This window comes from Rhipicephalus sanguineus, chromosome 1 (assembly GCF_013339695.2).
Source record: "Rhipicephalus sanguineus isolate Rsan-2018 chromosome 1, BIME_Rsan_1.4, whole genome shotgun sequence".
Taxonomy (NCBI): Eukaryota; Metazoa; Arthropoda; class Arachnida; order Ixodida; family Ixodidae; genus Rhipicephalus; species Rhipicephalus sanguineus.
Genome location: NC_051176.1, coordinates 280,286,562 through 280,410,107, shown reverse-complemented (window position 1 = coordinate 280,410,107; position 123,546 = coordinate 280,286,562). Strand labels below are relative to the sequence as shown.

Sequence of the window (123,546 nt, the reverse complement as noted above, 5' to 3'; positions counted from 1 at the left end):
CCCTGATGAACTGATTTGACGTCATGTCTGTAATTCCATTAATACTTGCACCACGGCAATTTTTTTTGTGTGGTCTTCTGAGGTCATAACTATTATGAAAACACGCACAAAGAAATTCCCCGACCAAATAAAAAATCCAGGGCTGAAAGGGTTAAGGTGCTGCAGGTGCTTCGGTGCAGCTGTATCGCTTATCTTCGAGGCATGCACTGCATGCTCCAAAATAACAGGGGCGAAGCCAGGGGAGCACGCCCCCCCCCCCCCCCCCACTGCCCCGCCGCGTAAGAGCAAGCACGGTCAGAACACAACGCAAAAGTTCCCCTTCTCTTTACCCCCTTTCCCCTCTCCCTCCCCGAAGGAACTCACTTTTCGTGGGCTGTTATTGTGGTGGTGGTACACAAGGACCCAAGTTGTGCCAAAGAAGTACCTTGAAGAGCGGCAGACAATACAGTGGCACACACACATTGGCACATGCGCACGGGTACGGCCCAAGTATTTAGGCTGCTTTATCTTCGGAATCGGCTCATATTTTCGGATTACGCTATCTCTGGGAATGGCCCACGAGAATGGTCAAAGAGTCATCGCAGAAAACCGCGTTGCTACTTGGCAAGAACGCTTTGCACTAAAACAGAATCAATAACAAAAGTCTGCGCCATTTATGGCTTATCTTGTACCCAAACAGTAATAATCTATCTCGCGTGTATTTGCAGCGCTCCCGGTAGATTCAGGTCACGAAATGCACGCGCGTATCAGCGTGTCATAGCGCTTCCGACAAACAATTGTAGTGAGTGCACATCGGTAAAGAAAGTCATTTCCGTGTACTGTTGGTCGTAATTCAGGCCATTAAAAGGATGTTTTACAGTAACAATTGCCAATATCAATACATATCACTCGCAGAGCAGCATATAAGGCACACAACTCAACTTCTATTTACACAGTGTAGTACAGAAATTCAATCGGTACATCAGCTCAACTAGCATGTGAATTTCTACATAATTCAACAGCAATTCAAACGGTACAGAATATCAATCATTAGATAACAGAACATTAACAAGGAAAAATAAAGGTGACCAGACTGAGAAAAGAATTAGTTGAGCCCCATTCTCAAAATTTTCTAGAGACCTAATTGGAGCAGTGATAATTGTAATGCTATTTGCAGAATTGTTTTCGAAAAACAAAGGCGAAAATGAATTTGCGCATACATTGGCAAGCTGCCGATGCACCTCATACGCATATTCATTAATTACTCCGAAAGTTCATTCGCGGCGTGGTGTTATATATTTTGGCAACATTGTACGCAGGATTAATGACAACTGTCGGTGGCGGGCAGTCCAACACCCGAAAGGTGTAAATTTTGTTTAGCTCAAGGTCGCCGAAACATTGGTGTCATCGTTTGCAGCGAAAGGTGTTTTCCCCTCCTGTCTTCGATCTACAAGCGAGGTTGCCACAGCAAATTGCTGACTAAGGCGGCACGTGTCGTCATAATCAGCTATTTTGCAACGAGATCGTTGCAAAAGTCCTGCTGTTAACGTTGACGCGGAGGTTCCGCCTCGAATTGTCCTTTTTTTCTTCATTTCTTTTTCCATCAACGTCACAGTATGCCAGGCATCCCTCTCAAGACAGTTACCTCCTCCTTCTTCTCCTCCTATTTCTTGACACACACCACGCAAACTGCGTCGCGTGTCTGGTATGTGAGCCCCTGCATTTTGTTTTGCCTTTGTAAGCTTGGGGCAACCAATTGTAAATGCAGATTTTATCCAGACTATTCCATGCAGTAGTTAATATCGTGCGGTGCTGAGCGAGAGTGGTGGGGCCGAGCGCAGACAAACACGTCTACCCCCCCCCCCCCCCCCCCCCAACTTTACGACGGCAGCCTGTGGCTAGCGGGAGGTTCCTGCGAAGCGTGCGGCTTGTCGCGAGCCGGATGACAGCCCTGCCCACGGAGGCGGCAGCGGCCAGTTTTGGCGCCAGCATGCAGATGCTGACGCGTGGCCGCCGCCGAGCACGTGGCTTCGGCGTCTTCTCCTTCTCGCCAAGGAGGTTCTCGCCGTCGAAACGCGCGGCGCGCAAAAGCCGACGGCAGCGCCATCGCCGATGCGCTTACTCCCTCGCCCGCATAAAAGCCCGCGCTGCGCGTCCCACGTGCCATCATCCCCCGCGAGCTTCGTCCGTCTTCTCCGCTGCCCTTCAAGGTGCGAGCACGTTCAGTCTGCAGACGAGCCACCCTGCTAGCGAGCAACTCGACTCTCACAAGGCAGCCCTCTCAATCTCGGAAACGCACCGGTTGCACCCGCAGCTCGCACCCAGGGGACGCCAAAGCGAGTCTCATAGGTGAAAGGTGAGTGCAGGACCTCGCGCACCTCACTTGCAACAACTCATCCGCGGCTTCCGATCCTCGCGCAGCATCCAGATCCGAATTAGTAGCGGTTTGTTTACTGATTGGGCGCACCGGTCTAGCGGCAGCGCATGGTCGCTTGTCATCTGGACACCGGTTCCGGGACAGCTTGACCCCTCCAGGAATTCGTCCTTGGCCTCAGTGACGCAGACAGCCAGTGTTTTCGTGGCTTATCGGAAGCCGCTACGCCAGGATACCTTGTACCGTGCCGCTCACCCTCCGGCGTGCACTTGACGCTTCCCGTTGGTCAGGAATTCCGGGATGATGGGCGGTCCGTAGCGGGGAGAGCCTGTACGCGGCCTTGGCTCTCAGAGACCCCCCCCACCTCGTGTCCGTTGCTTTCGGTTAGTTAATCGCCACGATGAAAGAAATGCGTCCTTCCATTGCGTCTCTTCCTCCGAGATACGAGTGCGCGCGAGGGCGAGACATGCTCGCTTTTCATTTGCATGCTTTGAGGACAAGGCTGCGTTAGCGCTGCGTGTGTGTCCGTCGCTTTATTCCTCTTGACCGGCACGCACACACGCACGCGCGGGCGCCGAGTCACGACGGTCAGATGTCAGCGCTCGGTGGAAACATTTGCGGCTGGTGTATCGGTATATACACATGCGGCCTGAATGACGGTGTCTCGCAACAAATCGCGCGGAGTGTGTCGGTGTGCCGTTTGGGCTCGGTTCACCTTCGAGAGGCGGCTACAAGTCCTTCACTTATTACTTCTTATTCTGTATACATGCAGAGTGTAAAGCACAGAAAGCTTTTATTTCAGGGGCCTCTAAAGGACGAGAACAAAGCAGGCGCTCCGATCTCCTTGCTCCGCGATGTGCTCGTGCTTCTGAGCCCGTCTGCTACTTTCTCTACATCGGAATGCGACAAGCATTTACCGCGAGCAATGACTCCTGCTGAGAGCGGCTACTGGCGAGACAACGCTTCTCAGTGTTGCGCAAGCTGTTTCCTTCGTGTCTACGGATTTTCCTCGGGATCCGCGAACGACGTGTGTTGGGTTTTCTGGGAAAGTTACTACATGGAAATATGGCGCTAGTATACCTAAGTTACAGTGTACTAGAACACTCTACCTAAGTATTCAGAAGCTGCAAGCACGGTGGTTCAGTCAGCATGGAAATAGTGATATACACGTTCTACACATCATTCCAGTGATATATATTGACCGCTCTCAGCGCCATAATTTCTCTAGTAATTTTAGAAGAAAACTGCGCTCGTCCAACGGCTGCTCGGCACGTACGTTCCTTGTATTGTTTACGTGTGTTACGGAGGGTGTGAAGAAGCAATTGCACGATCATTGTTAATTGAAGTGGACACTTGAGCAAAAAGGCTCGATACTGACTCCGATGCAGGCACAGTGTCTGGCTATCTCAAAGAGGAGCATGGTTTAACGACACCGGAAATGAAGACTGGAGGTGGAGGTCAAGAACCGGCGTATTCAGCGTGGTATGACCGATGTAACACACGATTGAAGATAGCCAGCGCTTGTATATGTTGAAGGGTGTTGAAAACAGCGAAAAAAAAAAGTGCGCTAAGGGAGCTGTATATGTCATACGCTTTCTTGCATTCCGATATCTGAACATGAATTGTCAACCTGAACACATTTAATCCCGCATGGCCGTAGGTTCTCTGTACGCTTCATTCTCTCTCAAAGCCTATAAATGTCTCAAAACGTTGGCATATACGGGGTGAGGCGTTCGTAGAGCAAGAAAGGTTTCGCATTGGGCACAGTGTGAATATGCATGCTTTTCATGAGAAGGCATCACACTAAGCGCAACAAATGCAACTACCAGCACGAAAGGCGACGGATGCGCACGACTTTTATCCGTCGGCGATCACAGTTCCAAGTCCGATTAGACAACGCTCAATACTGCGCTGGGATGGCGGGCTTCTTGAAGGAGGGGGCGTCCTTTCAGCGTAGTTGCATCCGGTGGCGCAACCCTTTTGAGCGCGTCGCCGAAGAAAGAAAGGACGCTGTGTTCCAATAACGACAGCTGCGGCGGCGTACCCGTTCAGTCGCCGCCGAGAGCACGACCTTGGAAGTGGAGAGCGGAGTATTGCTCAACGTATCTTTCTAGGGAGGAGCTAATGCTAACCTCTTAACCCGGAAGCTGCCACGCGCGGTCTCCACCGCACTCGGACAGTTGGCCCCTGCAGCAATACAGAACAGCGCCGCGATTACTTTCTCTCGATTGTTATTCCATTCTCGCCACACCGGGTGATAGGGGCAGGTGCGCGGCTCGGGTGAAACATGGGAGGAATGGGAGTGCAATGTGCTCTTAATCGGAGACATGAACGCTGCTTTAAGCACAGTGTGTGACACTGCCACGGAATAAAGCGTGTGGCATTTGCAGCTGTCGCTCATTAACTGCAGGCATCAGCCTGCAGTTCCATGCGCCTTCGACCACAAACGCATTTAACATCTACAGCGCGTGATAGCCATGCGCCGCGCATGGCTCAGTGACAGCGGTTATGTTCGTCCTCAAGAGAACGAAGTTATCGTTTCTGGTTTGGTAGCCGCATTCCGATAATGGGATGGTGCAAAAAGTCAGTGCGGTACACATTTTGGCGAATGTTAACTATCAAGTCTGTAATTTTTACTCTAAAGATCTATCCACGGTCAATAATTTGACGAAAGCTCGTCTGGTCAGGTAGCAAGTAAAAAAAAAAAGGTTTTTGACGTTTTGGAAGTTGTACAGGTTCCTTGTTCACAGTGCAGCGGACATAGCACCGTTGTCCAGTTATGTGTACGCAGTATATGACGTAATGAACGGCCATAAATGTGGGGCATGTTTCCGTCTGTCCTGTTAACGGTATGTGGTGTCATCTGTATCAGCAGAGATTCGAGTAGGAGTCTCGTGGTCACGTTTCTTTCTTTGTAGCATTATCCCAAGCGATGAAGTGACAAATCATGTGCACATGCTCCGCAAGTGCGTTGGACACATGGCGATGGTTCTTATCATCGCGTTTGTGCTATTTCGGTTGTCGAGTGAAGTTTCCCGTTTCGCCAACGCAGCAGATATTGCAGATACCGTGCAAGGACTGCGATTCCTGCTACGTCGGTGAAACCTTAGAGAGGGTCTTGGATTTGCACTTGATATTTCTAAATGTCATTATTACGATATTTGCGTTGTAAGAAAGTCTGTGCTGCTGCGTGGATGCATGATGCTTAGTAGATGCCAGTTACTACTAACTAGCATATATATATATATATATATATATATATATATATATATATATATATATATATATATATATATATTGTTCAATGTAATGGTTTCCATGTACGACACAGTAAACAAACTGATTCTGCTGCTGTCCTTGTCAGTATTAGGACCCAATGGAGCCATGGGCATCAGGGGGATGCAGAAGGGGCACTTGCCCCCGCCCCCATCTCACCGCGATGCAACAAGGGTTTGCACCCCCCCCCCCCCCCCACCAAGACAAGAATCCTGCCGACGCCCATGCATGGAGCCTTCCTTGAATAGTCCCCCCCCCCCCCTCACGTTTAAAATTTTGAAATGATGAACCAATAAATAATCAGTCAATCTTATCGTATCTTTTGTTCCAATATAACATACTGCCGCTTTATTTTTTTTATTCGGGAGCTTTGACCTATAATAACTTCACTTGACGCAAGTAACAGCGGATTCGTAGCTGTCGGCAGGAAAGAAAAATGAGCACCAACCTACGTGGGCTTTCCTTTTCTTTCACAAGGACAGACATCGGAAGTCGGAAGAGCAGTCGTCCAGTCTCGAGAATCCGGTACAACTCAAACTGAACGTTTTTCTTTCCTGATCGTTTTCTGTGTCGAAGGCAAAACGAAATTCGTGTCGGGGAATGGGCACTTGAGGGCGAGAACTAGCTGGCACAAAGCTTTACCAAACCTCAACACGGCTTGGAAAGATGCAAAGCCACGCGACCCAACTAAAGATGTAACGGTTGATTGTTGCAGTGAGTTGGCACATGGCAATTTACCTTTGCAGCAACATTTTTACAACTGTATACGAGTATTTTTCACGATGTTCTACGGTCAGAAGTTAACGCCGAACATTTACTTCGCAGTTTATGTAATCTAGCGCATCATAGAGCAATACAAAGATTTTAAAATCAATTCGAAGCTCTCCCCTGCGCGTCTCTAATATGCCAGGCGTTTTCTGTTATTGTCGATAGGTTACGCGACTAGTCAGAAATTAGCGAAAATTTCTATTATGATATCATCAATTAGATTTATCTTTGCTAACTTTAGGGCATACGCTGTAACTGCGACACTGAAGCCGAGTAGTATATATAGGCGTGTCTACTTAGCAGTGCTACTTACTCATCTTCAGCCTTACTATCAGCCACGTATGTCGGCTCACGTCTATATTCACGCCTACTTATACATACTTCAGCGCACTAGCGTTCATACGCCAGCTCAATATTTGCTGATTAGAGGCGTGAGTTACAAAAAGAGGGGAGGGGGAGGGTACTCAGACCTCCTCGCAATCTTTCACGGAATGTTCTTGATAAAAATATCTCGTGTGAGTCGTTTCATTCAACAAATATGTCCTTACTGGATTGCAACCACTGATAACTCGTATTTGAAGATACGCAATCGAAAGGCGTATCGTAGAGCACAGATTATGTGAGCTATCTGTGTTAAAGAGCATTCGCACAATGGTCGAAAAGGCAAATTACACGGCACTCATGATCGAGTTCAGATCGGGCCGTGAGTCTGAGTGAGGCGTGATGAGTAATATTTTGGTGAGTTTGAGTCCCAGTGAATCCGGTTGACAAAAATTTTGGTGAGTATGAGTTCGAGTGAGCCCTAAGCGCAAAATATCTTTCTTGAGTGAGTCCGAGCGAGCTCCACTTTTTTTGCCGACCTATGCTTAGAACCAATTCGACTGACACCACTTTTCGAGACATGCAACCGAGAAATGAGCTGACATTTCAGCTAGGCTTTCCGAAAGCGTGCCTCTACCTGTTCGGGAAGATCTTAACTGGAACACCGATGATTTCTTGTGGCATATCTTGAGGACGGATAACTCGAAAGTGGTTCTTGTCTTGTGGTTTCTGCTGAGCAGGCGTGACTTGCTAACTCGGCTTCAATTTAGCCAAGTCAATATGTGCCCTAAATTAATTTACGTTTTCAAATATTTAAAAGGTAATTCAAAGAGGTAATTATGGCGAAATTATTTTAAAATTTCTCGTTACTAATGTTCGCAGTACATCGCTTGTCTGCATGTGCACCAGTGGCCTAGGTGCGAATATTTCTTTCCTTTTTTAATGTACCGGAATAAAAAAAATCTTGGCATAGTTTGGGAGCAGGTTCTGGACGTGCAATACCTTATAAATTACGTAGGTTCATGAAAGTTCTTCAATACAGCGGATGAGTTTCCCACCAGCCGTCGTGGCACACATGTCTACGTGATTTGACCGTGTAGCCCTTTTCCTAACGTCAGTGTGCGCGTTAGTAAGATAAGCAGATAATCATACGTCCCAGTGCGCTTAAAAGTCGTAGTAAAGCCAAAACTACGCCGAAAACACAGGGCATGTAGCACACCTTTGTAGCTCTCAGTTTAAAACACTGGAATGGTGTGGTGCTAAGCAAAGAGCAATGGCACAGCAGCTGCTTATCGCCATAGTATATGCATATTACGTGTCAATACGGCTTACACGCAAACATTGTCAGACGAGCAGCTTCAGTTGGAACAGCTGAGCGAGTTACGTCTTGCCAAAGAAAGCTAAAAAAAGAAAATTGCGGTTTCACCTAGCCAGTATAACGACATGCGTTGATGGGCGAGTTGGTTCACTATGGTTAAACATGTAACAGGGCGCAAAGAATGACCCAGACAAGATGAGGACGGGACAAGCGCTCTCAATCTGAGTCTTCGGGGAAAGGTTGAAGTGTTAGTTGGTAAAGTGCACATGCGCACCTTATCAGCTGAGCACTTTAACCCCCCCCCCCCCCTTTGTACGGAACCGTCAAAAAAGAAACAAGAATAAATGGGCCCGAACTTCATGAGAAGCATAGATTTCCCATTTGCCCTTGAGCGCGTTGGAGCGATCCGCCAGCCGGCATAAACTGGTGGGCGCAACATAGCCCTAGGTCCAAGACAGTTTTCCCACATAATACTTGCCACACGAAGGTGGTATGGTAGGTGGAACACATGAAATGGGCATTTACAATTGGCTTCAAATATTCGATAGTTCGGTGGATCTGTGCGTTCTTTCTTTTTTCTTTTATGCTTCGCCGTGTCCGTGTTTTTTTATACTCCTATCGTCTAACCCAGTAGCTAAGTGAAAATATCGCTTCCCCAGCTTTGCAGTACACAGCTTTAGGGCTGCCGTCTGCGTGACAAGAGCAGGCGCTTCGGGTCTTGCCTTTCCTCAAGGGCACCGTGTTGAGCGCTCGTAAAACTATAGTCAAAGCTGAATTTTTTCTAGGCACAACGTACGTTTGCTATTCACGGATGTATTTTCTTACCACCATGGCTTGAGAAAAAGAACATCCATTGTAGCAACATGGGCGTCGTTTCTGTCACGCGCTTTCTGAGAAACCACTTGAAGCCAAGGTTATGTTGGCACCTTTTGCAAGCAGTAGGCGTAACTGAATGGCGCGAGAGTAAACATGCGGAACAAAAAAAAAAAAAAAAAGAACGGCTTTGCCGGCACTGAAGTCGGACCGCTGTCCTTAAGAACGTCGTGGAAGCGCTTGTCCGGACGGTCGTTCGGAAACCATCAGCCGCGAGGCGTGAGCAATTTCCCGACGAGGTCAAAAGCTAGGGTCAAACGACATATTACGTTGCTCATTGCTAAAAAAGATCTCCTAAACGGCGACATTCTATCAGACGACTGATACTCGTGAAGGACCGTAACGTACGAATATGCCACATATACGCCACACGAGCGTCTTCACATACCATGAGCTTTCTCCCTCTCTTCACGATCATTAGCAAGGAAAAGTGCTGAACTGCAGAGCGTCCTCTTCTTGATGACACCAAGCCAGAGTTTGCGAAAGCCTGGACTGAACCATTGCTGTCGATAAGGCGTGGTTGCCCACAATGCATTCCTCACCCGTGCGTTTCGTGAGCACAAGTTCGCGGCCGCGGTAGAAAGCAACAGTTTTATCGCCGACGTGGCTCGCGCATCCGGCACGAGTACAGCGTACAGAGGTGCTTCGGGACACGGGGGTGCCCGGTCACGTCGTGTTAAACGGCCGCCGCGCGCGGCCCATAAACTCTGGGGCCGGCCAAGGCGCGGCGATTCCGTGTGTCAGGCCTGTCAGCCTGGATGGGGGGGCATCCATCAGCAGGGCCCGGGCCCTGCGCAGCGTCAGCTGCCGTGAAAGGGTGGGAGAGGTGCTCGACCCGGCGGGCGCGCCGGCCGACCTCCCGTGGGCAGTCGCGCGTCCGTCCAGGGTCGTTGGCCTTGAGGTCTCCCTCCCGCGGCCTTTCCGGGCCGGCCTTGACTCGGCGGCACGCTTTGGTCGCGCCCGTGCAAATGAGCGCCGCTTCGCCCCTGGGCCGTCAGTGTCACCGCCGCGATTTGGGCCCGTCGCGACAAGATGCGCTCGTCACCGCTCATTTCGTTAACACCCATTGACGCGTGTCCACTCAACTGGAGGGCACCGAGCGCTAGAAAGACTGAGCTATTCTGTCACACTTGATCGGAGTAGTTAGCGCAGTTACAGGTGTCTAATCAGACGGCTGTATATAAGTACAGCCCACAAAATATCCGCCGGTCAGGAGCACAGACCATCTTTCCTCGTATCATGGTGGTTGAAGGCTTATTTTAGAGCCAGGGCAGATGCGCATTTGCGGAAGAGAAAGCGCGCAGCCACTTTCGTGCGTTGGATTCAGCGGTTTTCGCACGTGCATGGACAGAGTGAAGATATGTGTGTGGTGGGAACCGCAAAGCCAACACTGGCGCGATAGAACGACGAAAGAGGTCGGCAACTTACGAACTCGAGGCGCGTTTCCACGAACCGAAACCGGAGGCATGGACAGCGCAACACGTTTGCTCCAGCCTTTAGTGACTGCAGATTAATGACCAGAGATACGGGGCGGCGCTTGTACACGCGCGCTCATCTTTCACGGGAGGCTGAGAACGCGGTTATTGGCAGGCGTGCCTGTCCTTGCCCGCGCAGCGCTGTCAGGTGCTGCTCTCTGGGTCGACCGTGACTTGTTGGCACGTGAACCAAGCACATCTGCGCTTCCCTGCAGGCACGTTTGCATACATACCGGCAGAACTCCTGGCTTCGAGTGCCCTCAGTGTCGACGATGTTAATGTACTTTAATTGAAGCGGCAATGCAAAGCTCCGGTGTGCTGTATGAACACATCTCATTTCGGCAGAACTCTGACGCGCCCTGACGTGACGGCCACGTGTTAGACCGATTGCGCAATTCTTCCTTCTGGTTCTTTCCATTCTCCATAAGGACTGTCGTCGAGCCGTGTGTTGCATTCTGCGGCGCTCCGAAATTGTGCAATATGGAAGGGGTCTTTTCTTTATTCGATGTTTGCCAGCGCAAATGACGATAGAAGAAAGGCACACACGGCGCCGTGTGTGTCTCTTTTGTCGTCCTTGTTCCTCGAGCTGGGAAGCATCGAAAACATTGCACCAGCTAAGTCCAACGCTCAGCATTGCCGTTGGATATATTTGAAAAGGAGCCAAAACTCAAGCTAAATGTAGCCATGCCATGTAAATTTAGCGCCAAATTTGTAGCCAAATAGAACGAAAGCGATATGATGAATAGGGTTCTCATTGTTGAACAATAAATATCATTTTGAATAAGCGAAAACGCTGGATAAGGAGCACAATATCTTTCTCTTGCTTGCCCTTCAAGCCACGGGCAAGTTGCAAATAAATTAAATAATTAATACAAGTTTAGTGCGCCTGCATGCATGCAGTTTGTCTAAAATATTTCTTGCCAAAGTGAATTTGGTCCTACAACTGTGTAGGAAAATTAAATGTTGCAGCCGTCTTTCCTTGAAGCCGTAGACCGGTATTGATATAGAGTACCATATACCGGTCCAGCTTCAAGTAGCGAAATCTGGTTTAAAATGAGCAGTCCAGCTTCATTTTGTTCACAGGAGAACAGGCGCTGTGCTTCAGCATTAAAAATTGGTGCGCAGGATTAACATAGATGACAGGCAGCGTCAGCAGTGGGCTAGCCACGCGTTTGCTTACTTGCGCGCAACTTCGTCGCGCCGCGCGTTGGGTGCCTCGATGTGCACCACCAACCCGCTGGCGGGGGAGGACATGCGCGCGCATCGGCCAACACGGCAGAGAAGCTTGGAAACAATGATTATTCTTCAGGATTGCTTGCTATTTTATGTGCAAACAATAAGGAAAATGGTTATTAAATGCGCCAGAACAGATGTTCAAAGTAGCCATGGCGCCAACCGGAAATCTTCATCGCCAGACGAGGTCGTGAAGATGGCCAATTTGGTGCAATGTAGCCACCAAGGGCAATCTTGCCAACACTCATCCTTAGTTCTTTCTTGCTGCATCAGCAACTCTGACAGCGCTCTCAGTAATGTTAAAAAGGTGATGGATGAACCACCGGCTCTTGCATGCACGCTATGCCTTCGAACGCAGCGGCAAGTGTCCCTCAAAAGGAAAATGTATGCATGCGCCAGCAAATTTCTTATCCTTGCATGTGTCCACATCTTCGCCTTCGGTTACTTAGGACGCTCAGTGCGATTTGAACTAAATTGTCCGCAATATAGGTCTGTCCTTTCCTGGGACTGCATTCTGTGATGATCGCTTCCGGCGACAGTGCCGCTTTGCGTGACTACAGAATCTCGCGTGTCCAATGACCGAAGTCACTATACTTCACGTCAGTCAGCATGGAGTCAACTGAAATTTTGATCGCCAGACGGGCTCATAAAGTAGTCAGTTTGGCGCAAAGTGACCACCAACGGCAACCTTGCGCGCAAGGGCCGTGAAATATGCGGTTAAACACTGCTAATCCTGTTTTCAAATTAAGTTTGTGCAGTAAAATGTCCTTTCCGTTTCCACGTCATTTGAAGATTTTGACTTATCGTGCGTGCGGTCGTGACTACAGCGTGCTCACTGCTGCTGAACAAGCTGTCTAGAGCTCCTCTTTGTGCTGCTAGCATTTTGTATGAAACTGTTTCTCGATGTACGGAGAAGATTACAGGTGTATCACGCTTTTTTTTTCCTTGTGGAAAAGGGGGAGGGGGGGAGAGTTTCTCCCACATTCTTGAATTCTCGAACTTATCTAGACAGCGCTTTTGCTTTCCTTCTTGCCTTATGCGGCGCCCAATTATATCTATGCGGGGATTCGCGAGTCGGTGAGGCGTTCGCCACTTAATCGAACAGAACCCCTTGACGCCTGCAGTGTTGCAGCCGAGCTTTCCTCTGGTACATTCTGTCTTTTTTTTTTTTCCTACCTTACTTGGTGCGTTGACTCGCAGACAAAACGGTCAGATACGTATCTCAACTTTTCCTCGCTTGGAAAAAAAAAAATCTTTCATCTGGGTTGCGCTATTCGCCTCTCTACTATCTGCCCACCCCGCTTCCGCCTGCGACGCCGCGGGGCTCGGCCGCCGCGGATTGCGCTCATCAGGGTTTCCCCTGATCGTTCTTGTGATCTAGAACGTGCCCTTCGCGAGCGAGCCTCCTAATTGGCCAAGGACACGCTCTTCCTTTCCAAGTCTTACAACCCCCCCTTCTACCCTTTCCGGCCACATTTCTTCGCGCGTCCACAACGTCCCATTGTGTGTGCTATATCAACCGTTTTCTCAACGACTGTGCAGTCAACGTGCTCTCAAATACAGACGTTGACAGTCTTTGCCATTCATCTCTCATTTTGCGCTGTTTAATTTGCGTGCGTTCCTAGATATACAGTTCGCATAACGAATGGCTATGCTGTTGCTCTCGGACACGTTATGCGTAGCGTCTGGTTTCACTTTCACACGAACGCAAGCGAGACATGGCTTTTTGCCAGGTGCCGGAGCATGTGGCGTACATGCACGTGTCAGATGGTGACAGCGTGTCGCAGCGTCGAGCGGAAACGTCAGCGCGTTTGATCGGGGCTTCCGGTTCCAGCAGTCGTCTGCAATTGATCAGTTTTTCATCTTATTATAGGTGTCATCTCGCCTTATTTCGTGGCTGTTACAGCTGCATGGACGAGTTTGCACTGCACACAATCCTTGCCTTTGCCTTGTTATGACAGCGCCGCCGGCGCACAAGAACGCCGACGTACAACGGCAAAAAAGCGCTCACCATACGCATGTTTTCCCGGTGTCCTAGTAAACTAAAATGATGCAGGGGTGCGCATTGTAGATATTTTTTTCGATAGACTTGCCTTAGGCACAACCTCACAAGAGGCGTGTCACACGCAAAGAAACAAGTTAATTCGTGCGTGTAGTCTAATAAGGAAAGGAAATAATTTTTTTTTTTTTTAATGTTTGCACAAGTCTCGCAAAGCTTGGCACAGAGAAGCACGGGCCCGTCGCTGCTCGTACTCCCAGTCGACCGGCACGTGATGCCTCCTCGGGAGTACGCACTTTCTTAGAACGTCCCATCACTCTCTGGACCAGGCCCGTAGCCAGGAATCTTTTTCGGGGGGGGGGGGGGGGGGGGACTTGTTGAAAACCTTGACTTTTTGAGAAAAACACCTATCTTTATTATTTATTTTTGGTAAAAACACCTACTTCACCAAAGTATCGGGAGGGGGGCCCTAGGGCCCCCCTGGCTACGGGCCTGCTCTGGACACGATCGGGCGCAGCCAGGCTATGCACAGGCTGCGCACGCTGTCTCCGTCGGCAGGCGTGGCTTGCTTGCTTTCTTTCTCGCGTCCTCCTCACGCTCACTTCCCTTTCCCACCCCCCTTGCTACACTATACTATACAAGGCCATGCTATGCTCTGCTAGCGAGCCTGGACATGGCTTCAGGAAAAAGGCATATTTGTTCCTTGGACAACTAATTGTCTCCTTTGCAATAAACCAGAGAACATTGAACATGCATTTCTAGATTTCACGGGTGCGGTATTTTATTGGGATGTCCTCCAGCGCACTATACAAGAGCAACCCCCACTAGACCCTTATGGCATAAAGTTCTTACCAGTAGAGGCTCCATATGATACGATTCTGGGTCACCACGGATTGTGGGAAACGAGAACGCAAGTGCGTAACGCAGATGTGCACGTAAAATCTTCTAGAGAAAACTTTATTGACAGTGTAGTTCAAATTAGAGAGATTTTTAGACCCCAGTCTGAACCACCAGACTGAGTCACTATTCTTGATGTTCTGTTAGATATGAAAAACTTCTAGGCATGGTTTAGTCAATGTATCACTGATGTATGTGTGTGTACGTTAATCCTTCTGTGCTATGTTGAACGAGGTAATAAAGAAAAAAAAAAGTCAGGATAGCCGAGTGATTAGGACGCTCGCCATCCGATCGAGGGTACGCTGGTTCGAATCCCGCCTCGTGAACAATTTCAACAGCGAAGCTGTTAAGCAAATCGTTCCTTGACCGGCGAACCGAAAAAATCGGCCGGGTGTGCGCCACAGGAATGAAATCAAATTTCTTCGCGGGAAGGAACGCTGTTGGTCGTGTAAAAAAGCTGTCATCGTTATGAAATAACGCTCTAATAATAATAATATCTGGGGTTTAACGTCCCAAAACCACCATATGATTATGAGAGACGCCGTAGTGGAGGGCTCCGGAAATTTTGACCACCTGGGGTTCTTTAACGTGCACCTAAATCTAAGTACACGGGCCTCAGACATTTTCGCCTCCATCGAAAATGCAGCCGCCGCGGCCGGGATTCGATCCCGCGACCTTCGGGTCAGTTGAAATAACGCTCTCTTCGTCCTCATCTTCTGCTTGGCTCTCAGAGCGAGTGCCCGGCGTTGGATGGAATAACTCGGATAGGGAAAGGAACGAGTACAAAGCGAGATGAAGAAAGGGGATAAAGACATAAAAAATATAGAAATAAATGTAGAAATAAATAGAAACAAGGCCGCCAAGCTCCGCTCTTCCTTCAGGCTTGGCACCACTAGCTAGTGCAAAGCTGCCCTAACTTTTTTTTCGGCAAGGATTTTTTTTCTTTCATTATATCTTTCTTTCAGTCTCTCTGTTTCTCTCTTTGCTTCTTTCTTTCTCTCTCTCTCTCTCTCCTCGTTCTATCACCCATCAGGGTTATTACAGGCCACGCCGTAGCGGTGAGTATAGTGGGATTTGCCCAAATTCTGCGGCGCATACCCGTTCATGATGATGGTAGTTATGCGGCAGGGTCGACATTAAACGTCTCAAAACTACGATGTAACTGGAATTCGTATAAGCGTTCCTCTGAGCCGCCGTGGTAGAACAGTGGTTATGGTGCTCGGCTGCTGACCCCAAGGTTGCAGGTTCGGTCCCGGCCGCGGCGGTCGCATTTTCGTTGGAGGCGAAAATGCTAGAGGCCCGTGCACTTAGGTTTAGGTGCACGTTAAAGAACAGCAGACTGTGGTGCGATCTTGTACGCGTTCCAAATAAGCACGGAGGCGTGGCGTTACATCCAGCCGCACGCAATGCAGGGCTGTGACGTCTGTCGCGGTTCACATTGGCCATTCGCGTGCGGCTGGATGTAACGCGACTATTATTATTGAGCTTTCTCTGGGTTGCCGCTCTGCACACTCCCCGATGTCCGCCATAACGTCACATTCGCCACATTTCAGCTCGGTATACGATTGCTTGACGGGTAGCTACGACCACATCTATTGGCTCAAAACGCAGTGCCCTTCGTCCATATTTTCTGACGAAGTGTTATTTTGAATTATTAACGTATAGTTCCCGTTCTTTGTTCTGCAGGTCAACGCAGCACGGAAACAGCTCAAAGATGACATCGTCGGTGACCTTGGGATTACTCTACGTGTGCGTCATGGTATGTGTATAGATTTTCTGCAGGGAGTCGATGAGGAAGGTCCCGCGCATATAATTGAGTGTGCACGTGCCGATGAAATGGGGCGATAACGGGCGCTCAAAACACCCACGCCTGGCATTGCGGGGCTTCTTTCGCCCTGGTGTTTTGCGCGTATCACGAGGCTGTTTACCGTCTCAACGCGCCTCATCACGCAGTAGCTCGTTGCGGAGAAGCGCAAAACAAGGACGAAGTGCGCAAATGGAAACCGCTGGGCGGGGAACCGCCTCCAATCGGGACACCATGCAGACTCGTTCGCTGAGCCAAGCACTGCAAGAAAACAAAGAAAACCTACCTGGCAGGCCGCACTACGGGAAAACACCATGGGCGATACGATGTCGCCGAGGCCGGAGTTTCCTTTTATGCGAGACCGTCTAGACGATTGTACACATACACATTTGATACATGACAGCGGCGGGAAAAAAAATCGCAGGGCGGTGTTGAGTAGCGGTCAGAGCCGCTTCAGCTGTCAATTATTTCCGATGAACATTAAAAAAAAAAGGCCCCATGCACGACTACAAAGTTTGTGTCGTGTCGCAGTTAGAACGCACTGAAGTTCGTAAGTCGCGTGCTCTCGAGTACGCCCTCGTGCGTCTATGACATTGTGGAGTCGCCGGTTCGACTCCTAGCCGCGGCGGCAGCAACCGTACAGTAGCTTGTCAGATACGATAAGGCACGCACCGTGTAAGAACAAAACAAAATACCGTTTTTCCTTCCCACCCACCTAATCCTCGGGGGGTGTTCTCTCTACTTTTTTTTCTTTTGGCGCTCGCTTTATTGTCGCTGAGCGGACTGGTGTAAGCCGAGCACTATATGCTGACGCAACTTGGCTCGCGTCGCTGTAAGATTGCAATCTACCGTCCCGCGAAGTGCGTGTGGCGCTTCTCCCTGTCTGCGACAATTCAAAGGCCTTCCCGCGAGGGAGCTTGTCGGCGCGAAAGAGCGGAATGTTAAGCTTCACATACTTTGCCACCGACAGTATTACACGCACGCACGACGAGGCGTGTACACGGAGCTGCGTGCATCAAGGTTCTTGACGCCGCGAAAAGTCTCGAAATGACACACGTTTCGCATCTAAATACGCCGTGATCGGTCTACCGCCAGCGGGAACAAATGCATTCCTATGCCATTGATTTTCATGCATAACGTGCTCAGCAGCACATCTTTATCCTGTGAGGTATATGTGCTGAGACCGATTTTATAGCAGTACGAATAAGCAAGACGGCCACGAAAAATGGCACAAAAAGACCACGCGTCTCCAATTAGCATTCATCGCGATGCCCGTGCATCAAAACGCGGCGTGAATTAGAACATGAATGCGGCGAGCGTGTCATATATATATATATATATATATATATATGGAACATTCTTGGAAAACTGCGAAATACCTTCCCCGACTTTCGTCCTCGTATGGACGGCTGGGCCTTCGGTCGGCGAACACGGTGCTTCGTTTTCTCACCACTTGCCTGCGGCCGCGTGGAAGCAAGCCCGTTCGTCGCAAACGCGCTTTCTCGGATAGCAGCGGCGAAGCACGTGGGCGCTCGGTGCGTCGAGGAGACGACGCGGCCGTGGCGGCAGCTCGAGCAGGGTCGCTACCTCAGGCAGTCGCACACCGTCGCTGCGCTGCTTTTGTTTATCGCCCGTACCGCTAAAATGTGCGCACGGTCGATGCATGCAGGCAGGCAGCCGGCGCCGGTTTTTCTGTTCCCTCTAAGTTTTCCTCGCCTTGCAGCTCGGTAGAGCGTGCGTCGCCGTAAGCCACACCTCACCGGTTCCGAGTCTCACGAACCACACAACATGGGCGCGCAGTCACGCGCCGCCGACGTCCCGAGCACCGTAGTCTCAACTGTTCACGCAACGTAACTGTAAACGCAATTCGTCAGTCGTCTTCGTAAATTATAACAAGGCACGCGCGTAACTTATTTGTTCAAATATCAAATAAGCTCGTGCAAAATGCGCGCTGGCATGAGAGGTTGTGCTGTATGTACGGGTACTGTAGTACGGGGGTGGGGCAAAAGTTCACAGGCCGCTTTCCCATGTAACCCTGTGGCAACGCGGCTTAGCCTAAAATATCTTGACCACCCCTAGTAAGTACCATTCTTCTGAGCGCACGAAACGCGGCCACCAGAATGCGCATACCACGACCTGTAATCGAATTAATCATCCCACGAACAAGCCCTAGTAAATTAAGAACTCTTAACTCATCAGCAAGGATGCGAGCAGCTGTTCGAAAATATATCGGCTTAAAGGGACACTAAAGAGCAAAACGATCTTTCTCGCATTAGTAAAGTAGTCTTCCACGATACCAAAAACACCACGCTTGCTGCGAGAAGACGCTGAATAAGCGAGAAAACGCGCAAAAAGAAAATACAGGTGGCGACGCCACCTTGGAATTCCCGCACCAGTTTCCGTGACGTCACATTTTTTTGACGGTGCCTGCTTGGGCCTGCGTAATTCCTAATCGTTTAAATCGAAGTACATTGTCATCTGAGAGGGCCAGAGCCTTGACATACCGAGTTTGTGGAAATTTCGTCGAGCCAGTGGGGCCAAAATACGTTAAATTCTCTTTGAAACCTTTTACGTCACGAATTACAAAGTTCGGCGCGAAATTTAAAAATGAAACTTTGAACTTGGTTTTCTCCTCTAATAATAAACCTATGGTGGTGAAATAAACTACACAAGAGTTCTCTGAGCAAACTTTATCGATCTAAACCAATTCATTGTTTCTCTTTAGTGTCCCTTTAAGTCCCTACATTTCTGTTTTTCTTGCTTAAAGCGAAAACTAGGGGTGTGCGAATAGTGAAATTTCATCCCGAATCGAATAGCGGCCAAAATATCGAATCGAATACAAAAGGTTTTATTGAAAATTGAAAGAAAGAACAAATAAATAAAATCTGCGTATGTCCCCGAGTCCCGAGTACATAACGTGGTGAGTGACTGCCACCGAAAGACTACAAATTGTCATGCAGAAACACAAGCTGTTCCACATGACCTGGCTTCAATGTTTCTACATTCTAAAACGTTTTAGAATCCAAAAAACGTTGCCTGGCTTCAGGCTCTCGGCTAACAGAGGGGGCAACGGTATCTGATAGGGGCGTAGCCAGAAATTTTTTTCGGGGGGGGGGGGTTCAACCATACTTTATGTATGTTCGTGCGTACGTCTGTATGTGTGCGTGTATATATACGCAAGCAAAACTGAAAATTTTCGGGAGGGGGGGGGAGGGTTGAACCCCCCCCCCCCCCCCTTGGCTACGCCCCTGGTATCTGACAACGGTAATGTTGTGCTTCATCGTCGTGAGGGTCGTGAGTGCACCGGGCCCAAAAATATTCGGGCGCCCGTCCCCAGCAGCGCTTTAACTGCGCGCCCGAACGATGGGAGTTTCTGAACGAGTGGTGCGGTGCGGCAGTGGCGACTGCACAGCGTGAACAAATTTTCACACGTGAAGCCAATCACCCAGGTTATCGCTGGCCAAAGTCGGGACGTTACGGCGCTTGCGGCATACGCCACCGAACTACGCAAGAAGTCCGTGCCTTCGTTTCGGAAGCGAAGTTTTGTAGGACTTGACAGTTTTCTCTTTTTTTTTTTTTTACGTGCGGGAATGACATAATCTCCTTTAAAACAAACATGCGCTTGCTTTTGAATCAGGATATCAGTGGAAGTTTTAACGACAGGCCTACTGACGTTAGCGTTAGTTTTAGCTACACCACCCTAGCCAAGTTGCACCCAATTGGCCTTTGTCGCGTTTTAGATAACAGTCCTGTCGAATTGAGTAAAACTTCGAATACTTCTATTCGACTTTCAAATAGCTAGTATTCGATTCGAATTCGAAACTCTATTCGCACAGCCCTAGCGAAGCCCGTAGCCAGGAATTTTCTTCGGGGTGGGCCCACTTGCTGAAAACCTTGACTATTTGAGAAAAACGCCTACTTTCATTATTTATTTTTTGCAAAAACACCTACTTCACCAAAATTTCGAGGGGGGGGGGGGGGGCTTGCAAATCCAGTTGCAAGCGTCACTTGCAACTGCATTTATTTGTAGAAAGGCAGTTTATATAAAAAGGAGCCTTTTACAAATAAATCCAGTTGCAAGTGACTCCCTTTCCTGTCCTCTTATTTTCTTCACATTGGGTTACGTCCTTACCTTTTGATAAGCGGACAGAAAAGCAGAGAAGAGAGAAAGAGAGCAAGAGCACGTCGAAAATTTCCCGTGTCCAGCGTGACGGAACGACATCGTTCGGGCAGTCCCAGGCCGGTCGCGGGCCGCCAGCTACGCGAAAAACGAACATGCATTCGAGCGGTCACGGACCAGTGGGCGGAGCTTCCGGGTGGTCCCCGAGACAATAAATGCAGCGCCGTCGTCCGGAGCCGTCCTGGACGTGTAAATCGAAGAAGCCCAGTGTGATCGCGAGTAAGCGCTCGGGCACGTCGCGGCGGCTGCGGTAACTACGCAGCTTACTATGCTCACATCAGCCAATGGCCGTGGACTTTGGGTTTATGGCGCGGTCATTTGGGTTTGACATCATTTGTAGAGAGGAGAGCGAGCTGACCTTGAGAATTAATTGTAAATTCCAGGCCGCGTACTACGCTATAATGTTTTCCTCACATGTTCTCAGGAGCCTCGACTACCAATCGACAGCGTTTTCTGACCATGCTCGAAAAGTGCTTTATTGCCCAACGTGTTCAATATCCGCGTACTTGAAATCCGTGACGATACACGGACATTTAGGTGCTGTAGATTTGGCGCGAAATGCAAAACTGCAACTGGCCTTCATTTTCTAATAGGGAACCTCTAATGGTGAAATTAACAACAGATTTCTCGGAATATTCCCTGTAGTGTCATAAAGGGGTCCTGCAACCCTTTTTGAGCATGGTCAGAAAACACTGCCGATCGGTAGTCGAGGCTCCTGAGAACACGTGATGTGAGCATAGCGCAGCACGCGGCCTTGAATTCACAACTAATTTTCAAAGTCGGCTATAAATAGCTCGCTCTTCTCTCGACAAATGATGTCATAATCCAAAATGACCGCGTCATAAAACAAAGTCCGCGGCCATTGACGGATTTGAGCATCGTGAGCTGCTGCATAGTTAATGCGACGTGCCCGCGCTCGCGATCACACTAAAAGTAAGCCGCGCGTTCGAAGAAAAAAAAAAGTGCTCAAGGTCATGATGCGCGGTGACGAACGGACGTAGCTTCTTGCCTCCTTGTCATCCCCCCTTCCCCCTGCGTAGCTTAGCGCGCTAGCTGGTATTAAAGGGAGAGAGAAGACGCTTAAAGGAGTACTGGCACGAATTTTAAAAATTTTCTGATTGTTGGTGTAAATAAAAATACTGGCGTCGAGAAACAAAACGGGCATTGTGGTGCCTGGGAATGCATCGTATATATTTTAATTACCGCTACCTTAAACAGACACTTTCGGTTTCGATATCGAGGGGGCGGCTTAGCGACGTTAGGGTGGCTAGAATGGGGAGGTGTGAAAAGCGAGCCGTGTTTCCCTTGCCCGAAGGTGCCGCGTTGCGCGATCCCTCCGCTAGGTCGAGATATAGCGCGGCAGTCGGAGGCGCTGCCTGCTCGCATGGCGGATGGGGGAGACGGCAGTAGGGTCTAGCCACCCTAACGGCAGTGTAAGCCGCTTGCGACGGAAGCTTGTCAGCTTCGTTGACGTGCACGTGCTTTTACGAGTTCCCTGTGTTAGTGTTCCTTGAGAGGAATGACGTGTACGAAAAAAGAAGAAACTCAGCGACCATCTTAACGGATTCGCGCAAACACCGTGTTTTGTGCCAGGCGCTGCAATTCGGTGTGCAGAAACGTGCGGAAAAAAAAAACGCCAGGCCTGCGCGGAAAGCGCAGCACAGTCACAGCGAAAGCTGGAAGAGCGGCATTTCTAGAGCCCGTTATAAACTCTCCTGTGGCTACTAATGCAGGTACATTAGCAACGTACCCACTACGCCACAAAGCGTAATTTTTGGGAAGTTGGGAAGCACCCAGCACGACATTATTCGTTGTTCTGCGGAGAAGCGAGGTACCATATGTAAGCGATTATGTGCAGTTTGTTGATGCGGCGGTTGATGACGATGAATAATTATGGTTGCGCCCTTTGTAATGGGCTGGAAGCTTCAAATGACCCACTAGTTACGTAATGCATATTGTGTGACGCCCGGTCGTTATTTAACTGTCCCACCACGCTTTACAACACACTTTAACCGGAGAAACGCAGAGCGGGAGAGAGAGAGAATTGACTTTATTGAGACCCTGAGGAAATGGATCATGGGAGCCTTATGGGCTTCGTTGGCAACCAACAGAAGTGCACTTGCGAGGAACCCACTACGCTATAAATCATTGTAATTTTCGAGGAGTAGGGCAGTCACTGTGCCATTTTTCGTCATTCTACAGACAGCCGTGGTACCTGCTAAACGCATGTAAGGCATTATGCGCACTTTGTTGATGCTTTGCGTGATGACGATGAAGAATTATGGCAGAGCTCTTTGTAATGGGTTGGAAGCATTCAACAACCTACTCGTTGCGCAATTCGCATTGTGTGACGCCTGGCTACAGAATTCGCGTTGTGCGACGCTTGGTGCTTATTCTACTCTTTTACCACGCTATATTGCATATGCTAATGTAGTTACTTCCCGACATGAAGCCTGTATAGGACCTTTTTGCAAAGCACTTTCAAGCACCGGCATGGCTCAGAGGTTGAATACTGGGCTCCCACGCAGAGGGCCCAGGTTCGAACCTCGTTCCATCCTGGAATTTTTTTCTTATTTAGTTTTTTTTTTTCTTATTTCGAGCGATACTGGTTACGGACACCGGCGGCGGCGGCGGCGGCGGCGGACAACTACGGCACCAAAAACGGCCGGTGAAATGATCTCATAACAGCTTTCGCTGTAAAAAAGTGTCTCTTTCCCGTGCGCCGGCATGCAGACAGATTAGCAGTTTAGAAGCGGGCAATCCCAAAGGCCGACAGAGCGATACAGCGAGAATTCGGCCATCTGTGAAAAAACATTTTGACACAAGGTAAATGTACTGAACCCGTTCCGTTCAAGTGCTGCAAAGGTTTTTGCGTGCGTCTGTGACAAGCACGGGCAAGTGATAAACGAATTAATCTGAACGTTTTATTTTCTTTTTCTGTTTTATTTTATTTATTATACTTTCATCGTCAATAAAGAGCAACGCACCGATGCTCACCTTGTGTATTTAATCGCGGGCTACGCAGTTACAAAGCGCATTCTGCTATCGGGCTGCACACACTGCAAAAGTGCGTACATCGTGCTAATAGAAAGCACGACATGACAGCTGCAAAGTCAGATAACTATCAAATGGGATATTTGAGGGCTGCTGTATCAATCAAAGTTACTATACAACTGGACACAGATATATATGTAAAGCAGGCTGACACTCGTGTTCAGCACAGTGCGCTTGCATTCAAAGATAGTAGCCAGCTTGTTGCAGCTCTGTAAGGAGCGTGTTGCAGAAATTGGCTACGTTGAACATGTGAAGAATTGACAACATCAGTGGTCAAATTCTTTTGCATAACGATCGAGGGTTCATTTTCCTTTGAAGGGGCTCAGCCAGGCATAAAGCGAGGACAAATAAAAAAAAATGAATACATGCGAATCACCTACAAGAGTATCCACCAGTGTGTTGCTCAGAAAATGATGCTAATTAAATTTTGTTGAAGCCATGAAACTATAATTGCTGTCTCAATTTCTATTCAACTTTGAGCATACTGGCTCCGTGACGGTGCGACCTCGAGTGTAATACAAACTCAGCATTGAGTAAATGGCAAGGAACAAATGGACAAGGCAAGGCGCACTCTCGAGGTATACTTAGTAGTACGAGTAACTACAATGTATGAAAAGGTTATCGCGTGATAATGTTAGAAAACGTCGTCAAAGATAACGCTCCTGCAGGAAGGAGCTTTCTCTTTTACTCCGTAAATGTGTAGATAAATCTTTTGAAGATGAAGATATTTTTGCCTTCGTCAAACATGTAAACATTGGTTCATTCGAAATAACACTTCATCGAAGAATGGTTTCATTATGGAGGCTCGAATAATGCCTGGTTGTTGGCTGCCGAAAGCTTCGCACTAATGCCGTGATCTTTGAGTGAGACATAAGTGTATTGGCAATTCGTAAAAATGTTTATGTTGATAAAGCTCTTTCACTGGCGAAAATCTAGCAACGACCGACGCGAGTGCATGGTCGTTGGCAGGGGGCATTTCCCCCGCCTCCCTGAAGCCACACCAGCGTTCCCCCACTCCACCATACGCGATGCAGCACGGGTTTGCACCCCTGAAGACAAAATCCTGCCGACGCCCATGCGCGAGTGCATTACCACAGCGCTAGCACAGCGCAAGCTGGCAGCGCCCCCGACTACAGCGCCACCGCTGCGGGATCGCGAATGGGGCCAACTTTGAGCGACCGGTTTTCACACCTCCTAGCCACCCTAGCGACGTTTCATAGCAGTGTGACGTCACGGGGACACAGAAACTCGCGACGTACTAGCGGCAAATCCGTCATCTGCTCGTGGTGCACATAAGCAACGATGAGTAAATTGTCGCCCAGTGACCCTGACAGTGATTACTACGAGTTAGGGTAGGACGCAGAACTCGCTAACTCGGGACACGACCGGTCTGGAGGAGCGCGCTCGCTCCCTTCAGCGAGCGCGCGCCTCCAGACCGGCCGTGCTCAACGAAAACTTCTAAGTCAAATTAAAATATTTTATACGTGTTCTCCGACTCCGGTGTGTGGAGAGCGCTGACGCTGCATACTGAGGAAACGAAAAATGTCCCTTTTGCGATGTCTCAAAGTCGTGTCAGTACTCCTTTAAAGCGGGCAACAAATCCCTGCTCATACTTGCAGGATTCTAAAAATTTTCGGCGCGAGGCAATATACTCCTTTTATGAAGTCATTCGATGATTACTTGGAAAAGTGTTGCCCCTGAGGGGCCCTTTAAGGGTCCTGCACCTTTGTCGAATATGATAAATTGCGAATAATTAAATAACGCGCTGCTCTCAAGCAATTCGTGTGTTGAATGTTTTTCTTCCCATGATTGCAGATTGCGTCCGTGTGGACGTTCCGGCTGCCGCAATCCTGCAGTGGTCCACAGGACTGCGCCCATGACGAATGCTGCGTTGTCGGTGAGTGCAGCGCCACAGTGCTTACGCATGCACACGCGAACGTCCAATACACGAGAGCAACTTAATTCCCTGTAGGTGGGTCAACATAAAACCACGCCGATTCTGGGTGAATGTAACTGTACGTCGGCTTCGACCAAATGTCACACAGCGTGGAAGACGCGAGGACAGAGCAAACGAACTCGTGACTCTACCGACTCGTGTTCTTTTCTCCGTCCTCGTATCTTTCCCGTTCTATGCAAGATGGATGCCGTCATCTCTCGCCACACTACCTGTAACCGCCCGCCGAATGAATGGCTGTCGGGCTAAGTCAAATGACCTCGCGGGCTCATTGGGTGTCTACTGTGCCATTCACTCGGACGTCTTATGCCTTCCGGCCGTATTTCATTTTACAGCGCAATCTGTTACGGAGATCACAACAGCCAATTTTGGTGGCGTAGTCGTCCAGCACCGGTGTCCGTTGCAGCTATTGTGAACAATGATTAAAAAGTAGAGCTGTGCGAATAGCAAAATCTTGGGTGCGAAGCGAATCGAATATTTTTCGAATATTTCTCGAATATTTTTCATCCCGGCCGCGGCGGCTGCATTTTCGATGGAGGCGAAAATCTTTGAGGCCCGTGTACTTAGATTTAGGTGCACGTTAAAGAACCCCAGGTGCTCGAAATTTCCGGAGCCCTCCACTACGGCGTCTCTCATAATCATATCGTGGTCTTGGGACGTTAAACCCCAGATATTATTATTATCATTATTCTCGAATATTTCTAGAATATTTTCCGAATACTTCGAAGCGAAATTGCAGAAAAAAAAGTGAGGATTCCTAAGCATATCCTTATGAGATAGCAACATGAAAGTGTTTCTTTTCGCTAGGTTGATGAAGCACCGGCGGGTGGTGTTTCATAGTTGTCTTATCAAGAATGAGGCAATGTAGAGGCCGAATTGTACTTATGTGCATGATTTGGTGCAACCAAAGTGTTGCCGACAACACTTTACACGAAGATGCCATTTCCTCAGCCTCTCCTCCTCTTTCAACTTCTGTGGAAGCCCAACTGATGTGGCGGACAAGTGCATGAGCGTAGGCAGGGGGGTGCAAAAGGGGCACTTGCCCCCCACCCAAGCTATGCCAGCTCTCTCCCCCTCCCCCAGCCGCGATGTAACACGGGTTTCCACCCCCCCCCCCCCTAGGCGAAATCCTGCCGACGCCCATGGACCAGGGTGTGCTCCCTTTAAGTCCGGAGTTCCAAAACTGCCTCGTAGACGTCGATATATAAGAACATCTGAAATTTTGGATGCTAAAAAGCTTCGGCTTCCGATTTTTCGGACTTCCTGCTGAAATTTCAGGTCCAAAACAGCATTAATTGAGCCCCCACCTCTGCCACATCTTTCATCTCCTAGTTGGAACCAGCGTTTTCTTGAGTGAGTACATTTGCGACCGTACCAGGGCTTGAAAGGCAGCTTTGCCGCAATACCGGGGTGTGACGAGGTGAAGCATATTGAAAATCTAGGGACCACTTTCAATCGGACGTTGACTGTCTCTTGACAAAGTTCGACCGTAACGGAGGTTGAAAGGCAGCTTTGCCGCAATATGAGAGTGTAATGAGGTGAAGCATATTAAAAATCTGAAGGGGTCACTTTTAATCGGACGTTGACTGTATTTGTTTTTGGGAAGTTCGAATAGTAAAATTCTAGTGCGAATCGAATAGCAAACACTATTCGAAAAATATTCGAAATTTCGGATATTCGCACACTCTTATTAAAAAGGGTCCGAGAAGGAAACGGACCCAGCCACTTTACGCATCTTAAAATGCCTGCCGCTACAGAAAATGCCATCGTGAAGGCAGCGAGTAGCTATCGCATTTCCCCGATTTTTAAGAATTTTCGGACACAGTTTTTCAACGCAAGCCGTGTCCTTGTCAGCTTGCACATTTGTGCCATCATTCGTTTTTTAGAGTTCGCACACATACGTTCTCGTTCTAACGAGCTTTTCTTCCACTTAATGTATAGTCTTTGCCGAGGCTTCCCGGTGTGTTCTATTTAAACGAAAAAGCCCAAATCGTCCGTCCATTTGAAACTCGTAAAAACTTTTACCAGAGAGCAGCTCTAGCAACCTGAATAATATTCGTTGCTCAAACAGAGGAAAAGCTGAATACAGGCGCAGATGTAGGTATACGTAAATTCCCTAGATTTTTCCCTCTTCTTTCAAATCTAGGGACTTTAGGTATGTCAACCCCTCTCCCTAAAATATAAGGTGTCATGGCTCCTGCAGCCTGCTATGACAACCAACTTGAATATTTAGCGTGTATAGATTCGGTACCACACAAGCCAATTTGTTTAAAAATTCCTAATAATAAATGGCAACGCACTCAAGACCGGCGACTGTAGCATTCTTTTGTCTACTTACAAAATCTAACCTTGTTGCATTGTCTCAAGTTCCTTTGCATTCACTGCTCTATGCACAAATATTGACTCAAGGCCTCTGTCAACTGCAGGAATGCAGCGCTACAGTGTGCCACAGTGCCAGAAGCTGGGCCAGATTGGCGACACCTGCCGACCATACAATGTGCCAGAAAATCGCTCCCTCTGGTATCCATACAACGGAGGTGTCCTGCAGCAGAACACTGACACTTACACACTGCTCTGCCCATGTACGGGTGGGCTGCACTGCACAGCAGCCCAGTGCCAGCCAGCTACACTGGGAGACCACGTCGGCAATGACCTCGCAGGCGTTTATGATGAATACCAGTGATGTGCACGCTTAGTCTTTTCATGCCTGTGCTGTTAATTCAAATTTTTTCTCATCTTGCCTTCCCTATGTCCCTCCAGTCCACAGCACGGGTTGCTGTGCTCCGCATGAACCGCACAACACCCATCCTCGCGTGTTTGGCAACCCCACATATGTGTGTGGGCCTGCTACCCGCCAGAGGCGACACATACACACAGACACATATGTGCATCATCAGCAGTAATGAGGCTTCACTTTGACTAGACTTTCTCCAAAGGCAAGTGCAACAGCATGGCGCCTGCTTGTATGCTTAATACAGCATGATCTCAACATTTGCACTTTGGTATTGTTGTGCATAATGCATGGACCAAGCTAAACTGCCTCTGCTATACCCACGCCAGCGCAGTAGCCTTATTCTGGCCAAATGACAGACACACACACATAAGTGAGCATTATAGAGGGTTTGTTAATGGCTTCCCAAAAATTTGCTACCACATGGCAAATGTTTGAACTGTGCAGTGTGTGTGTGTCCTTGTTTTCATTGTTACGGAGGTTGAGCACAATGAATGTCATCAGGATGCTACACACCAAACAAATGCTCTAGTGCCATTGCATCTAATACTCTGTCCGATGGAGGACAGGGTAGCTTCACTGTAATTAATATGCACCCAATAGGGGATATCCACAAAATCAAGTACCACCTAATGGTATAAGTGCCAGCCACTGAGGTACCTCGCCCACAGCACAACAAAGTTAAACTGATCAGTCGACAAACTTAATTTATTCTGTCGGGTGTAAAAACTCCACAAAGAATTTCTAAATTCGAGCTTACGATAGAGGTTTTTGCAAGTAGACTTTTAAAAAAAACACACTGCTGCCTATTTCTGAGAAACGAGGGCTATGTTAATGAAAACTGCACTTTGGTCCCTACTAAAACATGACTGCACCTAGAAGTGCAAGCATGAGCATGCAGATAGACCATACATTTTTCACCTAAAAGCCTAGACACCTCAAAGTTCATCAAGCCATTTTGCCAAGTGAGGGGAAAAAAGTAAACTGTTGCATCAGTACATGTCTACATAAAACAGAACACAATTGCTATGTATAATTATAAATAAGGCCAGCATGTTCTCCAAAAATAAACGGCTGCTGCTGCTGCTAAATCGCGCATATGCTGTTTCACTTCTTGTGCACTCGTTTTCCATACTCTCATTATGTGTTTATCAAAGCCTCCCATCATATGACTGCCTTGCAACTATACTATAGAAAAGGTGGCAGATATGGCCAGTTTTGCCAGATCGCTATGCATCTTGAATATCCCTTGTAATGTTTCCACGCTTGTGCAATGCCCAGTGTGCTAGATAAGGCTTTCCTTAAACACATCTGTGCTTCAACAAGTGCTACCTCGCTACCTCCTTCATCATTTTCTATTTGACACATGCAGTAGAAGGTGATATCATACTTCAACCTTGGTACCTTTTTGTCGTCGTGTGCTGCAGGACAGCACATTTGACCTTTAGAATTGCAAATGTTGTTCAAGAAAATAGATTAATTTTTCTGGGATGCCCATTACACAGGATGCCCATTGAAACACATTTCTATGCTGCAGCACACTTTAATAGTTTGCACATATGCACTTTTTGCATAACAGCTCAGGGGCGTGTAATTGTATGCTACATAGGCAAGTTTCCTCCCAGCAGCATGGATCTCCATAGAAAAAGATTTACTAAGTTTGCATATCCAAAATGCCAATACAGAAACTAACTTCGCTTTAACAGTCTCCCATTCAACACAAACACCTTTGTTATATGTATATATCAAAAAAGAAAGAAAGCAAGTGGGTCCATAAAAAAAAAATGCCACATGTTGACTTGCTGCACCAATACATGGCACATGAGCAATGTTAAATTACAAACTTTTTCGTTACACAGTTATTATAACTAGCCAAGCCAAGCTTGTGGCCAAGATGGGCACACGTTCAGAATGTACCCTAAAGCCACATGAAACATGTGCTGTAGTGAAGTATATAACATTTCCGTTACCAGAACATATATTATGACCTGCCGGCGAACAGTTATTCACTTTGCTGTAATCAATATTGTCTCAGATCTAGCATCTTAGGTTTCATTATAACAGTAAAACACTTTTTGACATAAGGCACCACCCACCTACTAATTTTTTAGAATTTCTTCATTATATCTGATAACTGGTTATGTCAATTTTCAACTGTACACACTGTTGTATGTTCTGAAAGTTTCATTATAACAATTGCTGCTGCAAAATTTCTAGAAGTTCTTTTAGAGGAAAGAAAGGCCACCTGCGAGTTGCACACTGTTCTCTAGCCGATTAAGCTTATTGTTTTGGCTTTTCTTAGGCATAACTGGCCATCGAGGCATGTTTTATACTGTAAAACATTCCATTTTAGTACTTGCCATTTGTGACAAGAGAGAAGTCGTACATACACTCTAAGCCAAAATCGAGTATTTTGGGAGTGTTTCTGCCACACAACAACAATCGTCATCCACCTCGCGTGCTTTCCTCGCGTTATCAGCGCGGTCGCGGCACTTCCCGGTCACGAACGGCGCGCGCGTTATCAGCGTGACATAGCATTCTTGACAGGAAAGTGACGAGAGCTGGGTTTTCAAGAAAGGAAACGCGAGCAAGCCAGATGACGATTATTGTTGTGTGGCAGAAATACTCCCCAAATACTCGATTTTGGCTTAGAGTGTAGCCAAGATTACACATTCTACATCAACAGACACTTTCATGTAGCATGCTTTTGAAACTTGATTACCTTTCAACTGTTTTACAATGACCATACGCAGCGTTTTGGGCGTGCTGCGTATTTCAAATCTTTGTGTATGCATGGAACAAATGAGCAGTTGTTTACATGTTTATCTTATGAATGTTTGTAAATAGCATGTCCGTGTCTTTTTATTTATTTGATGTATGTCCCAAAGAGTGCATGATTTTAAGATAGTGGCATTTTTCAGGGTAAAACCAGGCTTGCCCCTTTAAAGAACATTGCCTGGAAGCAGAAGTTCATGCCAGTCACTTTGATATACTGAGTCTACCCCCTCCCCTGCCCTCAAATACAGCACATTATTTTCTACTAGTAATGAAGACTACTGTAAGTTGTCAAACCTTTAAGAACACTGTTCGAAATAATTTGTGCCTCGTGTTCCATTGTGTATGCTGTTCTTCTGCAATAAAAAATTTCTGTACCACACATAACAAAGGGTAAGGACACCTTTATTTCAGTAAACTTGCAAACACCCTCTCAAACATTCTTACTTTGGATTAGCTTGGACTAAATTTCTGTGCTACAAGAACACACGTTGCAGTGCTCCATCATGCTTACATGACCTCTGCTCCGAAGTGCAAGTACATAAAGAAATACATTCAGTAGTTGTCCCCTGGCATTGTTGAGTGCCCTATACAGAGATGGAACAGGACAAAGTAGGTACAGCATTTCAACCCTTGAATTCTTACATGTTCACCAAGAGGTGGCCCTTTGCATCTAGGACTGGAGGCATGCATCAGCACTGCCACATGCTTACCTGTCAAGCACTTCATCTGAACAGTAACATTCATGACTAATTCTGCAACACATGAATCCACAGCAAAAACTTGAAAGTATGCGTGTTACTAAACACAATATTCGGGCTACATATAATGTGGATTCATTAATTGTCGTCATTTTCAGCCAATTTTATGTCCATTGCAAAATGAAGGCCTCTCCCAATGACTTCCAATTCGCCCTAATTTGTACATATATAACCATCTGCCATGTTTCCCATCTCTTGGTACCCATTTTGTCGTTCAACTGACCATCGGTTTCTCTGTCTTTCGCATTATGTGACCTGCCCCAGCTCACCTTTTCTTTTTTCCTTACCTTAATGCCAGCTACCTTTGTTTGTTTTCTAATCAACTCTGCTCTCTTACTTTCCATCATTATCCATTCCGTTGCACGCATATCATGGGTATATAATTATTTTTATTAAAGAATTCTTTTCCTGCAAACAAAATTGTACAGCGAGTAGAGGCTAATTGAACTGACTTTCCGCAATATAACGAAGTAGTATTGACATTTAGCTTCAGAAAGAAGGACGCAGTGAGTTCTGTACAACTAATTTCCATTTCAATTTAGCAACTTTAATAGCACCATGCAGGACCGTTGCACCAGACTGCCACCTACAGACCTATCGCTCTACGATTAGCTACAGCCCCAAAAAGTAGTTATGGTTAGTTGAGTAAACGCAACTATTAACTTGCACAGAAATTTATTTCCACTGCAACTTACTAGTACAGCAAATTCATGGGGAAAACTAGCTTGCTCCAGTCCTATAGCACAAGCAGGTTCACTTTGGCCACCGATATATGACAGAAACACAGATGTGTTACGTGCTGCAAACATACACTCATAACCCTTAGTTTAGGAGAGTGTTTATAGTGCCCCATATGAGCTCAATAGGAAACTGCAAAGAAGTCAATATCGCCTAGAATGTAGCACTTATTTTTTTCTGGCCTGGCAAGGAGCAGGAATATGTGTAATGCTGAAAGCCAGAAGATGGACAGCGTAAAAATGAAGATATGTCATGTCATTCTCAATGCACACGTGAGAAATCATGTCTAAATGCTGTATTGAGGCTTTACTGCTCGCTTACTGCAAGGCAATGGTGAAAACCAACAGAACAGCAAATGAAATAACGTGCAAATACATAACAATAAAAAGGTAGCTCACAATTGTGATGGTAGTAGTTACAGTACAAGAAAATTAATACATGACTATATACACACGCACACATAGAAAGTACTACATTGGTTACATCTTCAGTGAGATTGAAATTAGCTGTTAACATCATTCGAAGAAGATATCCAAGTAAGACTTCACAACACTGCATTGATGGCGGGATCCACCAAAAAGAACAGCACAAATTCACATTGATCAATATATAGCGTGTATATCCACAGGCAGCAGCAGAATGAGGTATCCCAATGTCACTGTGAGATAACGTGAGAAACAAAGAACTTTCCTTTCCCTCTAGTTCATTCAGTTATGGCACCCTCAGCGTCGGGCTGTTATCTGCTGCGAAACGACAATCTCTAACTTGGAAGCACAGTTACAGAAATAACTGACTACTCGACTAACTTGAGGCAACTGTAGTAAGGTCATGTAATGGGCAAACTGCTTAACTACCTTGGGTTACAAATTCACCGAGCATGAAAGGAACAGCAGATTCTGTTTAGTACATCTGAATTGAGACTAGCATCAATGCCTCTACGAATGTATGCGCACCACTTCCCGACATGCTTTAGTGCCACGAGCAGGCCAACACTTGGCTTGAAACCACTCCCACATTTATTTTTTCCATTGTGTCTGTTATACGTCGCATGCTTTAGCATCGTGTGGAGGAAGTGGAAGCCTCTTGGTGTGGTTCTGACTACCAACATGTGGGAGAAACTTCAAGCTATTTATCCTACCAAACTTTCTTTCAGCGTGCATTTTCGTCATTTCCAGCAAATGTTTAAGGGGAGATGCGGGTCGAAAAACACGAGTTTTCTAAAAAATTATCGATTTTTTGTTTTCGCCTGTTTTGTTAAGATTAGTACCTCTACTGTTCTGAAAAAAAAAATCAATGTCGAGACTCAACTGGAAATGATTTAAAATTGCGTCCAAAGAGCACAAGGTGGCTGTCAAAAGGCCGAAAGTGTGTCATCTTCGAGCACCTTGCCGCTGATAATGCGCCGCCGCTCACCATTGTCGACCGCATGAGGCGAAGAGCCGAGCCTCACTCTTCAAATAACAACAGTTTCCCGCGCTGCTGCAGCGCGGGAAATAATAAAGAGAAGCACGCTTTTGCCGCCTTCTTCGAGCGCCGCGACTGGCTTTAAATCACGTGGTACGGATCGGGAGCCGCCATTGGCCGCTGCGCGCCTGTGTGTGCTGTGAAGCCTACTTGCAGGATCCGTGTCTCGTCAAGCAGCGCAGCTGAACAAAGCTTTTCTCGAGTGCTTATCCGTTATGGATGAAGAAAGCCGTAGGAAGCGCGGTCACCGGCCTGTGAAGTTTCACGCGACGCACAAATTTCGAGGACGCCGGCGCAAATCAAAGCCGAACACTCAAACCACGAAAAGATCGTCTGCTGCCGCAAGGCGTAGTGGCAGTGACGCCGATGCGTCCGACGAGTTTGCCGCGGCATTCGAATATGTGAGTGCCTCCCAGAAAAAGATCGGACTCTTCGAAGACGAAGAAAAATCGCAGGACGACGAGTCTTCGTTGATTGCTGATATGACAGCATTGAACATGTTGGTTTAATCGAGGGCACTCCAGTTTTGAACGTGTTCTGGAAGAGCTTGGCGTGCTCCCGTCTCATGATCTGGTTGCTCTTGGCACATCACGGGACAGCACACGCCAGAAAAAAATGTCTCAAAAACTAACAGGAGAAGCAAGGGCCTGTCGGCGTGCGCTGAAGAAAAAATCTCTTGTCGAGGAGTCAGCTCGAAAGAGCCGTGAGGGCCAAACCTATGGTGCTGGCGCATTTTAATGGCAGTGGCCACTACAAGGAGGATTGTTCTTTCTTGTGTACAAATTTCGTTGCATTCAATGACATCTTTGATAAATAAACATGCAATTTTGACTTTAAAACTCGTTTTTCTCAAAACACAAATTTTGCCATTTTTGTCAATGTGCCCCTCCTTTTCGGGTACTTCTGGTGCTCAGATCTGCATGAAATTTTTCCCAAAGTTTTTCCAAAGTACGAGAAATGCAATTATCTTGTTTAAGTTTCGATATTCTTATTATAAAATAAAAAAAAAGTTATGTAAACTTTCACTAGGGTAGGAGAAATATGAACTTCCAACGTTAAAATTTTTCACGTCTAGTACATATTTTTTATGGAGTTCCTAATTAGTTATTTGCATTCCGCACTTTATTTGAAACATTATGAACTATCAATTGTAAAAAATTATTGAAGTTTAGGTCTGAAAAGAGGGGGGGCAAGATGCTTCAGTTTTTCACTTTGTCATGTTGCATAACTAAAAGTATGCAACTTGCAAGAAAACTAATTATATATTTGAAATCAGCATAAAAAGTTCTATAAGCAGCTCAAGTTTCATTGCTCTAGGGTGAATATTAAAGAAAAAGTGTCTTCGAGTAGCATCTCCCCTTAAAAGCCCAACAGCAATGAAATTTTAGACCATGCACAAACGAGAGCTTAAGGTAATGTAGATGTTGAGGAGCCCCCCTGTGCAAAATTTTAAATCTTAAAAACTGGCAGAAGCATTATGAAATGCTAGCAAAAACAGTCATTTTTAACATTACATTAAATTATAATGCATAGTCATCAGTATCTTTAAAGAGGTTTACTGAGTGCTCACCCACTGAAGCCCTAATGTGCTGACAGGTAAATGTAAACACATAATGGGGACTAAAATTAAGAAGGCATACCAACATATGTTTACAGGTCTATAAATAAATAAATAAATAAATAAATAAATAAATAAATAAACACAGCAGGATGCTGGCTGCCACACAATCTCACAGCCTTAGAGTTTCACAGAATGCAATTTCTGTGAATTTTCAGCTGTAATTGGCTACAGTATCCGCCACGCTTTGGTGGCAAATGAATAGGAAGTGATACGAACACTGCCAGGGTTTTAAGTATATGTTTGAATGGGGTCAACAAAGCTTCTGAAATAATTGATTGGTCTTGTCGCATTTGTCAGAGACAAAGAGTATAGCAAAGAACAAAAAGAGGAGGAGGGGTCTTATCTTGGTACAGTAGAACCCCGCTGATACGTTTTTGAAGGGACCGTAGGAAATAAACGTAAGAGACGGGAAACGTAAGAGCCGAAAAACAGGAAAAACGGCAAAATATTTAGTGGTACAGAATTTTATTTCAATTCTTACGAGCAGCACGAAAATTGGCGCGCTCAGCCGCGATCTAGTCAATGGATAGAAACGCGGAGCTTAGGACGGCCTCATCCACAGAAATGTAATCAACGTATGTGATTTTTTTAACACCAACAGCTGTAGGCATGAAAGAACTAAGCACACGCAATCACGACCGGCGCGGCGAGTCCGACCGCGAACCGCACGCACGACCATGCGAGCTCCAACCAGCTCAACTCCTCCCGTTCTCCGACAAATAACGATGATGATGAGTCTACGCCAACGCGATGGCAGAAGTGAATGCCAATCTCGAAGGCCTTGCTTTCGCAAGCAATTACGTCATACATGCCATGTTTGTGCAGTACAAATCTCAAAGGCTATGCTTTTGTCAATAGTGAATGTTAATCTCGGAGGCCTTGCTTTTGCGAGCAGTTACGTCATAGACGCCATCTTTGCAATTTGAATCTCGAAGGCCATGCTTTTATTTGCATCAATTGAAAGATTCTGTTGCTTGCGCCTCTCATGCGGCTAATATTACGGTCAAACGAGGCCAAGCTGCGTGAAAATGCACCATGGCCGCTCTCTTTGGTAGTCACTCGGTCGGCTCCGAGCGCACTTCGCGACGTATCATACGGGAACGGTCCGACAGTTACGACGTAACAGCGGGGTTCCCAATACATTGTATCCTATGGGAGCTATGCCGGGACCGGCGGAAAACGACGTAACAGCCGAGAAAACGCAGCAGTGAGGAACGTAACAGCGGGGTTCCACTGTATATGCCACAAGGGGAGACCCTGCTTCAGATACATATTTCTTTAATTTTTGAGTATATTTTTATGAAACTTTCGCAGCTTATGTATTTTCTTGTCCTGATTTCGAATATGCAATTATTTTCCTAGTACAATTTAGTGTTTTTAAAATATCAAATATTTCATTTATATTGTTAGGAGCAAGATTCATTTATAAACTGTGAGAGTTAGAAAGCAAATCAACATATCACGATAACCTGGTATGAATACTGCATGCAGTAAAACAAGAATTGATGTTCTAGGCGCATTTGAACAAAAGTTATGGTATGTTGAACATTCCCAGATTGATCACAGTTTGGTCTGCTGCTTGACATCGCTCGCTTGCAAATGTTCAATGTACCATAACTTTTGTTCAAATGGGTTTAGAACATCCATTCTTGTTTTACTGCATACAGTATTCATTTCAGGTTATTATAATATGCTGATTTGCTTTATAACTCTCACAATTTAGAAATAAATCTTGCTCCTAACAATACAAGAGCTATTTAACAGTTTGTAGACTATATATTGTATTAGAAAAATAACTGCATGCTTGAAATCAGCTTATAAAATTACATAAGCTGTGAAAGTTTCATAACAATGTGCTCAAAAACAAAAAACGTGTTTCTGAAACAGGGTTTCCCCGTAGTTTGGCAACTGTGGTGCCAGCCATAATGAAAGCTAACTTTTTTTTTTCTTTCTCAACTATAGTGGGAGTCTAATTAGTGAAGACTCAAATATTGCTTACTGACTTCAATGTCCATTCCTTACACTAAATATTACAAGACTGTTGACAATAAATGTGGTGACATGCATAAAGAGAGCTTTTGTATGTGGTAATACCCGGGCACAATCGACAGTCATGGCAGTTCCACAGCTTTTTTTCTGTGCAGTGTTGAGTATATTGCAATAATTTGCACATTTTTGTTCAAGCCAGCAAAAACTTGAATTACATGCATAGAAAACATTTCAATAAGGTAGCCCTTTTTGTAACTTCTAGCTGACATAAGCTAACATGCGATAAATAAGAACAAACTGAAATTACCAGTTACTTTTTCCTTTAAAGGGACACTAAAGAGCAAAACGATTTTTCTCATATAAGTAAAGTACTCTTTCACGATACCAAAAACACCACACTTGCTGCAAGAAGACACTTAGTAGGCGAGAAAACGCGCAAAAACAAAATGTGGGTGGTGACGCCACCTTGAAGTTTCCGCACCATTCACCGTGACGTCACATGTTTTGACGGCACCTACTAGGGACTACGTAGTTCCTAATCGGTAAGAATGAAGTACATTGTCCTCTGAGGGGGCCATAGACTTAACATACCAAGTTTGGGGTAATTTTGTTGAGCCAATGGCGCCAAAATACGATAAATACACTTTGAAATCCCTGACGTCACGTGGGGAGATTTCAGCGCGAAATTTAAAAATGAAACTTTGAACTTCATTCTCTCCTCTATTAATAAACCTATGATGGCAAAATTAATGACGTTAGAGTTCTCAGAGCACACTTTATCGATCTAAACCAATTCATTGTTTGTCTTTAGTGTCCTACACTGTATATAACTTGAAAAAAAAAAAAGCCAGATTTTACAGCCTGGGAGAAATAAAAAACTAGGTGGGCCATTCCACGCCAAAGGTCCCAGGGTGAGCTGCTCGACCTCACCCAATTCTATTTTAAAAAATTGTGGCCAAATAGTTCACTAAAATAATTATTTTAGTGAAATATTTGCCCTTGTAAAGTATTTTTGGAAGGACAATTTTTTATGTTCCCTGCAGTGATTTGAATGTCTGCGTAGTGGACGAAACCTAAGTTGCCACAAAATATTCTCAAAAATACAATACCACACAGAATGCCCTAAATGTCAGCTAGTTGCTAGAAAAGGAATGGTGCTTCCTTATTCTCTCCCACTGGCAGCCACTGCTGTGTATCACAACGTGCTTTGTGGTAAAGCAATACAGCAATTCTGCACATTTTTACTTGGACTGCATCACCAATATGCATGCGCCTGAACATGAGGTATTTCACACATTTTCCATGTTTGCAGCCCTTCCACTTCGAAACTACTTGGTCACCAACTTCAACACTTTTTTGACACATTTACTGCCAACTATCCAGCCATGTGATACAGCTGTATGGCTGTAAACTTTGTAGAATTTTGTCGTATTGCTTCACCACCAAACATGCCGTGATACACAGTAGTGGCTGCCAATGGAAGAATAAGAAAGCGCCATTCCTTTTCTAGAAACTAGTAGATATTTAAGGTGTAGTATTGTATTTTTGAGAATATTCTTTGGCAACCTAGGTTTCGTCCACTACTCCAACATTCAAATCACTGTAGGGGACAAGAAAAATGTTTTCTTTCAAAATACTTTACGAGAGCAAATACACTCAAACCTCGATATAACGAAAACGGATATAACGAATTGTCGGTTATAACGAAGTAAATGAAGAATATGCTTGTCATAGATACAGTGTTACAAATAAACGTTTATAACGAATTTTCGGATATAACGAAGTTATTTTCGTGGCAGATGTGACTTTGTTATAATGAGGTTTGAGTGTAGTGCACTAAGACGATTGCCCACAATTTTTTAGAATAGAAATGGAAGGGGTCGAGCGCAATGTCTGAAATGTTTGGCATGGAATGACCCAGGTTCAATATTGCACTGACAAGCTTTGTGGCAACGTGACTTACCTTTTCTCACAAGAGGAAATTAATCATTAAAAGAAAAAGATAATTAACAGCTGGATTAAACACCTGGATAAATGAAATGTAAGGTATACTATAACATAGCTGCAAGCCCCAGTATGCTACACAGCTGACACACAAGCGACACAAGAAAGGTTGGAGTTGTAAGAAATTGGACATACCTATGCATCTCTTTCTTGCCATGGAAGCTCACCAGGTGTCAACAGACAATGAAGGACTTGTACCAAAGACACAGGCACGTGCAGTCGAAGCTAAGATGAATGTCTAAAGTGTGCTAATGGCTTTGGCTAAAGGAGACTAGCTGGGAGGTGAGTGTGAATCAGGTTGTCTCAGGTTCCTACCACACTTGTCTCCAGAATTAGGCATCGCTCTGAGCCGCAGAGTATGGTGGTGGAGGGAGTGCCCGAAGCTTAAGTGTCCCTTGCCGAGACCTGCACGAAGAAGCCAGCAGAAATGTAATTCTAGATTAACAGAAGTCTCAAGCTAAGTCTGTTACCTTCTGAATAATATTAAGGTGCAATAAAGCTACTTAATGGGAGACCTTTCCCAAAAGATTGGACACTTCCACAAAAAAAAAAAAACGTCCTACAACTCAAATAGCAAACTGCAGCAACTGCAAACAGCAAACAGCCACAGGGGTGGGGGCCCTTTTAAGCCATATGTACAGCAGGAATTTTTTTCGGGGGGTGTTTGAGTCTATAACGGCTAACTTTGGCAACTGGTGGTCGCTGTGAAGGCGTGCAAATATTTTAGTATGACCCGAAAAGTAGAGCATGAAAAAATTTCGGGGGGTGTCAGAACCCCCTCAACACCCCCCTAGTTACGGCCCTGATGTACAGTCATGGTCAATAGAAATACGAACGAGTTAGAGCTAACTAAAAAACTAGAGCTGTGCGAATAGCAAAATTTTGGGTGCGAAGCGAATTCGAATAATAAAGATTGAGTGCGAATCGAATCGAATAATTTCGAATAATTTTCAAATATTTCTTAAACATTTTTCGAATAATTCGAAGTGAAATTACAGAAAATGTAGCAGAGAATCCCTAACTATGTTCTTGTGAGATTGCAACATGAAAGTGTTTCTTTTCGCTAGGTTGATGAAGCGCTGGTGGGGTGATATTTCATAGTTGTCTTTCTTATCAAAAGTGAGGCAATGTAGAGGCCGAATTGCATTTATGTACATGATTTGGTGCAACCAAAGTGTTGCCGACAACACTTTACACGTGATAGGCAGAGATGCCATTTCCTCAGCCTCTCCTCCTCTTTCAACTGCTGTGGAAGGCCAACTGATGTGGCGGACAAGGGTGTGCTCCCTTCAAGTCCTGAGTTCCAAATCTGCCTCGTAAACGTCGATATATAAGAACATCTGAAATTTTGGATGCTAAAAAGCTTCGGCGTCCGATTTTTCGGGCTTGCTGCCCAAATTTCAGGTCCAAAACAGCATTAATTGAGCCCCCAACTCTGCCACATCTTTCATCTCCATATTGGAACCAGCGTTTTCTTGAGTTAATACATTTGCGACCGTAGCGGAGCTTGAAAGGCAGCTTTGCCGCAATACGGGGGCGTGATGAGGTGAAGCATATTGAAAATCTAGGGGCCACTTCCAATCAGACGTTGACCGTCTCTTGCCTAAGTTCGACCGTTACGGAGCTTGAAAGGCAGCTTTGCCGCAATACGGGGGTGTGATGAGGTGAAGCATATTGAAAATCTAGGGGCCACTTCCAATCAGACGTTGACCGTCTCTTGCCTAAGTTCGACCGTTACGGAGCTTGAAAGGCAGCTTTGCCGCAATACGGGGGTGTGATGAGGTGAAGCATATTGAAAATCTAGGGACCATTTCCAATCGGATGTCTCTTGGCCAAGTTCGACCGTAACGGAGCCTGATAGGCAGCTTTGCCGCAATACGAGAGTGTAATGAGGTGAAGCATATTGAAAATCTGAAGGGGTCACTTTCAACCGGACGTTGACTACATTTGTCTTTGGGAAGTTCGAATAGTTCGAATAGCAAAATTTCAGTGCGAATCGAATCGAATAGCAAACACTATTCGAAAAATATTCGAAATTTCGAATATTCGCACACCCCTATAAAAAACATTCTTTTATTTGTTTCTGCCAGCACGCTTCCTGTCAGCATGACTTCACCTTGCGCACTTAGTGTAGGGTCCAAACAATCTTTTGTAACCGCATAATTTCTAATGTGAGATTGCACTTTTGAGCTATCGCTTGTGAAAGCTGTTCCACTTTGTAATTTCTTGTTCGAGTTTCATTTGTCCATGGCTTTAAATTGTGCTAGTACCACAAAATTGCAGTCAGGGCCCACACGGACCACAGAAAATGAGTTCATGCATGGAGTTTCAATCTCGTTGCCACCTCTGTTGGTTGCAGCATGTCCCCCACTCATAATGACGAATTTGTCAAGAAAAAAGTGCAACTAAATCTGCAAAACATTTGGAGAAAAATATTTATAGAAGATATGCTTGCAAATCCAGAAGTTGCATAGTTGTGTATTATATATTTTGTACACTGGATACTTAGTGGGCCATTTCAGAAGGCTCCTTTTGTACACACTTTTATGTATGCAGTGTTGCTGACTGCATCACTCGGATGCTGTGGGCCCCTTCTCCTATGGTATCCTTCACAGCCAAGAGAAGAGCCTTTGCAGCAACATTTAGGCTAGGAGAAATTCTACAGGGGTGGAAGGTTCCTACATGAATTTCCAGCATCTGGTGTATTCCAGAATGCAAACCAACATTTTGGTGTGCAAGCGTCACTGTATTCTTCATCCACTGGAATCCACCCACCAAAGCAAGAAATCAAATTCACGGCTTTGTGCTCAGCTACAGAACGTCATAGTCATTGCAGCAGACAAACTTCTGAAATTAAGTGTAGCATCCGCTAATTTCATTTCATCTGCACCCTGTTGCGATTCATTTACTCATGGCAAGTCCTCATTAATCAATAAAAAAACAAGGGCAAATTAAGAAGTACTTGCTTAATTACATGATTCATCAGTTAAAGTTCCAGCCCTTCTATGCAACAACAATCTGTCAAAAGACTTGGAAGAGCTAGGGGGTACGCACGGCCGAGGAAGCGAAGCATCGAGAGGGCTGCCAGCACGAGAATGGACCCGAGAGGAGGCTGCTGAGGAGAGGTTGCGCTTGGAGGCCATTTGGCGCAGGGCGTTGGTGGCACGTTCAATGGAGCTGTGCTGTTCCACCTGCGCACTACACAGGATGTCAGCCACAGAAGGAAGGGACAATGCCACACTCATGCAGAAGCAGCAGCTTCCTCACCTTGGGATTTCCTCCCTGAAAATAAGGAGAAAGAAATAGGGAGTCAAGGCAGAGAACAAACTGAGATGGGATACCTTCTGCTCTCCTGGGCTCACATGCAAGTTACATTTTTTTAAATGAATGTTTGTATTTCATTCATTCATTAGCAGCATGACTGGTTCAGTTCAACGTCGCAAAGCAACACAGAAGCAAGGAGACACATTATAGCCGCTGCGACTCCCTAGAAGACACTTCAACAGGCCCCATTGCTAACTTGCTAAGGCAATGGTTAATTGTAGGCACCATACAGGAAGAGTTTTATCAAATCGGCACATTAATGGGGGTGTTACAAGATATTGAACTGTCCTGCTGGCATGCTACCAGGAGGCGAGCTTCACTGCCAAGCAATGTTTCTTTTCTGCACTTTAGTGTTCCGTGCGACATGCCCCGCCTCACTGTAGTTTTCTTCCCTTCCCACTATATATTGCTTCGCGGCACATTTCCAGAGATGGCACATTTTGTAATGGATGATTAACTGAAGTCAGATGCAATTTTCAGTGACACTGAAAGCAGTGCGGGTGATTTTTACACTCGCCCACAGCATGGCTCTCTCAATAATATCTGGCATTTAATGTCCCAAAACAATGATATGATTATGAGGGATGCCAGCATGGCTCTCCTGAAACGAAGGACACGTGGCCTTCTATTTGAAATTTCAACATCTTTTTCCCTATACACAGCTGTTCATTGCTTTGCAGACATGACTGCCCATTGAATATTCAATAACACGCTTGTTTGGTTGTGATGCCCAGACCAAGTGAGGAGTACAGACACAAAATTTTGAAGGCGAGATAACTTTTGCAAGACCGATTTTTTTGGATGCACCCAACTCATCTACAAAATATCAGTGGCAAATAAAGCCTAGAACATATATTTACTAAATTTTAAAGTGTGTGCTGCACAACTGAGCTAGAGCTGTGCACGGGCCGTATTTCCAAGCCCGAGCCCGGCCCGGGCCCGCTGACTTTGTCGAAGGCCCGCCCGAGCCCGACGGCAAAGGGCTGCGAGCCCGACCGGCCCGGCCCGACGAACGAAAACACAATCCCGGGCCCGACCCGGCCTGGCTTTTTGAAGGTTTGCTGCGAAAACAAAACATCGTTTTCCGGTGATTTGGCATTATATTGAGCATATCAAATATGATCAAACGACACACGACGAACAGTCTCTAATAGAGACTGTTCGCGGCACTTTTGCTATACAAGTAGACAGCCTCATGCCAGCAACAATGGAGTTCGCTCGCCAAAGCCGTCACGTCTATGGGGTATGCCCATGCAAGCGTCAGCTTGCACGAAGGTGATCTACGTCGGGTCGCTCGTCGCTGTCGCATGTATTTTCACTCATATGGGATTTAGCCTTAAATCTAACGCGGAACAGTCGCGTGGCGCCGTCACTAGCTCAGGTGGTGTTACTTCTCTGTTTGTCGGAGTGCAACAGAGACAGTGTTTTACCTGCTCCCCTTTTGTTTAAAGTAGCGAATGGAAAGGAAAAGCGGTAAAGGGCAGTCGCGGAAAAGGCGCTGTATGCGTGCTGGAAAACAATTCCCGTTCATTCTCTATATTTCGGGCTTGAGTCGGGCTTCGCGCCGGGCCCGAGCCCGGCCCAATAATACTCCAAGTAGCCCGAGCCCGGCCCGGGCCCGAGGTGAAAATACGTCGGCCCGCCCGAGCCCGGCCCGCGGGCCGGGTCGGGCTCGGGCTTCCGGGCTACCCGAAGCCTGTGCACACCTCTAAACTGAGCACACTACGCAGAACCTCACGACATCAACATCAACTTGGAATGTATATAAACAAGCAAAAACCACCTATGCCACTAGCCTCTGGACAGCACATCACAGTTTTGTGTGCTCATGTGGCCAGTTATGTTTACATTCAAGCCTCCCAGGACCTGCCTTTCTCACTGCTCCGTGCAACTGAACATTCAACTAGACACTATTAAATGGCTTCAAATAATTATTTATTGCATGCTAAGCAAACGAGGTTTCCAGCCATGACATGTAGGTCACTAGTCACTTAATAGAACAGAAGAAAAAAACAAGATACAAAATTTTTGTGTTAGTACTCCTGTAACAAGCACCTGAAGCTCAGTGCACGAGTGCTTCTACATAATCTATTGTCCGTGTTTTGCATACTGAAACCACAAGATGATTATGAGGCATGCCGTAGAGGGGAACTCCGGACTAGTTTTGACCACCTGGGATTCCATGCACCTAAATATAACTACACCGATGTTTTTGCCTTTTGCTGTCATCGCAACATGGCTGCCATGGTTGGAAATAGAGCACGCGTCCTCAAGCATAGCAGCGCAACACCTCAGCAAATGAGCTACCATGACGGGTTTAGTGTTTTTGCAATTATCCCCCATCAGGATGCCACTGTAGTAGCCCTGAATCAAATCTGCGACCAAAGAGTGTGCCTGTCAGCCATCATCACTGCAAGAACATGGACTCACTCGTGCTGGCAGCACATGAAGCATGTGAGTGTGCTGAGCAGCATGGCTGTAACAAATCCTGGCAGCAGTAGAGAGAGCAGAAAGTCTGCCAGCAAGTCCCTTCGAGGCAGGTGTCCCATGTCGGGCGGATTATAGCTGTCTTCTTCTAGTGGGATGGGTGAGAAGGCAGCATCTTGGTGCTGCATCATTCCTTCACCATCCAGTTGCTCAGGCAGCTGCACCAACAATGAAATCACAATGCTAATATTCTTCCAAAGAGAGCCAACAAGAACAATTTCAAGTTTGCTTGCTGATATTGGCCTGGTGTACCACCGATGGCGGCGCTGCGAACGGCGCTACGGTGACGCAAAGGCGGGGATTCGGCTTTTGTCGTCTGCTAGGCTGTGGCTAGAACAGCAACATTTTCTTTATAGTTCGCTCACCTCCTCGACTCCTAGCTGTATTTTCGTGTAATGAGAGTTCTTAAGGTAGCTGCTAGCATTACAGGAGCTTAAGAAACGTTAACATTTAACGTATCTGCCATATACACAGTGCCATCGCAGTCAGGATCATGCCATCGAGTTCGTAGTGTCACTCATTGGGCTGGATGGCGTTGAAATAGCTTATGTGAAAGAGCGAACGTCCTGCCAAGCGAATTCAAGAGAGTCTGTGCTGATTTAGAAGCGAAGCACGATCAATTTTACGGCCTATTTGCAAAAGTTAGCGTTATGTAAACAGACGTGAACGAAAGTTCACACTCCACTTCCAATTGTAGTCACGTACAAAAAATGTTTGCCGACAAAATAAAATTGATAACTTCATCGACCAGCGGGTTACTGCAGACAACTAGCAGATTGGGCGAGTTGGATGTACATTAAAACTATCGGCTCCGAATGAAACGTCAGCAGTGGTGTGCGTGGTACAGTTCGCACCCTTATAATTAGAGATAGATACCTCTTGCGGTTTGCCGCTCGAGAGTCAGATTCATGCTTTCGATTGCGCAGTACTGCCTAATCGGGTGTGCGTGCATGTCAATGATGATTACAGGACAGCGCGTATTATACAGTTCCTAATGCCTGGGGAACGCGCTCCGCTGTTCGTGTTTCATTTGTCACCGATAATACAGCTTGGTAAACAGTAGGAAAAATCAGCGAATATGTCTAAGAAGAGGAGAAAGAGAGCTCTTTCTGACCATTCTTTTGGCCCCTTTGGCTGGTTATTGCTATTCTTTACCGCGCTGTAACAAGATTGAATATTTTACGGTGAAACCTATGGATTCATGATCAAACGCGAAAATTCACCGTTGGCGTCCCTAGTCGGCAGCGTCAAAACGAGTGATGCAAGAAATCGTCACACAATGAGGTCACTTTATGACGTCCTCATGACATCACAAACCGCCAATATTTGTGACGTCATAACGTCACGTCACATGATGAGGTAATCACATGACATTGTCAGTTTGCATTGCCTCCGTGATCGGTGGGTCGATCACGGAGGCAATGCAAAACCAGGCGATTTGTAAAAAGCTTGCAATGCCTCCGATCCTGGACGCTGTGCAAAACCACGTTACGTCCAAAAAGCATTCGGAAGGAGGCGGGGAACATCGACTGAACATCGATGAACAAAAAGAAGATGGATTTCGCCTTCAAGTCATCTTAGGCAAACGCATAAGGGACCCTGCGAGTCTTTTTAGTACAGTGACCACATCACGCCCTACCAGGAGCCGACGGTTGAGAGCGATTTACACTATTTTATTGCAAATACATCTTACTACGACTTTTGATGCGAAAGCTTTGTCTTTATCTACGTTAGTATGATTACACTAATTCTGTTCAAAATACTTCCAAACCACCGGGGACGAGTCAGCAAACGTTGATTTATTAAAACATGGGTTAAAATATGCTGCAAAAAATAAACAAATAAATAAACAACTCCGCACAACTTACGAAATATTTCATATCACCATCGTGGATCCCCTTTTCACATGTGCTCTCAACCTTTTTATTTCTTGTTTAAACTTCAAGTACTTACGACGCGCTCACACGGCAGGTGCTGTAAACTTGGATTTAACCAAAGGTTGTTGCCTGTTATGACCATTTAATTTATTTGAATGACATCACACGTCGCTTGTCATGCGCTTAAAATTCCGAACAAAGGAACTGAATCAAAGGAGCAGGCTTGGCAACCGAACACGCGCAGCATGCGGTGTACATATGTTGCGCTTTAACGCAGACACGGTAGCCGAAGCCCGAACGCTGAAATCAGTGATCGAAAATGGACCGGAAAGTCATTTTGAGTGCGCCACAGCCACAGGACATTCGCGAAAAGAAATCGTCGCCATACATGTAGATGTACACATTGATGGCTAGCAGACGACACCAGGAGCAATCGACACTGAACGTGCTCCTGACGGCAACTCCGCTCGATTTCGCTGGGCATTTCGCTTGAACACTCAGTACAAATTGCTTTATGAACTTGCCCACTAATGTTTCAATAACTCGAGCAGGAGAGACTGGCCGGTAGCGTCAAGCGGCCTTCACGTAGCGAACGCGCGCTCGAAGAGCGGCACCCAAGTCCCCTCTCTGATGTCACACGCGAGAGGGCGCCACTCAAAGACCTCGAGGCCAATAGCAGCCAGAGTTACAGATGGTTTGCAACCACCACAGTGTCACATTCTCATACTATTATACTCTACAAAATCTATGATGATGATGATGATGATGGCAGGTTTTAGTGGCGCAAGGGCAACTCAGGCCAAAGAGCGCCAAACACAGGGTTACTGGTCAACTCAGGTAAACATGTATTACTCAAGGTGACGAATAAAGTAAAACCATGGCGTATAGGGCCTAAAATAATAAAAAGAAATGATTGTGTGCAATGTCCTTGTAAAGACCAGGAGTGCATGCTGCATGACGTTTGAACTAGAAATCTCAGTGATTCCCTCAAGATTGAAAGAAGGCTGAGATTAGTGAGAATATGAAACGGAACCTAGGAAGCCTACGCTAGCTAAGAAGTTTAAAATGCTTTTTCGGAAGAACATGGGATCGTCACCAAGAAAAAAGAATGGGTGTGGCGGTATGTGGGATTTGTACAGTTCTGGGAAGTGACGTCTCCTTTCTGGTTCGAGCCACCGACACATGATAAAAACATGAACAACGAAAACCCTTCACACAGTGACTCGCACTTGTGTTTGAAGGCAAAGAGCTAGCTTTCTCTTCCAGTTGCACTTCAATACCACAGCTTGTCTACGAAGGAAGCATTGCAGTACTCCACAGTGAACTTCTACCAGACTTCCTTGCCAAGGGGGCACACTGGTCTTAGAGATGAAAAATCATGGAAAAAATCAATTTTCTGAATATAGTATTTTCGTAACATACAGGCGTTGTCGCTAGTGCTGACCAAGTTTCTTACATCTTGGATTGATATTTCAGCCCCAACAGCAATTTATATCACCAAAACAAGCTATAATTCGATTGAGAAAAAGCAAAAAAATTGGGCTTTTATATCGATATGCTGCTTCTGAATGACGTGTGCTGCAGCAGTAGGCATGCAGGTTATGTCCCTGGTGGAGGCTATATCATCTATCAAAAATATTTCAATATCTTCTATTACATGTGGTTCAAAATGAGCTTTATCTGTTTTCTTGCATTTTCTCTAAACAAGCTTTTACTCACCCAGCTTGTTTGGTGCAGCAATTTCTCAAGCTCTAGAATAGCTACAGCTGTAACGTTTTTTGCTGTATGAAGGTAAATGCATAAAGCTTGAAATGCTTCAAGCAAATTCCTTCTTTTCTTCTTCTATAATTTTTTAAACTGCCTGTGTTCTTGATCGTTAGTAGCTGTACTGTAAATGCTAAATTTCAATGGGCTGCTAAATTGTTAATTGTTGTTGGATTTGAAAACTGCTTGCAGCAGTTCGATTCTTATTCATTCTGCTTTCTACTCATGCATTAAACATAACTTTTTGCCCAGTTTATTATTATCTATTGTCTCACCAAATAATAGAAATTCATATTTAATTATATCAATATTTATTTGAGTCAAAGAAAAAATTATTGCACTTTTAAAATCAGCACAATGAAATACATATATATCTGTGCTTTTTAATTGAATCTGGTCAGAAAATTAACAAGATAGCCCCAGGTACCATGCGCCCCCTTAAAGACAAAAAGACGTTTTGCTTCTAGCACAACACTACCACAAATCATCAAGAGAATGAACTGTAGCAATACCAGCAGCACACAGATGCACAGATGCCAAGTAAATTGCTGCATATGAAAGTAAGCAATGACTTGACATCTGTGGAGTTGTGCACAAAAATATATTTGTGAAGATACTGTGTTAATACATGCGTTCACCCATACTTTACAGGCTCTGTGCTTTAGTAACAGAATGCAAAAAGGGGAAGCTTGGATTTAATGTTCTCCAGTAAATTCCACTGTTTTATCACCTCTCTATCTCCGCCAACCTCCTTTCAAAAAAAAAGAAAAGGTGAAGATGGAATTTTAAAAGAATTATATGCTATTACAGAGGGCTCGTTAATGTGTTACAGGAACTTGTATGAATGCTCTTACAATGTGCTGTGGCGAGAATGCAACACTCTTTAACATCCTGAAACAGGAACATATATCAGAATACGTTGTGTCCCAGTGAAGCTGGAGGCCGCATGCATTGAGAATTCGAACATATGTGCTGTCATATGCCCCTGTCAATAACACTTCTCAGGTCATGCTATCCCATAGTTCTGGTGAAAGACGTGTGTAGGCAAGCTTGCACCATGCTTGTAACTTGACAGAAATATTGCCATTAAAGATCGTTCAGTGCATGAAGCTCAAGTAGATGCCAACCTATTCTTTACCAATGCTCAGGTCTCTTAACGTCAATTTATTTTGTGATGGGTGTCACATAACTCCAAAAACAAGAAAATCATGCTAGAGTCAATCAATGTTTTTACAGCCTTCACTATTAGCTCAGCACCAAAAACAAAAAGCACGAATGTCTGCATAAAATAGAAACAGTATTTCCGTATTGGCTTTCCATACCCATTAACCTTTGTTCCTGCATCACTGCTTTCATGCAACAAAATAATGAAGTGGGATAACAATACTCTAGTACAATTACTGGATAAGGAGTGAAGTATGCATCTAGGTATCCAGAACTGCTTGAGCACAGGATTTCCTTTATATTAAACTGCCTGAAACACCTGAGGTGAGCTTAAGCAACACTCTTAAAACTATAGTAGAAGTTCAGGGGCAGATGGAATCTTGAAGCGATGAAATATCGCTGGAACATGGGGCGTCGCTGGAGCCAACATTTCGACAAGCGGTCTTGTCTTCTTGCAGCAGCCTTGAAGAAGATAAGACTGCTTCTCGAAACGTTGGCTCCAGCGACACCCCATAATCCAAGAATTTTTCAACTCTTAACTATGCTACAATTACCCACCGTTATTAGACGGAATCCACACCAGTCAGGTAGAAAGCTCCTACTTCGGAAACGGTACTCAGCAGAGGTTCGCTTGTAGTCACGTGGACAAGAGACCCTGTTTCGCAGCTGATTGGCCTCAACTTCTAGCGTGCGCAGCTCCTGGGAAAAGTTGGTCGTCCCTCCAATGCGTACCACTATCCTGAAAGAGTTGCGCCCAACATGACATGCGATTTGTTCTTTCTTAACGATTCCTTTTCAGAGACTAGTAATGACATCAACAATACTACTTTTCAAGAAAATATTCAGTTGTCCTACAGCAAGTATGACTGCTGAGCGGCCTAAAAAAATTGAACACTGTTATTTTACCGGCCAAAACCAGGACATTATTATGGGTGTGTATTGGGGCACCATCCAAGGTTCTTTAATGTGCATTCAAATCTAAGCACACAAGTGTTCTTGCATTTCGCCCTCATCATAATGCAGCTGCTGCGACCAGTAATCAAACCAGTGCCCTCCCTCCTAGCAACAGACTTCTTAACATGAACATAAAGTCAAACTTTCAAGTGGATCTTTTTTCATCAAATTTCACGACAGCAATGCCTTAAGATTGCAACACTAGCAATGTGCAGAAATTTATGCAGTAAAGCAATCTGCAATGATACATGAATCCAACAGGTAATGAAGGCAAGGAATGCATAGGGTATGCTATTTGTAGTTTCTAATAGAAGTGTAGTAATTGTGGGATAAAGGAAAACGAAAGCAGACGGAGAAACAACTTGCCGCTAGGGGGAGCTAAATTCAGAATCTCTGGATTGTGCGTGCGGTGCACTACCAGCGGCTGCTGCTCCCCTGTTCCCTTTTCTTAATATTTACGCATGTGTAACCCTGGAAGTGTTAGCCAGTGCCATTCGTGGCCATGGTGGCGAATGTGGAACATCGTTTTTACCCAAAGGTCACACGCAGTAAGTGAAGCTTTTTAAGAGCAGGCAGCTGGCCAATAAATCTTCACATGCTACCTAAAGGCATCAAATACCTGCCAGGGTCGAGATACTTACTATGAAGTAAATGAGAAGAAGGGGAATCGGTAGAGGGACCCATAGATATATATATATCTGCTCTGCATAAAGAAAAAATGCAAAGCGCCCCGTACTTTGGGGGAAGGGGGGGTCAAACGAATGGAATGTTTGTTTTTTACCACAATAAATTGCTGCAATTAAGCACATACTCATCCTGCAAATCTATGTGCTCTTTGCCTGTCCAGCTCGCCCAATTTTCAAATCAAATTATATTCGTTTATAGTGCAATAGGTGGATAGCGAAACGGTGTGTTGTCTGCTACGGCACTTTTGGTTCAAGGCCCAGCTCTTTGCTGCTTCAAAGCATGTGCTGCTCAGTGTAATGGGGGAGGAAACGCGTACACTTCTGTGACACATCTGTGACACAACTTTCACCACCTGTCCGGTGATCATGTTCGGGAATTCTTTTGCAGATGGATAGATAATATTTAGCATTTTACAAAATGAAGTGAAAATGGGCAGTGGCATAGCAAGGAGGGTAGTCTGGGGGATCTATTCCTCTCCTCCCTCCTCCCCCCCTTCTCCCCCGACAAAAATTTCTGGCTACATCCCAGTGAATGCGTAGTCGTGAATGAACTACGGGGAAGGATGAGAGGTGGGTCTCGAGCACAGCAGCCAGTACACATAACGATTATGCTTTGAAACACACAGGAATTTTGCTGAACAAGCTTGATTTTGACTTTTTGAACACGAACAGTGGCAACCTCATGATCGCTCACAACTGAGCACATGATGCCAAATTTCAACATACGTTCCCAAATAGCTATCAGGTGAATAACTTGAAGCAGCGTGAAACAAATGAGGACAAAGCTGAGGAAAAAACACAACAGGAGGCTCTGCTTCAAGTTATTCGCAAGACGGACCGACTCACCCAAACTAACAAGCTGTAGCTATAAGGCCTTCTGACAACAGTACAGATGCTCTGCTTGATCAAGTGTATCGATTCAGTGTACTTGCACTGCATATACTGCATTGCCTATCTTTGGCAAATGTATGAAAAATGCTGAGCGGAGAAAAAGCAAGCAGAATAAAATGCCCCCTTGGAATTACTGTGGTATCGTGGCCTGGATGTAAAACAATCAACGTTGCTTTTGAAACGACGAGTGACATTTTATGGAGTCTTTGCTATTTGAAAGACTTTCAAGCAAGAACTGCCTATACCTTTGAGTTGAACTTGAAAGAAAAATGTATGTTGCATGCACAGTGTTTCTCTGCCTTGAAATAAAGTTCGAGTGCCACGAGGAAATGAACTCAAGTAAAGCAAGGTTTAGAGGTGCCAAAGAAAAAGCAGAAGTCTCCATGAGTTGTTCACCTTTACAGTAAGAAATATTTTACTCATGCCATTCACTATATCAAATCCGCGAGAATATTTTGCGACACAAAAGTGTAAATAATCTCACGAGTTCAAAACATAAAACACAAGTGTTCACAAACATACAAGGGTTACATCGGACGTCATGCTATTTCATTACACTAAGACGCACAACAAATCTTTACTAGGCACAAAACATGCGCGAAATACACACTCTGCTGTGAAACAACATGCATGTGTCCGGAGGTACGTGCCGCTTGAATGAAGGAATGATCATTTCGCACCTTTCACAACTATTCAGTAGTGATTGCATTCGTAGGCATACGCATGAGGGGGGGGGGGGGGGGCTAGTCACCTAAGCCCCATACGTTGACCCCCCCTAGTCACCTAAGAGGGGGGGGGGGAATCTGCCTCGTACATTGACTTAGTAGGGGGGGGGGGGCGCTGATGAACCTTCGCCCCCCTGACGGGTAACCCTGCGTATGCCTATGATTGCATTTGCTACTTAACTAAGCTTCCCAGCACTCCAAGATGTTATGCCTGATTTGTGAGAATAAAGGACCGTGACTGATAGGTGCAACATGGGAGAAAGCAATGGCACACACAACAGTGCTCACGGCGATATGGTGCCTCAAACCGGAAATCGATGCAGACAGCGCTGTAGCCCACAATTCTTTGTGAGAATCTGAAGTTTTGTTGTCCACCTATTACACATACAGGGCTTCAGTAGCTTGGAAATACTACACATGAAGAAACAAATTTTTAAAAAATATTGTACGGTTCAGTGCTGAGGAAATCTACAACACATTCCTCTTTTTAACTGTACAAGCATAACTTATGGGAGAGTGCACTAGCTTTACGGCAGACTTACCCTTCTTTGTCCTTAGGATTTACAGGTACCCTGCCACCGATGTCCACCACCGAAGCCACTTTTGTCACATAAATGACGGGGCTTTCTTTCCATAAGTGATCTCGAAAAATTTCTTCCAAGTCAGATAACCAGTCACCCTCGAATAGGTCCTCGATATTGAGATTTAAGAACTTCATCTCTACCTCGTAAAGTGCTTCCCCTGAAAAACCCAAACATAGAATGATAAAATCATGATTATAAATACCTGGCACAAATATGCGTAATAAATATCGCTCAGTACCTTACGCGAAATCTTGTGCAAATGAACTACATCCGATAAAATGAGTGTTACAGCATGCATTTGAAAAAGGAGATGACACACTCACTCGGCCTTTTTTCCACTTGAAGACTAATTACCCGTAGAGATGTCTTGTAGTTGTACTTGTTAATAGCAAATACCTTAAAGCAATTCGGAAGAAGTAAAAATACATATTTAACATTTGTCACTATCAACAAGATCGCGCGACTAACCTCAATGTTAAGTTCTCCATCGTCTTGATACGAACCGTACAAAAGTGCCCTATTTGAATTGCCAGTTTGCCGTAGGAACATCCACTTTGGTAAGTCCGGTTTTCCTAACAAGGCAGCTCTGAATTCTGTATGCCCATAGCTATCTGTTGAGTAACAAAAGGTAGTTGAACACTCGCTGCATCAAGAGACCTAAAAACGTATGCTTCAAAAGGAACATGACTGCGTACCTATCGATGCGTCAAACATTCCTTTATCAATATAAAAATGAAAGACTTCAGTCGTCTGCAGCACCTGGTTTCTGAGGTCTTGAAGTTTCGCACCTGCACAACACAGGCCAAATGCGAAACTTAGTTCACGTGAAGTAGAGAGAACATACAATGGAGATTATGGAGTTTTACTCACCTAAGCAGCTGCAGCTAAACAAGAACGTCGCTGAAACAAGCACCTTCAGAGGCGACATGATCTCTGGCTTGTCTGCCTCCCTTCTGTAGACACACCACACCAACACGGACTGCTTGGATGCGCGGAGGCTCAGGAGCAGCTCCGCTGTATCTATCGATTAGCTTCGTTCGAGAAACGAAGCTCTAGAGCGTCAACACAACGGTCAGATGGCCTAACGACAACAAAATATACGTTCGCCTCTCGTACTGCCAACACAGAATGAAATGAAGTATCAGTAGTCACTAAAATATTAAAGATCAAGGTGGATCAAGCCAATGCCTCCTTTGACCAAGCTCGGCTCATCGAACTTTCGTTCCACTTTCGTGCGCCTTACTACCTTAGCGGCCCCTGGTGCCCATACTGCCCAGACATTTAGACATATTTAGATAAACATCTATCCAGAGAACGTCGTAATCGAGAACTATCCAGTCCATTGTTATTTCAATCTATTATTATTACAGTGTACCAGCATGGTACTATGCCGCTACCACTACGGTCCTCTAGGGACCGTACCAACCGTACTACCACAGAACACTTATCCCGACTTATCTACGCATAGTTCCTTCCTCCGTGTATTCTAGCCAACGCATCAAGCCCGTCTTTCCACTCCCCTTCCCTTTCTTAACCTCCCTGCCTTGTCCCTTTTGTATTCCTTCCTTCCTATCAAGCCCGTTGTGGAAATGAATGAGAAATATTGCAGAAAAACGTAGCTCAGTTTCTAATGAGCAAACGAGAACTAACGCCAAATAGACAACTACGCCATAGAGAGATAAAAGCAATAAAAAAGTCACTACAGTGGTGCGGTTGTAAGCATGGAGGAAGAACTGCTTTTGCCAGGCAGCTGTTGGTGCTTGTAGTACAAAACGTTGGCTTGTACCAGAGAACATATATATACCACTTGTACTGCTTGTACGCCCAAGCACAGAAGAGAATCCACGCCAACCACGCGCTCAGGACGATGAATAGCGCAGTTATGCGTAGTTTTGCTTGGTTAATCTCACAGTAGCAACTACTGGTATTCGGTGCGGTGGCGGTAGTTCTCGTTTGATCATTAGAAACTGAGCGAGTGCTCAGATTTCCACAACGGGCTTGCGAAAGAATGAAAAATAAAGACATACTCATGCGGTAAAAATACGAAATTACTTGACGATAATAGCACAAAATAAGTAGTACGTTTAATCCGTTTTATTAAAAAGTCAACCTGCATGCTTTGTTGCGCATATGCTGTGATGTGTGATCATTGAGTTTTCTGCCAAAGCTTTGGTAGAGTGTACTAGTACACTCTAGCTTTGGCATGTGCCACACTAAAACCACTTTAACTGCGCCATTCATAGCGCCAGAAAAACAAACAATCGCGCAGCACAATCGGAAACGGCGCGGCGTGATATCGGTGGGGTAGCTACACGATACGCTTTTTGCATCACCCTTTGCAAGGCTCACGTTGAACCATAAAAAAGGAGGGGCGGATTCACTTGTGGGTAGAGAGCTTTTTTAGCTCGCTTTTACCTGTCCCACTTTTGTTTTCTTGTTTCGCTTTTAAAATCTGCAGATGTGTTAAAACAGCGCAGTCGATGTGACACCTGTGCTTACACGTAGCACTTACCGCCAATTTTTGTTTGTTACATCGAAGATCATGAAGATTTTCGGCGGCGTCGAAGGGTAGGTTGTTTGCCGATTGATTGCCGATTTCTTTATATGCAGCTCAATAACTCGTGAAGCTGCACTAAAATTACGCCGAGTCTTTCTTCGTTTATTTTTTGTTCTCACGCGAAACTTCCCTTGTAGCTCCGGTATGTAGGAATGGGAGCACTCGGGCGCGCGAATGCGCTTTGCATGGCGAGATAGCGATCGCTTTTTGCTAACAGCCGCGTACACGCGTGCCCCCGTGGCGCTTCTTGTGTACCGTGACCATCTGCCGTGGTCGCCAGCTATCTAGCAGATAACGAACGAAGGTCGAGGTGCACGTGTGTTTGCGCCCACTTAGTCCTGCGCTGCACAGCCCGAGCGCGGGCAGTTTTGCGCGTCACGTTGGAACTTCCCCATCAAACAAATAGTTACAAGTTTCAGATGTACAACATTGCCGAGGTGTTATACTCTCACTTTATTAACCAGCAACGTCTACTTGTGGTATTAGCGTTTACCAAAGAAAAAAAATAAAAATTGTCCACTGTCTTACTGATACCAAAGCACATGGTTTGAATTCACGCTGCTCGTGTGGACGCAAGTCAGTGAAGGTTAGACCCCGCAGATCTGTCTCAGGGGGAGCTCTGCGTACGCCTGAGCACACTTAAAAAAAAAAAAAAATTATCGTGTCTGAGCTTTGTGCAAGCGGAGTGTTCTCGCGCATCTGTCGTGTAACGTGTGACCTTTCACATATCGTCGATTGTTGTGCATCCACCTGCTATGGTGACATTTTAGGGGAGCCACTTTGTCGAAAGCAGTTGTGCTGAACGAAAGCGGCCAAGTCCTGGGATGGTCGGAGGGTCACCCCGTAAACCACTGGCTCGTTGGGATGAACGAATGCCGGAGGCGTGTCTATGAACTAGTTCTGGCTGCCAAAGAAAATGCTGGTCTTAGTCAAGATGTTCGCCTCGCATCACTAGTGAGTTGTATTTTTTATTTAGCACCGCGCACTCTGCTTGTAATGGTGTGTGTGGTGATACGTTGTTTTCAAAAATGAGCAAATTTTGCATATCAACCATCTGACAATATGCAAGATATAGACTGTGTGTAACAGTAAGATTCCTATCACACAGTGATCAAATCCAGTTTTTCTTTAGGACCTGCTTTCTGTAGAGAACTGGACTTTATGAAACAGAACAGTGAAATTCTAATGAGCCATTGATGTTGATATAAATGGCAGATGTTTGCTCCAAAGTTTTACATAGACCAGATACCTGCTGGCACGTGCTGCATGTGCAGGAACGGCACATGTGCACACACAATGCGATTTTTCACACATGCTGCAAAAACACCTTTTTTTTGTTCTTTTCTTTGTTCTATAAAGCATAGACAACATTTTTGTACCTGAATAAACGAGCTTGTGTGTACATATTGTGTAGGCCCCACTGTTTTCAAAACGATATTATGAAAAATATGTGTTACGCTTTCAATATGCATAAGTGGTTGCTCCTTGTTAAGTCCATATATAACAGGAACAGTAGGGATTTCCTGTGATATATGGATATCCTTGTAATCCAGTGCTGTAATATTTGCAAGTGTGTATTAGTACACTTGCTTACAAAAGTAAAGAGCACGTGCCCATCTGAGATCTGTATTGGAACATCGTCTTTTCCTGCTAGTGTTTGGTATGCCACTTGTGTTGTGAATCATGATCCGTTCAACTTTTCAGAGCCTTTGCCTCAGCTGGCTGTGAGCAAGAGGCTACCAACAATGATCTAAAAGAACTTATCTTGAAGGAGCACCCTGATATTGCATCATCAGTAGTGGTAAAAAGCGATGTCATTGGAGCACTCAAGACAGTTGCACCAAATGGTTAGTGTGCCCAGTTGCTTGAAGACAAGCCTGCTTTTTTTCATCGTAAATAAATGTTGTCTAATTCTGCAATAAATTGTGAAGTAATAGCTCAGATGTGGCTTCCTTCAGTGAAAGCTGCACAAGTTTCGCATAATTACTGCTGGGTTAATTATGAAACAGCGTTTAGACATGATCTGGAAAAGAGGAGAGATGAGAAACTTTGGGGATGCCATGAATTTCCTGCTTGAAGTTTTAAAGCCATTGTGGCAATACAAAGGCTGTTGATGCTGCAAACATTAATCATTAACACTTTTCAGCAACATTTGTTAATGGCAGGTATAGCTGTTATTGTAACCACAGTAAATGCTCTTGCATTTTACATCAACGCTTGTAATAAGCCAGGTGTGATTCAGGGTTTACCCTGAGTCGTGCCTCACGCATATTCACTACTCAGTGATGTGATATCATGAACATGTATAAAGTGCATTGAAGATTCTGCCAATTTCTATTCACCTTTCATAACAGATGGATAACATGCAAAATCAGATGCACATCATAGGCTATTGTGTCATAAGCAAGCTGCAGATCATTGTCTAAATGTTTTTTCTTCAATGCTTGGTTGCCTTGAGCTCCATTCCTTGTTCACAGGTGTGTGTGCACGCAACATATATAGAATTAGTCTTGTAATTTCTACTACAAGTGGAAACCTGGCACATTTTTTTTACTCCTATCTTTGCATGAGAGTTGTTACATTAAGTATATTGGCAAGCTCTTCATATCTGTGCTTGCTAAAAAAAAAAAAAGTGAGCCTATTACCTTTGGTGTTGCAAAAGTTAGAACTGTTTGAAAAGCTGGCAAATGTCATGCAGGAGGTGTTGTTCTGATAGCCGGCACAGGATCCAATTGTTTGCTTGTCAATCCTAATGATTCGATGCATCGCTGTGGAGGCTGGGGACATATTCTTGGAGATGAAGGAAGTGGTAAGACCAGAGACTTTATCAATTGTTGTCATTATTATCTGCCATTTATTATGTCTCTGTGCAGAAATGTTGCTTCTTCTGGTTTAGGAGCAATTAACTGTAAATATGCTTTTAAAAATGTGCAGAGGGTTTTCTCTCTGATTGTTTCCTTATTAAAATTACGTTTTTTACTTTTTCAGCATACATTGTTATGTTTTCATTCTTTCTTTCTCTCTCTCTTTTTTCTGTCACGGAGCGAGTTGAACTGTGCATAGGAAAATGATACAGCAAAATGCCTTTGACCTTTTCTGCACACCCCCAACCTTTTTTTTTCTCCTCTTTGCAATTTGCCACAGGTGATTGACAGTTTATATCTACCCAGGAACATCGAGAACAGACATTGGTAGTTTAAATGCGAGAGCGTTAAGAAAAGCCAAACATCGCCAGCGTTGAGCCGAAGAATGCAAAGAATAAAAATTAAGATTCCAGCAGTAATCGAACCCAAGCATTCTGCGTGGCAGTCGGGTATTCTACTACAGAGCCATGCCAGGTCTAGCACTGCTTTGGAAAACACCATATGCAGGCGTAATGTCGGTGCAACGCCAATTGTGGTTGTAATGTTGGCTGTCAAATTTTATAACAAAGCAGTAAACACTACATATGTACTCCTACGATACAAGCGTCATGTCAGGTTAACGACTGTGGTTACAGTGTTGTTTCCACTGTCTAGCAGTCTAATAAACATTACATTTGTATTCCTATAAATCGGCAAGCTATATTCAAGTGTTGCTCGACCCCGGAGGAATACGCTAATGAAAGTTATGTATGATATTCACATCATCGCAACGTAAAGTCACTTCATTTCGATAATACTGACGTATGTGCTCTAACGTGAGTGCTGACGTGACGTTGAACCATAAGTTACCCTTTAAACGCCAATGTTGTCGACGTGCCTGGTAAGCCCGCGATGTGAACACAACTACTACACTTACAAAAACACGTCGATCCACCTTGTAACGCTTGGGCCAAATATAGGAAATGTACTATAGCACTACTTGGTCACTGCTTCGCATGAAACCGATTCCCACAAGGCGTGGGATCTGCTGAACTTTTTAATAAAAAGATCTGTATTTCTAAAGTTATTGTGTACACTGCGGCTCATGGTAAACGGGTATGTGCCACATGTGTCTGGAGGAAAGGGTTTGATGACGTACGCGACAGGATTTTCACGTTATTCATGTCATCAGCAGACATTCATATTCGTCAAATCCTCTTACCCTCCCATGCCAATTTTGGTCTACGCCAAGTTAAAGAGGCGATCACGAGAGCACCCAGACGTAGGCGGCTAGATAGATAGATAGTAGTAGTAAACAACTTTATTAGGAAAGCCGTCTGTTTCCTAAGCTGGGCGTCCAGGAGCTGGGCGTCCAGGATAGATAGATATGTAGATAGAAACACCTAAAGTGCCTTGGGTTCGCTAACAAATGCTTCGCATTAAAATGCTATGAGAGTAAGGCATTGTCTATGCAGATGAACTCTACGTTAAGGAGAAAGTACTCTGTCACTGCTCAAATTTCTTTGAAAAGGCTAATTAACAAAGACTTGTGAATTAAATTCTTTATTTTTATTTTTATTTAGTGCATTTGTTTATGTGCAAAAATTTTAAGGCATTGCAATTTATGGCACACCCATTTTTATTTTTGCTAGTATTAAAGGAAGATTAAACACATGTTTAATTTTTATTATTACCGGCAGATTGCTCACTTTTGAAGATTCTGTTATGAACACCATCAGGTCAGATGTACGTGTCACAGCTCCGCTGAAAACAAAGGTTATTTCGGGAATTAAAGCATTAACGACTGAGTGTCATTCTTTGAGCCTGCATGCCATAGGTATCACACACACTAGTTGAATATGGTGAGCTGACCATTTTTTTCTTGTCAAACAGCAAGACCATGTGAAAAACTCAAAAACATTCACTGTGTAGTAATACAAGGGCAGCGCAAACAGAAATGTTTATTTTTATTTGAAGAAAATTTTTATGAATGTGGGTCATAAAGGGGTTGCATAGTTGATTTGGGCCATTTTCTAGCTTTGTTTATGGAGCTCTCATTGGCTACGCCCAGTCTTTGCTGCCTTGAACATGTGAGGAGCAAGAGCACAATGTATCAAAACTATATTCATGCTTCAGTGTTAGTAAAATTGTCAATATGCTAGTATGGTGCTGATGGATGGAAGTAACTTTATAGAGAGGTCCTGGCAGGTTCTAGACCCCCATGGCTCAAGTTTTCTTTTTTTCATTTTTTCTTTAATGCCAATCGTCTTCCGAACAGAGAAGCACTCATTTCTTGCTACATTTATTACTGTTCTGATGAACAAACTGCTACACATAAGTCTTTTCTTTTGCTGGTTGCCATGCTTGTGTGTGGATCAGCTAGCAACTTGTTATTGGCCTTTCTATGGAACACAAAATATGAAGTAACACTCGGCAATGTCACGGTCACCACGATGTGTCTTGTTGTTAAATCATCACAGTTTATTCTGTAAAGACACCTGCAAATTCCATTTATCTTTCTTTTTTTTTCTGAACATTGCCGAGATAAAGCCTACTTGGAAAGCTGCTCATTTGATTTAAATATGCCTGTGTTTCCCGGCTTCATTTGGCAAAACAGGTTTCACTATCTCGATACAAGCCATAAAAATGGTCCTGCACGAAGATGAAAACTTCCGGGCCCCTCAGTGGAGTGCTCAAAAGATTCGTGAACTCGTAAAGGAGCACTTTCAGGTGAGCACTGGATTTGTAGGGCATACTTCAACTCACATTTCCATTAATAACAAGAAAGATAGCTTAAACAACAGCCAGACCTTCGCCTGTTGTGAAAATGGTTTCACACACTTCTTGCCATTATTCTACTGACTTTTTCATCCCTGCTTGGAAAAGTGATGCTGCCTGTAATACGTTGAAAAGGGATGCAGTCACCACGTTTTTTTTTTTTTTTTTTTCGGTGCTCAGTGAACATGGCCACGACATAGTTGCTAGTACAAGTGAAATTGATATTGTGCTGAGTAAGGCAGTATGTGTCACAAATCAATTTCTCAGAGCAGTAATTTTGTTTGTAGTCAGAGCTTGCCTGCTGGTGGGCTTCTTGTCATATCAGTGTGAGTAATTCATGATACAATGAACAGCACAACTGGAAGAGGGATAAAGCAAAGGTAATGTAAACAACACACAGACCTTTTTCTCTGTTCCTGTTCTAGTTATGCTGCTCATTGTATCATGAATCGGGACCAGCTGACCCGTTAACATTTGTTAATTATGAGTAATCAACTCATCAGAGACATACATTCATAATTTTTGCAATAATTTGCCACGCTAACATTACAACATAGGCCTTTTGCACCGACTCTATGCAACAGATTATGGTAATGATGATGAGTTTTGTGGCACAAGGCCTGTGATGGCTAAAGAGTGCCAGGATCTACAGAACAGCATGTTGTGTGTCGTGACACAAGTATCATCACACATAGGATAGAAAAATAACAGATTTATCTTTATTAGAAAGCTGTTGTAACATATAGTCAAAAGAAATTTTTGAAATGGTGCAGTAATGGCGCAGCTACGCATGCTTCATAAAGTTGGTGCCATGGTTTCACGCTCCTCTTCATTACCTTGCCCACTGTCACTCTTTCCTTGCCACATACTCTCACCATCTCTGTGCGCTGGAGCAAAAGGTACAGGTTGCGTGAAGCAATAAAAAAAAGGCAAGTTGTCCACCTTTAATCGCCCTCTGTGTGATACTGACTGAATAGAAGCTTCATAAAAGATTCAGTGGTGCAGAATGCGAAAGCCTTTCTCATTGACCAACCACTTGACAACAAAGGTTAGAACTGGAGCACAAGAGTGTTTTATAAGTTTGTGGCATTCTCACAGCAATTATAAATGCTTGTAGGTTTTTTATACAAAGTATGCAGAATTTTGTTGCATTGCTTTATTTTCGCTTCTGGTTTGTGAATTTTAGAGGGCCCCTCAACGGGCCCGTTGCAAATTTTTGTTAAGCTCTGGAAATTTTAAGGCACCGTCTAGGAAGAATTTTACCAAAATAAGTTTTCAGGTTTGCTCATTATTGGAACAGTTACAAGAAATTTATCTGTTACCATACCGTGAGAGGCTGATAGCTGCCGTCACCAGAGACACTCTCCCTTTTTGCCTTGGCTGATGCCTGTGCTATCCCATATGCTGGAGCTGAGAAACTGCATCATGTTCATGAGATGAGCCTTTTTTTTTTCTTTCTATTTTGCTTCACGATGCATCTCCAATGGTGTATTGTATGTCCGCATTGTATGTTGCACTGAAGTCATGTGCTGCAGTCAGTGATGCTCCAAGATGCGCACATGACTTTGACTCTCACTCAAAGCACAGTTTTCTCTAGAAGGGCACACACTATTCTGTTCAAAAGTTCAAGTTTCCACACAATCGAGCTGTTTTGTATTTCACAGACACGATTGCAACTGCTCATCTACGTGCTGCATCTGTTCCGCTTATGCCAGGTGTAGCGCCCTTTGAGCATACGTGTTGTAAGAACATCTCCATCAAAGGGAAAACTTGTCATCCACTCGTTTGTCGCATGAAGTGAGAAGAATATTTTACCAACTGGGAAGCTCTCTTTCTGAGAAACCTGTATGGATTTCTTTGTAGCCTCGTGCTACTAACAGATAAGATGACAATTTTTCTGTTTAATTCTCCACCTTGTGGGTCTTTTGCAGAGCTGATTTTCCAAAGAATATCTGCCTCAGCATTTACTAATATGATATCCTTCTTTTTTTTAACTACAGGTTAAGGAAATGCTGGAACTTCTGCCTTTCTGTTATACCAACTTCAAGAAACAGTTCATTGCGGGGATGTGTGTGAAGCTGGCAAAGTGTGAGTGATTCCCACTTCTCTGAAACTTTCATTTGTTTGCTGATCAATAGATAGTAAACACATCCAAGAAAATCTTCAAAGTATGCGCTGCTAAAAGTAGTGATAGTAGTTGGCTAAATATGAATGTGCGATCTTAGCTATGTGCCGCATCATTTTCTCAGCTATCGTCACTTTTTTCCAAGCTTTGTGTTTACAGAGAAAATCTTAATGTGTTTAGGCTCACCTTAAGTTGAGGTTCATCTTGCTTGTCCTACACAACTGGCCTTCTTTCCATGTTCTTTTTTTGCCTTAAATTTTCTTCTTTCTTTAACAGCTGCAGGCATTTCTAATGTCAGTTTCTTTTACCGGTACCGTGTTCTTGTATACTGCTTTCATTTTGCAGTACGAAATGCGCCGTCACAGAGAGCCGTGGACACTCAAAATGAACAATCCATCATGCTGTTTTGTCTGTCATCTTGTAGCCGGCTACAGCTGTTTCTTTTCCATGCAGCTCACTGGCACTGCTACGCAACCTGTTTACGTCATGTTGTAAAATGCTGAAGTGAAGGGAGTGAGGCTAATATCATGAAATATAGCTGAAGCAAGTGGAACTGAGCAGTTCTTAGAAGTAAGAAAAGGAAGCAAATTTGAAATAAGTTAACTTAAAGGGACACCAAAGGCAAATATTAAGTCGACGTTGATTGTTAAAATAGCGTTCCGGAAACTTCATAGTGCTTGTTTCGTGCCACGGAAATACTTATTTTGAAAGAAAATCATGTTGTAGTGGTTTGCATGGCGTTAGCGCACTTCAAATCACCTGCCTGAACAGGCCTTCTGATGTAGCAGTTGCCGTGCCCAACGTTGCCCGTCTTTACTGCCCAGCCGCCGACGCTACAGTTTCTTGTGCAACAGCTGCTATCAACCTTGCCAAGACACAGCCACGGGCCACTCCAAAACTGTATAGTTCACTGTAACGGAGCTTAGCTTGGCCAGCAGCAGCAGTAGAGTATCAACAGTGCAAAAATAGCGAGAGCCAAGCTTACGCAGCAGTACACGATACCGAAACTACCACTGAGACGCGACTGCGTGAGCGAAGCGCAGCTCGGCGAAAATTGAACTTTTGAACCACTCACGCCGTTCCCCATGGTAACGCCAAGAGGCTCTTTTTTTTCCATGAATTAAACAGAAACGAACAAGCAGCATTTTATTACGTCTTGTGATACATGGAAGGTTCTTTTTTTATCACAACTAGTTTGATTACTAGTGGTTAATTGTACTTGGGAGTCGGGACTCTTGACGTCATCGGGATCATTTTCAAAATGTCTCACTCGTGGTGCACATCGTGCCCTACATTTACCTTAATTTCTCGATTAGTAGAGCACTGCTGTTGATAATATTGACGTTTTAGACATTTTTACACATTGACCTTTCACTCTGACATAAATTGTTATTTGTCTTTAGTGTCCCTTTAATGACAAGGAAAAAAAAAATCACTGGTTACTGTTAGGAGGCAGGCCTGTTGCTCGTGCCTGTAGGCAGGACAACATTGAATAAGCAGTGCTGCTCACTTCTCTTCCTTCGAACATTGCAATGGACATCTGTGAGCATGTACTAACCTGGCACTGAGATTTCTACCACAGCCAGTTTTGTAGATGTGGAACAGCTTTCTAGAGTGACTTCACTATGGCTAAGTGGGACTAACAATTGGGCGAGTAGGTAAGGACTCATAATTATAAAACGGCCCCACATAAAATAAGATGAAATCACTGAGAATACGTGAACACAAGCACCGCTTATGTTTGTGTGTACGGCACTTGTGTTCGCGTGTCCTCAGTGAGTTCACTTTATTTTAACTGTGAAGCTGTTCGTAGTCGAGGCTTTCATGTCCGGCGTTGTGGTAGCGGTGATCATGTGGCCTTACAGTGTGGCGAGCGAGGCTCGGTAGGAAGGGGAGGGCTGCTTGTGCTGCGAGAGGCGAGGGCGGAGGATGTCGAGGGGTGAACATTCGAGAAACGCGGCAAGACGGGGTGACGGTGAGGCGCAGTGGAGTGTAAAATAGCATGTCAATGTCAGTGTTCAGGAGTTTGCACTTTCGAGATGGCGAACATTTCTCATTCTCCCGATGAAGAAGCCGCCCGACGTGAGCGTCGGTGAGAGCTGACGTGAGAACGGGCATGTCGTCGCCGAGCCAACCACGATGTTTGCGCAAGAGAGGCCGAAGCTAAGCGCAGGCGAAGGGAAGACTTGAAAAACATAGAAGTACAATACAGTATAGCCTGATGAAGGACGGGCATAAGCTTCACTGTTTTGACAGTGTTCGCGAAGTGGAGATGGCTGGATTTTTTTTTTCATGGTGCAGTTTCATAACTGTGAATTCACTTTGGCTGCACCACAAACAGAGAAACCACATTGAATGTAAGTGAAGTTCACAGACAGACTGATTGGCTGATGGCCAAGGGAAAAATGTTGGGCTTTGGAAATGAACAACAATCAAAAGTGTGGGAATGTAAAATTTGAATTTTTTTTTAGCTGAATTGGCTGCTGTACATTCGCGTGTAGCATTGATAAGCGTGGAAACCATGTATGTGCCTTCCGCACATGCATGGAATGCATGGTTGTGTGTATATACGTCTGCATGGAAGAGGACATGTATGTATGCGTGTATTAATGATAGTTTGATCAGCAGGCAAGCCCCCGCTCCCCCGCCTTAAGTTCTTAGCCTGGTTCCCCCCACTTTCGTTGACATTAGAGGGACACTAAAGTGAAACATAGAATCACTTTAAACAGGTAAATAATTTTTTTAAAGCACTACTGTCATTAATTTTGCCATCATAGGTTTATTAGTAGAAAAGATAATGAACTTTAAACTTAATTAAACTTGGTACGTTAAGCCTCTGGCCCTTTTAGACGACAATGTACTTTATTTTTAATGATTAAAAACTATTTAGGCCATAGTAGATGCCGTCACAACCTGCATCATCATGGTGAGTTGGTGGAGGAACTTCAAGGTAGCATCGCCACCTGCATTTTTTTTTTGCGCGTTTTCTTGCTTACCAGGTGTACTTCTTACGGCAGGAGTTGTGGTTTTGGTATTGTGAAAGGATAATTTACTATTACGAGACAAATAGTTTTTCTCCTTAATGTCCCTTTAAGGCCCAACCACGGTGTAACACATATATACTGTTTAAGTGGGGACACTTCTTGGCTTGCGAGGAGCGTTTGACCACGTAAAGTAGCAACAGCACGTGCCTGTCCATTCGGTGATGGCTGTGGATATCTATTGGCGGAATGACTCAACTTCAAGACAGAGAAAAGCTTCATGTATCATTCCTATAGCAACCGGCATAGTCAGCAACAACGCTGGCATTCGCCGTTCAGTTGCATTTTTCGCTCACAAAAAATGCGCTATGTGGTTGCCAAAGCAGCACTTTTTTCTGTCTTGAGATTGTGTTGTCCAGTCAATAGATCTCCGCTGCCATCACAGGACCGATGTGTGCGCACTGTCGTTACTTCATCTGGTCAATTGCATCTTGCAAGTGTCCTCACCTAAAAAATATACGTATATCTTATACCATGGCCCCGACTTCTGCACAATCAGATTATCACCGGAGATGCATGCCAGTGGTTCAGTGAAAGGTGGTGGTTAGGCGGGGGGTCGGGTTGATGTTTGTGCATCTGCATTCTTTTTGCCATTTCTGCCATGAGATGTTGCAGTTGTAAGTATATCTGCTGTGCACAGCTTTGAAATGTTCTGTTTTGCATCAGTGGCCAGGGAAGGAGACAAGCTGAGCCAGCACTTATTTCAAATGGCAGGAAATGACCTGGCAGACCATGTTGCAGCAGTTTTGCCTCATGCAGAAAAGGTAATAATTTCATTTTTATTTGCTATGCTTTGTAGCTTTATTTGGTCATGTTAAACTGCTATAAAAACAGGGATTTGAACAAAAGACAGCCAAAATGACAACCTTAGAGTAGTAGTTCTGTCCTGTCTAAACATTTCACAGATGCTGAGCTGTATGCTTCTAAGGCATTAATTTTGAAAAGATTTCTAAGTATCGCGAATTCAAGCACATAGCCTTAGCACGCATGCATAAAATATACATTTGCCATATTTTTCGCTGCCTTATTTTGAAGGTGACTACCTGAATACAACAAAGTAACTGAAGAGACTGATTCAAGCTTCCTTTAAAGCCCCCTTTAGAAAGTAGTAAAACTACACAGTTTTGTTCAACTATTTTGTACCAATTCCAAATATACAGTAATTTTTATAATAGGCCAATTGGCTCCACAGTAAATCAAATAACTTTCTGGAAAGAATGTAGCAAAAGCAACTTGCCATAATTGCTTTGGGCCCACTGCTATGTACTAGGATGCATAATGTTTATAATGGTAGGAATAAGTTTTATTATAACACATAATTAATTTCCAACAAAAATACATAGAACCGAAATACTAAAATATGCTCCACCATCGTTCATTATGCGTTTAGCTACTCGCTGTAACATAAATTATAGCTTCTAGGTATCCTGATGGCTGAGAAATGGCCCTGAAAAGATTGTAAAGAGCCCAGAATCAATGTTTTAAGAAAATGTCCAAATCAAACAAGGCTCCAGAAGTGTGTTTCGTTAAGTCACACGTTAAGTCACTAATTAAGTCACACATTTGTAAATGGGAAAAACTGCGCGAAAGGAAACTTAGCACAACTAACAGTGCTCATCCTGTGTGTTCCTTTGTTTGTGCTTAGTCTCCTTTTGCACTCTTTTTTTCCAGAAACAAGCCTTGTTTTGTAATGAAATAGTTTTGTTAAAATCAATATTGAAAATTTTTGTTGTATTGTTAATAACCACCAGGAATATAATCAGTCTGCTACAGCTAGTATACATCATTCAGCAGCAGCACAGCATTAAAAGAGCCCTTTTATTGTGCTTCTTTCAGCCATAATATAGCTTGTCATGGGAAAACAAACTGCCATTGTGGCCAGAATATCAGCCCAGGATGTGGGAAAACTGGTCAGTGCTTGTGGCAGATGGTAGTAGTAAATATGCAGAATAGAAGTTAGTAGTACAGAAGTAAGGATAAGAACCATGGTGACATTACGAAGGAATATGCTAGATACAAGCACCAGGTGATGAAAAGCTCGTGAATTTGGGTGTAGATTTGAAATGTTGAATTATCATGCTGCTAATGAAAAGCATTATCACTCACTGTGTTGAGGCAACAATAGCTGACCCCGATTTTGCTGCGAGCTGGGCAGTCACCATTGTCGCATATGAGCTTTCCGAGAGTTGGTTCAATGGCCGTGAAGTTATCTTCTCTGTCTTATCACATCTCCTGCAGCGTAAACAAACTCAAGAGGGCTTGACTCTTGTGGAGTGCCTAGTTTCTCAAGATGTGCAGCTATGTGATAATGTTTTTTTTCTTCTTTTCCCAGATATTCAATATTTGATGTAAGGAGAACTATAGCTGAGCACACAGGAAACAGTAGGAGGGTCCTTCAATAATTAATTTACTCAAGTTACCTGAGAGGTCTCTATATATTTGAGGCATTTTGTGAGGAAGAATGAAGGGAGGGCGTGGTGTAGTACTAATATAAGACATAAACAAAACTAATAATGAAAGCATATCAATAAAAAAAATCAATATTCTGAGCATAAATCTACACTTCAGAAAAAATTTTATGGAAAGACTATTTGAAGACGCATGTGGCTAATGCACAAGCTGTCAAATGAATATTAGTAAGTGAATAAAAATGCCGATCAAAAAAAATGTTAAAGTACAGTGTTTGTGGCCCTCTCAGAAAGGAAAATGCAAATGATCAATGGAAACAGATATACAAAGAATAGCAACACAGTAATGTGTGCTGTGTGATGCCATAATGCTCAGTTCGATCTTGGCAGAATTCTTTTTAACAGTTGGATTTTGTAATATCGCATACTTCAATTTTTCCACCAAATATGCGATACCAACTAGCTCAATGTCACACATTGTTGCAGCGACTCCAATTGGCATACCTTGTCCCATTAAAACCACCTGGCATTTATGGTCCCATAAGATCCATTTGTACATACAGATTCCAAATTGTTCTTCTTTAATTTATATATAACCAAATGACTAACACTGGATTAAGCTATTGCATCTTTGGCTGCAAATGTGTGACAATAGAGGACACGCAGTGATGTTGTCTAACTTCTCCTAACACCAATTGAAACCAAAATTATATCACATTGTAACCACGTGGCCACAACAATTTTCTGGCAACTTGATAGATTGCAACTGCATTCAATTGAATAGCACCACGAGACATGATTTTTTTTTTTTTTGGTTAGGAGAGGGGTGGTATATGTTTAGAAGCTTTTCTCAAATCTCAACTACACTAGCACTTAGTGTGTAAAGAAGGCTCTAAGTTCTTCTTTTTAGACAATCTTGAATTATCTGAATGAATTAAAACGATCTGCAGAGGAAGCCACATGTAAAAATGTGGTAAGTAGAAAAGCATTCTGTCTTACTAATGTGCAAAGTGCAGGTGTTCGTGTAAGCTACATCTAGCTACGAGTGACAGAGCAAAGTCACTTTGCTGGCAAAATTGAGTTAAAGAAAAAACGAATGAAGTGTTGAGGGGTGCAGCAGAGTTGAAACTAAGAACTCAAGTGCAGCTCCAGGCAAGTGTCCCTCAACATGGCAGTTAGTGTGCTCGAGCTATTACTCATCTTGTGCTGGCTGGACATTGTTCCCACACATTCATTGAAACTACTGGCAGCAGCCTCACAGGCTCCGAGAAGGTGTTGTAAATGACAAGAAGTGTTGATTTGTTCATGGTTTTTCATAGCACATTGGGTACACGCTGGACATATGCCCTTATATCCTGCAATTGTGGCATGCGAATGTTTCCCTCTGGCAAGTGTGCATTTCCCTGGCGTTGCAGCAGATGACTTGTGGTTAGTGGTGCTGGTACCTTTATGCACACCCATGCAATGTATTGATGGGGGGGATGCGGGGCTAAAAACGTGATTTAAAAAAAAAATATGCACTTTCAAATTTGAGTTGTTTTGGATGAATGGTTCATTAAAGAACATGCACACCAAGTTTGGTTGTCATCTGTAAAGCAGAAAAAAAATTTAAAAATTCTTTTTACGAGAGGGTGGCGCGAATTTGCTGGGGAGAGCATCTCTGAAACACCCCTTTCAAGACACGGCTGCAAAGCAGGCAAAAAGTCGAACGCGAAGTGAATCCCCATGTTAGATTGTTTGTTTTTCACACTTTTTTGTCACAGAAGACCTTCTGTCGAGAGTACATCAGAGGACAAACAAATAAATTAAAAAGGCACATTTTGAGCCGTGCGCCGACAGCAGAGTCGTTGGAAAACTGGAACTGAAGCTCAAACTGGCAGAAAAGTATCACGTGACCATTCGCCACTGCTTTCGTGCCAATTCTGAGTTACTCCTGCTGTGTTTGCGAGCCACTCAGCTTATATGTTCGTTTTCCTGGGAGTTCATTGCGATCAGCGCATGGTCCGTTTTGTGACCAACACGTGTTGTGAGCAACATTCACAGCTCGAAAGCTGCGAAAAATTGAAGGCGATTGCATGAAATTGTCACAGAACAGTGTCATGTTGATGAGGAAGGCCGTATTTATGCAGGAAGTTGCGTTGATAAATTTTTTTTGACTATCGAAATAAATAGCATGTTGTGAAATCTTTAAACTAATTTTTCTCAGTTCGCATTTTTTGGGAGAACAAGCCTCTTAGAAAAACTATCATTTCCAAACTGCTTTGCCAAAAGCTGCTTACAAGGTTGTTTCTAGACTGAAATTTTGTCAGGTACAAGATAAGGTACTTTTCTAATCCCTAAGTAGTTTCTAACACACAAAAAAGTTCACTAGTCTGACATGCAGTGACAAGGAAAAGATAATCTTCACTTTTAGAGCGGACATTTTTATAGAAACATCATAAAAAATACATGACCGACCTTATCCTGCACTACAAACCTTCTAGAGGACTTAAAATGATAAATAACTCGTACATTTTCATTATTTTTGAAATGATAGTTTTCCTAAGTTAGCATACATGATTGATCATTATAACAGCTGTAGGTATTTTTGTATTCATGCTAGGGTGCTGAAAATTGGAATGTTCTAATATCAAGAAGATGAGCCATCCCTGAAATTCTCATCAAAATTAGTGCAGAAGCGCAAAAGTTGACATTTAGCCCCGCATCTTTAAGCAGACACTTGCAGCTACACTGGCAGCCTCATGTACAACTCTCACTCGGCGTGTGTTGAAAGAGCGCTTGTGTTGACAGTTTCACCTTAATCTTGCAACACTGCCTTGCAGAGCCTCTTGGAAGGTGAAGGTGGCCTTCCAATAGTCTGTGTTGGATCAATATTCAAAAGCTGGGACCTTTTGCAGAAAGGTAAGTTGTAGACCAACAGAGTGTTAGCATTTTATTACTAGGACTTGGTTCGGGTACTCTAACTTGCCCAACATTGTCCATTGCTAGGTTTGGTTCACATTCAGTAGTGTTTAAACAACAGTAGTTAAGCTCCTGGGAGCACTTGAAGGACAGTAATCTGAAAGCACGTCCATTGAATCAGCCCACAGCTATGCTGATGTACAGCATAATAGCTGCTCTTAAAGGGGTACTGACACAAAAATTTTGGCCTCATGTTTTTTTGCTGCAATGTGTTGCTGGGGGCCTGTTAGTCATAACACGGCACATCGTTTGCTGCAGCGCACGACAGATAATTAATTACAGGCTCCTCATTACCGACCAGTGTCAGTTTTGGTTTAAAAAACGACAAGCCTCCGGCTGTAACTATCACACCTAGCGGGTGCAGCGCTCGATCACGTCAGCACACAGAACTGTGACGCACTTCCGCACGGTTCGCGAGCAGCCGCTGAGAAGTAGGCCACTGGAGCCATAGAATTTCCTAAAATTAACATAGGGGACTTGGGCGCTGCGATCGTTCAGCTACCATGGGAATGACGGGTAGCACACGAATTTGCCTAGTCTTCGTGCTTGCGGGCTTCGAACGCACTTGTGGCTTTGTTTATTGTTGTGTTTTGGTTTTCTTTTGGATAAAAGAATGGACCATTGTGAACTTCGTGACCAGATTTCAATTGGTGAGCCTAAAGAAGTTAAAGTGGTGAAGTTTAACTGCTGACTCTTGCTCAACTTCGTTTTGTGACAAAGCTGATACAGGCAACGCGGAGCCAAATGGAGCCGAAAGAACGAAGTTTAGACAAGTCCATGTACTACCCATCATTCCCATGCTGGCTGAAGCGCCATGCGTTGCAACTCCCATAGACACTAGCGCCAGAGTTCCCTCTAGTAAGTATTGTAAGAAACTCTATGGCTGGAGCAAACGTGGCAAAAAAACATGACGGCTATGACGTCATCATAACTTGTTGCAGTGTGGTCACGTGAGGGAAGTAGGGTGTCCCCAAGGGTGTCCCCAAGGGTGTCCCCAAGGGTGCCCTTTGAGGGTGTCAGTAGCGTGAGGATGTCGCTAACGCAAACTTCAAAATTAATTTAAAATAGCTTTCAAGCTATATTCGCTGTTGGTATTTTGCAGATGATATACGCATGTTCACCGGAAGCGATCCCGCAGGCTATCTCGGCCGTGAAATATTGTGTCAGTACCCCTTTAAGCTGTATTTTGTCACAGTTCTCCATTATGAGGTTTGCAGGGTCACTAACAAGAAAAATTGTCTGACCAGTATTAGTAAATTACACTTCTGCAATGCTAGAGAAGCTATTCTTTATGTAAGAGGGGACTTGATAAGCCAGGAAGAAAAAAGGCCAATGGTGACACCACTTTGAAGCGCCTGTACCAGCTGTGGATTTTGACGATGTCTGCTTGGTCGGTAAGCAACTGTCGTGTCTAAAAGAGCGAAAGACTGCACTAAAAAGCTTAAAAGAGATTTTACTAAGCCACAATAGCCCAATTAGTGCGCTGGGAACCTGTGAAAAGCTTAAGCTATAATATCGATGTTCTGGTGCTATTTGACGGCGGCCTGGTACTAGGTAGTGCCTGTGAAACATTATGGGACATTTCTTCTTCCAGGTTTCGAAGAAGTGCTCTGCCCCAAAATTTCAGAGTTCACTCTCCTGCAGCCAACTGTGTCAGCTGCACTGGGAGCTGCATTCTATGGGGCATCATTGGTTGACTGCAAGCTACCTATCAACTTCAAAGAAAATTCCAGGCGGCTATACCATTTCAAACGGGGCACCAAGCAAAACTAGGTCTGGATGTATCTTTTTGTGAGCATGACTGTAACTGGCGGCAGGAAATCAAGCTTTGTGTGTAACCTAGAAGAGGTATGGGCTACATTTTAGAATAGCGGCTTTTCGGTAGCTAGGCTGCCATGAGCAATGCCATCATGTTTATTGACAAAAGAGATTTTACGTAATAGTAATAATAATTAATAATAAAAATATGTGCCTTAGCACTTTATTTTTTAAACCTTGAAGGTTAACATTCCAATTTTGTTTTTTCTGTCGGTGTACCCTCAGTTATTGTGAACTCAAGCCTCTGCTATGATAGGCTTGTCTTCTGCGCCTTTTTACACCCAGAGAGTTCCTGTTCAATGTTTACCAATTGTGGTTTACTTTGGGCATGTTGCTGTGCATATGCAACGAAATACACTTCTTGTGGTCACTTGGGGCAGTGGTGATTTTTGTTTGTTTTTATTCGTGGACATAGAATAAAATCTACACCTTGATATACTATGACCATATTTTTAAGTCTAGAGGGCCTGTGCTTCCCAAGGTATAAGTAATGTCCCCAAGGAGGGTCACAACATATTGTTCAGTGAAGAGGGTCATCAGAAGCAGATATAACATTTTTTAATTGTTCCATGCCTGCTGTTCTGCATAACGAAGCAGCTGATCGAAGCAGAACCCTAGATGTTCTGGTGTGGTTGATGAACGTGAGGGTAGACAGCAGTTTTGAGGGACAACACAGTCTGACCATTAGTTTGTTGAGAACACTCAGGTAAATGAAGCTTTTCAGTGCATCGAAAGGTACCTGTGCTCAGAAACTTTGCTTTAGAGCAATATTTGTTTCTGAAAATTTTAGCTGCGCAAAAGGAGCTAGTGGATGCAACATATTACTCAAGCCTCAGATTTTCAGATTTTACTCAGGCCACTTGGCAGAACTAGAGCCACAAAGTCTTTCTGCCCTTTTTACAGTGTAAACATCCAAAGTATGCATCCTATTTTATATTTTTCAAAAGATGTGCTGCACAGCATGTTGGGGGAAAAAAGTAAAAGAAAAGCATGAAGACACAAGTGTTTGTGTGTTTTTGGCTCGTTATAATTCTGTGAATGTTGAGCCAAATTTTACAAACAAATAAGTTATGTTCACTCATCTGTCCTTGAAGCATTCGTTTGCAATCTTCCAATAGTGGAAGGATGCAAGAGGGGTACTTGCCTTGAGCCAGTCTATACAGAAAAGTTCCTGAAGCAGGCACTCAAGTTGTAGGAGAAAATTGCTGACCTAAACAAAGTGTGCTGCTTGACAGCACTTGTTGTGCCAAGTTTGTTGCTACATTGTGCTCAATCTAGAGGTGAATCACCTTTAATACATATGTCCATGAAAACACATCGCGGGCAAGCTTTTAAAATTATGCACTCCGCCCCCTTCCAACATACAGACCAGTGTCATGTGTGTGAAATTCACAGGTTGGCATGTGTGACATTCACTTTTATGCTCTATTTCTAACACCACATAAAATTTTATTTCATATTCATATCATGTTTTGGTTCTGGCTCATAAAACTGCAGGATTTAGTAATTTAGTTGACTTATCAAGATTTTGTCTGGTCAACATTATGTCAATCGCAAATGGCCCCTTTCTATAATGTGCACAAAAGAGCCACTCATGATTGCAAAATTTGACTGCGATCAGATGTGTTTGCCATCAAACGCATCTTCTGTGACTAGGATAAAACAAATCTGTAATGCCCAGGAGTGCTGCTATGTACGGACAAAACTACTGAAACTACCCGTTATGTCGCAGGTGATTTCCTTTCTATGTGATACAAAGGTGATGAAAAGCACTTGTCACTCTTACCCTGCTGCTTGTATAGATCTATTTTGAACACTTGTTATAATTGCACCCACATATTCATTTTGTACCATGGAACCTCTGCTAGCATGGCAGGTATGGCTATTTGTTTATGATTGTTAATTTTTTTCATGCTTTTGACAAAGCATTTCTCTCTACCTCTGCCTACTCTCCTGCTTTATTGTGACCACTTGCAGGAGGTAAATAGATCAAATGTAAGCATTGATTAGCTGCAATCTGCTAAACAAAAAGAGGTGTGGAAAATATAGTGCTTCTTTAAGAACAAACCTTTCAATAAGAAATGGAAACTTAACTGGTGCAGTTTAAGGATCTTAAATTTTAGTCATATACAGTAGAACCCCGCTGATACGTTTTTGAAGGGACCGTAGGAAATAAACGTAAGAAACGGGAAACGTAAGAGCCGAAAAACAGGAAAAACGGCAAAATATTTAGTGGTACAGAATTTTATTTCAATTCTTACGAGCAGCACGAAAATTGGCGCGCTCAGCCGCGATCTAGTCGATGGATAGAAACGCGGAGCTTAGGACGGCCTTATCCGCAGAAATGTAATCAACGTATGTGATTTTTTTAACACCAACAGCTGTAGGCATGAAAGAACTAAGCACACGCAATCACGACCGGCGCGGCGAGTCCGACCGCGAACCGCACGCACGACCATGCGAGCTCCAACCAGCTCGAACTCCTCCCGTTCTCCGACAAATAACGATGATGATGAGTCTACGCCAACGCGATGGCAGAAGTGAATGCCAATCTCGAAGGCCTTGCTTTCGCAAGCAATTACGTCATACACGCCATGTTTGTGCAATGAAAATCTCAGAGGCTATGCTTTTGTCAATAGTAAATGCCAATCTCGAAGGTCTTGCTTTCGCGAGCAGTTACGTCATAGACGCCATCTTTGCAATTTGAATCTCGAAGGCCATGCTTTTGTTTGCATCAATTGAAAGATTCTGTTGCTTGCGCCTCTCATGCGGCTAATATTGCGGTCAAACAAGGCCAAGCTGCGTGAAAATGCACCATGGCCGCTCTCTTTGGTAGTCACTCGGTCGGCTCCGGGCGCACTTCGCGACGTATCATACGGGAACGGTCCGACAGTTACGACGTAACAGCGGGGTTCCCAATACATTGTATCCTATGGGAGCTATGCCGGGACCGGCGGAAAACGACGTAACAGCCGGGAAAACGCAGCAGTGAGGAACGTAACAGCGGGGTTCTACTGTAGTTATTAATTGTATTACTTATTGCAGTCCTATAACAATATGTATTCATTGAAACTAGTTGCTCTTTTTGGCAATCTCTGATTTGTGTTCACAGGGGACGAATCAATGAGAGACATTTGTTGGAGTTGTGTGATCTAACTTTGCTACAGTGAGGTTCAGAGCTGGACGGCATTGAGGGTTAAAATCTGCCTAAAAGTGTTTGCTTGGTTGCAGAGAAGCAGTCCCCCAAAATTTGTAACCTATATAGTAGGCAGGTGACCTCTCAATCAGCTGCATACATCGCACGCCATCACTTTGGTCCTTTAGCTTGTCACTTTTTTGCAATTGTGTCAGAAGAGTTCATTGCAAATTTTGACACTAAAGGACAAGTCACGATTGTCATAGGAGTCATCTGTGAAATATAATGAGGAATAAGGTGCAAATGTAGGTTTTTGCAAGATGCAGTTGTGTAAACTTGGAAATTATTGAGACAAAAGGATGGATGTAGAACAGTACGTCTTGCCACCCTAATGTGAGCAGATGATAGTGGCAAGGTCACAGTGTATTATCATTTAAAGTCATTAAGATCCACACCCAACAATTATGGACATATATGGTTTGCTTGTTACACTCAAGATTTTCAAATACTGCAACCTTCTCAATTTCATTATGAGTGTCACTTACGTTAGCAAATTAGCAAACAAGTTATTAAGCTCGCACTGACCTTGTCTGATCAGCAGCGATGGAAACCAAGTATATACCAGTACCAACATCATTCTTGTATTGTTAGGGATGCTCTGTATTAATTAGCTAAAAACATATACCACTAATTATGTACATCTGCTGGCAAAATTCAATAATGCATTACTCTGAACAGCAAGAAATGATGCCAGGTTTATGTGATTGTTCATAGACTTCCATGCTTAAAGAGTACATGCTACTAGGACTGGGAAACTATAGCTAGCACCACTTCATGCTTGAATCATGGAGTGTTTGATGTGCTGCCCAACATTGTTCATCTGGGCCATCTGTTCAGGCAGATCCAATTTTTTAACTGTGTGCTTAGTTTTGACTTGCAAATGAACAAAAAGTGTTCTTCAATGGGTGCAGCAGCCACAAGAGGTTCTAGTTGTTGGCAATGATAATGTGTATTTGTTGATATCATTGGGCAATAAAATTTTCTTATTCCAGCTCTTCAACCTTGCAAAATACCCCAAACTGTGTACACTTGTTTCATACTTCTACGTGCATAGTATGCACACACACACAAAAAGAAAGGCAAGCTGTATGTGAGTTCCTCGCCATGTTAAGAGCTGTGCTCGTCACACCACAGGTGGCCACTTTACTAGTGCAGCAAGATGTACAGTGGGCAGCAGCACAATAAATGAAAGGAAAAGTTGATGCCAAAAGGAAACATACACATAAGTGCATGTTTTCTCTCTAAGTAATTTGTTTCGTGCTGCATCAGAATCATGACTGCTAGCCAACTTTTGTAAAATATCGATCAGAATCCTTGATTCCTCTTTTATACCTGTTTTTGAGCAAGTACATTGTATCCCTGCATTTCATATTCAGAGGCGGGCAATACTTGTCAACTTGGTCAGAAAATTGAACAAGTGCAGCCATTTCACCTGCTAACGTTATGGCGTTCGTTAAAATCTTCCCAGAACCATATAAAAGATAACAGATAATTGTATGTTACATGCATCACTGATGCAGTGCTAAAAAAAGAAACAGTGGCCATGTAAATGAGCCAGCACTCATATTTTTTTGTTCTAACAGTGCCTTATGCTAGTTGTCACCCACCAGTGTGTGCAGGCTGAATCTGAATGCAATCAGAATGCTGAAAGACTGAGCTAACATAAAAAAAAAAGTACCATAATTGAAAAAATAATGTGTTTTGGTTTTACTTCACACGTAAATGTTTTCAGTAAAAACGCTTGTGCAGGCAGCCATTCAGGAAGACCAACATTCAAGAGGTTCTTCCTGGTGTATGCTAATTTATTGATGGCCTATAACTTTCTGTTTTCAAACTTCAGATTCATATAAAACTTTGATAAGCATCTTTTTTAACCTTTGAACAGAAGAATTGAATGTTAGGGCATGATAATATGAGTACTTTGCATTGGAGGAAATGCTTAGCACCAGAATTTATCTATAGTGTCCAGTTATTTTTATATTTATTTGCTAATGTCATTGGTGTAGAGTGTTCCGAGGGAAGCATTACAGACCCATGGAGTTCGTGGCAAAGAGCTTTGACTTTCCAGTACAACGACACGGTCATAACCGATCACTACAGCAGATGTCACTCAACGACCTGAACCAGCGTGTACCTTTGACCACTGAGAATGGCTGTCTTCGCACAGTTTCTGAGCCTTGTCAAGTTTTCTGACATTTAGAGTGATCAGAACTGAATGACTACCTTTTAAAAAAAATGCTGTCAGCTGAAGGTCACATCAAGACTGGCAACACATGCGAAAAAAAGAATCTTGGAACATTTTACTTTCTAGCCTTCCCAGAGCAGGAGCTTGTCCAACTGCTGAAGCAAAAAGTGCGCACACTGGAAAGTACAGATATAATTACTCTTAATCCAGATTTCTGTTTCATGTGGGTTTAATTTATAATGGCTTACATTACAGATCACTGGGTATATTTTAATTGTAATATCAGACCATGTGATTTAGATGTGTGTAGGCTTTTGCACTGTATGTTGTACTGAAACAAATTTGCACACTCTTTTGGTTATCCACTCCCCTCAACCTCATTTTAGGTTTAGCCTGTAACTGCTGTACTGACTTACCAAAACTAAAGTACTGACATCTGAAGCTAGGTGAGCAACAAACATGTCTTTCACTAAGTTTATACTTGTATTTTTGAACTTGTAGCAATTGCTAACATGACAGTTTGTCTTAAAAACAGTGTGCCATAATCAAATGTGGATTAGAAGAGTCATATAAGAGAACTGCATTGTAATGAGTCGATTATAATGTTTAACCATAGGCCAGGTAAAGCTCTCTGGATGACGCTTCGGTGTTCTATAGTGCAATGTTTAAAGGTATAGTTAGGGTAAAGTAACATTGATTTCTAGTTTCCTAAAACTATGCATACTTTATTCAGTTTCTATATTCACCTGAATATTTTTTTCTTTAATTTACTGTACTGTACACAAGGTGTACTGAAACGAGCTAGCAGCTGTAAACTTTCATTCCATTATATACCATGTATGGCTACTTAGAACTGCAATAGTATCTCAATGCTAGTATTTCACTTTAAAGGCACTTCTGAGAGGTTCCATGGATTCCAGCCTCAGCAATAAGCAAAAAATTTTGCATGCCAAGTGACATATTTGACAGACAAAGACTAGAGACTGCTTTTGCTGGATAGTAACCACCACTGTGCTGGCATTATGGCTGTGAAGAAGTACTTGATAATAAGCTGCAATGCCAGGAAAATGCTGCCTGTAAGCGTATCATTGAGATGAATATATATATATAATAATAACAACATTTCTAACTGTACAAAATCAATTGGCATTCGCCCTCAAGATCAAATATGTAACCGCAATTGTAAAAGCAAGGCATAAACTTGCACTTTTTAAAGTCTAGCATTGGGGACAAAAGGGTTAAATTCACTTTGCCACATGTCTATTGAGTGAGAGATATTCAAAATAGAGTCAAGTACCTTATGTGTTGGATAAAGCCTACATGAAGCTAAGCTCCCAGGCCTATGTTGTCTCTGGTTTAGTGTTCAGACCAGATTTGTTTTCTTCCACTTTCAACTTCCTTTCTACATTTCAGTAAAACAAAAAAAGTTATTGGCTTCATGAGCAGTATAAAACGCCGCACAAAAACTGCGCGTTCATTTGCCATTTGCAATGCCAGTAGATAAAGCGTAGGCGTATGCAAAAGGCAAATAACTGACCGTGTAGCAGTTTCCTGGCTTTCGTATCTCAAGCAAAGCCTAACATAAATTTACAACACAACTGTTAACTTCGTACGAGGCAGCTAAAACATTTAAGAGTGGGGCGACAACGGCTGCATGGAAGTGACAGCGTGTATGATCCCAATCAAAATACGCTGTCGCTTCCGAAGTAACCCGATGCCACCGGTTTTTTTTTTTTTTTTTTCCTTGTACAACCAGCAACATAACATTGGCACAGCGCGAGCAGTGGAATGGTACCACTTCGCAAGCTACAAATAACTTTCGCGACGTCATAAATACAACGCCGATGGGACAGATCGTGTTGGTCCGTACCACCGCAATCTGTTTAACCACAATCCGCCGTCAATTTTCTGGCGTGCGTTGCGTGTTGTCTTCGTACGCGATGTGGGCGCTCTGCGGAGCTGCGTGAGAATATCTGTGATGTGAGAGTAGTAGTAGTGCAGATAATTCCCCAAAGCATCACTCATTCTAAGATTTTGCGTTTTCCAGAGTATTTAATCTTGTCAGATGTGTCCGCGTTCCTTATCACCTTCGTCGATTACATATGTAGGTGGCGCACCTTTCCACTGCAGAACGTAAGTAGAAAGAAAAAAAAGGAAGGAGTCGTTCTGACCACTGAGTCTACGTAACACTAGAACATTTGCAAGTTTCATCCGCATATCCATTTTTGTTCGCTTCGTTTTGGCCCCCTTTCATTGTTTATTTTTCGAGTCCCTACCTAAGTGTACCTTCAAATCTTTACTTGTCGTTTATCGGCAAATCATCGTTGTCGCCGGCAATCATGCAACACGCACGGTAATGTAGCATTTTTTCTTCTTTTTCTTAGAAGCATTTCGTTCGGAGTGTCATTCGGATGTCGCTTCCAAAAAGAGTCGAGCGCGTTCTACCACGTTGTGGGCTTTCCCAAACTGTTGTGTTGTGCGTGCACTGTGGAACAATGTCCACCCACGAGGCGCCTTTCCGCTCTGGGTAGAAATTAGTTGTTAGACGTGGCTGTGCGTGTAACGTTCGATGCTGCATAATTAGATAGCAATAATTATCAGACTAGCCTGGTTAAATTTGTATGCATGGCGCAACGGCTTCAAGTGCGTTTTTCTTCTTCTTGTACCCTTACGTAGTTTGCGCAAGGTATTACGATGGCCACTCGGCTTCTTCCAACTTGTGAGCACAGGAAGGCGATCGGTAGACAGGCGCCACACTTCTTTGCATTGACCTTGCATGCTGATGAAAGCGTTTGCATTTTCAGTTCCCCGGAACGCGTCTGTCCTAAGAGTGCTTATTCCTGGATGGTCACTCTGCTGACAGCGCATGCATATTTTTATTCTGCCCTCTCCATCGAATCGCCTGCCACTTGTGATCCTTTGCTGAAACGGATGTTCGGGAAAAAAAAAAAAGGCTGCTGTTATATTGACACCTGCTGTGTTTTGCATATGCGCGTCTATGGAGTGTGAGTTACCAGGTGCGAAATCGTGACTGGACAAGTCGTTTCTCCCACCGCTGCTTGGAGTTCGTGATTCTTCGGTTTCCCGGAACAAAATCGTAACCATGTACTGAATGTGTTGCCCGTGTCTGTAGTTTGCTTTGCACGACGCAGTGGTTCTAAATTGTGTTCATTCGTGTGTGCTGCATTTCACGTTTAAAACTTCTGGAGGAGCGTAAACGACTTAAAAAGAGGGACAACATATGTGCGCGGCGTAACAACAGGCTTTTAATTGAAAGAACACATACACTGAAAGAAGATGTGCCTCTTTCAGTGTGTATATTCTTTCGGCTAAACGCCTCGTTTTTAATCGGTGCCCATACGTTGACGCTATTGCGTCGTTTATCACTCCTTCAAACATATACATCGAAAGAAGATGCAGCTCTTTTAATGTATGTGTGCTTTCGGCTAGAAGCCTGTCGTTAATCTGTGCACATATCTTGTCTCTCCTGTTCTGTCGGCCCTTACAGAAGTTTCGATGTATCAACGAGCTAAATATGAATGAGCCCTTAAACATTTGACCATGAATGGACATGTGTTTTCCCTCTAGCCAAACGAGGCACTGTGCTCATGCCGTGATTATCTGTTTCAGGTTGTTGCAGTGAGCGGGGGCAATGTTTGCCACAGGGAAGCTGTGCCTGCATCAGATTATTTTGGCCATGTGGCGCAGGAAGCCCATTCTACTTTTCGTGGTGCTGGTGGTGGTGCTGCTGGTTGTGTTGCACCAGTATAGCTCCTTGGGCAGCCATAATGCACGAGGCGAGTCACTGCTGGCCTCCCCGTTTGGCATGGCTGCTCCAGCAGCTCCCGAGCAGCGGTGGGTCGGTGAGCAGCAGCAGCAGCAGCACAAGTTGGGAGAAGCCAAGCCTGTCAAGGAGCCAGTACACAATGCCCAGAAGAGTAAAGTTTTCATCCCTCAGCTGCGGTTCGTCCACTTTGACTTGAAGGGGGCGCCACCCAAGGTGGCCTATCTCAAGCAGGTATTTCTGCTCATCCGAGAAGCAGGTGCCAATGGCATCCTGTTGGAGTACGAAGACATGTTTCCATACCACGGCTCATTAGAGCCAATCCGTGCAAAGAATGCTTTCAAGAAGTCAGACATCGAAGAGATTCTGGCGGCTGCCAAGGAAAATAACTTGGAAGTGATCCCTCTGGTGCAGACGTTTGGACATTTGGAGTTTGTGCTTAAGCTTCCAGAATTCAGGCATGTACGAGAGGCTGATGAACACCCAACAGCTCTGTGCCCTTCAAGAAATGAGAGCTTCACGGTAGTGAGCACCATTGTAGATCAGGTATTGGAATTGCATCCAAATGTCAAGTGGTTGCACATTGGCTGTGATGAAGTGTTCCACATGGGTTACTGTTCACGTTGCATGCAACGAGACCGGGAAGAACTGTTTCTGACTCACGTTCAGCGTGTGGCACACCACGTAAGAGACCGTCATGGCAGGGTGCCTATTATATGGGATGACATGCTGCGTCAAATCAGTGCCGAAAAGTTGAAGCCATTGGGCAAGCTTGTGGAGCCCATGGTGTGGACCTATGTCAAGGATGTGTACCGCTTCATCAGCTACAGCAACTGGGCTACCTACAGTGAAGCATTTGAAGCCATCTGGGCTGCCAGTGCATTTAAGGGTGCTTTTGGCGAGACCTTGACCGTGCCAAATGTACGCATGCACCTTGAAAACAATGAAGGTTGGCTCGAAGTGATGAATGAGCAGCACGCCAAGTTCCCTCACTTCCGAGGCATTGTTGTGACTGGCTGGCAGCGCTACGACCACTTTGCAACACTGTGCGAGCTCTTTCCAGCTGGCCTGCCGTCCCTGATACTCAACCTGCTGGTGCTGTCCAATGGTGCGTACAGCACCGAACTGCTGTCGCGTTTTCACAGCTTGCTCAAGTGCAGCCACTCGCGGTCGCCAATGGACTTGCAGAATGACCCTTACCTTTGGCAAAAGGGCTACGGCTGCTTTTTCCCTGGTTCAGCAATCTTCCGCCTGACGCAGACTCATAGCGAAGCCATCAAGAAGGCAGACGACTACATGCACGACGTGACAGTAGGCAAAGCCTGGATCACTGAGTACAACGTTCGTCGCAACCTGACGCTGCCCAGCCGTGTGGACCAAGTGCTTGAAGAACACTCGTCCACACTTTACACTCTCACCTCCCTCGTGCATCAGGCGCGTGACGTGCTGCGCGAAGTTTTCGACGAGTACACTGTGGCCGAGTGGATCGAGCAGAACATCTACCCGTGGGTGCTGCGCCTGGAGAAGCTGTGGAACGACGCCCTGTCCATCAAGAAGACGCGCACTTGGCCCGTGCGGCCGCTCGAGCCGCTGCCCGACCTTCGCCGCTTCAACGTCGGGGGAGTCTGATGAGACATAGTGTGCTCTAGGGACGGGATGTGCACGAACAAATGTGGAGGAGAGTGGGACTTGCTGTTTTTTTATTATTATTATTAGTGAGTGGGTTTTTTAGAACATCATTTTGTTGTTGTACCTGCTGTATGCATCCTCACTCTTGTTGAGACACGGCCAGGACTTTCTGGTGTTCGCTTTACTGTGCTACATATTTATGTTCACTGAGTGTGCATCAATAAAAGGCCCTTTTAAGTTATTCATTTATTTTCTTTATAGCGTTAATTATTGATATACAGGCTGCAGGGCCGTCGTGCTGTGGCGCCTTTATATAATAATGCAATCCACAAGACACACGGAGCAGAGCCAAGACAAGCCAGTGATCTACGAGTCATCCGCGAGTGCGACTGTTGCGGCTTGCGGCGCAGCGCTGACGCTCGTTTGAATGTTCCCTCTCTGAAATTTTCGCTGCAGTATGTATTGCATTCCAGGTAAGTTATGGTGTGTACGCTCAAGTAGGTTATTTAGCCTAAGGGACAGGTGTAATTTTAATGGCCAGAAGGCGAGCGCGCGCATTTCCGTCGGCTAGCCTGTTGCACGTTTTGCTTTCGTAGTTCTAGCTGCTGACTTTTAACCTGCGCTAAAGTTGAATCCCGTGACGATGACCATTTATTTCTACCGTCTGTGTCAAACACGTGATGTCCGATTTGCCGTTTATAGGACAAAGGCTCTGTGCCTCCGGTGATCGATTTCTTGGAGGAGACGGCACTTATGTCCAGAGCGGCTATGTTTATTCCAGTCTTGCAGGCTTGATCAAAATCGTGCGTCAAAAAGACAAGGTGAGCGCACAATGATGTGTCCATGCTTGTGAGCACTAGTGGAACGCTTGGAAGTTCGCAATGCAACGGGTATTGATCCCTGATCCCCCCTGCCCGCTACCGTAATCACGGGCAAACGCCTGGCTATACGTTCCCTAAAGGAATATATATATATATATATATATATATATATATATATATATATATATATATATATATATATATATATATATATAAGTGTGTGTGTGTGCTTTATTTGCACAATGTGCCTTCTTAAAGGATGCGCACTCAGTATAAAACATAATACACTGAACGGAGCAAGCTTCGACTCAACACAGTGCAATCCCAGAGCTTGTGTACTAAATATACGCTTGCACGTCAATGTATACAAAAAAAATTATGCCTATTGAATCTGTGTTCTGCAAATTTAAAGATGAAATGGGATGGGGTTGTGAAGCTAATAACAAATATTATTGAAGCTAATATGGTATGGCATACTTTGTGATTTCAGAAAACGTTGGTTGAAGTACACCGTTGCACTAGGCAGAATGTGCCTGCACCTGGAAATATTGTCACAGTCAAAATCACAGGTGTCACACACAGATTCTGTAAATGCTCTATTATAGCCATTGAAGACTGTGAGCTCTGTGAACCTTTCAGAGGTATTATTCGGTAAGTCGATTTTGAATTCAGGAAGGTTGACAAGCTACGAGTGTTATTTCTGTGAGTCATTTTATCCTCTCTTTTTTCCCCCCTCCATTTATAGAAAGGAAGATGTTCGAGAATTTGAAAAAGACACGGTAATCTTTTTTTTTTTACTATCATTTTGTTTGTGAACCACACTATTGGTGCTTCTTGGGGATTTTGACATTAAGCATATTTATGTGTCAGTTTCAAAAACTGTTGGTTTTGGCTCACAATGGCATCATGACGTGCTCAGCAGCGCACATATTGAACTGTCTTTAGATGCAGACTGCAGTATATAAGTGAGCTGCTGCCATTTGAATTGTCAACAGAAGCACGATGGGGTAGGTTTGGAATTTGCTGGTAAACATTTGACGGGTCAAAGAGGCATGCACCCTGCAGGTTTTGCCTGCTTTCCAAGTAGAGCACGTGATGGCTAGTGATGTGATTGAATTCAAAACATAACTGGTTCAAAACGACTGGAAGTTGAGCTACGTGGTGGGGATTCATCCGGAAAAGGTGTAACGCAAGCAGGTAGAGACAAGTGCAGAGAACCAGATAACACGAATGCCGACTATCAACTGAAGTGGCACACTGTAGAGGCAAAAAATAAGGGTAGAGACGCAGCAACCACCTGCACATGCTCAGGAATAGCAGTACCAACGGTCAATCACATGCAGGTCTGCACAAGAGGTAACTGTTTGGGCATTTCTCAATTCTTCTTTATTGAAGTTGACACTTTGCAAAATAGTGAGCACCCTCTAGAGTACACTTTGCAACATCTGTAAAATGGCTTTCCTGCAGGAATATTTTCCACACCAAACCTCTAGTACCCAAACAGCTTTTCTAGCTCTAAGCGTGTTCACCTCTCCACATTCCAGTGAAGGTGTGTGAGCACCAGAGGCTTTTCAAAAATTGCCGCATGGATGTCACGCCTCATCGTAAGCTCACCAGTTTGCAGGGAGAAAGGAAAGGCAGGGGAGTGTTGAATAAAAAAATTGTTTGTTCTGCTAGTCTGTGGTCGATGCTGTTTGTTTGGAAACCATACATGCTCACGCATGCGTAGTAACTATCTTGCTATGAATCACTTGAAGACTGGCTCGCGCATGTGCTTCCACTACTATTGATATGCCAAGCCTCAACCACGGAGTAAGATAAGACAGGAGCGCCGACTCCGCTCGTCTGCAAGGGACACATTGTGCAACGTTAGTTTCTCCTTCATGGCGTGTTTGTGAGATGGCGCTATGAATGGAAAAATGCAGCGGAGGAGAGGTGCCAGCCCTCGAATGGAGCCGCGGGCGGGGGTTCTCTCTATCGTTGCTATAGCGACGACGCACAGTCGCGTTTCGCCGTGTTCCTGCGTCTGCTTGCCTACCCCTTTGGTCGTCTGCTCCCCGCCGCCATCCTCTGCCGGTCAGCGCATGCGCTCATGAGCGCAGGTGTTGAATAATTTCCATACGCCTTGACAGATGGTGCTACGCATTGTGATCAATTCAAGGAGAGGAGAAAGCATGTGCGAAAGCGTGAAGATGAGCGGAGGGAGAGAGCAAAGGAATAAGTGAGACCGCCACGTCTGTGTGGCACGATTTGTCCCGAGCGAATGCGTTGGGCGGCGGTTAAGTCGGCGCTCCTCTCTTGTCTTACACCGTGACCTCTACCATTTGACGCATTTCTTTGTTCTTGTGTCTGTATAAAAGTGTACATTGATAGTATTTTGGTGTGCATTTACAGTTGAGACAATGCAACAAGAGAACAGAGCATTTCTACTTAGGGTAGACAGGTGATTATGTTAATCAGAGATTAATTGAGCATAAGAGTTTGTTGGCTGCAGCGTTGCTCACTAATATTTCGTGGTTTTTTCACAACAAAGACCACTAAGATTGTTACATTAATAGGAGCTCTCCAGTTTGCGCATGAGAATAGTAAAATCAAACCACTGACTGTTTAAAGGGCCCCTGATCCACCCTGAGCTCGAGCATTCATTGCATAATGGCTGATGTGTATTATTTTACAGTGAGCATACAGGGTGTTCCAGCTTAGTTGGGCCAAGCTTTCAAAAATTCTAATGTGCATTATGCGAATGCAAGTGACGTAGCAGTGTTCACTGTACTGTTGAAAAACTCGCTGTGTTTTTATTATGACTTAAGATAATAACAGTTAACTACCTTTTAAATATCGCTATATAAATGCAACATCTACTTTGGGGAAGTCGTAGATCCTCTTGTTAAATGCCCAAATAGTTTCTTTGCATGACTATATTTACTGTGGTTTTGGTTGATTTTGGGCTAAAAAGAGAGTGTGTGAGTTGTTTTAAAAAATTCACTCAGAATCTCCTTTGGGAGTTGTATAAGTGATGCACAAGCATTGTGTTTTACTGTACATAGCGGCCGTCTCTGGAACGCCATTTTCAGATAGCATCGGCATGGCGTCTTTATTCTCTCTAACACTCATGAGCGTCTCAAATGCTGTCTCATGGCACGGGCATTTTGTGACCCCTGAAATGCGGCATCAAAATTTCACGAAATTTGAATTTTGCTGATGTGTACAGTCCTCAATGTTGGCTTTACATCTTGTTCTGCAGAGGGCCTTTATTCCACAAAATTCAATGAAGCCTTCATAGAGTGTGTTATCTTGATACATTTCTCTTGCGCCGCGAGTACAACGCATTCATGTAGGTCACATATGTTCACATTTGGCAAGTTTCAATGCGTAGTGTAGTGGTTCCGAGAGTGAGGGCCTGGGTTCAAACCCAAGCACTGGAATGAAAGCGTATTGTATTTTATTAATTTATTTCTTTATAGCAGCGATGTCTTTTGTGACGGATGGACATTTTAATCGGTGCATTTCCATGCCGATTAAACTAGAAAATGAGAAAACATGCAAGCATCTTGCCACCTGGCAAGATGCTTGCATGTAGCGACATTAGTGCCCTCAAACATGCTGCCAACAAATAATTGATGTTGCATACAGACTGAAGGCACAAATAAGCCACAAGCAAATATAACAGGCAGCGACCATTCAAGATGCATCAGCATCTATCGATAAAATCTCACCTTTTACGCTTTTTTGAACAAAGACACTGACAGAGTGTCACAAATTGGCATACGTATACGACAAATCAGTTCTGTGGCATCCCGTATGGTGGACGACGGGTAATGTAAGAGAAAATCACCATCCACTTGTCATTAGCACAAAGCTAGAAGGAAATTCATGCATATTTTCTAGAAAGAAAAGCTTCTTAGTTGATGAAAAACTTGTTCTGGTCCGGGATCGGTACGAATTTAGCTATGGGTCACGTCAACCAACCAGAAGAAAGGCTCCTCCATTGTCTGCCTCAAATGACCCTTCTTAAAACACCAACTGAATGGAAGCTTCTTCAAAGAGGCAATGGCACACAATGAGCAAGCCCCCTCCCTTCCTTTCTCGAAAAACACAGCCGGCTCTGATCAAATTATCACTGTCGTCCCTCTTCAACCAAGCACTTGACAGTGTTTCCACATTTGCCAGAGATTATCGTCATGGCATGCTTCACATTATCCATGTACTTATTTGAAATCTGTAAAAAGTTTTAGAGATGCTTCAGGGGCCCCTTAAATAACTCCTTCATTCATCTCGCTTAGTTCATAACTGGGTCATCAGTCTACTTTAGCCAGTTCTCTGTAGTTATTGCAGCTAGTAACCGAATAGTTTGTCTTTTGTAGCATATTACCTTTGAGTATAGAATGGGGTGTTTGACCTAGACTAATATTTTTATTATTTCAGGTCGAGATACACAAATGTTTTCGGACAGGAGACATTGTCCTGGCCAGAGTAGTATCCTTTCATTGGTAAAGCTGAGGCTGTGGTGGTGGAATATGTGTGCAACACATTATTATCCTTGACTTCATAAAAGATATCTCTTGGCGATGCACTTTCTTACTACTTGTCGACTGCCGAGAATAAGCTTGGAGTTGTCGTGGCTTTGGGCCCCTTGGGTAAGTTGAAAACGGTCAACAGAAGGACTGAAAGAGAAAAGATTTCAGCACAGCTTTGCTGCCTGTTACGAAACTGTTATTATCTCTACAGGTGCTAATTATATATGTTTGCTCCAGGTTGAAACATTCCTTGCTTGACCACAGTTTAGTATGACTTATATGCCACTGAGCAATCCAAACAAAATGCTGTGTTGATTGCATAGCGCAAAGTGTTTTTCTTATTGTACTCGTCCAACGCAATTGAAATTAATTTGGATATGTTCTATTTTACAATTTATTCAGCAAACAAATTTTGATACCTCAACTGAGGCACTATGTTAGCTTATTGATTTGTGAACTTGTAAAGAGTTTACAAAGCAATTTCATAGCAACGCACTCAAAACGCTGTAAAATGCCTGTATAACCAAGCGCATGTGACTGCAATAATTTTGTTATATGTGTCACTTTGTTATATGCGTTGCACACTTTAATTACCCTAATAAAGCAGACAAGCATACTGAGAGAAAAAACATTTATTCACAGCAGATTCAAATAGCACTTGGCGAAAAAAAGTGTACAATTTTCTTCTGCACAGTAGTATGATTTACAGATTGTGAAACCACTACTACCTGATAATGTCAGGGTTCCTGATGTGCCACGGTACTAGGTCAGGGAGTGAGGAATGATAGATACATACGTCCCCTGTTGAACTACAGTGCTGCACCACAGAACGTGGAGCGTTTTGCCAATTTTTCATCCATTTTTATTTGACCTTTTTGTTTTTGTAGTTCCTAAAAGCGTAGAATGACGTTGCAGTGCCATTGCTCCATTTCTTTTGGCTGCTGCACATTACATGTGTGGCTAAGCATATCCGTTATAAAACAACAATTCAGTGGTTGGGAATGTATGAATTGCTTCATTAAACAGGCAGATTTGCTGTAGTGGTCTTACTGTACTGACGTTCAGAATCCATCGGCAAGCTAGTAATCCGGCCAGGCCGTATGGCATGCTTTGTTGTTCAGGCTATTTTGTAGTAGAAGCATTTGTTGTGGCATTTCACTGTACAATCCATACTTAAAAGCACAGCAGTACGAAATGCTTCATCTAGCCTTGCAGTGCCCACTCTCATCAGCTAATGGCTATTTAAGTGCTCTTGCAAATAGAAACTCGAATAGAGCAAGTTCTTGATCATCTATTCACCGTGAAGGTGGCTGTTATTGAAGAGCTGTTATGTTCTGGTGGATACATTCCAGCTGACTCTGTACTGACAGCTTAGCCAGGTGATGGATTCCGTTGAGGACTTGAGGTCGTGTGTGGACTTCCTAGTGGAACTAGGGAGGCACTGAGTAGACTTGTGACACACAAAAAAGTGCATAGCACTACAAAATGGTTGTTGGGAAAATGTAATTTTCATTGCACTACAGCTTTAGCATGTAGTGTCCTCTTCCGATAGATTAAAGATCCACACAAGACAGATTTTCAGGGGAAGATGAATGCTTGAAGTGATGATGAATCATTGCACAGACAGTGTTGCTGTAGCCAATGTTTCGACAAGTGGACTTGTCTTCGTCAAGGCAGCAATTGCCTTCCTTAGCAGCGTGTTTTTTCTGTGCACTTTGAGCAAGGCGTACACAAGGTAGTTACTGCCCTGACAAGTCCACTTGTAACTTTGGCGCCAGCCACATTCCCTGTTCAACGACAGATTAAAGAGGCGTGCAAAACTGGCGCAAAGAAAAGGAAGAAGAAAGTAAAGTACCTTAGCTGGCGTAAAGGTTTCAGAGTGTGTATGAGTCAGTTATGTTATTCTGGTGTGCTGTGTCTACAAGCAAGTATTTTTACATCAGGATTATGTGCACTTCTTGAAAATGCTTAAGTGTCAACTTTGGTCCAAGTTAAGCCTTAATTTGTTGTGAGCTGGCTCAAGTAAATGTATGACAAAGTACATTCTATATATGGGTGTGGGTGTTATCAAAACTTAATTTTAATGTTTGTTTTAAGCAAAATATCGATATTTCAGGTCTTCATTTCTACGATCATTCTGTAGAGCCACTTACCACATAGCGCATTTGCTGTATAACAGGCAGTTGGTGCACAGAGCATTGGAATGCAGTGAGATGTCATTGGCACTCTAATGCTCAACTTTGTTGCCCTTATGTAAGAGTTGTAGAAATTGTCACCTTCATTGCTGTTGCATTTGGCTGAGCAGTAAAGAGCCTCAAGCCTGGGTGAGAATTGATTGGCTGATTTTTTGGCGTCCCACTATTGGTGTGTTCCACGTCGTCACCCTTATATCCCTATTAATACGGCTGTCGGTGAAATATTGAAACACCGAGTTGTGCGCACTCATGACGAGGCCAGTACATTGCACTATTCATCCTGGATAGAGTCAACTTCTGTTTGTCAAAGAACAACTCATCTACTGAAGAAAGACTTCAGTGTGACTTCAGTTTGAATGCCTCAGGTACCCGCGTTTTTTAAATTCTCCTCATGCCTTTATATTCTTGTGACAAATACGTAGTTAGGTTTGAAAGTCAAAGTACATATCTTGATTCCCTTGCTTAGACGTGTTGATGAACTTCTGGGGCACATTATCACTCATGATGTGTGATGCTTGTAGTTTCTCGCCATTGGCATAGCTGGGAGAAAAACGGGATTTGGAATGGGGGGGGGGGATCTTTCTATTGTAGCTTGTACATTTGGTAGTTGAACCTGTGCATTGAAGAAAAGTCATAACATGAAGTGCATGTCTGGACAAGAATACAGCCTTACTTTTCTGCTTTTGTGCACAAAAGCTTTAGGTTTTTGTTTTGTTTACTGCCGTTGAGTTGCAGTTGACTTCTGGTGACACCATGAGTCAGTGAACACCGGTGAAATTATTGAACAGAATTTCTTTAAGCTGGCCTGAACAATTCCCTGTGGCCAGAGTTGTTGCGAGGGCCTCCTGCTTTGCAGCCTGTCTGTATGTACACTTCATCTCCTGAATGCTTCCTCATGTGCAAGCTTTGCATTGTAAATTTTATTTATTTACTGTTGCAGGATATTGACAGCAAGTATGTTTCTGTGAGCATGGTTGTCAGCTTTTGCCTGTCCTCAAGAAACTTGTTGCACAGTAATTTCATTGAAAGTGCAGTCACTAGCATGTTTCATGTAGTCGTTAATGATCTCCGCCAAACCTCCTGTTTTGACATTTGTGCGTTCTTGTTTGTAGTCTTGGTTGTTTATTGAAGCCACTGGGTGCGACGTTTGCGATGTATCGAATTGGGGCATATATAGGGCTAGTTTAATCAAAAACTGTTCCAGAATTATCACCTTAAGCTTTCTAAACAAAAGCTTTGCAACTCCTATTAATTTTGGGCTGGGGCTTGTGCAGGCAGCAGCATAAGTTGAAGCACTGATAATCAGTGGAAGTAAGCATTAGCAAGTGAGCTCATAGCTCTTCTGTGACTCCACCAAATGGTGCAATGTGCCGGCTTTTGACCAGAGTAGGCGCTGCATTCAAGTAACACCCCTTGGTTATTCCTACGATAAGGTGTTGCTGGAGAAATGCAGTTTCACTCATATGCATTTGAGTAGACACCGAGAGCATCTGCTTATGAAATCTGCTTATGAAATTTTTACACTGGAATCGCCATAAATTGCCATTGAAGTCCACTGATGACTTCAGCCAAGAAGTGGTGCTGCCATATGCTTTCTTGACGTGGAATGGCATGGAGCATTATCAAATATGGGTATGAGCATAATGCCACTTTACCAAGATCTGCTTATCTCCGCCCAGGTGTTCCAATGGTGCCCGTCAGCTGGACAGCCATGCAGTGCCCAGTGTCTAGTGTCAAAGAACTGAGAAAAGTGGCCAAGTTGGCTCCAGCCACTTAGGCTGAAGGGAGCTTATCTTTGTACAAAGGGATTAAAAATGTTTGAGGCAATACCTGTAGCACTCCATTGTACAGGCTGATTTACTTCTGCTTGCACTCCATCATACCTGTCGATTTACCTCCATTGACATAGTCATGCCGTGTTTCTACATTATGTAGAAACATTTTAAGGCAGGCTGTTAGCTGGATGGGCAGTTTCGGGCCTGTTTGCAACCACATAGAAACACGATTTTACGATTTTACCACCTCTTCACAAAGAGCCATATAAAAATGGAAAAAAATGTCTGAACAAGTGCTGATCACTTCTTTGTCGAACTGATGTGCAACAATGGGTCACAATGAGAAACATGTTTCTAATTTTCTGGGGCTAGTTGAAGCAGCAGCCACTCTATCTGCTGTGGTTTCATTGTCGTATCTGTAAGCTTGCTAAACTTGTGAATAACATAAATGGATTCCACTTTGTTTTGCCTCTGCCATAAATTTCCTGCAACAAAATTTTAAAGTAATTATGAGTGCATCAAATCATTGAGCATACTTAACCTATGTTGAGTATGCAAGTACAATACATTTTTATGGCCATACCTTGCTGAACAGAGGCAGGCAGTGACTGCTCTACAGGATTTTCTTGTGCAAAGCAACAGTTTATTTGCTTTTTAATTTTGTTGCAAACTCAACTTGAAAGTGTTTGCTTTTAACAATGTGTCATTTGTGTGCATGTGTACAATAGTGTATTTATTAATGCATATGTGATGCTTCTCTGGTTAGCCTTATATTTGTTATTTCTCTTTTGTAGGCGTAGTACGTTTGGAACATGTGTGTGCATTCTTATATGATGGAAGGGTTAATGGCATTGCTTTGTTTTAGGATAGCTGATTCATATGGGAGCTTCCTTTGAGTTTTTCGGCACATATTAAATAAAAGTCAGGTCATTTCACTCCAAACGTGCCAGCCATTTTGACGACCATTGCAAATGTATCTGAAAAAAAAAAAATCGTGCTTATTTGGTGCATTGAAATCAGTGAAGTGCTACAACATTTAGGAGAGAAAAAGTTTTTCGGTCGCATGGGAGCCTTCCGAATTTTGAAGAATCTCGTCTGAGTGATGCTTCTCAGAAAATTTATTCTGAAAGTATAATTTCTCATTTCAGTACCAAATTTAGCTTACTTAATAAACAAGGGCGTTTGTGTAAGGTATCTGAAGCTGAATAATATTACTGCAATTTTTCTGCCTACGCCTCCAGACATTTCGCCAAAGTGTTGTATGTTTGCATTTTTTCCATTGTAATATTGTGCTCTGTATGAATATCTGAGTAGTGAATACTTACTATACAGAAGGTGTGTTTTGCGTCAAAAATATTTTCAGACCACTGAAGTTTATATATTACGAGAACAAAATCGCGGATTTGAGAAAATCATCATTTTGGTCCACATTGAGACGTAATTTACACCACGTGGTGCTCCACTTAACCCTTTGTAGGTTCAGCTATATTTTTGACACGATTTTATAAATACCTGCTGTGGTATACACATATAAACTACGAAGAAATAGTATAAAACAAATTTTATCAAAATCAGGCCAGTACTTCGTTAGAAAAAAGTGGGACATATATGTCCCACTGACCAGGGGCGTAGCCAGAAATTTTTTTCAGGGGGGACACCTCCTTGACCTGAAGTGGGGGTCGGGCAGGCCAATGTGATCGAGTGTCATTTTGAGCTCTGTATGCCATGGCAAAAAAACATTTCGGGGGGGGCACGGGCCCGGTGTCCCCCCCCCCCTGGCTACGCCACTGCCACTGACTCAAGAAGGTACCATCATAGGCGTGCGCACAGAGACATTGCGCCCCCCTATCCACCTAAGAGGGGGGCGCAATGTCAGCGCCATACATTGACATAATTGGGAGGGGGGGTGCTGCGACGAACCTTCCCCCCCCCCCTGAAGGGGAACCCTGCGCACGCCCATGGGTACCATCATGCGACGACATCACCAAGTAATTGGGATGAAACGGCCGAAACAAGTGGTGCAGAGGAGCACTTCCGTTGTTGTGCAGAGGAACGTTGTGCGCACCTCATTTCCAGCTGCGGAACAGTACCTGCACGTTTGCCTTACAAGCCTTCATTGGGCTGTGGTCTCCCAAGCAACATTTTATCCTTGGCAAAATGTCGGCCTGACGTCGCTGGCCAACTGCACTGTCGTTGGCCCAACCTTGGCACCCGATGTAGGGCCGGTCTCGGGGATTGACATTGGCCTCATGTGGGCCTGCGTCGGCACCCAATGTAGGCCCGTCCACTGTGGCCGACGAGGCCGAGTGCATGCCGCTCGCGGGTTGACTAATGCCCGACCTTACATAAGCGTCGATTTACCGACGGCCGTGGGTCGGTTGCGGACGTTTCTCGCTAGTATTGCTCTGCTTTTTTTTTTTCTTATTTTTTGTGCGTGTTCTAACAAAACGCATCAATTGTTTTTCTGGTGTGTTGATGCGTGTCGTATTTAATGTGAACGGGCAGTTTATAGAGGCGTTTAACTCTATCTGAATTAATTACGGGCAGAGTGCACATGTAAGACGGAATTAAACGCCTCTAACGGTCTGCAAAGAAAGACGTGAATATAAGTTTTCTCTCTTTAGATCTTTATTTTGCAATTGTATAGATGCACTAATTTTCCATGCAACATTGTTCGCACGGAGTGTTTGCATCAGCCCTTGTGCAACGCAACCTTACAGTCCATGTGATCACGGCATGATAACGCTGACATATATAAATATAAAGACGGACGGCATTCCTGTTGGATCGGCTCCCTTCTTTCGGCCACTTCTCGTGCTCTTGGCCCTGTGCGCAGATGCGACGTTTTACCGTCGAGATGTTAGACTTGCATTTTTCTTCTGTCGGGAAAAACTGAAAGAAACAACAATGAATAATACTGTGAGAAAGGTAGACTATTTACTTGACCAGTTGCACAGACATGTCGCGTCTAGAAACTCTATTCACACAACTAAACAAAATAATTTTGTCGCTGCACAAATAAGAAAAACACTGCACTTACAATAAATGCGAGTGTGCTGAAATTCCGAGAAGTGCTTCAAGCTCCACAGCGCACAGACTAGATAATATGTGGAGAGAGGATGGATCGAGGTTTTCGTTGTTGGCTATGTCACTGGAAAACAAATGGTACAATAAATAGATTAATGAGAACACAATCTTACCTTCAAAGCGGCCGCGGGCCAGTCACATATATTGTGCAGTAGGCATTTACAGCACACCTGCGACCAAATTCAATGTGAAAAGCGATTGCGTGAGACTTTCGTAACCAAGCATGCATCTTACCAGAGTTCTTTTCAGTTGGCGAGAGCAGCGCAGCACGCTATTCACACTACAGTCCTTGTTGCAGGGTTCCCTAGAGAAAACGGCAAAATATGTCACGGTCTTACAATAAGATGCCACAAATAAAAAACAAGAAAATCTGACATATTTGCCCGTCAACGAAGTCTTGGGTCCACGGACAAATATAACCGCCGTTCGCCTGAACATTTCTGATCTGCCAGCTAGAAGAGACGACCAGATTGACGCATCAATTGTGCAAATAAAATTTGATTTTGTCGCTAGACAAAACTCACCATGCGATACAGCGAGGAAATAAAATGCCACTTACGAGTTCGCTTCAAATCCTCGGCAATGGGAGAAGGCCGCCTCCAGGATCAAGGCAAACGAAATGCCTCTGAGTGCTTGCCCGTCTCTGTGCAGTGTGTTTCAGCACGTCCTCGCTCGAAAGAGCTACAATTTGGCGGGAACTGACGCATGGAGCTTGCTCCCCTCCCCAGCGCTGTGACAAAGAAAAAAAAAGAAAACGCGAGAGGTGCGGGGTCCGGCGCCCCGCTATGGTAGCCCCGCTGCACGCCCCGCCTCCCTCTTAACACGACGGAGACCGGCACATACCGTTCCTCCTTTCAGGCCTTGTCATTCTTTCTGGGAGAGAGATCTCACCACTTTTTTTTTTTTTCGGAGGAACGCACGTGTTGCTTATATCAGCTCTTTCGGGTGAGAAAAAAAAGGAGCGGGAAATTTCGACTGAAGCACATGCCTGAACATTTTAGGGCAGCGCTAATGCGTGCAAGAAGTGGATCGAATTTGAATTGAACCGTTTTCGTTGTTAACACAAAATATTGTTGGTACTCTAACATTAAAACAAATTAACATGAAAACCATAAACTGAGTATCAAGTAGAAATTTTAAAACTCTTCAGTGTGTGCGGACTATCGAATTCTGGCTCTGCAAGCGACGTATAGCTTATGACCGTAGAAATTATCGTATTTTTACGCTAATTTGGTGTTTATTTGGGCATAGATGATATTTTGAAATATTCGTATTAACGCATATGGGCTATTCCCGAAGACCGAATCAAGTATGACGATATTCGATTCGATATTCCAAATGTTCAATCTTCGCACACCTATATGTAACCATTATATCTGATGTCCTCCCTTTGTCATGCGGCTCGATCAGATCAATCATATATTTATATTCACGACAGTGCTAAAGCGTGAGCACCGTGCTAGCGTTCCAGAAGTGCCGAACTGTTCCACTTGAGCTCATAGACAAGGCGGAGGCGGGGATGATAATTTTCGGTGGACAGTTCAAAATCGTAGATATTTTAATAGAGCCTAGCGCGCTATAGTATCACGATCAAAATTAAATTTCTGCTCGGCACTCGCATTTGTTCCCATTTATTGCTGTTGTTCAACTCAAGTGCTTTGCATCTAATGCATGCAAAGGCGGTACGTTTTCTTGAGCTTCAAGCAGAAACCGTAAACGCTCAGTACACTTGAAAAGCACTCATGTCGTACCACTGTACATTGAGCGTATAAGTGCTTCATCATAAGAGGTAGGGCTTGATCGGTACTCATGACAATGCGGCAGAGGATTCTCGGCGGCCCGATCGCTAAAGGTTGCGAAGTTTCTTGCGAAACAGGTGAAAAACTTCGACATTTAAATTCCGCCCCTAACCAACTCCGTAATTGTACCTTTTCCTAGTCAAATACTTAACGTGCACATCAGAAATATTCGGCTGGATTCGGGAATGCTGAGGCACAGCAAACATAACTTTAGTGCTGGGGTTATTGATTGGAGCAGAACTGCAAATGCGACATCATTCTTAGACAGATGGACATTTAATAAGCTGCAAGAACGCCAGATTTTAAGATCACTTGGCAATTCAGCTTTTCATATAATCAGTTAGAGCTTTCGCGCCCCTGAAACACGCAGCTGAAGTTTTCCAGCAAGGTTGTACAGTCCGCGAGATCTCTATTTCGCACGTTTCGTGTGACGAAATTAATATTTTTTGCGGCTCGCTATAAAGCAGCCAAAACCTTTCCGATGGGAGAAAGATTGAATTAATTCATTTTCAATAAAGTTTATTACTAATAGATGGTGTAATGTACGTGGTCGGTTACAATCAACGTGCCATTCGCGAACTATTTCAGTCAATTCTATACCGCAGCCCAATGGACCATTGTAAAGCCACATTAAAGATAAATTCGTGTGATTGCACTTTCTTATCCGTTATGTACTTCCTGGTGGCAAACACATTGATCTCCAGAGTGTTCAAATCTTGCGATTTCTCAAGGTTATAAAAATATTTTAACGATATGTCTCCAAACGAATAATTCTTCACAACGCCGACGAATTCCAACTTCCCTATTGAGTCAATGCATGCGCTGCATTGCATCCGAATAATAGCTTAACTGCAATGCAATGCATCCGAATAATAGCTTAACGTTCTGCAATGCAATGCATCCGAATAATAGCTTAACTTCAGTCAGTTCAGAGCAAAACTCGATGTTATTCCTTAGCCGGAAGTTTCCCTTACGTCTGTGGTTGACGGTCATTGCTGTTTTCCTTGTTTGACCAAAGGACGTCATCGTGTTTGTAGCTGCACTACACGACTTATTCCTCAACATACTGCCCGAACGCGCTCGCGCTTGTTAGCCCGAAACCTAAATGTTGAATTTCAAAGTAAAATTGACCGGTGTTCAACTTGTCACTCGATCAGAGATGAATACTTTTCACCACGTCGCGTTATTTTGCTCTGCTTTCGATAACAACGGCGTTAGATTGATGAGCTCTGCTGACAAATCCTCATCACTCTATGCAGCCGGTGTAAGGCTGGACAAATATATAAATCAATCTAACGGTGTCGAGCAGTGCACCTGGTCCCATGTGGTGCGTCGGCAAGGGACTTGATAATTAAGCTCTCATATGTGTAGAAACGTACTGTACGCTCACGTTGCGCAGACAGTCAGCCACACACATCGTCAACGGCACGTGAAGCGTCTACTATTAGCAATGTAATTTTATTACTTTTTTTCGTTTTACATGCGAGGCACCGTCGACGGCAGATTACCGCGAGGCACTAGCTATGCATTTGTCTAATGCGTCTTGAAATATAAAGCTACAGCGTCCATAGAATCATAGAAATATAAAGCTACAGCGTCCAGTTTTAAGCACGTGTTGCTCCTATGGATAATTATTATTCTGTGAAATAACTGAACTAGCAAACATTTTATTAACATTGATCCAACAGAACAGCAGTGTGCGTTGCGCGTTACCCGCCGCAAATGCTCCATTATATGCGATTCTTTTATACGTATGAGCAAGGGCGTCCGCAGAACTTGTTGCAGGGGGGTGCAAGGGGGGGGGGGAGATCCAGCACTGACAGCTTTCACTGCCGTGACATGACCTGCAAGATTAATCAGTAGTGTGCAACGTGCGAAATTGGTTGAAAATAGAGAAGAACGGGACCTGAGTATGCTAATCAAGCTGTGTAACACATTGCTACCGCACAGGAAAATATTATCCGAAATTCCAGGGAGGGGCAGCTGCCCCCCCTTGCACCCCCCTCCGGACGCCCATGCGTATGAGTAAGAAGATTAGACAAATCCGCGGAATGTTTCTCATGCATTTCCATGCATCATATTCGCTCGCTTATCTTTTTGTTTAGTATTTTCAAGACGTATAAAACGACCACAATGCGACTTCTGAGTGGCATTGTTTCATATCTTGAGGCAGTGATATCCTAATTGTGCAGTATTTTAACTTCTTTATAATGTAGGTTACGGTGTACCTGCTTTGTCTTTTATTAAAAACAAGGGTTCATTTTTATTTGAAATGCTGTGCTAAAAGGATGAATGTCACAAACATATACAAGGCGACCTCTCACAAAGTGATGGGATAACAGAAACTTTTCAAATAGGCATATCGGGGAATATACCCGTCGTAACTGTATAGTTCCCTGGTTTCAGCCAGAGCTTATTATCTGTGGGAGGTAAAGGTGTAACTACATTGCACAATAAAAAAAAGATAAATTCGCTTTAACTTAATTGAAAATTTGTTGCTACCTAGACGTACACGCGTAAATTTTGACAAACGCAAGTCTTTAGCGGTGCTGTTTCGGACGTGTCCCATTTTCTTATCTTGGCGGCAAAAAGCACTGCTGGGCACTGACGGCGGGCCTGCAGATGTGCGGCTTCTTCGAAAGAGGAGGCGGCTCCACGCTGAGAAAGAAAACCGCAGAACAGCGGAAAGAAAGAAGTTTCCCTCTCCCCACCGGGACCTGCCGGGGCGCGGGCCGCCGTAGCGCATGTTTTTTTGCTTCTTTTTTTAAATGTGCTTTTCACTCCACGGAGCAGCGCGGTTCCTTCTGACCCTCTTCTTTCCCGCACTTTTCCGCCTCCTGCGTTTTATTTTTCACAGCACGAGTCTTCAGTGGATTGCCATTGCTATGTGCTCGTTCTAACAATCTTGAAAGAATATTTCTTGTTCGTGTATTGGTACTAAAATCTTACATTGCGGCCACGCCTTTTGATGAGTTTTTTTCACATAGCATATATGGTATTTCCGCTTGCCTGACTTATCCGTCAGCGAAAGATAAGAACTTTTACTCATTACATTGCGCAAATTACATAATAAAGGACTAGCTGTTAGAACTAAACACTGTGTCTCTCTATCCACAGACTGTTTGGGTGTGCAGCGCTGCTCGGGCAGCACGCAAAAATTTTCATGCTTCATGTTGTCTGTATACAGACGATGCTTCTTTTAGATTATACAGAATGGTTTTTAATGGCCGTGTTAGTTCAGAAATGACATAAATGTATTATGTGAGCTCGGTTTAATGCAAGCGGGTGAAATTACTTGCATGAAAAAGCAAAGTAAATAATCGCCTATCTAAATAAAGTTCATTAATGACCTTAAAATTACACTGACTTACCTACTGCAACTGACTAACTGTAGCCACTGAGTTTGCAATAATTGGAATGAAATCTTACGATTTAATATTTATGCCATCAAATTTTAGGCAGAAGTTCACTGTTGCTTCAGTCGCGTTTATTTTTGTAAGAATAAGTTTTAAGCATCGAACAACGACAAAAGCCTAGTTTAACGCCCATGTATATAAATACTGTCGCACACTTGGCGAATGATGGTCTCGAAAAAATCTTTAAAAGTAGATATGCACGCCTGGAGAAACCATGCACGAATGTAATGGCTCGCTATTATTTTTGTTTAGTCAATAATGTATTTGGATTGTTCGCACAAATAATCTCTACCACTTGGTGTAATCAGCTCAAGGACCACAAGTATGTTGTGTGTCACAGGTGATTTTTGTAATGTTTAAAAAATCACACTGTAGGAGTTGTTTACACTTCCTGCAGTGTATTTTATGCTGCCCTAAAATAATACACGCTGTTCGAATCCTCTGCCGGCAACCAAGGCCGGCACGACGTGTTGCCGACTTGTCGCCCCGACGAGCGTTTGGCGCGCTCGGCGTTCACTCAGCCACCAACGGTGGTGCGAATCGTGCAGCCGACCAAGTGCCGACAAGCGTTTGGCGCGCTCGGCGTTCACTCGGCCACCGACGGTGGCGCGAATCGTGCAGCCGATCTAGTGCCGACGTAGCTGGCAGCGCACCTCCGGCCGACCCTTTTCGGATGTCTGGTGGCCAGTGAAGTCGGGTGCCGGCTATTTGCCAGTGATCAGCCAAACGTCGGCAGTCGGCCAGCGTTGCTTGGGCTGTTCCTGTAAAGCTTGCTTAACCACACGCACCAACCATTCTTCGTCACTTTTGTTGTCCCTAATTCTTCCGCTGTGGAAATGGTCGCGTTCTGATGTCCCTGAATATCTGCCTACTTTTCAAGAGGTATGTGATATCAAGAAAATTATTCCCTTGCATTGGTATCCCCAATTAAGCTTAGCGAAGAGCGTGGCAATTTCGCAGAGGACTGTGTTTCGATGCCTTTATTAGTCAAGTTACTGCACAAATCTGCATAAACACATGATCGGGAGCTGAAATCGCCTCTCTAGAAAACCAGAAAAAGAATTTTTTCAGTGTTCACGGTCCTAGCCAGAGAAATAAAGGGCAGAAAACAGGGAGCCAGTTCGGAGCCAAAGAAGCGCGGGAGAATGGTTGTCATTCCATATGTGCACAAGTTGGCACACAACTTGAAACATGTTGGCAGTAGATAGAGCGTAGACGTGAAGTTTTCAGCAAAAAACAAACTGGCAGGCTTGTGTCCGCGCGTTCAGAAAGATTCACAATAAGTTTGCTCCGAGAAACACCGAAACATGTTTGTAAAATGCGTAAAGGGGGTGGTCTACCTGATTCATTTTTCTTGTGGTAATGTCTACATCGGACAGTCTGGAAGATGCGTAAATGATCGGCTTAGAGAACAACACTCATCTTGCAGATCACTGTAAAAACTGCGGAGGTTACCCGGTGTTTAAAGAAACAGATCATTTTTCGACATAAGGATCAGCTTACTCGCGAGATAGTAGAATCATACCACATCCGGAAGAGGGGACATGACTGTTAGTCAAGCCACAATTGTGCTGCACGATAAGGAATACGCGTATCTAGATATACGTAGTGCTTGCTATAACTATTAAATTACATGTAACGCACAAAATTATTGTAATCCCGATACGATCGTGCCTTTTTTGTTGCGCCCTGCTCTGTTACGCATGCGCGAGGAACCGCGTGTATCTGCCTTATATACTTTTTCTGATTAATAAAGCTTCAGTTGTGAGTGTAAGCGCTGTCCTGTCTGCTTCTTCGAGTCTGTCTTTTTCGGTGCACTTCAACCAAATTTTCAAACATGAACGTTAATTAACCAACTGGCCCAACTTGCCATCTTACTGTATATGTACTCCTACGATACAGGCGTCATATCAGATTAACGTCTGTGGTTCCAGTGTTGACTCCGCTGAAGTCTAATGAACATTACATTTGTATTCCTATGATTCAGCAAGCTAGATTGAAGCATTGCTCGACCCTGGAGAACACATTAACGAAAGTTACGTTTTGCATGTGATCTTTGGTGCTTGGTGCGCGCTGTGCGCAAGAAAACCCGCACTTTTCATCTTTTCTTTCACGGTACAGCGTAAAACTCTGGGGCAGCCATTACGGCGCTTCTTCCTGCAGGCAGTGCGAATAAAGTCCCTCTATTAATATAGGGACCTTAAGTGCGAACGAATAAGCGCGCCACATCGCTTGCAAAGAATAAGCTAGCGGTCCGCTTGTGCACTCGGACGACTTGCCGTTTTTCCTGGCCATATCCTGCTGCTAGGAGGCCTTCATTCGAATTTCGTCACGGGAAGTTCCGGTCTGACGCAACAGAGCGGCCGCCTTTTCTGCGCTCCCGGCGCGCTCATATCGCCTGGATCAGGCCTTCACATTCGAAGATGGATATCTCAAATTACGTGCGATTTTTTTTTTTCATTTTTAAAAATGGGGTATGTCACAACTATGACTTTCCCGTATAAACAACTGCCCTGCAAATTGATAACGAATGTTAACAATTTTTTCTTGGTCTTTTGAACAGCGGCAAGTTATTTCCCCCTCGACGTAGAGTTCGTGGGCGAAGACGACAGACGCCTTACCATCGTAGCATTTAATAAAAAGTACGTATTTAAAAAAGAAAAAGAACGCCCTGTAAACAATGTCATTGCCGAGATGGCTCCTCACCAGTTTTGGAAATTACCAAACAAACAAGTCGTGGCACCCAAAGGAGAGTTAATGTGTCTCTCTAAAGAGAGTCAGGCACGTGACAAATCAGGGCTCACCGATAACACATACTCTTTTTTTTTTCTTTTCTCTTAGAGTGTCCCTTTCGAGAAAGCTGCGCTTTGTGAGAGAGTGAGCCGCACACACGCATTTCCTATGCAACGGTTACAGTTTGGCATCTCACATACCTGGTCCAATGCGCAGTGCCACCACTGGAGATGGGTCGCGAAACCGATATCGTAGGTCGGGTTAACAACGTGTCAGCATGACTGCCTGCCAATTCTCGGTCACTCTATTACGAGCTTCTCAAAACATGCCGACAAAGAACGGTTTCTTATTTACACAGGCTTTAACGAACAAAGCCTCGAGACAAGGTTACTAGAACCAAATAATATTGACTGACGTTCACTCCCCATGCATTGCAGTATGAACAAATATTTGTGAAATTTTAGAAGCAGCGAGTACATGAAACCAAAGCGTCGGTTCGCAGCCGTTACGTGTACCTCTAGCGGTAGACGTTTAGTCAAATTTGCGCTGTCAGTAAATACATACTGGTTTCGGTTATACGTGTAAATTGACGCAAGTCGCTTGTCTGGCGTGTGTCACCAACACTAACTTCTTGGATGGCACAAAGCTTTGTACAGGCCTTCAGAAGACATGTGAATGTTACATATCCGCGCTTGATTCTAACCTCGCCATTACTTCTAGTCGAGCAGCTGTGCGAGCACTTCCGTAAGGTGTGTGTAGTAGAAGGCCGCGATCTAGACACTGTTTTACAAGATACAGTTGCACTACTTGCAGCCAGAGGCGTAGCTTTACAGTTTTTCCTGGGGAGTAGTGGGTGGGGAGTCTGGTACATTGAGTGAGACGCAAGATAAATTATGGCATTGCGCCTTGAAGTTTTGTTTAGGCGAGGTTCATTCCAGCAGTATCGTGGCCAGCTTTTCGAAGACGACGATGATGGCTGAAGTGTAACTGGCGCTTGCGCCATAAAACGCCACCCATCATCATCATCACGATGCTGGCGCTCATTTTCACCACCCTTCGAGCGAGGAAGAAATATTCGCCAAATAAACAAAAAAAAAAGGGTATGAAAAATATTCTACCAGCGATTTATGTGTATTTAGCACTCTTGTTATCATGTTTGTGGACATTAATGTACTTAGTGACACCCTCGCACTCAATACTACGTGCGAGCATCCGGGAATACCGTTAGCTGGTGGCAACAACCACAAACAGAGGGTCGTATTTTCGATCTGTCAGTGAGGTATTGAAGCGTGACGAGAAGAATGACACGCCCGCCTTCAGCTTTATTTCCACACCCCATAGTCATTGGTTGCATTGACGAGATGTCCGTCGCTTCAGCGAAGCGTCGTGCTGTTCCAATTAAATTAATCACCGAAGGTAATCAACCGAGAATACGGTTCCAGCTGCGTGCGTTAAACGTAGTTACATGCATTAGCATAATGTATGAAGTATATCCAAAGTGGCTGTCATGCGATATACGGAAGATGTCCGCCGCATCAATCAGCACTGGAGGTTGACGGCAAGCTGGCTTCACCATACACGACTGTGTTATGCGGCGAAGTAGACTTCGGCGTTTGATTGTGTGCACACGCGCGCTGCCGTCCGAAGGCGCAACGCTTCTTTGTTGCGAGTGATAAGTTGCGAGTGATAATAAGTGATACCAAATCACTTATTCTACCTTTTTGTGAACACGCGCGCTTTGATATACGAAAAAAAAAATTAACAATTACTACCCGAACAGTGAAGCAAAAACCGCGGCTTCCGCCGACTTTAGGGCTAAATTTACCATTTTCATAGTTTAAAAGCCAAATTTTCTGCGACCTGGAAAAACTGGAAAACCTAAAGCTACAAGCCTGCATGTGCTGCTGGCACTTCGTTTGAACCGTGACTGACCGGTGCCGCCGTTAGTTGGGTAATAGTGCAGTGTAAAGAAGCACACTTGTGAAATCGGAACTAGGGCAGGGGATTACAGACAGAGGGGCAATTCACGTACGTCTGTGTCAGTACTCCTCCTATATACAGAAGCCATGCATTCTCCCTATAGTTTAAGCAGCGCCGAAATGCCAAACCTTCAGTCACTACATTTGAACGGGTGAAGATTACATCGTTTTGCAAAGCACGGTTGATACTTGGAGCGTGGCCTTTCATATGTGACGTCACAAGAGAGGGCTGTACTTCGGTTATCCAGAATACGTTGACAATGTTCGCTGTTCACAACTACGCTGCAGTGTTAACAAAGTGTCAAAGCTAAACCAGAAAACACGCATCTCTACGAAGTGAATCATGACGAGTGGGCGAAGCTGTGGGTATATCGTATGGGTGAATAACCGTACATTACCCGAGCGTTGCCCCAAATAATGTAAACTGAGTGACATAAAGTGACATAAAGTAACATAAAGTAACATGAAGAGTCTACTACAAAGCTAGGTCATAAGGTCCATAATGTCTAAGTTGAAGTCGCCGACTAGTATAAAGGGTTTGTGCTTGCAAGTGTTTTATATTGTTCTGTCATAATTGTTATTGATATTAGTCCATTGTTAAACCTTATGTTTCGATTTTACACGGTGCTGTGTAAGCACGGACGCCAAACGGATGGACGTGTGCTTCGCCCCTAAAAGCTAAACCAAAAATGCGCGCACGCCCTGTCGCGTTTATTCAAAACGCGTGAAGATTGCGTGCATCTACTCCGACGGTGGACCAGTGCTTAGATTTTCTCCGTGGCATGTCACGAATTGCCGTCCGTTAGATGATCTGTTGTACTATTTCTTACTGTACAGCTGTTTGCCAACTCTGTGGAGGACGAGGAGCGCGATCAGGAATTGTTTCGTTTCGGACAGTCCCGCAGTATATAGCGCATGTGCTGGACAAGTGACGCATCCAGCACACCTGAGACGAGGGTTTAGACGACTTGAAGGGTACATAGGGTTCGGTATCACTGTCTCTCTCTCCTGAGGGGTGAGATCGACCAGAGGTAAAGCTGCCAGCCATGCCGGACTGAAGGCGCGTTTCCGCCGAAGCGCCGTGCATGGTCGGGATTCAGCGGTTCCATCGGAAGTAGGTGTTCGGCATCCTGCATGTCCTGGCGCTTCCACACCAACGCAGCTCGTGCAGCGGCGGGCAGGGAGCGGCGCCTTTGGACGGATAGCGCAGGATCCGCCGATGGCGCCGCGACTGGCCCAGGCCGCACGTCTGGCTGCAAGCCGACCACGCCGACCATCCTGACACTTGGCACGAGCCTGCACAGCACCGCATAACGAACTTACATAAACTGGGATCGGATCCCCACCCCACAAATAAATTTCTGGTTAAGCCCCTGAATTGAGGAGGACATAAGTTTCGTTCAATTTCGTTCATATACATCCTTAACTTTTTGACCGTTGTAACTGAGCGAGCAGTTGGCACAGGGGAGGATGAAAGACAGCGAAAACAGAGACAAATTGTTACGTCGCGGGGTTTGTGTGGAGTTCCGCGGGAAGAACCACACCTCTCGGCTGCTGGGTACGAACTGCTTTATTTTTGCAAAACAATGCCTGTTCACGAAGGCGCGATCCGTGCGCTCCGTCCTTCTTGAAGGGGAAAAAGTAACCCAATATCCCTTTCGCTCTGGCCGCGCGGCTGAGTGACCGGAAGCCGGTGTTTGCAAGTCCCGGAGCGGCAGTACGTCGCTTGTAGAACATCACAACAATGATGGCAGGAAAGCGGAGGAAGGTACAACGTAAGCATTAGGAAGAAAGTAGAGGCTGAGGAGACGTAGTGGAGGATGAAAGACGACATAGCAAAGAAAGCGCGAAGAGGGAGCGCCGCCGCGCTATAGAGAACGTGAGCCACGCGTTCACGCTTTCTTTCTGTGAGCAACGGCAGTGGAAATGCTTCGTCTGCGCCGCTGCTGCTAAACAAGCTGCCCGACCAGAGGCTGCAGCGCCAGAGTCAAGAGGTTCGCGTCGCCGAAGCCGACGCTAAACGCCGCTGCCGAGAGCACCCTGCCGTTCGCGTATCGCGAATTCCAAACACATAAACAGCTGCGCTCTAATTTCGCATTTTAGGGAATGGTAAGCGTGCGTGAATTTTATTACTTTTTTTTTGCAGGGTGGTCGAGTGAGCCACCCTGGTAGGCATTCCTCGCCCCCGTTTTACCGAAGCCCCCCCCCCCCCCCCCCCCCCCCCAATTGGTCGAGTCCGAACGAAAAGAAGGCTTCGCAATGGATGCAAGAATGAAAATCAACCAATGACCTGCTTCTCACAACGGTCTGCCTTCGGTCCCCAGCTTTCCATTGGTATAGGTGGGAAGTAAATTGTTCTTGGAAGGCAACATCGGGGGTCCTCGGCCGCCATTATAATAAAAAACTTACATGGCCATAACCCGGACCGACAACTGGCCAGAACGTACGTGTGATTAGATCCTGGTCGAAATGAAAATACCGTGAATTATAGTGTCAGATTCAGGCATCCTTTCTCGATCTGACTAGGATTTATATTTTCAAATCGCGTTTAAAAGTAACAAAAAACCCGTATGTCGCGCAGCCTAGCGGAAAAGCTTTGAAGCTGGATTATGGAGTCGTTCAATTTGCTGTACGTAGCCTGATGTTTTCATGTGCACCATAATTAGTGCTCAAAATTAGAATACGCATATTATTTCCATCCCCGCTGTATTCCGTGCTGCTTACGGGGTAAAAAAAAAAAAAGTAGCACGCTGAGAAGCGGCGCTGCCTTCGCGGCAGAGCCGCTGCGCATTTGCGCGGAGTGGACGCATGCGCAGCAAACCGTCGCGCTCGAAACACGAACCGCTCTCGCGCTCACCTCCCACTGTTTGCAGCATGTGTTACGTGTATACGACTTCATATTTCGCCGCAGATCGAAAAATTTGATTATAAATGTTGCACGGCGTTTTCCGCGTTTCCATTCCGTGATTATGCACTCTGACCGGTAAGCTTTCCGTTGCGCTAAAGAAGGAGAAGGTTACAAGTTTATTAAAAAGAAATTTCAGGAGTTTGGAGCTGGCTGCTTGTCTGCGGTGACCTCTTGCGCCCAGGCAATGACTGCTTTTTTGAAGTTTTTCGTCGGGCGACCGTATTAAGGCCTCCCATGTCGTTTGACATGGGAGACCTGACATGAACTCGTGAGGGGGAGACAGAAAATTAGGTGGGTAGATGAGATTAAGAAGTTTGTAGGTATAACGTGGCAGCAGAAAGCACAGGACCGGGTTGAGTGGCGGAACACGGGAGAGGCCTTTGCCCTGCAGTGGGCGTAGACAGGCTGATGATGATGATTATTATTATTATGATGATGATGATGTCGTTTCTGTAGGAGCTCGAAGAAGCTCTTTGGGTGGAGGAAGGCCCTCGCATTCCCAGAGGATGTGACTTTGGTTTGCTGAGGCATGTTCTCTGCATATTGAGTCAACCTCTCCTCCTGTGAAGATCGCTAAGCAATGAGGAGTGGTATGGGTGGGAGGATAGTGGCCTGCGTTGCTGTGTGGTATGGGGCATAATCTCCTGTCATATTTGTACACATATTCATAAGTTCGTTGTAGGAGGACACTACCTCTCCTATCGGGGGGTCCGGTTCCCAGGAAAGCGCGACCCGGTTTGCTAACCCTTGGGCCACTTTATACGGTTCCTCGTTACCGGGGTTTCCCGAGTGAGCGGTGACCCAGACCAGGTTGATTTTGGTTCTGTCGTTCTGATTGAAATTCTTAGGACCTTGACTCTATTTAGTCCCACACTTCCCCTCATAACAGCCCTTTATAGAATGACGGGACAGGTCCGTCTAAGTAAATGTATGGGACTGATTTGGCGCCCCCTCAGATGTTTATTCCCCACCTGCGCACTCCTTGTAGGCGGGGTTGACCCGACCCGCACACCGACTCTTTTCGACGTGCTAGCGCGTTTACGTTAACCAGGCCTCCGGACTTCGGTCCAGCCAACCAACCCTGCCCGGCTTTATCGGGTTCGTGTAAATATAGCCACAGTGAAATAGCTACATACAGCATTTCCGGAGAGCTGCATGTACCTCGAGGAGAGCGACTTCGATTGGAACACTGCGTTTGCGTTCAAGGAGGAAGAATACAATTAATCTCTAGGACGTTTGCATATCTCTGGCTTCCTTAATGGCAAATATACTTCCGACTGCATCGAAACTTTGAAAGAAACAATAACTAGCCACGTGCCGCCGTGTACGTTGTATATATCGAACCGACGTGACTACCAAGAGCTGTGGTTGCACTGACATGTAACACCCGCTCATAATGCCTGCCTGCTGTCAATTACCAGCTGCGGCTCTGATAACCATCTGGAGGCACGACATGTGCACGTAGGTTACTAACTTACTATACCCGTTGGTATCTACCAATTTTTGTCCGGGTGCATAACACGCAGTTTCAAAGCTGCGCGGTGTGCTGCGGTTGCCGCAGACTGCTTGCGCATCGCGTCATTTTTCCGGCGGCTCTTGTAAAGTCCCTCTGCAGTAAAGAAGAAACAAAAAGCAAGGACCGACCATCTGGCAAGGGGCATGGACCAAAGGGCCAAACTAAACTGTATAGGTAAACGGCGGTTACCATCTTTCTCTTTTCAGTTCTCGGAACTTGGTTGGCATTCTGTTCAGGTATACAGACACGACACACAAAACGTCTCGGCTATAGCGTTCAGCCTTGTAATGAACAAAAACCAGAAAAAGGCAGCCTGAAATGTTTGTCTTAAGGCTTGGCAGCTTGCCCGCAGACGACTTCGCAGTCAGCAGACTGTTTGACAGGGAGTGCCGTCCGTGACGCGTTCTGGGTCGCACACAAGTAGCTTCAATTTGTCCATTTGACGGGATCGTGCTGACCCCGTGTTGTTTTTTTGTTTTTCGTCGCTCACCGGAAATATGACTGTGGTCACGACGAAGCCACCGGCTTGTGACGAAAGACGCCTCATAAAGACGAAATTGAGCAGGAACCGGAGATGGCCGAGCTCGCGGTGCTGGCTTTTGTACGTGCCGCTTCTGGCGGTTGATTGGCGTGGAAAACACGCGCGTATTCTCGTCGAGGCTGCAAACAAAACTGTTTGCGCCGGGCAACCTGGTTCGAGAACAGACGGCCTGACCTGCTGCAGAAGAAGGCGAACTCTTATATATTTTGTCTCATGCGGTTTACGAGAAGGCATGCGGACATTCGCGGGCACTCGGAATATGCTGCGATCCTTACCTGCTGTCGGTGGCTTAGGATTATCACCCGATCGAGCCATCGACAGCAGGTAAGGAACGCAGTATCTTCCGGGTATACAGCTCTGACCTTTCTATGCTGGTGAAGGCAAGGTTGCGAGTTTGATTCCTTGCCGCCGTGGCCGCATTGCGACGGGGATGGAATGCGAGAAAAAGCTCGTTGCAAATTAAAGCACCCAATTAAGTGGTCAACGCAAGGGGGTTCTGATAAACGCAATTTAGCCTTACAAAAAAAAAAAGAAATTGCGCCCTAGGTAACTGTAAATCGTCAGATAAACTGCCGAAGTTGTCTAGATTTAATGGTGCAGAACTCTAGCTACTATAGCCGTTTTATAAGCTTAGTTTTGTTTTCTTGGCTCGGAAGTGAACATGGCGGCATTTCCAAAAAGGTTCACCGCGGAAGAGCATAGGACCATAATTAGGTTCCATTTCTCCAAGGCAAAGGTGCGAATTTAGATCCACGATGCATATCACAAACTTGAGGCGACAGTGCCCCTTCATTCTTCGTTCTGTTGCCAACTATAAAAGTAGCCATTTTGTTGTTGAAAATCAGATATCCAGTGGAAGACTTGTTTCTGTCTCTTCCTGCAAATGTGAATGCTATCCATGACATGCCCTGAGAGGAGCCAAGATGACCGCTGATCGGCTGAAAGCATTGCGATGCGCAGAAGTATGGGTTCGGGTACCACCTGCCGCAAAATGTTTTATCGTCCACTTTAACTACCCTAACAAATAAAACAATTGATCTTATGTCTTTGTTTTAATTGTCTTTTGACTTCATCTGATTGTGACTAACAGGATCGAGCCCCAGTTTCCCTTCTCTTTGATAAATTGCGGAAACATCACGGGAGGGAGTTGGTGATCTTATCCACGACGTCTTAGAAATGAGAAAGTTTGTAACAGAGGCTGAGCGCACGGCGTTATACCTACCGTTTTCCGACGGTGGTTTGCTCGTGGTACTGCTGGGTTCCGCGGAAGGTGCAGTGCTGGGCATTACGACGTCCGATGCCGTCGGCTCCGCGGTCACCCATTCACCGTGCGGCTGGTCGGCCGAGGCGTCCCCGTGCGAGGCGTACTCGTGCAGTTTGCGGAACTGGAACACGCCGATGCGAGGCAGCTTCTCGAGGTGCGCGTAGTGGAACGCGGCTCCCGGGTGGCTCGGCGAGCGGGCCGTAATGCGTGTGACGTTCTCAGGCGGCTGGGAGGGCCAGCGCGGTGCTGTGAATGTCAGACCCCGGTCGGTGCCGGCGTCTAGTAGCTGCGCGTCGACATGCAACAAATCGCGCCAGCGGCCGCCCTCGCACAGCTCGATTCCGTCGACGCCCACGAACCAGTCCGGGCTGGGAACTAGACGCGACATGGCCGTCACCTGAGGGAAGATATGAGGGAGCACCGTCAGATAACGGTTACTGCACGATGGGTCCTCACGAAACGTTAGACCTGAACAATTTTTACTGTTTAATAATAAAAGAAAGGAGTAGGGTACGGATTTGGGCTGGTTGGTGCATGACTTCACGTAGAAAACAGCGCTACGAGACGGGACATCACGTAGAAAACAGCGCTACGAGACGGGACAAAGAAAGGGCACAAACACGGCGCTGTCCTTTGTCCCGTCTCGTAGCGCTGTTTTCTACGTGAAAAAAAAAAGAAAGGAAATGAGTTCTGTATCTTAATCTAATTATTGGTTTCCATCAGCTGCCTGTGTCTGCTTTATGCTAAATTCTTTCATTCTTTCCTTTATGTGACTTAGCATACATTACCTGAAATGTTACTCCAGAAAACAGCGGAGGTTATAGCAATGACACATTGGGAACGCTTTGGGGTAAGGGAAGGTGCCCGAAGCCCGGACCCCCGTAGTCGGTGCCTTTTATAAAGGCGCTTTACGTAGGTGTATTAATTATGCTGTGATGAATGGCTCCAAGCTATCGAAATCGCTCAATAAATTTAACTACAGCGTTTTGCCAAGCTCCATGTATTCACGATCGATCACTCGTGAGGATGTTTTCACTTTTTTGACGGTGTGATGCTCAGCGAAATGCCCTGACTATAGCAACTAAGCGATTCATAGATATCGACGATATCCATCTATATATCTGTAGGATAGCTGTCTATACGGGCGTCAACTCTGTGCTCAGCCATTTGCATATACTCCCAGAAAGGCGACACAAAGAAGAATATGAGTCGAAAAAGTATACATTCCACAAGCGAAAGGTAATGCTATTTTATTTGCCTTAATTTATCACCCTCCGAGAAACCGATTATGGCGATAACCAGGCGCAGCAGCCTCACTGCCTAAAGGCAAAAAGTATAGAGTATACACCATTGATTTCTCATAAGACGAAATCAAACGTGACTTAGCGCGGGCTTCACGCGGATGTGCCCCTGTATCTGCGCATGGTCTTAGGCAGCACCGAAACATTGTTTTCGGAGCGATAGTTAATTAATGAAATTGTTGAATTTAACTTTTCGGAAGCGCACTGTTAGTTATGGGGGCTGCTGTATAATGGAAAGCTCTTAAATTAATTTTGAACGTCTGGGGCTCTTTATCGTGCACTCAAAGCAGCCGTTGCCGAAAGGTGATGCCCAGACCACAGCAACGCTTCTGTCTCGATCAAAACGCAACTGATTTCGTGGGGTACGCGAGATTCAGGCAAACATATCCTGCTCGTGAAAAAGTGCGTACGAGAGCGCCGCCAAGGCGTACTGACCTTGGAGTGGCGTGCATCGGCGAAGAAGGCGGCGCTGGATGCTCCGCTGCCCTTGGCGATGGCCGGCCCATGAAAAACATCCAGCACGCCGCCGAAACCCTGCACCAGCTGGCTGCTCAGCCGGCCCACGTGCCCGTGTTCGGCAAACTGGCGCAAGCCCTCGCCAGCCAAACGGCCCTCGCGCCAAACGTGCACGCTGGCGTTGTGGCTCACGCCTACAGCGACCAACCGAACTTCAGTGTCATTCTGGAAACATTTATACGGGAGCGACTGCTCGTGCAGTACTCAACTACAATTTTTAGAGAACCAATGAATAACCTAGGGCGAGGCAGGAGATACCGTGGAAAGAGTCGAAACGTGCACGGCCATGCTCGACGCACGAGCGTTTGAACTAGCCACTGCGGTGGGTAAACTCTCGAATATGGGGTTGAGAATTGGCAAATAGTACTCTCACAAGGCGATATAGCACTCTCCAAGTAGTATCCGTATACTCCAAGTACACTACATATAGGAACTGCGCAGTATCTGTGTAAAATAGCTCTCGCGCTCGCATGAAGCGTTTGAAGGTACGCCGTGTATAAGAGCCCTTTGATTTTACAAAGGACTTTGCCCACACGTAATGTTTAAAAGATGCATCGTTCCCTTCCTCCCCTCCCGTTGCTTTTTTTTTTTCTTTCATTTTGGTCAGGTGCAATGTGTGGCATTTGACGGGGCAGCGCGGTGCTTCCACGTACTGACATGAAGACGCGCAATTTGAAGCGGCACGCCGGCTTCTCGGCTATAAGCCTCCGCGCATCACGTTTCAGTGGTAGGAATGCACACTGCATGCGTGCACGTGTCAGCTATAAGTGTCGCTATTCAGCAGTTGTGTTATTCCACGCCTTTCCATCTTTCTTTCCCTTTCCCCTCCCCTTAGCGCAGGGTAGCAAACCGGATGCTACAATACTGGTTGACCTCCCGCCTTTCTCTCATTTTATTATCTCTCTCTCTCTACGCCGATCCTTCGGTCCTTGTAAACTTCTCCGAACTTTTACAAGGAAAAACGCTTGCGCCGGTATTGCTTAACTGCAACTTTATATCTTTGTATCTGTTGAGAGGACTGTTGAGAGGACGTCAGTTGAGAGGGCTGTTTACCTGGAAGACGTGTGCATTGGCCAGCGTCTTGATTTTAGCGTCTCTTAAAAAAATAAAAGAACGCCTTTTCGCTCACCTCAAGGAATATAGACTTAGCCAGCGAGGAGGCCCAACTCTTTCAAAAGACGAACTCGCCACTCCCGTGACATGACACGGGAGTGGCGAGACGTTATGCGGACGGCAAGAGTCGCACGTCGACATACGGCGAAAGGGCTTGTCATATGTCATTTGCTTGAGTAGGTACAGCATTTCGGGCAATTAAAGTGGCCTTGCTTCAACTAATTAAGAAACGTGCTAAGCGCTCACCAAACCGCGTAACCGGCCGTAACCGGCCGTGTAAAATACACGGCAGGATTGCCGTGTATTTTAGCCTCGCAAAAAAGGTGCTCTCGGAAACGATGGAAGAAACAAGACTTACTAACTATATAGACCGGATTTTAGGCAAATGCCTATTTTGCTCCTTGTGTTCCTATCGCACCATTTTGATATATGAGCATGAATTAGAGGCTAAGGAGGGCTTCTATATTGTTCTTATAGTGCCTATAAATGCCTATTTTTGGCGTTCGTATTTGACTATAAGTGCCTATAAATGCCTATTTTCAAAACTGGCGCCTATATGAACACTATTTAACGTCAAGTTTCGCTTTCCGGTGCAGTTTGAGCCTGTTATTCATGTTACCGCGCAACATTGACTGTTTGGAACTCTATGCTGTTCAACCTAGTCGTCTAGTTCAACCAACTCCCGGAAACAACCGCTAGCATGCAGTGAAATGGGACGCACGGGCGAACATATGCCGCTGCGCTGACATGGCGCGAGCGGTTGGCGTATGCGAAATTGCGGAGAGCTGTCAGGGGAGAGTGAAGAGAAAAATAAAAACGAAAAATGTGATGTGCACGCGGCTTTTGTTCAGTTTGTAACTTACTTTTTAACCCTTTACCGAAGACGAGCTGAGCTCGCTTACGAAGGTTGTACCGCTCCTACGGAAGACTAGCTGGGCTCGTCCACGGTGAAAGCAGCGTTTGCAGGCAGCGAAATTAAGCTACCCTGATTCATCCTGCCGAGTTCTCTCTGGCTTAAAAACATGGTGGATTCTTGTAACCGCCATTACAAAATGGCGTCCTCCTCTGGGTCGCGCGTGCCGGCAGAAGCTTTTTTTTTCAGGAAAAAAGGAAAAGAAAAAGAAAACGCTTGATCGCCGAGGTTTTGTGGAATGAATGATTTCAGTTCTCCTGCGAGTAAACAGTGACTGCACAGAGCAGCATATATTTTTCGAAGTCATCGGATTCGGACGAAGATCGCGTCCCAACGTTTCGGCAGTAGACGCCGATAGGTGTAAACAAACCACCAACGACGCATGCAAAGCTTCTTTTCAGGGGCTTGTCCCTGGGCATTATTTTTTAAATTTCAGGGACATTTTCTGCATAGAAGACAGGAGAGGTTAGGGCACTTTTCGTGGTGTAGTACAGTGAAGCCATCCCCTGCATATTTTCAAAAAAATTATTTTGCTTGTCTCTTGCGAATAAAGCGCATTTAAATGGTTTTTTAGTTGTTTCAAGACAAGTATAACGGAATCAGCTAAGAAAAAAATCCGTATTTTTGTATCGTTTTTGGCCAAAAAAACACGATAGGGAAAGGGTTAAGGTGTTCAACACCAGGGTAGAAACTGGTTCTACGCGATTCGACCCAGCCTGTAGGAAGAATTTCTTCAGGTCTTTTTAGCGACCTGGATGTCTGCTCCTGCTCCACCATTGCCGAAAAGAAAGGCGCATAGTTGTATGTTGATTCGACAGTGGACACTAGACTCAGCACGCTACAGAATAAGCGGAGCTTCTGTGTTCTGCAAAGCGTGCGTGACAAAGGACAATTGAACTGCTACGTTCAAATTTGGTGCCTGTCTGCAACATAAAACATAACATTTCTTGTTTTCCTGTCGTAAATAGAAGTCGCGCACGTCTTCCTTTGAAATGATTTGCATTTGTGTAGAAATTTATTGTGCCTATATTTACGACTTTGGTGGCCTGAAACGTTGTTTTTCCTGCCTATTTTTGGCGCTTAAAACGCGTTTTTTTAATGTCTAAAAATCCGGCCTATACTTATAACTAAGTACCGTCTTCAATTGCCGAAGTTTAGTGCACTCAATTTGGTGGCCCTGCGTTGAACTCGCGGAGGTAATTGCGCTAACATATTCGTGCTCTGCGACGTATATTCCACTTAATCGAAGTCGTATTGTGTATCACACAAAAAAAAAAGAGCCTGGCAAATGGGAAATGTGCGTGCGTAACTTATTCCGATGTGTCTGAACATCCTCGCATAACAAAACCTAAAGTCCGCTGCGAAATTCTGTGCGATTATTTTCCCACATCGCAGCAGTTCAAAACATGTTGCCCTCACACGTGCATGGCCTCGTGCTCTTTGTATGGCAAATTTCTAATAGTTCTCTCCTTTTTAAGTATACCGGCTATATTTGCTTTTGCTACTTCTGTTAGAGCTTATGCCATCGTACTTGCAGGGACAATGAAGATATACCTAACAGTGTGCATGACGTATTGCTTGCGACTAACAACAGCCGAGTCAATAAAGAAATACATAGGACACTAAAGAGAAGAACGGTTTTTCTCGTATTAGTAAATTACCCTTTCACAATGCCAAAACCTTGCCGTGAGAAGACGCTTGGTAATCGGGGAAACGCGCAAGAAGAAAATGTAGCTGGTGACGCCACCTTGAAGTTCCCGCACCAGCAGCCGTGACGTCACAGGTTTTGACGGCGCCTACTAGAGCCTGTATAGGTCTTAATCAGCAAATATGAAGTAAATTGTCATGTAAGGGGGCCAGAGACTTTACGCAACAAGTTTCATGAAGTTTTGCTGAGCCAATGCGGCCAAAATACGAAAAACACTATGAAACCTCTGATATCACACTGACATTCTATGTGCGGTTATCTCGGCGCCAAATTTAAAAATGGCACTTTAACCTTCAGTTTTTCTTCTGTGAATGACGGTGAAATTAGCGACAGCTTTAAAGAATAATTTTTCATTTTAAACTTATTCATCGTTTCCCTTTAGTGTCCCTTCAGGTCTTTTAAAAACGCTTCCCCGAAAGAGAACAAAAAATTGGAAAGAGAAGTAGCCATGAACCCTGTAATACGGCGTTGCTGCCCTCGGCGTTTCAAAAGTACCGAAAATCAGAGATTTGCTTTAGAACCGACCGCCGTATATGCAGGTACGCATAAGGTCTTTCAGCACAAGAAGGATCACCTTTTTTTGGACTGTTGCACAGGAGCACAAAAGCTGACGTCACAGCCTCGGCAGTGCATTTTTGGTTGAGTCACGCATATTAACAACATCCCGAAGAGGTTATGGCGGTGCGCAGAGAGCCTTCGTTGACAAGGTGCATATGTCGCATGTTGCTCAAGATACAGGCTCATGCGGAGCTTAACCACACACAGAACCTGAACTGCATGCATCGCAGTGAAGCTGTTTTTTTTTCTTAAATTTAACGATCCATGCGGCACACTCCTGGATTTTGTAAGGTCGACTTCCTAATCACTCCGCATAGGCTCGCGCATTTCAGTTAATCAGTCTAAGTAGCGAGAAAAGAAGTGAGATATATTACAGTAAACTCGATGGAGTGCAAGAACTTTTTATGCACGTACGTAGGACACCTATAGAACGACGAGTTTTAGTTATATACGATTTATGTATCTTTATTGTTATATGCAAAATTTATTGGACTTTCAAAGCTTATCAGCAGCATGCTAGCATCATCGACGTCCGCTTGGCGAACACGGCACCGGCCTAGTAAAACCGACACGTGTTTTCTTTATAGCTATGGGGTATATTGGCTCATTTCGTGCGAAGCTTGTTCCTTCGCACACGATGTGCATTGCCAGCGCGGTCCAGTTATGCCTTCCCTGCGGGGGCCGTTAGCTCGTCTACCGATGCGAATGACCGCTGTGTGACATGCGCTATACTCATGCAATGTCCATACGCACCGAAGAGCTGCGACCACTGGGCAGGTGGCCGCCACTGCGGGTACTGCTTGGGGAAACGACTGGCAGTCCAGGCAGTGGCCAGAGTGACCCGGTATTGGGCAAGGCCCCGGCACGCCTCGTGGCACGGCGGCCAGAACAGAAGCAGCAGGAGAGCGAACCGCAGCGAAGGAGGTGCGCGACGTTGCGCCATGACCACTCTTGTCAAGTCTGACTTCGGCGGCCGACAGCGTCCCTTTTATAAATACACGCGGGCGGCGCTTCCTAGCGGCAGCGCACCTTCTATAGTACGCGGACGTGCGCGCGCCATCGGGCCCGATGCCGACGGACGCCTCGGAGCCACTCTTCCTTAGTTGTGTCCGGAGGTGGGAGGGGGGGGGGGCCTCCCCTGGAATTTCAGATAATATTTTTCGATGCAGTAGCAATAAACAGCTTGATTAGCACATTCAGGTCCAGCATATCGGTGTGAAACGGCCTTCAGGACTGCCAGCCAGCTTTGCACGTTACACACTATTGACTAATCTTGCCGGTCATTTCACGGCAGTGAAAGAAAAGCTACCTGCGCTGGATGAGCAACCCCCCCCCCCCCCCCCGCTACAGATGCACCCCCCTGCAAAATGTTCTGCGGACGCCCTTGGTTGTGTGACAGTTGTTATTATTTTATTATCATTTAACATTACGGGGCATCGTTTAAAAGACATGTACACCATTGAGGACAACAGCAAGTTCTCATAGCTTCTCTTCATTATTTGTAGAACTGCAGTGGGCTTGGAAAAGAGAATAGAACATACACAGACACGCAGGAATATTATACAGGGCGTGACAGTAATGGACGGCTTGTAAGGAAGAGTTAAATTACGTGAGCGCTACTGTACGCGTAACAGTGCTTGCATTCATCACAGTTTTACGGTATACTCATTTCTTTTGAAGGGTCCGTGGGACACATTTCGAAGTCATCAAATTTTAACCTGTTGTCTCATAAATCTCCTGCCGCAAATGATATTCGAATCCGTCAAGTATACGCGGATTTATCGCACAAAACGAGCGAGCTCCTTCCGACGCCACGAGCGCTCAAGCGGCAAAGGGGGTGTCAAGCCGCCGGAACAATATCCTGTTGGCCACGTGGCACCGCACCGGCGGGCGAGTGGGTTAGAGCGTCCGCCTCCTATGTGGGAAGTACTGGGTTCGATTGCTAGTGCCAGGGGCGTAGTCAGAAATTTTTTTTCCTGGGAAGGGGAGGGGGTCCGATCCCTCTGTGTTTATATATATATATAATGTAAAAATTTCGGAGGCAGGAGGGGGTGGACGCCCCCCTGGCTACGGCACTGGTTCCCACCGGTTTTTCTAGTGGAGAGGGAAGGTACCCCGGCCTTGCGCTCGGTTTCGTGGGCACTCATCTCTCCAGAAGGTGGCTTCTCCTTTCCTCTAACTTCTTTCCCTCCCCTACCTTTACCCTCCCCCCAACGACGCTGACCAGAAATATGTGTTTGTTTTATCCTAATAGTAATATCTGGGGTTTAACGTGCCAAAACAACGACATGATTATGAGGTACTCCGTAATGGAGGTCTCCGGAAATGTTGACCATCTGGTGTTTTTAAAGACGATAGTCTTTCTTGGGGAAGTTAAACGCAGAAATTTTGGTCTGTCTGTCTTTCTGTCTGTCACACGATTAGCCACCCGGCAGTAGTTGAAGCACTTGCTGAACGCCCAGCCATCTTGAACTGGTAGCTGCGTTCATACTTGCGAACATTGTCGATCAAAAAGCAAGTATCGCATATCTGAGGCGCAACATCAATACGTAAGTATTAGGTGGTGTGTTCCTTTACTAGAAAATACATAGATACGTGATTCTAAATACCTTATAGTGTTTCTTAGGCGGCGCTGAAACGGCGCAGAAACGGCATTTGCAGTGTAGCACGCAGACACGCGGCCAATTTTTTCACTGATATCGCACAATCCACGGACCTCTAGCATTTCGCCTCCGTCGAAATGAGACCGCTGCGGCCGGTATCGAACCCGTGACTTTCGGTTCAGCAACCGAGCACCGTAACCACTGTACCACCGAGGCGGACTTGTCTTATCCTCAAACCACTACTATATAGCACTCAAACGAGCGCGACCCTAGTGATATGCTCCAGTTACTGTACAGGCTCGTTGTTCGATTTCGGGTAAAACCCGATTTTACCCGATTATTACACCCCGAACATGTTTCAGGAGAATCGGGTCAGACCCGATTTCTTCCCGAATTCCAAAACTACGTAACAACATTTTTTTATCTCTCTATTTTTTAACGTTGCTAGGCATAGGCGTGCGCAGGGGGGGGGGGGGGGGCAAGGGGGCGAGAAGGGGGGGCGCAAAGTCAGCCCTATACATTGTAGGGGGGGGGGCGAGAAGAGGGGCGCAAAGGCAGTCGCATACATTGACTAATAGGGAGGGGAGCGCTGCGACGAACCTTCGCCCCCCCCTGAAGGGGAACCCTGCGCACGCTTATGTTGCTAGGAGTTTGCGGTGCACACGCGCAAGCTATACCCTGCCTCAGGAGAACGAAATTATAAACCCTGTTCATTTCACAAGCTGCGTCCAGCACTGTGGGTATACGCAGCTCGTGAAACACCCTAAAGAGCACGGCTACATATTTGCTGTCATTATTACTTATTAATTTTCATAAATCCATTACTTGGAACAATTGTGCATTTAACACACACACACACACACACACACACACACACACACACACACACACACACACACACACACACACACACA

General features: G+C 44.8%; 6 protein-coding genes and 1 long non-coding RNA gene across 15 annotated transcripts; 4 read left to right on the top strand and 3 right to left on the bottom strand.

Moving 5' to 3' along the window:
• The first annotated feature begins 2,123 nt into the window (after positions 1-2,123).
• On the top strand, positions 2,124-29,928 carry LOC119379103 (astakine). Its single transcript, XM_037648284.2, has 4 exons — positions 2,124-2,335; positions 16,200-16,272; positions 25,367-25,448; positions 27,932-29,928. The coding sequence occupies exons 2-4, from the start codon at positions 16,228-16,230 to the stop codon at positions 28,186-28,188; spliced, it is 384 nt and encodes a 127-aa protein (XP_037504212.1). The 5' UTR covers positions 2,124-2,335; positions 16,200-16,227; the 3' UTR covers positions 28,189-29,928.
• A 9,794-nt stretch (positions 29,929-39,722) lies between these two features.
• On the bottom strand, positions 39,723-55,444 carry LOC119379102 (epsilon-sarcoglycan). Of its 2 annotated transcripts, XM_037648283.2 has the most exons (10): positions 54,915-55,444; positions 54,740-54,832; positions 54,513-54,655; positions 54,368-54,440; positions 54,003-54,201; positions 50,763-50,943; positions 45,343-45,557; positions 42,856-42,870; positions 42,643-42,786; positions 39,723-39,993 (listed from the first exon to the last, which is right to left on the bottom strand). In XM_037648283.2, the coding sequence occupies exons 1-10, from the start codon at positions 54,970-54,972 to the stop codon at positions 39,921-39,923; spliced, it is 1,194 nt and encodes a 397-aa protein (XP_037504211.1). In that variant the 5' UTR covers positions 54,973-55,444; the 3' UTR covers positions 39,723-39,920. The 2 variants fall into 2 exon arrangements, with proteins under 2 accessions (XP_037504211.1, XP_049267828.1); XM_049411871.1 differs by lacking the exon at positions 42,856-42,870.
• A 921-nt stretch (positions 55,445-56,365) lies between these two features.
• LOC119379100 (N-acetyl-D-glucosamine kinase) lies at positions 56,366-75,660 on the top strand. The gene is made up of 9 exons (XM_049411872.1): positions 56,366-56,612; positions 57,372-57,562; positions 58,320-58,448; positions 59,300-59,410; positions 62,062-62,174; positions 64,223-64,310; positions 68,055-68,152; positions 72,619-72,697; positions 74,352-75,660. The coding sequence occupies exons 1-9, from the start codon at positions 56,587-56,589 to the stop codon at positions 74,528-74,530; spliced, it is 1,014 nt and encodes a 337-aa protein (XP_049267829.1). The 5' UTR covers positions 56,366-56,586; the 3' UTR covers positions 74,531-75,660.
• On the top strand, positions 74,357-85,614 carry LOC119379097 (hexosaminidase D). 7 transcript variants are annotated; one of them, XM_037648275.2, is made up of 3 exons: positions 74,357-74,530; positions 80,343-80,402; positions 83,587-85,614. In XM_037648275.2, the coding sequence occupies exon 3, from the start codon at positions 83,609-83,611 to the stop codon at positions 85,367-85,369; it is 1,761 nt and encodes a 586-aa protein (XP_037504203.1). In that variant the 5' UTR covers positions 74,357-74,530; positions 80,343-80,402; positions 83,587-83,608; the 3' UTR covers positions 85,370-85,614. The 7 variants fall into 7 exon arrangements, with proteins under 7 accessions (XP_037504203.1, XP_037504205.1, XP_049267826.1 ...); XM_037648277.2 differs by lacking the exons at positions 74,357-74,530; positions 80,343-80,402 and adding an exon at positions 81,980-82,089; XM_049411869.1 differs by lacking the exons at positions 74,357-74,530; positions 80,343-80,402 and adding an exon at positions 82,007-82,089 and having other exon boundaries at positions 83,665-85,614.
• A 93-nt stretch (positions 85,615-85,707) lies between these two features.
• On the top strand, positions 85,708-94,717 carry LOC119379099 (exosome complex component CSL4). The gene is made up of 7 exons (XM_037648281.2): positions 85,708-85,842; positions 86,072-86,190; positions 86,681-86,841; positions 86,936-86,969; positions 90,616-90,666; positions 90,746-90,827; positions 94,582-94,717. Exons 1-7 carry the CDS (start codon positions 85,827-85,829, stop codon positions 94,677-94,679), a joined length of 561 nt encoding a protein of 186 aa, XP_037504209.1. The 5' UTR covers positions 85,708-85,826; the 3' UTR covers positions 94,680-94,717.
• Positions 94,718-97,409: 2,692 nt separating this feature from the next.
• On the bottom strand, positions 97,410-98,647 carry LOC125756878 (uncharacterized). 2 transcript variants are annotated; one of them, XR_007414825.1, is made up of 4 exons: positions 98,324-98,647; positions 97,999-98,216; positions 97,718-97,934; positions 97,410-97,569 (listed from the first exon to the last, which is right to left on the bottom strand). It is a non-coding gene; the product is annotated as an uncharacterized LOC125756878 (long non-coding RNA). The 2 variants fall into 2 exon arrangements; XR_007414826.1 differs by having other exon boundaries at positions 97,718-97,828.
• Positions 98,648-108,691: 10,044 nt separating this feature from the next.
• On the bottom strand, positions 108,692-120,972 carry LOC119383025 (spondin-2). The gene is made up of 4 exons (XM_049413018.1): positions 120,783-120,972; positions 115,657-115,871; positions 113,879-114,317; positions 108,692-108,987 (listed from the first exon to the last, which is right to left on the bottom strand). Exons 1-4 carry the CDS (start codon positions 120,970-120,972, stop codon positions 108,788-108,790), a joined length of 1,044 nt encoding a protein of 347 aa, XP_049268975.1. The 3' UTR covers positions 108,692-108,787.
• Positions 120,973-123,546: the final 2,574 nt, after the last annotated feature.

Bases quoted from the DNA above. Each gene is read 5' to 3' on its own strand.
- LOC119379103 (XM_037648284.2), top strand. From the start codon at position 16,228: ATGACATCGTCGGTGACCTTGGGATTACTCTACGTGTGCGTCATG. The intron at 16,273-25,366 runs GTATGTGTATAG...CCATGATTGCAG, and splicing joins TACTCTACGTGTGCGTCATG to ATTGCGTCCGTGTGGACGTT. The intron at 25,449-27,931 runs GTGAGTGCAGCG...TGTCAACTGCAG, and splicing joins TGACGAATGCTGCGTTGTCG to GAATGCAGCGCTACAGTGTG.
- LOC119379102 (XM_037648283.2), bottom strand. From the start codon at position 54,972: ATGTCGCCTCTGAAGGTGCTTGTTTCAGCGACGTTCTTGTTTAGCTGC. The intron at 54,656-54,739 runs GTACGCAGTCAT...GTTACTCAACAG, and splicing joins AATGTTTGACGCATCGATAG to ATAGCTATGGGCATACAGAA. The intron at 54,202-54,367 runs GTGAGTGTGTCA...TGGGTTTTTCAG, and splicing joins TCAAGTGGAAAAAAGGCCGA to GGGAAGCACTTTACGAGGTA.
- LOC119379100 (XM_049411872.1), top strand. From the start codon at position 56,587: ATGAAGATTTTCGGCGGCGTCGAAGG. The intron at 59,411-62,061 runs GTAAGACCAGAG...TTGGCAAAACAG, and splicing joins TCTTGGAGATGAAGGAAGTG to GTTTCACTATCTCGATACAA. The intron at 68,153-72,618 runs GTAATAATTTCA...ACTGCCTTGCAG, and splicing joins TTTTGCCTCATGCAGAAAAG to AGCCTCTTGGAAGGTGAAGG.
- LOC119379097 (XM_049411869.1), top strand. From the start codon at position 82,022: ATGTGTCCGCGTTCCTTATCACCTTCGTCGATTACATATGTAGGTGGC. The intron at 82,090-83,664 runs GTAAGTAGAAAG...CATGTGGCGCAG, and splicing joins GCACCTTTCCACTGCAGAAC to GAAGCCCATTCTACTTTTCG.
- LOC119379099 (XM_037648281.2), top strand. The intron at 86,191-86,680 runs GTGAGCGCACAA...TTGTGATTTCAG, and splicing joins TCGTGCGTCAAAAAGACAAG to AAAACGTTGGTTGAAGTACA. The intron at 90,828-94,581 runs GTAAGTTGAAAA...ATCTCCGCCCAG, and splicing joins CGTGGCTTTGGGCCCCTTGG to GTGTTCCAATGGTGCCCGTC.
- LOC119383025 (XM_049413018.1), bottom strand. From the start codon at position 120,972: ATGGCGCAACGTCGCGCACCTCCTTCGCTGCGGTTCGCTCTCCTGCTG. The intron at 115,872-120,782 runs GTGCGTATGGAC...TGGTCGCTGTAG, and splicing joins CCAGTGGTCGCAGCTCTTCG to GCGTGAGCCACAACGCCAGC. The intron at 108,988-113,878 runs GTAGGTATAACG...GGTGCTGTGCAG, and splicing joins CAAACCACCGTCGGAAAACG to GCTCGTGCCAAGTGTCAGGA.